Below are 144,179 nucleotides of genomic sequence, written 5' to 3' on the forward strand. Positions count from 1 at the left end.
GCACTTTTTATTTATTATCTGCACTTTCCTGTGCAGCTGTAATATTATATTCTACACTCAGAATAAATTTATCTTTTGCACCGGATGTCTCCAACCTGAAATGTTAAAAGCCCTGTCCCACTGTACGAGGTAATTCAAGAGCTCTCCCGAGTTTAAAAAAAATCGAGCTCGTGGTAAGTACGTAGAATGTACGTAGCGGGTACGTCGGGGCTCGGGACGTCTCTTAGCGGCTCGTAACGCTAACAGCAGGTACTCGGGAAACGCGGTAAGCTCGGGAAGACTCGTGAAGATTTTTCAACATGTAGAAAAATGTCCACGAGAGCCCCGAGTACCTACGAGCGGCCATTACCGTAAATCTCCGAGTTCGAATCAGGGCAAGCTCGGGAGAACTCTTGAATGAACTCATACAGTGGGACAGGGGTTTAACTGTGCAACTTCAGCAGATCCTCCCTGAACAGCACTTTCTGTTTCATTTCATCTGGAAAGACCTGCAGCGAGTGGCTTGGCAAAGGATGGCATAGCAAGCATACAGTTGATAGAAGGCACCTTGTGAGAGAACCTTTAGTAGAGCTTTGACATTGACCACCGCTGAGCAAGGATGGATTATATCTCCGTCAGGAGCATGTTTATTCTCCCGTCACCTGCCTTCCTCTCCTGAGGGTCTTGACCTCCACTGAGGTCCTCTTTGTCAGGCTCTTCTTCTCACTAGGACGTCATCCAAGTAGCTCCTCTTCCGGTGTGAGCTTATTGCGGTCAATGTCAGGGAAACAACCTCCGAGCATGTTGCACCAGAGCAAGATCACTTTAGTTTAGTTTAATTTAGAGATACAGCGGGGAAACAGGCCCTTCGGCCCACCGAGTCCGCGCCGACCTGCGTTCCCCGCACGTTAACACTATCCTGTTCCCGATGTTGGGGCAGTCCAGAACCAGGGGCCACAGTTCAAGAATAAGGAGTAAGCCATTTAGAACGGAGACGAGGAAACACTTTTTCACACAGTGTGAGTTGTGAGTTTGCGGAATTCTCTGCCTCAGAGGGCGGTTCTGCGGATACTTTCAAGAGAGAGCTAGATAGGGCTCTTAAAGACATTGAATGGTGGTGCTGGCTCGAAGGGCCGAATGGCCTATTTCTGCACCTATTGTCTATTGTTACATGCACTAGGGATAATTTACAATTTTACTGAAGCCAATTAAGCAACAAACGTCTTTGGAGTGTGGGAGGAAACCGAAGATCTCGGAAAAAACCCATGCGGTCATGGGGAAACAATAGGGGGAGCCGGCGTGCTTTGTAACCTCATCAGCGCCGTAGGTGGCTGCTAATTGTACACGTTGGGTATACAAGCAAAGAATCTCACTGTGCATAGTCACATGTCACACTAAAGTATTCCTCTTCCTCTAGTTGTCGGTAGGATGGTTCAGTCGCCTGATAACAGCTGGGAAGAAACTGTCCCCAAATCTGGAAATGTGCAATTTCCCGCTTCTATACCTCTTGCCCGAAGGCAGAAAACTAGATTACTAAGCATTAAAAGCAAGGCCTGAGCGGCTGGCAGGACTGTATACATTGGAGATTTGTAGGAAGGAACTGCAGATGCTGGTTTAAATCAAAGATAGACACAAAAAGCTGGAGTAACTCAGCGGGACAGGCAGCATCTCTGGAGAGAAGGAATGGGTGATGTTTTGGGTCGAGACACTTTCCTTCTCCCCAGAGATGCTGCCTGTCCCGCTGAGTTACCCCAGCTTTTTGTGTCTACCTTGAAGGGTCTCGACCCGAAACGTCACCCTTCTCCCCAGAGATGCTGCCTGTCCCGCTGAGTTATTCCGGCTTTTTGTATCTATATCTGGAGATTTTTGCCCTATCGAACACAGTTTGTGTTCTCAGGTCGGGAGGGTATTGTCAAGGGTGTTGGGTTTGTGTTGAAGCTGACCTGTCAATGGTTTTGATACCACTGCTGGGAACGGCACTCTGCACTGGCAATCCCTATTTCGGGGAGCACACAAGAATATTAAAAGCACAAATGGAAATGAGAAGACCCAACAGTTTGCGATGGGGTGAAGAGCAGATTTGCACTGAGACCTTTGCAGTACGCAGTGTTTCGTAATGAGCTGTCAAATATGTAAAAGTGCACCGTTGCCTTGGAGACCGTCAAAGGATGTTCCCATTTCTGCTGTCGCCACTTTCAAAATAAATATATTCCCTCATAATGGGAGAGGAACAGAGTTTTGCTACGAGCAAGCACTGCATGATCAAAGAGACGCCAGACTCCCGAGACAGATGAGAAGCAGTCGTAGGCAAGCGACCGTAGGCGATGCAATTCTGGGTCATTGCTGGAGCGATGTTCGTGGGTTAATCACTGATCGTTAGCGATGCTAAATCTATTCGTTTTTGTCCATAATCGCCTTGCTCTTCTGTGGGATCTTGCCGTGCGCAGATTGATCGGCCTGTTTCCCTGCGTTCAAACTTAATTACGGGCGAGGTCACCCGTGCAGTGGAAAGAGCGAGTCATTCTGAATGTCTTCAGCGTTAATGGGCAGAAATCAATGCTCTCGAAGGACAAGATGTCAGGATGAGATGCTGGTGATGGATCAATAAGCAAAGTCACATTTATTTATATAGCACATTTAAAAAACAACTCTCGTTGGCCAAAGTGATTTACATTGGTATAAGAATAGTATAAACAAACAAACTACATACATGTAGCCCTCGCTCAGGGGACGTCAAGAAAGGCTTGGGAGTATAGATAAGTTTTAGTCTCGACTTAAAGGAGTCGATGGAAGGGGCAGTTCTGATGGGAAGGGGGATGCTGTTCCACAGTCTAGGAGCTGCAACTGCAAAGGCATGGTCGCCCCTGAGCTTATGCCTAGACCGCGGGATATTCAGCAGCCCCAAGTCGGCCGATCTGAGGGACCTGGAGGTGGTGTGGAGGGTGAGCAGACTTTTAATCTAGGTAGGAAAGACTTTCTCCAGTTGTCCCCATCTATACCTGTCCCACTCAAATTGGAGGAACAGCACCTCATATTTCACTAGAGCAGCTTACAGCCCAGTGCAACGAGTTTTGATTTATTTAACTTCAAGTAGCCCCTGCATGCCCCCCTCTCTCCGTCCCTACTCCACCCTAGTCGCCCTGCTAGTTTCACTGTTTGTATCCCTTAATTATCACTTCTTCCACAACCAACAATGGACCCTTGTGGGCTCCACCTTTCCTTGGCCATCGGTGCCGGCTGTGATTTGTTCCGTACATTTCCATATCTCTCATTTCCCTCTCCCCTGACTCTCAGTCTGAAGAAGGGTCTCGACCCGAAACGGCACCCATTCCTTTTCTCCAGTGATGCTGCCTGTCCCGCTGAGTGACCCCGACATTTTGTGCCTATCTTCCACTTGGAAGGCCTTTAGCCTTCGATGCCATGACAATTCAACTGTATCCTTGCTGGAAGCTGGAACATAGCGGTTGGTGTCAAGATCAAAGAAACACAGTTTCAAGGCCTGTGGTGGATCACAGGAAGATATCGCTAAAGAAATCTCAACTTTATGTAACTCACTTGTTCATTCTGCCTTCACTAGAACTGACTATTTGTATTAGTTATTCACCTGTATTTTAACTCAGTTTTCTCTCTACTATACAGCCTAACCGCTGATCACAAGTTACAGGAATAGAATTAGGCCATTCGGCCCATCGGGTCTACTCCGCCATTCAATCATGGCTGATCTCTGCCTCCTAATCCCATTTTCCTGCCTTATCCCCATAACCCTTGACACCCGTTCTAATCAAGAATTTGTCTATCTCTGCCTTAAAAATATCCACCGACTTGGCCTCCACAGCCCTCAGTGGCAATGAGTTCCACAGATTAACTACCCTCTGATTAAAGAAGTTCCTCCTCACCTCCTTTCTAAAAGAACCCCCTTTGATTCTGATCAGGTCCCATAGTTCTGACATTAACAATCAGATAACACAAACAATTAAGCATAATGTGCTTCGCATAACCATATTAACTCATTTGATCCTATGGAGGTGTATAAAATCATGAGAGGAATAGATTGGGTGGATGCACAGTGGCAGAAGGTCATAAGTTCAGGAGCAGAATTGGGCCATTCGACCCATCAAGTCTACTCCACCATTCAATCATGGCTGATCTATCTCTCCCCCTCCTAACCCCATTCTCCTGCCTTCTCCCCGTCACCCCTGACACCCGTACTAATCAAGAACCTATGTCCAGAGTAGAGGAATCGAGAGCCAGAGGGCATAGGTTGAAGGTGAAGGGGGAAGGATTTAATCGGGATCTGAGGAGCAACTTTTTCACACAAAGGGTAGTGGGTGTGTGGAACGAGTTGCCAGAGGAGGTAGTTGAGGCTGGGACTATTACAAATGCTTCAGAAACAATTGGACATGTACATGGATGGGGGAGGTTCAGAGGGATGTGGGCCAAGGGCAGGCAGGTGGGCTAGTGTAGATGGGGCATGTTGGTGGGACTAGTGTAGATGGGGCATGTTGGTCGGTGTGGGCAAGTTGGGCCAAAGGGCCTGTTTCCATGCTGTATTATGTGAAACTCATGGTGTGGCACCTAGTTCTGTGATTAGAATGTGACATTCAACTCAACTCGACCATGCAGATAGTTGTATTCTCCACGAGTCTCTTCCCATTCATGCTCCAATCTGTAACTGTACGGTACTTTAACACAATAAAACATCCCAAGCTGCTTCACAGAAGCAATCGCAATTAAAACCTGACGCTGAATCACAAATGATGTTATCAGAGCCAAGACATAAAACGCTGGTCTGGCAAATGTCCCTGGAAAACATGGATAGGGTTTCGGCCCGAAACGTTGCCTATTTCCTTCGCCCCATAGATGCTGCTGCACCCACTGAGTTTCTCCAGCTTGTCTACCTTCGATTTTCCAGCATCTGCAGTTCCTTCTTGAACAAACAGGGATGGGTGACGCTTTCATCAGTCTAAAGAAGGGTCCTGACCCGAAACGTCACCTGTCCATGTTCTGCAGGGGAGCAGTCTGGACCGCTGAGTTTCTCAAAGGTTTAATGGTTCCCTTTTTATCACGTGTACCAATGTATGGTGAGATTGTCTGAAGAAGGGTCTCGACCTGAAACATCACCCATTCTTTCTCTCCAGAGAAGCTGCCTGAGTTACTCCAGCTCTTTGTGTCTATGTAGAGTGGGATTTGTTTTATGCACATAGATCAGTAAGATTAATACCCTCCTGAAGTACGATCCATAATACACAGAATCAGCCCACAGTGTCTATATGCAATAGTCGCCCGGTTTTGGGGCCATTTCACATTCCCAGCTGCAACTGGCCATAACCATCGTCATAAGGTCTTAAGGAATAGGAGCAGAATTAGGCCATTCGGCCCATCAAGTCCACTCCGCCATTCAATCATGGCTGATCTATCTCTCCCTCCTAACCCCATTCCCCTGCCTTCTCCCCATAACCTCTGACCCCCGTACCAATCAACTCGGCGCACGGCCATCTTCAACCTTTGTGCCCCGGGGCCACTGCTGACCTTGAAGGTGCGGACGTTAAGACCCCCTCGGTTCTTCCTACCCTCCCTTGTCCAGTGTCCACTGCAGTCGCCAACCCTCTCCACCTCCTCTCCGGTCCCCGGTCTTCAGGGCAAGCGGGGGACGAACCTGACATCTTCCCTCTCAATGGGTTAGGGGGGAGTTAATAAGGAGGGGAGAGATCGATCAGCCATGATTGAATGGCGGAGTAGACTCGATGGGCCAAATGGCCTCATTCTACCCCTATCCATTATGACTTTATGACCTCTTGCGGTTCTGTGGCCGGTGAGCCAGGCCTGCCGACAGGCTCACCGTGATGTATGCGGTCCTCCCCGACATCCTCCAGCACCTTGTGCTTTTCCTTGGTAAACCAGCATCTGCAGTTCCTTGTTTCTAAATCGCAATTAAAACACAGAGTACTTGTGCTATAACACACCAGGATAAGCACCCAACCAAGAAAACCACGCCCAAAGCCAAAGTATTATCTAATCTGATTGTACAAACTTAGGCTAAGGACAATAACTAGCTCCATATGCAATAATCAACATGTTAACAAGCACATACATAATTAGCAAGTGGGCACCTCCCTTAACTGATGTCTCGTTGAGTTTGGCCCACGACACCTTGGAAAGGCTCAACAATGAGTTCTAGCGGCCCAGAACAACCCCTCTCCACACCTGCTCTCACCACCTGCTCTCACCACCTATGCTACCAGTACCTACAAGTTATCAGAGCCCAATGACCAGAAGACGGCACAACTGGTAGAGTTGCTGCCTCACAGCGCCAGAGTCCCGGGTTCGATCCTGACCTCGGGTGCACGCTCTCCCTGTGGACCGCGTGATTTTTTTCCCCCGGGTGTTCCGGTTTCCTCCCACACACCAAAGTCGTGCGGGTTTGTAGATTAATTGTCCTTCCGTGTTTCTTTTCTCACAGAGAGCGGTGAGTCTGTGGAATTCTCTGCCTCAGAGGGCGGTCGATACTTCTCTGGATACTTTAAAGAGAGAGCTGGATAGGGCTCTTAAAAATAGCGGAGTCAGGGGATATGGGGAGAAGGCAGGAACGGGGGGGTACTGATTGGGGATGATCAACCATGATCACATTGAATGGCGGTGCTGGCTCGAAGGGCTGAATGGCCTACTCCTGCACCTATTGTCTATTGTCTAAAAGCCTGGCATTCTATGCAGCAACCTGTACATCATTAATGTCATCACGTTGGTGAGTGTGCATTTACGATATTTTATTTGCCGTCATTTGTGGCATACTTTCTAGATCAGATGATTTTGGAAAAATGCTTCCTTTCACTTGGCACAAAGGAAATGGCTTTGCTGCACATGCCTTGCTTATACATCACTGTGTGTCCATCCATCACTGGAGAGCATTGTATGTTCATCTACATATTTGATCTTGCGTAGGAAGGAACTGCCCATGCTGGTTTAAACCGAAGACAGACACTAAAAACTGGAGTAACTCAGCGGGACAGGCAGCATCTCTGGAGAAAAGGAGTAGGTGACGTTTAGGGTCGAGACCCTTCCTCAGACTGAGAGTCAGGGGAGAGGGAAAAATATATAGACAGTGATAATATGGAGAGATATAGAACAAACGAATGAAAGATAGAATGGAGATGAGGAAAAACCTTTTTGATTAGTACGGGTGTCAAGGGTTATGGGGAGAAGGCAGGAGAATGGGGTTAGGAGGGAGAGATAGATCAGGCATGATTGAATGGCGGAGTAGACTTGATGGGCCGAATGGCCTAATTCTGCTCCTAGAACATGAATTTTATGAACATAACGAACCTGGGCGATTTTCCACGCCCTGGAGTCTCTCCTAGTGTTGTAACATTAGCCTGTGAATTAGTGTTTATATAGTTGGAGTGCAATCTATGTGTGTGTGAGAGAGAGTGAGTGACTGAGTGTGAGAGTCAGTGTGAGTGAGTGAGACAGAGTGTGAGAGTGGGTGTGTGTGAGCAACTGTGAGTATGAGTGTGTGAGACAGAGTGTGTGTGAGTGAGAGTGTGTGTGAGTGTGAGTGAGCAACTGTGAGTTTGAGTGTGTGAGAGACAGTGTGTGTGAATGTGTGAGACAGAGTGTGTGTGAGCATGAGAGAGTGTGTGTGAGAAACAGAGTGTATGTGTGAGAGTGTGTGTGTGAGTGTGTGAGAGAGAGTGTGTGAGTGTGAGAGAGTGTGTGAGAAACGGAGTGTATGAGCGAGAGTGTGTGTGTGTGACAGAGAGTTTGTGTGAGAAGAGTTTGTGTGTGAGTGTGAGAGAGTGTGAGTGTGTTTGTGTGTGAGAAACAGAGTGTGTGTGTGAGAGTGAGAGTGTGTGTGAGTGTGAGTGTGACAGAGAGTTTGTGTGAGAAGAGTTTGTGTGTGAGAGCGCGCGAGTGAGAGTGTGTGTGTATGCATTCATTCAGTGAAGCCTGCGTTTTACTACTCTCTCTCTCTCTCTCTCTCTGTGTCTCGGATTGCACGGCGCCTGTGGCGGGGCGGGCAATCTCTGGGCTGGATTAGAGGCTGCGCAGGGAATGGAACAAGTTGCTCTAAGGAGAGCGAGTGTTGGAAGAAAAGCTTCTTATCTGCCGTGACCCCCGAACAGCGGCCGGTCTGCTCTGCCCATTACCCCCTTTTAGTGAGAGAGTGAGAGAGTGAGGGGGGGGGGGGAAGAAACTAAAAGACTGGAGACTATTTGGATGCAGCTCCGACCATCTGGTCAATTTCAACGCGAAGCTGACACGCTCCAATATATCATTTCCTTTCTCTCCTCCCTCTCGCTATTTTGCAGCCGGGCTTCCCTCTGAACATCTGTGCAAGGAAGTTTGACAATAAGGAGAGAGATTGGAGCCGGACTCGGACGAGGCCACGGTGAGTAGCGTTTAAATGTCCGTAGTCGTGCAAATTCCGGATTAGTCCTTGTGCAGGGAAAATCTTCATTGTTTTTGCGTTTATATGTACGGTGCATTTCCAGATTGCTGCCTGCTCGCCTCTCCACCTCCCCACCTCCCCTCCCATCCGCGGCACGTTGATTTAATTGAATTAAAGTGAATTCTAGCCGATTTCTTCGTTGGGTTCGAGACAATGAAAGCGAGCGAGCAATGGGCGAGACCAGTTTACTCAATAATTGATTTGGCCAAAACTACACCAACGTAGGAGCCCAATATTAAAGCTCTTTGTTATTCTCTCCCTGTTAAATTTAATCCTTGTTTGCATCTTTAAAAAAAAAAAAAATATATATATATATATAAGCAGACATCTTGATGTTGATGATCATGGCACCCGAAGCACTTCTGTTTTAAATTGTATTTCCCCTCCTCGTGTTGTTGGAACTGTTTGCTACTGTAATTCGGGATCGTTCGATTTGGGTGCTGTTCTAATCCACCCACCCCACCGCTTGCAAAGGGAAATAAGATTCAAACCACCACCCTCAGTTGCCTGCAGTTAGTTCAATGCAAAAATACAAGGAGCGTGCAGAGGTGGGGTTGAATCCTGTAATAGAACTGATTTAATCGAGGGAGTTACACTGGGATCCGGAGAGAGAGTGGGGGAAGAGAGAGGAAGAGGGGAGAGAAGGAGGGGGGGAGAGAGGAGGGGAGAGAGAGAAGGGGGGGGGGGGGGGAAGAGAGGGGAGGGGGGAAGAGAGAGGAAGAGGGGAGAAAAGGAGGAGGGAGAGGGAAGAGGAGGGAGAGGGAGAGGGAAAGTCGATGGAAGGGGGAGAAGGAGAGGATGGGGGAGAGAGAGAGAGAGAGAGGAGGAGGGGGACCGAGAGAAGGGGAAGAGAGAGAGGAGGGGGCAGAGAGAAGGAGGGGGCCAGAGAGGAGAGAGAGAAGGGGGGAGAGAGAGAGGAGGGGAGGGGAGGTAGGGTGTAGTTTAACGGAGGGGTGCAATCGCTTGCTTTGGGGGGAAGAATAAGGGGAAGACTGATTTAATTTCCACGGGTAGGATTAGCAGAGTGGAAGAAGGGTATTGGAACAAGCTGCCTGCCGCCAGCTGAATCCATTCTAGCACCTGAATGCTGTGTGTAACACCTATTGTCTGATCTGCATAATATTTGTGAATCTCCGGATTGAGAGACAGACAGCCCAGAGCATCGGGTCTTTTAAAATATAATTCCCACGTTAGATCTTTGTGGGATTTCCCCATGCCTCAATTAAAAAAAAAAATCAGTTTTCTAAATGTGAAGGGCACTTTTCCCCCTGAAATATTAAGGGCTATGAAGGTGATTGTGCTGTTATGGGACTTCAGGCAATGGGATGTGGAACTTCATTGCCTATATTGTTTCAAACTGTGCATGACGTAATTTGGATTTAAAGGCACAGTCCCTTCCCCTCCTTGCACAGAAAAAGGCCATGCGGCCCATCGAGTCTGCACCTATCCTTTGTGTATATAAGATAGACACAAAAAGCTGGAGTAACTCAGTGGGGAGGCAGCATCTCTGGAGAGAAGGAATGGGTGATGTTTCGGGTCGAGACTCTTCCTCAGAAGAAGGGTCTTGAGCAAGAATGGGTGACGTTTCTGGTCTCGACCTAAAACGTCTCCCATTCCTTCTCTCCAGAGATGCTGCCTGTCCCACTGAGTTACTCCAGCGTTTTGAGTCTACCTTCAGTGTAAACCTGCATTAAGACAGCAGCATCTGGGGTTCATGTAGGGGACATCTAAGGGGCAGGTGAGTTTAATTTTTAATTGTTGATCTAGGGGAAGTCATGAAGTATTAAGGAATAGGGGTAGAATTAGGCCATTCGGCCCATTAAGTCTACTCCATCATTCAATCATGGCTGATCTATCTCTCCCTCCTAACCCCATTCTCCTGCCTTCTCCCCATAACCTCTGACACCTGTACTAATCGAGAATCTATCTATCTCTGCCTTAAAAATATCCACTGACATGGCCTCCACAGTCTTCTGTGGCAAATAATTCCACAGATTCACCACCCTCTGACTAAAGAAATTTCTCCTCATCTCCTTCCTAAAGGAATGTCCTTTAATTCTGAGGCTGTGACCTCTAGTCCTAAACTCTCCCACTAGTGGAAACATCCTCTCCACATGCACTCTATCCGAGACTTTCACTATTCTGTAGGTTTCAATGAGGTCCCCCCTCGTTTTTCTAAACTCCAGCAAGTACAGGCCCAGTGCGGACAAACGCTCATCATGGGTGAACCTACAAGTGATGGTTAATGGGCTGCTCTTTGAGATTGGTCTATTATTGTCATAATATTGTATATTAGGAGTGGAAAATGTCGCTTTGCACGCTACACAATTAAATCATATCATAGACACAAAAACGCTGGAGTAACTCGTTGGGTCATGAAGCATCTGTGGAGGCAATCAATAGTTGACGTTTCGGGTCGGGACCCTTCTTCACTCTGAAGAAGGGTCCCAACTAGAATCGTCACCTTTCTATGTTCTCCAGAGATGCTGCCTGAGCCGCTGAGTTACTCCAGCATTTGTGTCCATCTTTGGGCTAAACCAGCATCTGCAGTTCCTTTCTATTACAAATCAGACCATAACTTAGTATAATCAAGTCATACACAGGTACAAAGAGGAACATAGTAGAGTGCAGGAAATAGTGTTGTCGTGTTACTGTAGCACAAAATTATATGTTTAAATGAAGTCTTAAGGGCTGCAGTGTGAGCGGGATCATACTTAGCTTCTGACCAGTCTCTATCTCGTCCATAAGTTACATGAGCATTCGACCCATCAAGGCTACTCTGCCGTTCAATCAAGGTTGATCTCTTTCCCTCTCAACCCCATTCTCCTGCCTTCTCCCCATAACCCCCGATGGCCTTAATGGTCTGATTACAGCAGGGAAGTAGCTGCAGAAACAAGGAACTGCAAATGCTAGTTTACAACCAAAGACACAAAGTGGAGGAGTAACTCGGCGGGTCGGGCAGCATCTCTGGAGAATGCGGATGGGTGACGTTTCGGGGCCTGTATCCAAGCTGTACGTTTCAATCCATCAAGTGTTGACTGTTGTAGTGTTGGCACTCGATTATACACTGGCTGCCTGCGAGTGCGATACATGCAATAAATGCAGCAGCAACTGCAGTTTTCCTTCTGAGTGGAGTGTCGGACTGCATTCTATCTCTGTGTCAGTTGATGGTTATTAAAACAGAAGGCAGTGGAGGCCAAGTCACTGGATGTTTTCACGAGAGTAAGGGCCTGTCCCACTGTACGAGTTTACCCAAGAGATCTCCCGAGTTTAAAAAAAAATCAAACTCGTAAGTACGTAGAATGTACGTCGGAGCTCGGGACGTCTCTTAGCGGCTCGTAACGCCAACGGCAGGTACTCGGGGAAACGCGGTAAGCTCGTGAAGATTTTGTCAACATGTTGAAAAATGTCCACGAGAGCCCCGAGTACCTACGAGCGGCTATTACTGTAATTCTCCGCGTTCGAATCAGGGGAAACTCGGGAGAACTCTTGAATTACTTCGTACTGTGGGACAGGCCCATTAGATATGCTCTTCGGGCTAATGGAATCAAGGGATATGAGAGAAAAAGCAGGAACTGGGTACTGATTTTGGATGATCGGCCATGATCATATTGAATGGGCTCGAAGATCGAAGGGCCGAATAGCCTACTCCTGCACCTATTTTCTATGTTCCCATGAGTCATACCAGATAGACCTTTTTTCTTTTCGCCTGACCTCCAGTTTCCACCCCTCTACTCTTAGTCTGAAGAAGGGTCCCGACCCGAAACGTCACCCATCCTTTTTCTCCAGAGATGCCACCTGACCCGCTGAGTTACCCCAGCACTTTGTGTCTGTTGTGCCTGACAGAAATGGGCCCTTTGGCCCATCTAGTCTATGCTGACCATCAAGCACCCTGATCCCACTTTTTATTGACCCCATTTTCCCACCATCTCTTCCCCAGCTTCGATCATTTATCTGCCTATTAATGGCAATTTGCAATGGCCAATTAACTTATGTGGCAGGAAACTGAAACACCTTGAAGAGATCCACTGGATCATGGGATATTAGGGTTGGGACTGGGTGGCTGGAGCCATTGGTTAGCAGGTTAGTTTAGTTTGGAGATAGAGCGTGTAAACGGGGCCCTGGGCCCACTGAGTCTGCGCCGACCAGCATGGTTCACGCGGTCACGGTGAGAACGTACAAACCTGTACGTCTTTGGACCGCGTACGGGAACTGGAGCACCCGGAGAAAACCTCCAGCGGGAATAACGTACAAACTCCGTACAGACAAGCACCTGTAGTCAGGATCGAACCCGGCGCTGTAAGGCAGCATCTGTGCCGATAGTGATCGACTCTGCTTGAAGTTATCCTTGCCCTCACTAACCTTAGCCCGCTTGTTGAATACATTGGAGGTAGACAAAATTGCTGGAGAAACTCAGCTGGTGTGGCAGCATCTATGGAGCGAAGGAAATAGGCAACGTTTCGGGCCGAAAATATATTGGAGCCTGCTGGAATATCGTTACAGCAGCAGAGACAAACCTCATCCTGTCTCCCTGACTCGCGTGATCATTGTTTATGAATGAACCAGGACCCTCAGCATAACAGTCTCTGCCTTTTATTGACGGCCTGTGCAGTTGAGGAGAGGGAGTGCTGGTAACTTGTCCTGATATACACTGGTCCCTCGCCCCTCCCCTCCCACTCTGGCACCACGCCCACAGAACACGGTTATAATATTCGCTCAGTCAGCATTCATACTTGAGGCTTGTTCAATTTGGGGGCTGCACAGAATGGATTCAACATGGCTTGTCCTGGCCACAGTTAATGGGAAAACAAATAAAAGACTTGAATTACCGCTGGCCCCCTCAGTGCTTTCTCACGCTGGTTTCAAAGCCGTGCAGGCGCAAGGAACTGCAGATGCTGGAGTCTTGAGCAACACACAACATGCTGGAGGGCAGCATGGTGCCGCAGCTGCCTTTCAGCACCAGAGACCCAGGTTCGATTCTGACTATGGGCGCTGTCTGTACGGAGTTTGTACGTTCTCCCTGTGACCACGTGGGTTTTCTCCGGGCGCACTGGTCTCCACCCACACTCAGGTTTGACGTACAGGTTTGTAGGTTAATTTGCCTTCTGTAAAATTGTAAATTGTCCCTAGTGTGTAGGATAGTGCCAGTGCACCAGGTGATCGCTGGTCAGCAAGGCCTTGTTGGGCCTAACTAAGGGCCTGTTTCCACGCTGTATCTACAAAGTCTAAACTCAGCGAGTCAAGCTGTGAATGGACAGATAACTGACCCGTCCAACGAGAGGTCAAAACCTCATCTGTCCATTCCCTCCACAGATGCTGCCTGACCCACAAATAGTGAAAGCCTTGGACAGAGTGGATGTGGGGAGGATGTCTCCACTAGTGGGAGAGTCTAGAACTAAAGGTCACAGCCTCAGAATTAAAGGACGTTCCTTTAGGGAGGAGAAGGAATTTCTTTAGTCAGAGGGTGGTGAATCTGTGGAATTCATTGCCGCGGAAGGCTGTGGAGGCCAAGTCGGTGGATATTTTTTAAGGCAGAGATAGATAGATTTTTGATTAGTACAGGTGTCAGAGGTTATGGGGAGGAGGCAGGAGAATGGGGTTAGGAGGGAGAGATAGATCAGCCATGATTGAATGATGGAGTAGACTTGATGGACCATAGGCTCGAAGGGCCAAATGGCCTACTGCACCTATTGTCTATTGTCTATTGACCAAATGGCCTAATTCTGCTCCTATCACTTTTGACCTTCTTCCAGCAGTTTGTGTGGTATATGCTCTGTGGTTTTTTTTAATGCATCTGCGTCACTAATGTCAGATGTGGGGAAGATTAGAATAAACTAGAGTGAATCACCTGCCAACAGGCCGGATGCCCAGTGGAAGTGTCCCACCCTTCCACCGGAGACGGACAAGAGGCTGCTGGTGGGGTCATGGATCCTCCAGGACACTCCTGAATCATCTCCAGTCACTTCCCAATCCAGATGGATAATCATCACATCCAGCCTTTGTTGACGCAACTCAGTGCAAATCGGTTCCGCGTTTCCTTCCAGGAATTCCTTGCAGGAATCATCGAAAACCAAAGGACGTAGGCTAATGTTGGTGGGTGGGGGGTAGTTTTAATGGGAACCTGAGGGGTAACCTTTTTACAAGAAAGGTGGTGGGTGTATGGACCAAGCTGCCGGAGCGGGTAGTTGAGGCAGGGACTATCGCAACGTTTATGAAACATTCATACAGGTACATGGGTCGGCTACTGAAGGCTGTCGAAGTTTGCCACAGATAGGCGTGGAGGCCGAGTCAGTGGATATATTTAAGGCAGAGATAGATAGATTCTTGATTAGTACAGGTGTCAGAGGTTATGGGGGGGAAGGCAGGAGAATGGGGTTAGGAGGGAGAGATAGATCAGCCATGATTGGATGGTGGAGAAGTCTTGATGGGCCGAATGGCCTAATTTAAGTTAGATAGACCTCTAGGGGCTAGTGAAATCAAGGGATATGGGGAGAAGGCAGGCACGGGTTATTGATGGGGATGATCAGCCATGATCACAATGAATGGTGGTGTTGGCTCAAAGGGCCGAATGGCCTCCTCCTGCACCTATTTTCTATGTAACTCCTATTCCTTATGACCATATGACCTTATAGAAACATAGAAATTAGGTGCAGGAGTAGGCCATTCGGCCCTTCGAGCCTGCACCGCCATTCAATATGATCATGGCTGATCATCCAACTCAGTATCCCGTACCTGCCTTCTCTCCATACCCTCTGATCCCCTTAGCCACAAGGGCCACATCTAACTCCCTTTTAAATATAGCCAATGAACTGGCCTCAACTACCCTCTGTGGCAGAGAGTTCCACAGATTCACCACTCTCTGTGTGAAAAAAGTTTTTCTCATCTCGGTTTTAAAGGATTTCCCCCTTATCCTTAAGCTGTGACCCCTTGTCCTGGACTTCCCCAACATCGGGAACAATCTTCCTGCATCTAGCCTGTCCAACCCCTTAAGAATTTTGTAAGTTTCTATAAGATCCCCTCTCAATCTCCTAATTCTAGAGAGTATAAACCAAGTCTATCCAGTCTATCCACATCCCTTATGAGAGGTTCAGAGGGATGTGGGCAAAACTAGTGTAGATGGGGCACGTTGGCCAGTGTGAGCAAGTTGGGTCAGAGGGCCTGTTTCCACGCTGTATCACTCTAGGAGTGAGCACACTACAGATTCCTTGCCCCTGGCTGCATAGCAAGGTAGAACATTGAGAATGTTGCCAGGACTCGAGATCCTGAGGAATCGGGAGGGGTTTGGCCGGCTAGGACTTTATTCCTTGGACCACCAGAGGCTGAGGGTTAGTCTTACAGAGCTGTGTAAAATCATGAGGGGAATAAAAGGGTGAATGCACGCAATCTTTTACCCAGAGTTGGGGGAATCAAGAACCAAAGTGCGTAGTTTCAAGGTAAGTAAGTAAGTAAGTTTATTGGCCAAGTATTCACATACAAGGAATTTGCCTTGGTGCTCCGCCCACAAGTAACAACATGACATCCAGTGACAGTTACGAATGACTCAGAAAACACTAAACATTAATAATAATAAAACATTCATGATAAAACACCATTGATCAAGCATGTGAACCAACAAAATACCAGATCAAAGGGAGGCTACAGATTTTTGGCTGTTGAGTAGAGCAACTACTCGTGGATAAAAACTGTTTTTGTGTCTGGCTGTGGCAGCTTTGACAATGCGGAGTCGCCTTCCAGAGGATAAGTGGTTCAAAGAGTTTGTGAGGTGAGGGGGGGGAGGGGACCAGACTTGTTCAGGTACATTTGGACATGGACATTTGGACTGGTACAAAGATGGGAAAGACTTAGTGGGATATCGGCCAAACGCGGGCAAATGGAACTAGTGCAGATGCAGCATGTTGGTCAGCATGGGCAATTTGGACCGAATGGCCTGTTTAGGTGTTGGATGACTCCATGATGTGACGGATGCTGTAGGAATACATATCTCCCTGCATTACAAAGGGGGCCAGGGTTCTAAACTGTGGTGCTTCAGCTCACCGTAAACCCTTTGCAAGTCCATCTTCCCATGATAGTTTTTATTTTGGTATTGTTTGCCAGATGTGACTGTGTGTGGTTTGGTGGGCTTGATGTGGCAATTTCAGAGAGACGGCACTGTTTAAAATAAAACCCCCCAGCTAGTCCAGCCGCCGTCGACAGCAAGATTGTGTCGTTGTGCATCAGAATGAATCACTGGGATTTGTTGATTCCACTGGAATGTCCTCCTTAAGTGGACCTCTGGCTTATTTGGCTGAGCCCTGCAGCCCAGAGAAAGGTTGAGCACGAGGGGGTATTAGGGGTTGGAGGTGGACAAACACGGCACTGTGGCGCGGCGGCAGAGTTGCCGCCTTCCAGCCCTTACAGCGCCAGAGACCTGGGTTCGATCCCGACTACAGGTGCGAAATACAGAACGTACGGAGTTTGTACGTTCTCCCCGTGTCCTGCGTGGGTTTTCTCCGAGATCTTCAATTTCCTCCCACACTCCAAAGACGCACAGGCTTGCAGATTTATTGGCTTAGTATAAAATGCAAATTGTCCCACAGTGTGTGTAGGGCAGTGTGTGTAGACCCGCTGAGTTACTCCCAACCACTTTGGGACACTCCAAACCTCTCCTATCTCTGTACCTATCCAGAAGATCGACACAAGGTGCTGGAGTAACTCAGCGGGTTGGGCAGAATCTCTAGAGAATAAAGATGGGTGACATTTTGGGTCGAAACCCTTCTGCCCATTCAAGTGCTTTTTTAAATGTTATACCACCTGCCTCAACCACCTCCTCTGGCAACTTGTTCCATATGTGTACATACTGTACTAACCCCCTGTGTGGGATAAGATGCCCTTCAAGTTCCTAGTAAATCTTTCCCCTCTCGCCTTATACCTATGTCCTCCCGTTCTTGCAGACAGAAGGAACTGTAGATGCTGGTTTACAAAAAAAACCTGACAAAGTGCTGGAGTAACTCGGCTAGTTAGGCAGCATCTCCGGAGAACATTAATAGGTGACGTTTCGGGTTGTGATCCTTCTACAGTCTGCTGCCTGATGCTGAGTTACTCCAGCACTTGGTGACGTCTATTTTCCACCTCTGATTCTTGATTCCCCATCCCTCTGCATTCGCCCAATCTATCCCCATCATCATTTCACCCATCAAGCACAAGATTACACTTCAATCTCCTGCGCTCCAAGGATTGAAGTCCTAATTATAGTCCTGGTGTATGGGAGTGGGAGATGTGGCGCTGGCATCTCAATGGGAAAGATTCCTCTTGAACATACCCTGTTGGTTTGCTAATTGCATGGAGGATACGACACTTCAATGCTGGTGTGTGTCTTGTTTCCAACTGTGGTAATAGATGGGTAGGAAGGAACTGCAGATGCTGGTTTAATCCGAAGATTTAACACTGGGGAAGGGTCTCGACCCGAAACGTCACCCGTTCCTCCCCTCCCCTGCCTGTCCCGCTGAATCACTCCAGCTTTTTGTGCCTAACTTTTGTGGTAACAGATGCCCATTCAGAAACCTGACACACAGCCACAGTGCTTATGTAAACGGCCTAGCCTTGCCGACACAGGATCAGCAAGGAACATTTTCCATAACACTCGATGATCGTTCTGCATCACTGCTTACGTCCCAGCGTTCCCGCCTCCAGATTTCTCATGTTGGGAAAAGTGATTTCCCGGTTGATACTCCCATCGCTGCTGATCTCCAACAGATGAATCTTGCGCTCTTTGAACGTCCCTTTGTTTGTTCTGTGTTGCGTGACCAGGCTGGCTTTAATCCTCCTCCGACGACGATATCATCTTTCATCTTTGTTTCCAAACCAGAAGCTTCTCTTTCCTCCTCTCCTGTGTTAAATTTATTCACAGGCCAGTCTGACCCAAATCGGGTCTCGACCCAAATCGTCACCTATCCATGTTCTCACCTTAGTTTCGAGATACAGCACAGAAAAAGGCCCTTCGGCCCACCGAGTCCACACTGACCAGCGATCTCCAAACACACACACACACACACACACACACACACACACACACACACACACACACACACACACACACACACACACACACACACACACACACACACATTAGAGACAATTTACATTTATACCAAACCAATTAACCTACAAACCCATACGTCTTTGGAGTGTGGGAGGAAACCGAAGATCTCGGAGAAAACCCACGATGGCCACGGGGAGAACGTACAGACTCCGTACAGACAGCACCCGTAGTGGGGATCGAACCCGGGACTCTGGCGCTGTGAAGCAGTAGCACCACCGCTATGCCACCCTGCTCCGGACATGTTGCCTGAGTTGAGTTAGGCTGAGTTACTCCGGCACGTTGTATCTTTTCGTGTAACCCAGCATCTGCAGTTCCTTGTTTTAACCTGCATACTATCCAGACTTGAAACATCACCGTTTCTCCACTGCCAGTGGGTCAGCACCCTGGCACTCTCTCACTAACAGCATAGTGGGGCATTCTTCCATCTCAGGGACCCTAGTGATTCAAGCAGGCAACTGGGCAATTAAACGTTGGTTTCGCCCGCCTGTGAAGCCCACATCCTTTGAATGAACATATCTTCAAAAATGCTTCAGGAATGGAAATCTTTAGTGAGTTGGAGTTCAGATGCACTTTGGCAATGATTTGGATGTTTTTGTGGTCTCCTATGTTTCATCCCACTGTAGCTAATTACAATATGTCATTTCCAGAGCTGTCAGAACATGTGTCCCTTGATTTTTATCAGTGCCATCGAGCATTGTAACATGTCGCTGCACTCTCATGCCAATCTCGTGCATTCTTCTTCCATTTTAAGGGACCCTTTGGCCTCCTCTAGTAGTCTTGCGCCCTTTAGACTCTGGAGATGCGTGGAAACGGCCCTTGATCACCACAGGGAGGAAGGATCTCCTGTGGGGTTCTGTCCTGCATCTTGGTGGAACCAGTCTGTTGCTGAAGGTGTTCCTCGGGTTGATCTGGAATGCTGGAGTAACTGAAGTTTCGGTTTAAACCAGCGTCTGCAGTTCCCTTCCCCACACGTGCTGGGGTAACACATTGATCCAACGATACTTTATTGTCACATGTGCCAAGGTACAGTGAAATGCTTTGTTTTGCAAACAACCCAGTAAAATCACCCAGGCAAGTTCACAAGTGTCGCCACGTTCCTATAGCCGACAGTCGCAAAAGTTCACCAGAGAGTCCCATCCACTGACTGCCACTATCCCGTACAAACTCCGCACAGCCAGCACCTGCAGTCGGGATTGAACCCTGGCCTCCGGCGTTGCAATCGCTGCAAGGCAGCAACTCTACCCCCTACGCCAGAGTGGAATTCCCGGCCACAGAAGGCAGTGTTGGCCAATTCACTGGATGTTTTCAAGAGAGAGTTAGATTTAGCTCTTAGGGCTAATGCCCCTGTCCCACTTAGGAAACCTGAACGGAAACCTCTGGAGACTTTGCACCCCACCCAAGTTTTCCATGCAGTTCCCGGAGGTTTTTGTCAGTTTCCCTACTTGCTTCCACTACCTGCAACCTCTGGGAACCGCACGGAAACCTTGGGTGGGGCACAAAGTCTCCAGAGGTTTCCGTTCAGGTTTCCTAAGTGGGACAAGGGCATTACAGAATCAAGGGGTATGGGGAGAAAGCAGGATTGGGGTACTGATTGTGGATGATCAGCCACCATCCTATAGAATGGCGGTGCTGGCTCGAAGGGTCGAATGGCCTACTCCTGCACCTATTGTCTATGTGCAATCCTTCAGTTGTCTGCAATACTAAACGCTGCTGCACGCTCCAGATACCTCGGTTGCAGCATTGGCAAAGAACTGGCTCAACTCCCTGAAGCTACGTGAGGTGTTAGACCAGCCCATGTCTCCATGCCAAGTCAATTACAATGTGGATTATCTCAAGTTCAAGAGTGTTTACATGCTCATATAAACCGGATATGGACAGGAACAATGAGATCCTGGCTTGCACCTGCTTTACGGGTACATAGGATGCAACAATGGCGGCACAGTGGCGCAGCGTTAGAGACCCGGGTTTGATCCCGGCTACGGGTGCTGTTTGTACATTCTCCCTGTGTCCACGTGAGTTTACTCCGGTTTTCTTCCACACTACAGACACACAGGTTTGTAGGTTAATTAGCTTTGGTAAAATTGTAAAATTGCCCCTAGTGTGTAGGATAGTGTACGGGGTCCGTGTGAACTTGGTGGGCTGAAGGGTCTGTTTCTGCACTGTATCTCTAAAGTCTAAAGTGAATAATATGCAATAAATTGTCTGTAATTCAGTAAACCAGCTCTATTAAGGGCCTGTCCCACGGTACGAGTTCATTCAAGAGCTCTCCCGAGTTTAAAAAAAAATCAAACTCGCGATAAGCACGTATAATGTACGTAGCGGGTACGTCGGAGCTCGGGGACGTCTCTTAGCGGCTCGTAACGCTAACGGCAGGTACTCGGGAAACGCGGTAAGCTCGGGAAGACTCGTGAAGATTTTACAACATGTTGAAAAATGGCCACGAGAGCCCCGAGTACCTACGAGCGGCAATTACTGTAAATCTCCGAGTTCGAATCAGGGGAAACTCGGGAGAACTCTTGAATTAGCTCGTACAGTGGGACAGCCCCATTAGTAGTTTAGACTTTAGAGATACAGCGGAGAAGGCTCTTCGGCCCACCGAGTCCACGGCAACCATCAGCCCCCGTATACTAACACTATCCTACACACTAGGGACAGTTAACAAATTTACCTAAACCAATTAACCTCCAAACCTGCACGTCTTTGAAGTGTGGGAGGAAACCAAAGATCTTGGACAAAACCCATGCAGGTCACGGGGAGAGAATGTACAAACTCCGTACAGACAGCGCCCGTAGTCAGGATCGAACCCGGGTCTCTGGTGCTGTGAGGCAGCAACTCGACCATTAACATGGAGTGTAGGAAAGAACTGCAGATGTTGGTTTAAATCAAAGATAGATACAAAATGCTGGAGTACCTGATCGAGGACAGGCAGCATCTCTGGAGAGAAGGAATGGGTGACGTTGCGAGTCTGTCTTCCAATAACAAGGAGTTACAGGAGCTGTGTAATTGGTAGAGGATCAGAGGGGAGTTGAGGGAAGAGAATGAATCCACCCGGGGTGTGGTGGGGTGAGGGCCTTGAATCCGTTCCCAGAGGCCGGCAGGGACACGGCCTTTAACCAGCCACACGGATGACCACTTGAAGTGCTTTAATGCACAGATCCATGGTTTTAGATTTAGACAGAGCGGAAACAGGCCCTCTGTGGTCCACCGAGTCTGAATCGACCGGCGATCCCCGCACACCACACACACTAGGGCCAATTCACAATTACACCAAGCCGATGGACCTACAAACCTGTACGTCTTTGGAGTGTGGGGGGGGAAACCGGAGATCTCGGAGCAAACCCACGCGGTCACGGAGAGAACGTACAAACTCCGTACAGGCAGCACTTGTAGTCAGGATCGAACCCGGGTCTCTGGCGCTGTAAGGCAGCAACTCTACATGGGCTGGGCTTTGGGATTTTTTTTGGTTTTGTTTGGCGCTTCACCTGCTAGCATGGACATGATGGGCTGAATGGCTACATCCTGTGCTGCAAGTATCTTAGATTTTATGCGGCCGCCATTTCGTACTGTAACAGTTTGATGCAAGGAGAGACAGGAAACAATAGGCCACTATATTGGTGAAGCCTGCAAGCAATCAGTGAGTGAGTGGCTTGTGTTCACTCTCTGGGGTCAGTGCGCAGTCTCACCCCGAGACCCTTGCTTACTCATCTTCCGGTCTTAACTTTCTAGTTTAGTTAAGAGATGCAGCACGGCCACAGGCCCTTCGGCCCACCGAGTCCGTGCCGAACGTCAATCCCCGCGGATTAACACCACCCTACACACACTGGGGACAATTTTTACATTTATACCAAGCCTATTAACCTACAAACCTGTACGTCTTTGGAGGAAACCGAAGATCTTGGAGGAACCCCACGCAGGTCACGGGGAGAATCCGTACAGACAGCGCCCGTAGTCAGGATCGAACCGGGGTCTCTGGTGCTGTAAGGCAGCAGCTCCACCGCTATGCCACCCACTCTCTTGTGTGGTTTTTGCATCACGCCACGTCGGGCTCAGACGGATGTGCAGAGCAGCTGTATTAACCACTTCTAAACAGCTGAAGGTCAGATAGATGAGCCCACACATGTCACGCACTCCCTTGGTCCTCCCAGCTCCCACCCTAGGCCAATGCCTCAGAAAGGCAGCCAGCATCATCACCCCTCCCCCACCACCCTGGCCACGCTCTCATTTCACTCCTGCTATCGCGAAGAAGGAACAGCAGTCTGAAAACTCTCATCTCCAGGTTCAGGAACAGCTTCTTCCTAACAACCATCAAGCTATTGAACACTACAGCACACCGACTAAACTTCAAACTATGAACTATCCTGATTGCACGCGGGACATAGAAACATAGAAAATAGGTGCAGGAGTAGGCCATTCGGCCCTTCGAGCCTGCACCGCCATTCAATATGATCATGGCTGATCATCCAACTCAGTATCCTGTTCCTGCCTTCTCTCCATACTCCCTGTTCCCTTTAGCCACAAGGGCCACATCTAACTCCGTCTTAAATATAGCCAATGAACTGGCCTCAACTGTGGCAGAGAGTTCCAGATATTCACCACTGTGTGTGAAAAAAGTGAGAAAAAAGGGACATTGGGCTTTGATTTGTTTTAGTTTCAGAGCAGTTTGGAAACAGGCCCTTCGGCCCACCAAGTCCGTGCCGACCAGTGTTCACTAGTCCTATCCTACACACTAGGGACAATTTACAGAACCCCATTAATCCACAAACCTGCACGTCTTTGGAATGTGAAAGGAAACCCTAGCACCTGGAGAGAAACCCCACGTGGTCACAGGGAGAAGGTACAAACTCCATACAGACAGCTGTTCAGGACCCAACACGGGTCTCTGGCGCTGTAAGGCAGCAACCAAGCCTTGCACTGACGTTGCCTGGATCTGCGACTTCAACGGCCAGGAGCGAAAAAGAAGACTGCCCAAGGTGGTGAACACTGCCCAGTCCATCACGGGTACTGACCTCCCCACCATCATCGAAGGGATTACAGGAGTGGCTGCCTCAAAAAGGCAGCCAGCATCATCGGAGATCCACACCACCCTGGCCATGCACTCATTTCACCACTGCCATCAAGAAGAAGATACAGGAGCCTGAAAACTGTAACATCCAGGTTCAGGAACAGCTACTACCCCACAGCCATCAGGCTATTAAACACAACAACCTCCAAATAAGTTTTGAGCAACATAGACCTGGGGGCATTAGTCTCGTCTTGCATATTCTGTTGTGCTGCTGCAAGTAAGAATTTCATTGTTCTGCCTGGGACATATGACAATAATGTCCCAGCGCGACTCTCGTCAGCAGCTCTCGTCAGCAGCGGCCTCTGCAGTCCGTCTGCGTTTTTATTATTTTATGTCTATGTTTTTAATGTAGTTTTTGTTATTTTTTGTTGGGGTATGTGTGTGGGGGGGTGGGGGTGGTGTGGGGGGAGGGGGTAACTTTTAAATCTCTCCCTGCACGGGAGACCCGACCTTTTCTTTGTCGGGTCTCCGTTGTCGTTGGGGCTGCAACGAGGAGCGGCCTCCAACAGGAAGACCGGGGGCTGTGGTGCCGACTACTCACCTCACCGTCGCGGAGCTGGCCGAGTCCAGAGCGGGTGGAGCTGTGGTGGACGCTGCTGCGACCCGACCCCCGGAGATTCGGTGGCTGCAACTGCGGGTTTGGCGGGCAGTGACACCGGGAGCCCGCGGGTCCCTGGAGGGAGACCGCTTTTCGGGGCTTCCGCAACGGCGACTTCTCCCGCCCGAGTTGCGGGGTTGAAGAGCTCCTGGAGCGGGGCCTTACAGCACCGCCCCGCGCGGCTTGGAATGGCCGCGGGACTCTGTGAGCGCACGCCGGGGGCTCTAACACCAAGAACCCGGTGCGCGACCTTGCATCACCCGGTGTGGCTTTAATGGCCACGGGACAATTGCCATCGCCCGCCGGGGGCTTTGACTTTGACTCTGACATCGGGGGGGGGGAGAGTGCAGTGGAGAGAGAAGTTTTTTTGGCCTTCCATCACAGCAATGTGATGGATGTTTATGTAAATTATGTTGTGTCTTGGGTCTATTTGTTTGTAATGTATGGCTGCAGAAACGACATTTCGTTTGGACCTCAAGGGGTCCAAATGACAATAAATTGAATTGTATTGAATTGTATTGTATGTATTGTATTGTATTGTAATAAAACACTCTTGATTCGTGATTCTTTAGATTTATAGAACGTTCTTTAAATTATACAATCCTCTGAGGATTGCATTTATAGACCTGTTCTACTACTGCAAGGAAGAATGTAATTGTTCCATTTTGGTACATACTGCAGCGTAACACTCTTGCCTTGTTCTGCTTGATCCCGTGGCCCTTGGCTCAAGGGTGTGTGGGTTGGGGCGCATAGCTAAACTGGCAAGAAATTAAACAAGAACCTTTTATCAATCTCTAGTAAGTGCGGTAATTGTTTCGGTCAGTTCTGATGCCGGGGTACAGGGTGAATATTGAATCTGTCCAAGTGATAATGCAACTGGATTTTAACTCAGTCAATATTTAATAAATGTCAAGGGCACAATTAAGTTGGAGATGAATCTAATCAGGCATTTGATTGCTTTTTGCAAAACAAAAAGTTGGACGTGGGGATGAATCGTGAGCTGGGACCTAAGTTGTGTTCAGGGAGGCTAGACATGGAGAAATCATCACATGTGCACGAGGGTCTGAGATTCCACCCCGCAAAGTTTAAAAAAAAAAAGGATATTTAGACTGCAAAGATACAGCGCGGAAACAAGCCCTTCCGACCTGCCATCACCCCGTACACTAGCACTATCCTACACGCACTAGGGACAATTTACCATTTATTGCCGAAGCCAATTAGGCTACAAACCTGCACGTCTTTGGAGCGCGGTGGGGAACAGGAGCACCCGGAGAAAACCCATGCGGTCACGGGGGTGACGGGACGGGACGGGCGTACAAACTCCATACAGGCTGCACCCGTAGTCGGGATCGAACCCGGGTCTCTGGCGCTGTGAGGTTGCAACTCTACCGCTGCGCCACCGTGCCGCACCAATATGCTGGGCAGGTTGCTGGCGCGTGAAGATTTCGGACACTGTCAGATTTTCGGAGCCTTGTGCGATCTCGGGACCAACCCCGCACAACTCCGCGCTTCTAAGTGGGACCGGCCCCGCGCGGCTATACGGTGCCCGTACGCCTCAAGCGACCACGTTTGGTCGCGCCAAACGCATGCAAGTGGGACAGGCCCTATAGGCACATGGATGCATGGGGAATGGTTCACGTGCAGGCAGATGGGATTAGTTTATCTTGCCACTGTGTCCCACACAGCTGCTGTGGGCCGAAGGGCCTGTTCCTGTGCTGTAACTTTTCCACGATGGCATTGGGGTTTGCACTGACTATTAACAGACCCAACTGGGAGGTATTAGGATAACTGGAGATAGATACAAAATGCTGGAGTAACTCAGCAGGTAAGGCAGCATCAATGGTGAAAAAGGATGGGTGACATTTCGGGTCGAGAGATTCTTTTCCCATCCTTTTTCTCCCGAGATGCTGCCTGACCCGCCTGAGTTACTCCAGCACTGTGTGCCTTGTCTTTAATTGTACCTCTGTGCTGACTTAGAGCACATTTGAAGGCTGGTCAACAAAATACCCCTTTCATAATCTTTAAGAAGGAACTGCAGATGCTGGAAAATCGAAGGTAGACAAAAGTGCTGGAGAAACTCAGCGGGTGCGGCAGCATCTATGGAGCGAAGGAAATAGGCAACGTTTCGTCCCGAAACGTTGCCTATTTCCTTCGCTCCATAGATGCTGCCCGCACCTGCTGAGTTTCTCCAGCACTTTTGTCTACCCCTTTCATAGTCATGTGCTTCACAGTTAAAGCAGCTGGATCTTTACTCTGCTTCCAACCTCAGACTGGCTACGAGCGAAAAGAGGCCCCAGAGTGAAAAGAGGCCCCATGCAGTTGTCAGGGGGACTTGCTCTGTGCCCAATCTTTTCTTTGATCTTTATCTCCAATATTTTGTTTTCCTAAGTTTTTAAACGATCTCATATCAAAACACTAACATTAAAACATTATCCATCTTATTCAGGAAGCACTCCAGCCCCAGCCGTTCCCACAAAGTACCATGTGAACACACAAATGAGTTACTCCAGCATTTTGTGTCTATCTTCACTTTAAACCAGCATCTGCGGTTCCTTCACACACAATAGACAATAGATAATAGGTGCAGGAGTAGGCCATTCGGCCCTTCGAGCCAGCACTGCCATTCACTGAGGCTGATCATCCACAATCAGTACCCCGTTCCTGCCTTCTCCCCATATCCCCTGACTCCGCTATCTTTAAGAGCTCTATTTAACTCTATCTTGAAAGCATCCAGAGAATTGGCCTCCACTACCCTCTGAGGCAGAGAATTCCACAGATTCACAACCCTCGGTGTGAAAACATTTTTCCTCGTCTCCGTTCTAAATGGCCGACCCTTTATTCTTAAACTGTGGCTCCTGGTTCTGGACTCCCCCAACATCGGGAACATGTTTCCTGCCTCTAGCCTGTCCAATCCCTAAATAAACTTAAGTGTTTCAACAAGATCCCTCTCATCCTGCAGTTCCTTATCCTGCACATCTGCAGTTCCTCCCTACACATCTGCAGTTCCTCCCTACACATGGAAGAAGCCATACCAATGGCCACCATGTAACACACCAGCTTGGAGCTTCACCAACTCAGCAAGGTCTGACGATCCAACACGGGATTCTTCCGTGGTCACAACACCTCATAGCTGTCTCTTATCATCAACCCGTCTGAAGAAGGCTCTCGACCCGAAACATCACCCATTCCTTCTCTCCAGTGTAAACCAGCATCTGCAGTTCCTTCCTACACAACTACACACTAAGATTGCCTGAGCTTGCTGCGTAGTGAGCTCTGACCTACCACAGAGACATTAATCTTATCAATCTGGGCTAAAGTCAGATTTTATTTTTATCGACCGGTTTGGTCAATCTCCTTAATGGACTAATTAAATGTAAGGACACAGGCAGGAAGCCAGAAGCATCTGAGGCAATGAGGCTTTGGCTTCAAGAGCTGCTAGGGTGACTAAGCGGAGACCCTTGCCCTTAATGACAACAGAGTTGATTTGTAATCACTTCTAGCCCACTGGTACGGTACAGAACTTTATTTACCACATGTACCGAGGTACAGTGCAATTCATTTGTTGTATACAGTTCAGTACAAGTATCACTGTACATAAGCACTTAGATACATATTAGGTAGGCATCTCAGATCCAGTACAAGTTGATAGCAGGAATAGACAGAGACAGTGTTATGGGTCGCCAGTTTTTGGCACCATGTTCAAGTCCCAGTTGTATGTGCAGGGATCTTGACCTGACCATGAAGGTCCGTTGTCCTGGTGGTGTTGCAGGGTCGGCCTGGCCAAGGGTACCCACGGTGTCCTCCGCCGCTGTAGGCTTCGTGCCGGTCTTGGGCTTCCTGGAATGGCCGCCTGGGTCCAGCCCAGCCCCAGGCTGCTGCAGGGCCTCCAGCCCTCGGCTCGTACGACTCCAGGAACAATCCACTCTTTCGCACAGTGAGGCCTTTAGCTTGGCAAGACGGAAAAGTGGAAGCGCTTTCCGGGATGGGGAGAGAGCAGAGCGTTGGAGCAGTTTGCAACCGAAACAGTAGTTTGCCGTACGTTTGGGTGAGAGTTCAATTTTTGTTGGAGTGACCATACCCATCCTGGCTACAAACAACTAACTGAAAGTACAATGTGCTGGTTAGATGGGAAGGGAACGCCGCGTAGGATATCCTGTGTACTTTTTGCCAGCTGACCCCTCCTCTCCCGATAGACTTGTTATATTTAGTTTAGTTTAGAGATACCTCGTTGAAACAGGCCCTTCAGCCCACCGGGTCCGCGCCATTTACTAGCTCTATTCTACACACTCGGGACAATTTGCAGAAGCCAATTAACCTACAAACATTCTCTGCCACAGAAGGCAGTGGAGGCCAATTCACAGGATGTTTTCAAGAGAGAGTTAGATGTAGCTATTAGGCCTAATGGAATCAGGGGATATGGGGAGAAAGCAGGAATGGGGTACTGATTGTGGATGATCAGCCATGATCATATTGAATGGTGGTGCTGGCTCGAAGGGCCGAATGGTCTGCTCCTGTACCTTTTTTTTCCAATATTTCTATCTTTCTAAAACTAGAGGCCACCATTCAAAGAAAGTCGGATTTCAATGTTATAAATGTTATACCCTTATCCTTTATCTGTAAACTGTGGACCGTTTGATTGTATTCATGTTAGTCTTCTTTGACTGGATAACACACAAAGAAAATCTTTTCACTGCACTTCTGTATACATAACAATAAACTAAACTGTACTGTGTGATAATAAACAAATTAATATATTATTGTCACGTGTATCGAGGTACAGTGAAAAGCTTTTGTTGCATGCTCTCCAGTCAGCGGAAAGACAATACGTCTTTACAGTCGAGGAGTCCACAGCGTACAGATACAGGATAAAGGGAATAACGTTTAGTGCAAGATAAAGTCCGATTAAAGATAGTCCAAGGGTCTCCAATGACCCAACTAAAACTAAAGCCGTCAGGAAAATAAACAGGGAATGTGGAATGATTCCACTCCAGAATCAGGGACAGTTTCTGCCCAGCCGTTATCAAGTCAATTTTATTTCTATAGCACATTTAAAAACAACTCTCGTTGACCAAAGTGCTTTACATCAGTGCGGGTACTAACATGCTACATACAGTGGTACATAGATCTAACAATACATACATAGGTCCCTCAGAGGACCTCAAGAAAGGCAACTGAACCATCCTACCACAACCAGAGAGTAGTCCTGAACTACTATCTTGATGACCCTTGAACTATCTATGTTGGGGCTTCACTGGCTTTACCTTGCACAACACGTTATTCCCTTATCATGTATTTATGGCATGGTAAATGGCTCGATTGTAACCTTGTATTGTCTTACCGCTGACTGGTTAGCACGCAACACAAAGCTTTTTACTGTACCTCGGTACATGTGATAATAAACTAAACTGAACTTTGGGGTGGCACGGTGGTGCAGCGGTAGAGTTGCTGCCGTGCAGCGCCGGAGACCCCGGTTCGACCCCGACTACGGGCGCTGTCTGTACGGAGTTTGTACGTTCTCTCCGTGATCTACGTGGGTTTTCTCCGAGATCTTCAGTTTCCTCCCGCACTCCAAAGACATACAGGCATGTCGGCAAGTTGGCTTGGTAAATGTAAAAATTGTCCCTAGTGCATGTAGGATAGTGTTAATATGCGGGGATCGCTGGTCGGCACGGGCCTGGTGGGCCGAAGGGCCTGTTTCCTAGCTGCATTTCTAAATTGAACTAAACTAAACTGAACTATGAAGTCGGAGGCAAGAGAGTGGGAGAATATTCTCACAGGGAAGGGTTCAGGCGGGAAGTACAGATGCATTTAAGGAGAAGTTTGATAGCATTTGCCAGGGGAAGGGAGTTAATGTTGTTTTGATAGCATCAGACAAGGAAGGATGGGTGGAATGTAAACATTGGACTGGACTCGTTTGGATCTGGCTCGGTCCCTGCAATTGCTGGCACCGGCTGGAACCCGTGCAAAGTGCCGTCGGCAACTGCCTGTCGCTAACCCTCCTGGCAGCCGGAGGTCCCCGCTGACGCTGCCCACGTCAGAGCCACTTACAGGACTGTGGGAACTGGCCAGGAACCCGAGGGGTTGCTTATCTCTGTCACTGGCAACTCACATTAAATGCTGGGAAAGAACGAGATGTTGTCTGATATCTATCTTCATCTGTCTTCAGCAGTTCCACAGGAGGTTTAGTTTTAGATTATTATTGGCGCAGAAACAGGCCCTTCGGCCCACCGAGTCCACGCCGACCAGCGATCCCTACACACTAACACACACACACACACACAGACAGACAGACAGACACACAGACAGACAGACAGACACACACACACACACACACACACACACACACACACACACACACACACACACACACACAGTCACACACACACAGACACACAAACGCGCACACACAACACACACACACACACACACACACACACACACACACACACACACACACACACACACACACACACACACAAATGCACACAGACACACGCGCACACACACACCCCAATTAAAGAGACATTTAATCTACCAACTCGCATGTCTTTGCGACATGGGAGGAAACTAAAGCACCCACTCGGTCACAGGGAGAACGTGCAAACTCCACACAGACAGCACCCAAGGTCAGGATCGAACACGAGTGACACCAAGCCTATTAACCTACAAACTTGTACGCCTTTGGAGTGTGGGAGGAAACCGGAGATCTCAGAGAAAACCCACGCGGTCACGGGGAGAACGTACAAACTCCGTAGAGACAGCACCCGCAGTTGGGATCGAACCCGGGCCTCTGCCGCTGTAAGGCAGCAACTCTACCGCTGCACTGCCTGTGTGGAGTTTGCATGTTCTCCACAGTGCAGCGAGGTCACCGCTGGTATTGAGCCACACACAGACTGTGAGCAACGGCAAACACTCATTTTAAAAAAAGAAATAAAGAACAGGGAACTGGAGAAGAAACAAAAATGTTGTTTAACACAACTCGGTGAGATATGATCTAGAAGGCGCTGCCAAGGAAATTATACTCAAAAAGAAACTTCAAAAGTGAAAGGAGAAAAATCGGATTGAATTCAAATACACAACTTGGGGAGGGTCTTGGTGGGGTGAGTGATTTGACTCTGTAGTGTACGGGGTCTACCCACTTTGGACGGCAAAACACTTTCAGGAAATCATGTTTTAAGACTTATCCTAGCCCTGAAGGTTTGTTTTCATGTGCTGCGGGCTGTGTTTTCAATAGAGGGGGAGTTTTTTTTCATTCTCTATTGTGCGTGGCTGTATGATGTTGGATGTGCTCCAGAATAGTTCTGTAAACGTGTGCCAGTGCAGGTACAAACAAGAAGGGAAGGATATTAATAAGACGTTGCGTTTCGAATTCAGAGTAGAAGTTCAGCTTTTGTGAATTAATTTAGGCAGGCCTATGGCAGAGTTTAAATTGCGTTTCATGTTTGTCGAATCGAAACATAGCTGCAGGAGTAGGCCATTCGGCCCTTCGATCCAGCACCGCCATTCAATATGATCATGGCTGATCATCCAAAATCAGTACCCCGTTCCTGCTTCCCCCCCCCCCCCCCCATATCCCTTGATTCCTTTAGCCCTAGGAGTTAAATCTAACTCTCTCTTGAAAACACCCAGTGAATTGGCCTCCACTGCCTTCTGCGGCAGAGAATTCCATAGATTCACAAATAACAATGGGAGTTAGCCCATGTTTTTTTTTACAGTGTTTAGTTTAGAGATACAGCGAGGAAACAGGCCCTTTGGCCCACCAAGTCCGCGCCGGCCATCGATCACCCCCCCGTACACTAGTTCTATCCTACACACTAGGGATAATTTATCAAAGACAATTCACCTACAAACGTGCACGTCTTTGGAGTGTGGGAAGAAACCGGAGCACCTGGAGAAAACCCACGTGGTCACGGGGAAAGTGTACAAACTCCATACAGACAAGCACCCGTAGTCGGGATCGATCCTGTGTCTCTGGCGCTGTGAGGCAGCAACTCAAATCGCTGTGCCACCCTCGTTCTTTGGTTTAAATGCAATTCCTCTGGATTGAAGTCTTAAGGAATAGGAGTAGAATTAAGCCGTTCGGCCCATCAAGTCTACTCCGCCATTCAATCATGGCTGGTCCATCTCTTCCTCTCCTGCCTTCAACCTACTACTTCTTCTTTCAATGTGGCGTGCACAGCCTAAAGTTGTTGGACAACTTGTTCTATTTGATCTTCTGTTTGTGCACGTCGAGTTGATTGCATTAGTCGAAACAGGGCGGACCACGTGAAGGTTGCAATCTTCCTGCCCCTGCCTTCAACCCATAACCTCTGACACCCGTACTAATCAAGAATCTAACCATCTTTGCAGTAACAATATTTCCACTGACTTGGCCTCCATAGCCTTCTGTAACAATGAGTTCCACAGATTCACCACCCTGGGGCACGTTCCTGTGCGCTATTTGATTGCGTGGGTTGTCATGAACTACTCTATATTTAGCCCTGACACGCGTGTCCGTGTGCATGCGTACACACGCACGCAGATGTACGGGCGCATAACTCCGTGTTTGTCCATCTCATTAAACTGCTGACACTCTCTCTATTATGTTGAGCCGTTCCCAGTGGAGTCTCACCTCCTAGTCCCCTTGACGTGGTGACGGCAGATTAGATCAGGGCCTGCCCTCCAATTACATCATCTTCATTTTGCATTAGCAGTCTCCAGTTGCTCCAGAGATCTTACTGAGTTATATCACATGAATCCAGAGGCCTCGTTATGAATGCCTTCTACACCAGCCATCAATGTACGAAGCTTTTCTTTGTCCTTATTGAGATATAGGTTTCAAGAGTAGGTCGTCATCGAGAGAGAGTTTCAAAAGAGAGATAGATATAACTCTTGGGGCTAAATGAATCGAGGGATATGGGGGTAAAAGCAGGAAAGAGGTACTGATTTTAGATGATCAGCCATGATCGTATTGACTCGAAGGGCCGAATGGCCTACTCCGGCACCCATTTTCTATGTTTCATACATACAGCACGAAAATCGGCCCAACTTGCCCATACTGACCAGGATACCCCATCTACACCAGCCCACATTTGGCCCATATCCCTCCGAAATCTATCCTATTAAATTAAATTTTAAATTTCTTTATTTATATAACACATTTTTAGTCAACTTGCATTGACCCCAAAGTGCTTCACATAATTACATTCACACACACAGGCAAAGGTGGGTGAAGTGTCTTGCCCAAGGACACAACAACAGTATGCACTCCAAGCGGGATTCGAACCAGCTACCTTCCGGTTGCCAGCCAAACACTTAGCCCATTGTGCCATCTGTCGTCCACATGTACCTGCTGGAATAAAGACATGTCCTGGTTTGAGGCATCCATTAAATAATTAGGATTCAAAATTGGGTAGACAAACAAAACCATTGGGATAAGAAGGGTCTCGAACCGAAACTTCACCTGATCCTTTTCTCCAGAGATACTGCCTGACACTGGATTTTAGAAGGATGAGAGGCGTTCTTATAGAATCATTAAATTCTTAAGACATTGGACAGGCTAGATTCATGAAAAATGCTCCTGATGTTGGGGGAGTCCAGAACCAGGGGTCACAGTTTAAGAATAAGGGATAGAAAGATAGAAATATAGAAATTAGGTGCAGGAGTAGGCCATTCGGCCCTTCGAGCCTGCATCGCCATTCAATATGATCATGGCTGATCATCCAACTCAGTATCCCGTACCTGCCTTCTCTCCATACCCTCTGATCCCCTTAGCCACAAGGGCCACATCTAACTCCCTCTTAAATATAGCCAATGAACTGGCCTCGACTACCCTCTGTGGCAGAGAGTTCCAGAGATTCACCACTCTCTGTGTGAAAAAAGTTCTTCTCATCTCGGTTTTAAAGGATTTCCCCCTTATCCTTAAGCTGTGACCCCTTGTCCTGGACTTCCCCAACATCGGGAGCATGAGGAAAAACATTTTCAGCCAGAGAGTTGTGAATCTGTGGAATTCTCTGCCACAAGGCAGTGGAGGCCAATTCACTGCATGTTTTCAAGAGAGAGTTAGATGGAGCTTTTAGGGCTAACGAAGTCAAGGGACGTGGGGTGAAAGCAGGAACGGGGTACTGATTGTGGATGATCAGCCATGATCATATTGAATGGCGGTGTTGGCTTGAAGGGCCGAATGGACATATTTTCCTGCACCTATTTTCTCTGTTTTTCTCCCGCTGAGTTACACACAGTTTGTGTCCCCATACATGGACATGCGTGCACACAAGTAGCAATGACGCCCACAGCCGGAGGCACCCACCCAGATATACACACGTGCACACACATGCAAACACGCACTTACACAGAGACATACCTGAAAGTTGCAGAGCAGGTTTATATGTCCACTTCAGATTAACACATTTGTAGCGTGGAAGTTTCTATTTGTATCTTGCCTTGGTGAGACCCCACTTGGAGATCTACTGCTCCAGTCACAGCCATAATCACATTGAATCACAAGGACGACAGATGGCACAATGGGCTAAGTGTTCGGCTGGCAACCGGAAGGTAGCTGGTTCGAATCCCGCTTGGAGTGCATACTGTCGTTGTGTCCTTGGGCAAGACACTTCACCCACCTTTGCCTGTGTGTGTCCTTGGGCAAGACACTTCACCCACCTTTGCCTGTGTGTGTGGATGTAATCATGTGAAGCACTTTGGGGTCAATGCAAGTTGACTAAAAATGTGCTATATAAATAAAGAAATTTAATTTAATTGAATGGCGGTGCTGGCTCGAAGGGCCGAATGGCCTACTTCTGCACCTATTGTCTATGTCTATTATCTATTATGCGGCTACAGGAGAGGTTTCAAGCCAACGATCCTCGCCTTAGTCCCTGAACTGTGAGTTTGCAAACGGGCTGGACTGTGTTAGTGCAGAGAAGAGACTCGGGAGGAGACACCTGGAAGGGGAGTCCCAGTTTCGATCCTGACTGTCGGTACGGAGTTTGCACGTTCTCCTCATGACTGCGTGGGTTTTTCTCCGGGTGCTCCGGGCTTCCTCCCACACTCCAAAGACGTGCGCAGGTTTGCAGGTTAATTGGCTTCGGTAAAAGTTTTAAAAAATGTCCCTAGTGTGTGGGATCGTGCTAGTGTACATGGTGTGTAAGAAAGAACTGCAGATGCTGGAAAAATCGAAGGTAGACAAAAATGCTGGAGAAACTCAGCTGGGTGAGGCAGCATCTAGATGCTGCCTCACCCAGCTGAGTTTCTCCAGCATTTTTGTCTACCTAGTGTAGGGACGGGGTGATTGCTGGTCGGTGTGGACACAGCCAGTTTCCTAACTATATGTCCAAAGTAAAGAGATGGGCAGTTGTGTGAAAAGACATCTAAGAGTTGTGGAAGAGACCAAAATTAGTGAACATTAAAAAGAATTAGGGATCGGCCTTTTCATCCAAGGAGTTAAACGTGTGTGATTGATCACACTTATTGTCAGAGAGTAAAGAATAAAGGGACTTCCAGGTAGAGTGTAGAATGACGCAGCACAGAAACAGTCCCTTCACCCCTACCCAGACCAGCGAACACCCCACACACTGGCACTACCCTCCAAACCAGGGACAATTTCACAGATTTAACCAAAGCCAATTAACCTGCAACCCTGGACGTCTTTGGAGTGCGGGAGGAAACCGGGGATCCCGGAGAAAACCCACGCAGGCCACAGGGAGAACATACAAACTCCGTACAGACAAGACAGCACTTGTAGTCGGGATCGAACCCGGGTCCCTGGCACTGTAAAGGGCCTATCCCACTTGCCGATTTTTTGTTTTTGCCGATTGCCGGCGTCGTATCAGTGCAGCCAAAAGATTTTGAACATTTCAAAATCCGCGCGTCCATTAGTCATTACGTCAGAAATCTTTCGGTGACCTGATACGTCGGTCAATGTTGCCGGCAGTCACCGAAAAAATTGCCAAGTTGGACAGGCCCTTAATGCAGCAACTTTACCTCTGCACCGCCCCAGAGTTTGGTGACTTGATAAAGTCTATTGCCTTGCATGTACCACTTGTCCAGTGAACCTCGTTGGGCATGTTCTCATCCCACATTCCCATATCATGTATCTCTACACTGTAAAGTGCTCGATTGTAATCACGTGTCGCCTTTCTGCTGACTGATGGCGTGCAACAAAAGCTTTTCACCGTGCCTCGGTACACGTGGCAATAAACTTGGCCGGCTGACTAAACTGCAGGTGCTGGTTTAAACCGAAAATGCTGGAGTAACTCAGTGGGACAGGCAGCAACTCTGGAGGGAAGGAATGGGTGATGTGTTGGGTCGAGACCTGTCTTCACTGACCCGAAACGTCACCCATTCCTTCTCTCTGCTTGTCCCGCTGAGTTGCTGGCAAGGAAGTTTAATTGCAACAGCCGCCAACTCCGGAGAAACGGCAGAGATGATGTAAGTGGGGACAGGCCATGATCTCATTTATCTCCAGCACGTCATGCCAACAAGGGGGATAGTTTCCCCAGGGAACCGCTCGGTGCAATGCAAAGGGCGAGTGGTTTAATGATCTCACTGCTGAGGGTTTGTGTTTGATTGCTCAGCGGGGAGTTGTGACAGACAAGAAGCGTCTGGGCGGTCCCTGGCAGAGCCCACGACTCGCGCCTGTTAGCCAGCACCTCCGACTGGCTTTGGCTCTGCCGCCCATTCCATCTGAGGGACTTGGAACGGGAAGAAGAACGGGCTTCTGATGCTCACAACCTTGCCAGTAGGAGCGGTGGCCAGTGACAAGGCCAGTAGTGCACGCCTGGTGAGTGTGTGGGGTAACTATTTAACACGTTGGCACGTGCACACGCACACACACACACACACACACACACACACACACACACACATGCGCACACACACACACACACACACACACACACACACACACACACACACACACACACACACACACACACACACATTGTGCACACACTCACACACACACACACACACACACACACACACACACACACACACACACACACACACACACATTGTGCACACACTCACACACACACACATATATATACACACACACACACACACACACACACACACACACATATATATATACACACACACACACACACACACATATATATACACACACACACACACACATATATATACACACACACACACACACACACACACACACACACACACACACACACATATATATATATACACACACACACACACACACACACACATATATATATATACACACACACACACACACATATATATACACACACACACACACACACACACACACACACACACACACACACACACACACACACACACACTCTTAGACAACCAAATGGTATTTTCAGTGTGTAAACTGTGTGTGTGTGTGTGTGTGGAAGGTGTGGGTTAGCTGGGCACTGACTCCGCAAGTCTCCTGCTGCTTGCTGCTGGATTTGGACAGGAGATTCTCATGGACTTTCCTCAGTCATGACTGGCCGCCAATCTGCTTCGAATACTCCGAGAACCTTGAATGGAATGATATTGTGATCAATGAATTCATTGCTACTTGGTTGTACAAAGGAGCAACAGCGTGGCGCAGCGGTAGAGTTGCTGCCTTACAGCGCCAGAGACCTGAGGTTCGATCCTGACTACGGGTGCTGTCTGTACGGAGTCTGTACCTTCTCCCTGTGACCTGCATGGGTTTTCTCCGGGTGCCCCGGTTTCCTCCCACACTCCAAAGACGTACAGGTTTGTAGGTTAGGGGATAAGGGGAGAAGGCAGGAACGGGGTACTGATTGGGGATGATCAGCCATGATCACATTGAATGGCGGTGCTGGCTCAAAGGGCCGAATGGCCTACTCCTGCACCTATTGTCTATTGTCTAATTGGCTTTGGTAAAAATTGTAAATTGACCCTAGTGTGTGTAGGATTGTGTTAATGTACGGGGATCGCTGGTCGGCGCGGATTCGAAGGGCCTGTTTCCGCGCTGTATCTTAATACTTAATAAACTAAACCTGTGTGGGAATCGATAAAAGCTGACGGTGTTCTCTTTCAGAGCTGAGAAGATTAATGTGCATTTGATGGGCACTTCCAGTTCTGACAGAGTGCTTGGTTAGAGAAAAGCTATTAACGATAATTGGCAAAAGGTCTGGACGGGATTCGCTGAGGATTTTCTTTCAACGTTACAAGTCCTCACAAATCTGTCTAGTCGCGAAACTTTCATTTCTTGTGCAGGTGTGCTACCCGTTAGACAGGTGGAGGTGCGTTTAGTTTAGTTTAGTTTCGGGATACAATGCAGAAACAGTATCGGGTGGGCCGAAGGGCCTGTTTCCTTGCTGTATTTCTAAATAGGAGAATGTGGAAGGAAGTAGGACTAATTTTATACTTGTACCTCGGGGCTAGCACCGGGATGACGGACTGAATGTACTACGGCAATGGAAGAGATTTGCCCCTCTCTTTGCCCACTGGTTGGGTATTCTGCGCACGAGTTATTTATACAACATTGTGAACACTGTTTGGAGACCCTCGGGCTGGCTATCTTTAATCAGACTTTAATTGACTATATTTTAAACTAAACGTTATTCCCTTTACTCTGTATCTGTTCACTCTGATCAGCCTGATTGTAATCATCTGTATTCTGTTCCCTGACTGGGTAGTATGCAACAAAAAGCTTTTCACTGTACCTCGGTACATGTGGCAACAGTAATAAACTAAACTGTACAAATAGAAAGGGTGAAAAATAAAAGGTTTTAGTCAAAGGTAAATAATAATCTGAAGAAGGATCTCGACCTGAAACGTTAGATGAGAAAAACATTTTTCACACAGAGAGTGGTGAATCTGTGGAATTCTCTGCCACAGAAGGTAGTTGAGGCCAGTTCATCGGCTATATTTAAGAGGGAGTTAGATGTGGCCCTTGTGGCTAAAGGGATCAGGGGGTATGGAGAGAAGGCAGGTACAGGATACTGAGGGGATATGGGGTGAAGGCAGGAACGGGGTACCGATTGTGGATGATCAGCCATGATCATATTGAATGGCGGTGCTGGCTCGAAGGGCCGAATGGCCTACTCTGGCATCTATTTTCTATGTTTTTATGTTACACACCCTTTTTCTCCACAGATGCTGCCTGTCCCGCTGAGTTACTCCAGAACTTTGTATCTGTCCTTGATAGGAATGTTGTGCTGGATTCGGCTGGTCTTCCCCTCCCGTTCTCTGCATTGATATACCCACCTGTTTCTTCCTCCGCAGATCCCGAGCCTGTTGAGTGCAGCCGAGGGCCCTTGGCATTCGCCTCCCACCTGTCGCCGAACCCAGGAGGGTCGCGGGCGCCGCTGGAGTCTCGGGATCGGGAGAGATGGCGGGCGCTGCCGCCGGTTGTTCCCTGCTCTGCCACGCGGTGATCGCGCTGCTGCTTCAGTTTGGCCGGGCCAGCGACTGGAACACGCTGCCACGCAAGACCGTGACACACGATGGTGAGTTGGGACCATCTGAACGATGAATGAATGAATGTATTATATGTGTGGCCAGTCACAGTGGAACTCTTCGCAAGGTATGCAAATAGTGGCCACATAAAGGGCATCGACAAAGTTACAAAATATGTTCCCCCATCTCCCCCCCCCCCCCCCCCCCCCCCCCCCCCCCCCCCCGCCAACCTGGGTCCTCCATTGTTCTTCTCCCCTTCCCTCACAGCAGCCCCCCCCCCCCACTCCGGGTCCACATTGCTCCTCCCCCCTCCGTTCATCTCGACCCAAAACATCACCCATTCCTTTTTCTGTGTCTTGCCTCCTGCATCAACCCCCCTCAGCGTCTAGAGTTGCTTCCTACACGTTAGCGACAGGAGGTCACCAACAGGGGGTTAACGACTGATTGCGAACCGCAAACTTAACAGAGGAAGGAAGGAAGGAAGGAAGGAAGGAGGGAGGGAGGTAGGGAGGGGTTTCTCTCCTGACTGCCAGTAACCAACCCTCCCCCTTGCCTCTCGCCAAAATGCCGTGCTGTGCAGCTGAGTGAGGATCTGTTTTTACGTCACGTTCCTTAATCGCTTGGAGCTTAGTAAATTGCAGAGTGCCTCTGCCAGTTTTACAGACTGCAAGCCTGTAATTACAGGGCAAAGAATATAATCTTCTGGGGTCCGCAATGGGATGCGAGTGCGGAGATTGCTGTGTGTGTGTGTGTCTGGCTGGGTCTGTCTTCGGAGCTGGGGGTCAGTGGGGTGGGCAGATCCACAATGTCTCCCATAGACTCCACAATAAGATTTGTGAGGCAGGCTTCATTCAATTTAGGACAACATATGTTCATCGTTAGTAGCAGTAGAAGGTCATTAAAAGCCCAACCCAGGTCGTTGTGTTTCATAATTGCCCATCCAGATGCACTTCCCCCCCTTCAGTCAATCTTTCATCCTCTCCCCCCCCTTCCTCTCTCCCCCCCCCTTCCTCTCTCCCCCCTCTTCCTCTCTCCCCCCTTCCTCTCCCCCACCGTCCTCTCTCCCCCGTTCGTCTCTCCCCCCTTCCTCTCCCCCCCGTCCTCTCCCCCCCTTCCTCTCCCCCCCTTCCTCTCCGCCCCCTTCCTCTCCCCCCCTTCCTCTCCCCCCCTTCCTCTCCCCCCCTTCCTCTCCCCCCTCCTCTCTCCCCCCTCCTCTCTCCCCCCCTCCACTGTTCCTCTCCTCTACCCTGCCTCTTGCCCACTCGTGCACTCTCCTCTCTCCCCCCTCTGTACCCTTGCGCGCAGCCTGCCTGCCCCTCTCCCCCTGCGCTCACTGTTCCGGGCGCCCTCCCCTGTGTTGCTGTTTTACGAGGCTGCAAGTTAACCCCTGAGCTGCCAGTGCTCGGACTGCCACCCACCTTGTGAGGGGCTGTTTGCTCCTCCGTACTGCAGCTGGGCTCCATGTTGAGTCCCAGCGCTGCTCGCTGGACCCCGTACACCAAGAAAACTCGATCAAATGCAGGTGCTTGGCAGATCTATCCCAGTCCGAGCTGCACCAGGACCCAGGGTCATACGCCCTGCTCACCGAACATCTGCTTCTTATTGTGGCAGGAAAGAAATACACTGGCAGAAGTAGACTTTGTGAAACGTGAGTTGCATGCTGGAAATACAATACTTTAGTTTAGAGGTACAGCGCGGAAACAGGCTCAAGTCCACGCCAACCAGCGGTCCCCACACACCCAAACCCACACTATCCTACACACACTAGGGACAATTTACAATTTTCCCAAGCCAATTAACCTACAAACTCGTACGTCTTTGGAGTGTGGGAGGAAACAGAAGATCTTGGAGAAAACCCAAGTGGTCACGGGGAGAGCATGCAAACTCCGTACAGACAGCACCCGTAGTCAGGATCGAACCCGGGTCCCTGGCGCTGTGAGGCAGCAACTCTACCGCTGCGCCACCGTGCCGCACAGTGTACTTTATACCCAATCAAAATGGGAGTACTTTTGTTGTTCCATTAGTTCCATCAGCCATGATCACATTGAATGGCGGTGCTGGCTCGAAGGGCCAAATGGCATACTCCTGCACCTATTGTCTATTGTCTATAGTAGGGTTGGCATAGTTGGCAGAGCTGCTGCCTTACAAAGCCAGAGACCCTGGTTCGATCCCGACCTCGGGTGCTGCCCGTGTGGAGTTTGCGTGTTCGCCGGGTGGGCTCCCTCCGGTTGCTCCGGTTTCCTTCCCCATTCCAAAGACGTGCAGGTCTGTTGCTTTAATGAGCCGCTGAAAATTTTCCCTCATGTGTAGGGGGTGGATGAGAAAGCGATATAACATAGAAGTCGTGTGAACGGGCGATCGATGGTCGGTGTGGACTCGGTGGGCTGGAGGGCCTGTTTCCATGCTACAAGCTAGAAAACCTGTTTCCACGTTCCTTATGTTTAAGAAGGAACTGCAGATGCTGGAAAATTGAAGGTAGACAAAAATGCAGAAGAAACTCAGTGCGTGAGGCAGCATCTATGGAGCGAAGGAAATAGGCAACGTTTCGGGTCGAAACCCAAAGGGTTTCGACCTGAAACGTTGCCTATTTCGTTCGCTCCATAGATGCTGCCTCACCCACTGAGTTTCTCCAGCATTTTTGTCTATCCACGTTCCATATGATTCTCCAAGATTCCTAAGATTGTTAAGGGCTTGGACACGCTAGAGGCAGGAAACATGTTCCCGATGTTGGGGGAGTCCAGAACCAGGGGCCACAGTTTAAGAATAAGGAGTAAGCCATTTAGAACGGAGACGAGGAAACACTTTCTCTCACAGAGAGTGGTGAGTCTGTGGAATTCTCTGCCTCAGAGGGCGGTGGAGGCAGGTTCTCTGGATGCTTTCAAGAGAGAGCTAGACAGGGCTCTTAAAAATAGCAGTCAGGGGATATGGGGAGAAGGGAGGAACGGGGTACTGATTGGGGATGATCAGCCATGATCACATTGAATGGCGGTGCTGGCGCGAAGGGCCGAATGGCCTACTCCTGCACCTATTGTCTATTGTCTATTGTCCAAGACATAGGGTTAAGGTGAGGGTGGGGGGGAAAAGATTTAATAAGAAGAGGTGTAACCTTTTTCACACAAAGGTGGTGGGTGTATGGAACGAGCTGCTGGAGGAGGTAGTTGAGGCAGGCACTATCACAAACATTTAGACTGGTGCATGGATAGGCCAGGTTTAGAGGGATTTGCGTCAAACGCAGGCAGGTGGGACTGGTGTAGATGGGGCGTGTTGGTCAGCGTGGGCCAGTTGAGCTGAAGGGCCCGTTTCCACGATGAGTGACTCTATGACACTAATTAAGTGATGGCCTTCCACATGTTAGCTTGCTGGTGCCTGAAGCGATTGAAGCGGAAGGGTGAATGGGTGATAGGCGTAGGAGGGGGGGGGGGGTCATTGATGTGAGGAAGGAACAGAGTGGGAGAGGGGAGGAGACCAGGCGAATGGAAACGATCATCGGACACTCTGCCGACAACACAGATGGAGCAACTGGAGAGGGAAGTGGATAATGACTGTATTAAGGTGATGGCGTTTCACTGTCCTTGATTGAATGCAGATGACCAAAGCCATGACAGATGATGCACCATATTCAAGAATGTTGCATTTAAATTTTAACAAAATGGGAAGAATAAAATGAATTTAATTTTCTCTGTTTCTAATAGTAGAATCAAGAGATATGGGGAGAAGGCAGGCACGGGTTATTGATTTGGGACGATCAGCCATGATCACAATGAATGGCGGTGCTGGCTCGAAGGGCCGAATGGCCTCCTCCTGCACCTATTTTCTATGTTTCTATGAAATTATTTTTTTAGTTTAAGGTAGACAAAAATGCTGGAGAAACTCAGCGGGCGAGGCAGCATCTATGGAGCGAAGGAAATAGATGACGTTTCGGGTCGAGACCCTTCTTCAGACTGAACCGCCATCAGTCTGAAGAAGGGTCTCGACCCGAAACGTCACCTATTCCATCGCCCCATAGATGCTGCCTCATCCACTGAGTTTAGTTTATTGTCACGTGTACCGAGGTGCAGTGAAAGGCATTTGTTGCGTGCTATCCAGTCCGCAGAAAGACAATACGTGATTACAATCGAGCCGTCCACAGTGTACAGGAATACATGATAAGGGAATAACGTTTAGCGCAAGGTAAAGCCCGATCAGAGATAGTCCACGGGTCTCCAATGAGGTTCAGGACTGTTCTCTAGTTGTGTCAGGCTAATCGAGTCCATGCCGACCAGCGATCACCCGTTCACACTGATTCTATGTTTCCGCACTTTCACATCCTGCAAACTCCACACGTGGGGCAATTTACAGAGGGCCAATTAACCTACAGGTGCTGCCTGTGTGGAGTTTGCACGTTCACCCTGTGACCGCGTGGGTTTCCTCCGGGTACCCCGGAGGAAACCCACGCGGTCACAGGGAGAACGTGCAAACTCCACACAGGCAGCACCTGTGGTCGGGAAGGAACCCCGAGCTCTACCTCTGTTGTGTCCTCGACTTCGGTGTCGTGCCTGAGGCGGGGTGTGGGGGGGGGGGGAGGGGGTGGGGCTGCGAATCCACGCTAAAGTTGCTGCACAATTGCAACGACCAACACAAAATGCCAAACGAGTTCAGCAGGTCACTAGAGAAACAACCTACGTTTCAAGGTATGCGTCGCTTCTTCAGAAGCCTTTCAGTTTCATTTACTATAAAAACACAAGTTGTTGTCGATCAGGCCAGTGTTACCCAACCTTTCCATTCCAGGCAACAGTCCATAACCGGAGAAGGGTCTCGACCCGAAACGTCACCCATTCCTTCTCTCCAGGGATGCTGCCCGTCCTGTTGAGTTACTCCGGCATTTTGTGTCTGTCTTCAATCGATCAGCCAATTTCTCTACCCACACTTTAAGAAAAAAGAGACAAAGTGCTGGAGTAACTCAGCAGATCAGGCAACATGTGTGGAGAACATGGATAGGTGACGTTTTGGGTCAGGACTGAGTGTGTGTGGGTGGGGGAGGGGGGGGAAGAGTAGGTTTGGGGGGGGAGTGGATGGGGGGGGGGAGAGGAGGAGGGGGGGAGAGTAGGGTGGGGGGGAGTGGAGGGGAGTGGAGGGGAAAGGGGAGAGGAGGAGGGGGGGAGAGGAGGGGGGGGGTGAAGAAAGGCAGAAGAGAAGAGGGGCAGGTCATCGCTGAACGGGGGAGTGGTGGTTGGAAAAAGGCCACTGATTATAACCCTTTCATTTCATTCTATATTTACCCAAACATGACATACAAATAAACTGGTGGAATACATGCTTCATTAACTCACCAATAAAACACCACAATACATTTTATTACTACGGAATAATAATATTTTGGAACAGGTATTAAATATATACGGGAGAGTTTAGTTTAGAGATACAGCGTGGAAACAAGCCCTTTGAATGAATTAATATATATTTTTTTGGCCAAGTATATTCACATACAAGGAATTTGCCTTGGTGCTCCGCCCGCAAGTGACAACATGACATTTTTGGATTTTGATTTGGATTCAATTTATTGGAATTGTCTTCAATTAAGAAACAACGACACGCTATTTTCCTTACAGTCATACAAATTTTAAAAAAAAAACCACAAAAACACAGAAGTCCACAACACAAATATCCCCACAGAGGCACCAAAGTTCCCCACTGTGAGGGAAGGAACCAAAGTCCAGTCAACTTCCTCGCTGATGTTCCCCAATGTTCACTCGTGGTCGGGGCCTCAGTCACAGTTAGGAATGACACGTAAATGACTAGGCTTGTATTCACTGGAGTTTAGAAGGATGAGGGGGGATCTTATAGAAACATATAAAATTATAAAAGGATTGGACAAGCTGGATGCAGGAAAAATGTTCCCAATGTTGGGCGAGTCCAGAACCAGGGGCCACAGTCTTAGAATAAAGGGGAGGTCATTTAAGACTAAGGTGAGAATAAACTTTTTCACCCAGAGAGGTGTGAATTTGTGGAATTCCCTGCCACGGAGGGCAGCGGAGGCCAAATCACTGGATGGATTTAAGAGAGAGTTAGATAGAGCTCTAGGGGCTAGTGGAGTCAAGGGATATGGGGAGAAGGCAGGCACGGGTTATTGATAGGGGATGATCAGCCATGATCACAATGAATGGTGGTGCTGGCTCGAAGGGCCGAATGGCCTCCTCCTGCATCTATTTTCTATGTTTCTATAAAACATTAATACTAATTAATATTTATTTGGCCCACCGATTTCCCACCGAGGAGTTTCCCTATCTAAACTAAACGGAACGGCAGGGAGTGAGCAGTGCGCTAGTCTCCTCCAGTGGAGGCCTTGCTGATCACGGGGCCTTGCTGAGCCATTGGGACTGAGAGCCGAGGATCGCAGCCAGAGGGATGAGTGCCAACGTGTGCACGCAGCAACAGACGCTGTGCACATGGCTGATGTTACACAGCATCCACTGGAAGCTGGCTTTGAACAGAAACAGGCCCGCCAGCCTGCCAATAAATCCACCTGCCAATAAGCCTGGGCTCTTTGGGAAATAATATTTCCTGTTTCCTTTCTCGGAGAGTACACGGGCGAAGTGGGAAAGGGCGTGGAGGAAGCAGTCGCAGAAAACATCAATGTGTAGGAAGGAACTGCAGATGCTGGCTTCAATCGAAGGTAGACGCAAAATGCTGGAGTAACTCAGCGGGACAGGCAGCGTCTCTGGAAAGAAGGATCGGGTGATGTTTCGGGTCGAGACCCTTCTTCAGACAGTCGGGGGGGAGGGGGACGATGATATAGAGAGATATAGGATAAATGAATGAAAGATGTGCTAAAAACTAATGATGTTAAAGGAAGCAGGCCATTGTTAGCTGCTTGTTGGGTGAGAACAAGAAGCTGGTGTGATCTTGGAGAGAGAGGAGATGCTCTGTTTCCACACTGTAGGACTCTATGACTCTTAAGTTTTAAAACCTCAACGCAGGACTCCTCTTTGTGTTCCACTTTGTGAATGTTGTCAATATAAATGATATCTCTTTCAATAGACAATAGACAATAGGTGCAGGAGTAGGCCATTCGGCCCTTCGAGCCAGCACCGCCATTCAATGTGATCATGGCTGATCATCCCCAATCAGTACCCCCTACTCCTGCACCTATTTTCTATGTTTCTAAGGCAGGAGAATGAGTTTGAGAGGGAAAGATAGATCAGCCACAATTGAACGGCGGAATAGACTTGATGGGCCGAATGGCCTAAATCTGCGCCTAGAACGTATGAACACTCTTCCCTGCCTCTGGAGGCCATTGCGGCCCCTGCTCCTACAATGGGATTGGCACAAGGCAAGGCTGCCCAGATTTAGAGTCATCATCTGAGCTCAGCCTGTGGTGAAAAGGGGGTGGAAGTAATCTTTCAATTAAAATAATGACAAGCTGTGCAACAGCAAGTTGTGTGCCTGGTATTCAGACGTTGGTTTAGATCAGATCAGTTTATTTAGTTTTAGTTTAGTTTAGAGATACAGTGTGAAAACAGGCCCTTCAGCCCACCGAGTATGCACCGACCAGCCATCCCCGCACACTAACACTATCCTACACACACTAGGGACAATTTACACTTATTACACTTATTCCAAGCCAATTAACCTACAAACCTGTACTTCCTTGGAGTGTGGGAGGAAACCGAAGATCCCGGGGAATAGTCACGGGGAGAACGTACAAACTCCGTACAGACAGCACCCGTAGACGGGATCGAACGCGGGTCCCTGGCGCTGCAAGCGCTGTAAGGCAGCAAGTCTACCTCTTGTTCAACATCATCTTGTTCAACATCTCAACTCATTGGCCAGTGGATGAATCACTGAAGTTAGACACAAAAAGCTGGAGTAACTCAGCGGGTCAGGCAGCATCTCTGGAGAGAAGGAATGGGTGACGTTTTGGGTCGAGACTCTTCTTCAGTGATAGTCAGGGGAAAGGGGAAGGCGGGATAAAGACGGTGATACAGAGCGATACAGAACAAATGAATGAAAGATATCAGCAATGTTAAAGGAAACAGGCCATCATTGGCTATGGGCAAGGTGTAAATGAATTATCGACAATGAGACTGAACAGGATGACTTGGAAACTGTTACAATGACTTGGGTGGGGGAGGGATGGGGAGAGAGGGGTTGCTTGAAGTTAGAGAAATCAATATTCACACCTGCCCAAGCGAAACATGATGTGCTGTTCCTCCAATTTGCGAGTTTGGTCTGACTCAAACGCAAATTGGAGGTTTGAACCAGCGTCTGCAGTTCCTTCCGACACAGATGAATCACTTTCATTTTAATTCTTGTTCTTGGTTTGTGGTGGCCACGGTAATGCCTGCGTCTAGTCAACTTCCCCGATTACTTCACAGCCGCCTGCGGGCAGTGAAGCAGCGACCACATTTCAGTCTGAAGTCACAAGAGTCATGCAGAATTGAAACAGCCCAGTGAACCCAAGGTGTCCACCACATGTGCCCTTGCCTGACCCGTATCTCTCAGTCTGAAGGAGGGCCTCGATCTGAAACACCACCGTCTGAAGAAGCATCTCCACCCGAAACATCACCCATTCCTTCTCTCCGATTCAGTATTTATATAATGGTATATGGACACACTGATCTGTTTTGTTGTCAATGCCGACTATGTTCTATTGTGCTGAAGCAAAGCAAGAATTTCATTGTCCTATCAGGGACACATGACAATAAACTCTCTTGAATCTCCAGAGACATTTCCTGACCCTGCTGAGCTACTTAATCCAACATTTAGCGTCTGTATTCCCTCCAGAGATGGATAGGTTCTTGTACGGACTTTGGAGAAGCAGCGTGGACGTGGGCCCGACGCCGACGGGCGATAAACCCCGTACACTCGCACCATCCTACACGCGCGCGAGAGGAAGCCGGAGCACCCGGGGAAAACCCACGCGGTCACGGGGAGAAGGTGCAAACTCCGTACAGACAGCACACGTAGTCAGGGTCAAACCTGGGTCTCTGGCGCTGTGAGTCTTGAAGAATGGTCCCGAGCTCAAAACATCATCTGTGCAGGAAGCAGCTGCAGATGGTGGTTTACTACAGCTCGGCAGGTTAGAACCCAGCGGTATGAATATTGATTTCTCTCAATTCAAGTAACCCTTGCATGCCTGGCCTGGGTCCCTGGTGCAGTGAAGGGCCCATCCCACTTGGACCACCTAATCCACGAGTTTAGGTCGAGATGAAAAAAATCTCAAAAAAATGTCAAGGTCGTGTTGACTCACCGAAGTAAACGACCTCCTACGACTATGTCTACGACCTCCTAAGACCCCCCTCGACCTCAGTCTTCCACACCAAAGACCAACCACGACTAGCTACGAGTGTTACTGCCATCACGACCTACCTACGAGTAAAAAGTATCAATTTTTTCCATGCCAACTTTTTTTTACTCCTGAACATTTTTTATCAGGCTGGAAAAAACGCCGCGACCTACTTGAGGCCACGAGTACGCAGAGACCACTCACGAGCACGAGGAAGAGTTAGGAAGACCTCCTACGATCTCGTGGCGACCATGCTGCGAGTATGAGTCGAGGGCAAACTCGGCAGAGGTCGGCAATTAGGTGGTGAAAGTGGGACAGGGGCTTAAGGCAGCAACTCTACCGCTGCGCCACCATGCAGCCCATTGGACGGGTGCAAGAGAGAACAATATACATGGGCGGGACAGGCAGGGAAGAGATCGTTCTGTGAAGAGTGGACTTAACATGTTGGACCAAGCTCTTTGGCATTGTCACAGTTCCCTCAAACCTAGAGCAGAGCCCTTGGGAATAAGGGGCCAGCATTTGAGACTCAGATGTGGAATTCCTTGGGTTATGTTCAGAATTCTTTCCCCCATTGCGATGTGGCTGGACAGACATTGTGTTCGAGGCTGCGATCAGATGTTTGGACACCAAGGCATTGGGCGGACTGGGGGATCAGTTGTGACCTCATTGTTACTGGAGTTGCCTCCAGGAGTTGTATTGGATTTCTTGCATCCAGTACATCTACATGAAGCGGCCAGCTGTGAGCTGAAGCCTTGGTTGTTGCTCCAGCAGTGCTTTTGTCAGCAGCTGCTCAGTCAATGATCCGCTTGATGCCAAGCTTTCATTAGATCCACAGGCAGCGATGAAAAGTCAGAATCAAAACGCCCCCTGCATCTTGAGGTGGCCCGCTGTGTTACAGCTCTTCCGTTCTATCTCCCGGCCTGCCTCTCTGCAGATGTTGGAGTAGCTTCAGCCTTGAAAGCAGTGCAGGGGCAAGATTTGAGCATGTTTTAGTTTTAGTTTTCTTTTTAGTTTTAGAGATACAGCGCGGACACAGGCCCTTCGGCCTACCGAGTCTGCACCTTCGGCCCACCGAGTCTGCACAGACCAGCGATCCACTCACACTAAAGGGTCTGTCCCACTATATAAGTTTACCCAAGAGCTCTCCCGAGTTTAAAAAAACCCCAAACTCCTGGTAAGTACGTAGAATGTACGTTGCGGGTACGTCAGAGCTCGGGACGTCTCTTAGCGGCTCGTAACGCTAACGGCAGGTACTCGGGAAACGCGGTAAGCTCGTGAAGATTTCTCAACATGCTGAAAAATGTCCACGAGGGCCCCGAGTACCTACGAGCGGCCATTACCGTAATTCTCCGAGTTCGAATCAGGGGAAACTCGGGGGAACTCTTGAATTACCTCGTACGGTGGGACAGGCCCTTAACACTCCTACACACCAGGGACAATTTTACATTAATACCAAGCCAATTAACCTACAAACCTGTACGTCTTTGGAGTGTGGGAGGAAACCGGAGCACCCGGAGAAAACCCACGCGGGTCACGGGGAGAACGTACAGACAGGCACCCGTGGTCAGGAACGAACCCGGGTCTCCGGCGCTGCGAGTCTTTCATCTTTCTAAACAAGTGATTCTCAGAAGTGACGTACAGATAGGGATCTGGCCGATGGATTATGTTGAGAATAATTGCTAAGTGGGAGTGACTCCCAGCCTAGTAACCCGGCCCTGTTGCCACCTCAGCTGCCGTGCCGTCAGTCACCACAGATGTGGCCTTAACGTAACGTTGCCTTCATGTCAATGTGGGGATTGCCCGCGTGTGTTTCTGAAGCCAACAGCAACTGGTTTGTCTGCATTTTCCTTCCAGTAACGTGGTTTCAGAGAACAGGAACTATTCCAAAACCCAGAGATGCGGCGATATCTGTAACTGCAAATATCTCAGCTACACAGCACATCAGTTTGAACCTGTGTGTAGGACACTAGGCGGGATTTAATTTCCAGTTTGATGAGATATAGTCAAGTGTTTTATTGTCAAAGAAGGACTCAAAATGCTGGAGTAACTCAGCAGGTCTGGCAGCATCTGTGGACACGAAATGTCACGAAAATATTATCTTTCTCCAGAGATGCTGCCTGACCCGCTGGGTTACTCCAGCCTTTTGTGTATAAACCAGTAAATGCAGTTCCTTTTCATAACATTGTGTTTGGTTGTCGTATATGTCCCAAACTGGAACGATGATGTTCTTATCTGCCGTCGCACAACAGGTTTGCAAAGACGACAGATAGACACAAAATACTGGAGTAACTCAGCGGGACAGGCAGCATCTCTGGGGAGAAGGAATGGGCGATGTATCGGGTCGAGACTCTTCTTCTGCGACCACGTTTTAACCCTCTGTGATTCCTCCTGCTCTACAATTATGTTTTAACACCCATTCCTTCTCTCCAGAGATGCTGCCGACTGTCCCGCTGAGTTCCTCCAGCATTTTGTGTCCCTCTTCGGTTTAAACCAGCGTCTGCAGTTCCTTCCCACAGGGTTGCGAAGGCGGTTCTCAATAGGAAATATATAAGGAACAAGACAGAAAAAATGAAGTGTAATAAATAAAAAGCTCAACTTAGTGCAAGAGCATAGTAAAGTTCCAAGTGCAACGCAGGCAGTTGTTCGGCCACGGTGGCGCAGCGGTAGAGTTGCTGCCTTACAGTGAATGCAGCGCCGGAGACCCGGGTTCGATCCCGACTACGGGCGCTGTCTGTATGGAGTTTGATGGTTCTCCTCAGTCTGAAGAAGGGTTTCGGCCGGAAACATTGCCTGTTTCTCCAGCACTTTTGTCTACCTTCGATTTTCCAGCATCTGCAGTTCCTTCCTAAAAACTCCTCGTAACTTGCGTGGGTTTTTCCCGAGATCTTTGGTACAAACTCCGTACAGCGGTGCGTGTGTGTGTGGGTGGGAACCTTGCAAGCCCAGCCTGGCTGCTTCCAGTTGAGGCCGGGAGAATGAGATTAGCAAACGCCAGCTCCCAGTCTGTTGTTCCGTCTCTCCAGTCAATTCTGGGAAGCAGTCCCATTGTTTCCCTTGTGCTTGTTGACATTCTGAACATCCTTATTTACACCAACTAACCCATCAAAACACAGGGCTTCTCCTGGCCCACGCATGTAACCTTCCATTCACGCTAAAGTCGTCGGGGATATTGTTCCACATCCTGGGCAAAGGTTCCTACTGGTGAAGATGCCATACTGGTGCAGAGATGATGTTCTTTTAGTTTACTTTAGTTTAGACATGGCACTGGCACTTCATTGAGGTCATCAGTTGCCCACCCTATTTGTCCTGGCTTGCCTCTCCCTCTACTTTCAGTCCGACCAAAGCATCACCCGTTTTTCTCTAGAGATGCTGCCTGACCCACTGAGGAGTTACTCCAGCATTTTGTGTCTATCTTTGGTATAAACCAGCGTCTGCAGTTCCTTCCGAAGATCTACCAGAATTGGGGGAGGGGGGGGAGTCGGGGGGGGGGGGGGAGGGATTTGCCTCTCCCCATCTGCAGGGCTTCAGTGCTTGCAGACTTATGAGTGCTTTACATGTTGTGTTAAATAGACGTGACTCCCTTCTCCTACATAGAAACATAGACAATAGGTGCAGGAGGAGGCCATTCGGCCCTTCGAGCCAGCACCGCCATTCATTGTGATCATGGCTGATCGTCCCCTATCAATAACCCGTGCCTACCATCTCCCCATATCCCTTGACTCCACTAGCCCCTAGAGCTCTATCTAACTCTCTCTTAAATCCATCCAGTGACTTGGCCTCCACTGCCCTCTGTGGCAGGGAATTCCATAAATTCACAACTCACTGGGTGAAAAAGTTTTTTTCTCACCTCAGTCTTAAATGACCTCCCCTTTATTCTGAGACTGTGGCCCCTGGTTCTAGACTCGCCCCACATTGGGAACATTTTTCCTGCATCTAGCTTGTCCAGTCCTTTTATAATTTGATATGTTTCTTGCAGTGCTGAGGGAAGCGAGGCGTTTCTCAAAGCCCCGGGTCTTCAACTACACCAGCCTGCACTTGGACGAGGATGCAGAGGTGCTGTATGTCGGGGCTCGAGAGGCCATCTTCGCTCTCTGGATGGAGGATGTCACGGTGGAGGTGAAAGAAGCGGTGAGCGACTGGAAGCCTGGAAGCACCAGAGCCTGTCCTAGTTACACCATTAATGTCTGGTTGGGTGTGTGTGGGGGGGGGGAGGGGAGGGAGATGTGGGGGGGGGGGGACCTACAGCTCCTTGTCCCACTATCAGTGTCTATGACTCCACTGGAAAAATAAACCTGATGTCACCCGTGGCAAAATAACATAATCCCAGGAACGCGTGGGTTAAACTAACATAGACATAGACATAGAAAATAGGTGCAGGAGTAGGCCATTCGGCCCTTCGAGCCTGCACTGCCATTCAATATGATCATGGCTGATCATCCAACTCAGTATCCCATCCCTGCCTTCTCTCCATACCCCCTGATCCCTTTAGCCACAAGGGCCACATCTAACTCCCTCTTAAATATAGCCAATGAACTGTGGCCTCAACTACCTTCTGTGGCAGAGAATTCCACAGATTCACCACTCTCTGTGTGAAAAATGTTTTTCTCATCTCGGTCCTAAAAGACTTCCCTCTTATCCTTAAGCTGTGACCCCTAGTTCTGGACTTCCCCAACATCGGGAATAATCTTCCTGCATCTAGCCTGTCCAACCCCTTAAGAATTTTGTATGTTTCTATAAGATCCCCCCTCAATCTTCTAAATTCTAGCGAGTACAAGCCGACAACTCGTGCCAGCGATAATCGCAGCTGGGTGAGTTCTCAAGAGATGAGTGGGTTAACCTATGATGAGCGTTTGTCGGCACTGGGCCTGTACCTGCTGGAGTTTAGAAGAATGAGGGGGGGGGAGTACAGACATTGAAAGGTACAGAATAGTGAAAGGCTTGGATGTGGATGTGGAGTGGATGTGGAGAGGATGTTTCCACTAGTGGGAGAGTCAAGGACTAGCGGTCATAGCCTCAGAATTAAAGGATGTTCTTTTAGGAAGGAGGTGAGGAGAAATTTCATTAGTCAGAGGGTGGAATTCTCTGCCACAGACGGCCGTGGAGGCCAAGTCAGTGGATATTTTTAAGGCAGAGATGGATAGATTCTTGATTAGTACGGGTGTCAGAGGTTATGGGGAGAAGGCAGGAGAATTGGGGTAGGAGGGAGAGTTAGACCTCTGTTCACTCCATATCTATCACGTCCAAAAGTCGACGTGGGAGAGATCGATCAGCCATGATTGAATGGCGGAGTACATTTGATAGGCCGAATGCCCTAATTCTATTCCTATGACCTTATAACAGCCCTTCCAGAGTACCTGATATCTAGTTCAGTGTAGTTTAATGTGTAATTTAAAATGTTGTTCAGTGTAGTTTAGTGTAGATGTGATTTGATGGGAGCCAGTACAAAAACAGTGGGCCGAATGGCCTCCTCCTTCATTACTAAAAACTTTCATCTCTCTCATTCACCGCAATGTTAGCATGACACGATATGCTAGCGGGGTTTTTTTATTCCAGTTTAGATGTATAGACTAGCAGTGTTCAACTTTGGACTGACCCAGAGATGGTTCATTTGTCACCTTGTATGTTTGCCTGCTGTGGAGAGTGAGTGAGATACTGTGCTGTCGTCAATGCAGCGGATGTCAAACAGGAAGATCAATGGTGTTAAATGACAACTAAATCTATCTTCAGTTCCGCTGCTCTCTCTCTCCCTCTCAGGTTGCGATATGAATATCTGGCTTAGTGTAGTATAATTTTTTATGATGTTGGCTCGCATTTGAGGACAATGCCCAGGTTAGTTTAGGTTCGTTTAGAGACTGTTTCGGGTTGGGATCTTTCTTCAGTCCCGATCCGAAATGTCCACTATCCATTCTCTCTGCCTGACCTGCTGAGTTCCTCCAGCACAGTACACCAACGCGATCCTGCACACACTAGGACAATTCACAGTTTTACCGAAGCCAATTAACCTACAAACCTGTACGTCTTTGGAGTGTGGGAGGAAACCGGAGCACCCGGAGAAAAACCCACGCAAGGTCACGGGAAGACCGTACGGACTCCGTACAGACAGCGCCTGTAGCCGGGATCAAACCGAAACAAAATGCTGGGGTAACTCAGCGGGACAGGCAGCATCTCTGGAGAGAAGGAATGGGCGACGTTTAGGGTCGAGACCCTCCTTCAGACTAAAGCAAAAAGAATATCTGGGGGTAGACAAAAATGCTGGAGAAACTCAGCGGGTGAGGCAGCATCTATGGAGCGAAGGAAATAGGCAACGTTTCGTCCCGAAACGTTGCCTATTTCCTTCGCTCCATAGATGCTGCCTCACCCGCTGAGTTTCTCCAGCATTTTTGTGTACCTTCGATTTTCCAGCATCTGCAGTTCCTTCTTAAAGAGTATATCTATGGGGGTCACTTTAATTGTGGCGTCTACTCTTTTCTTTTGGAACAGATTGTATGGAGCGCCCCGACGGAGAAAAAAAAGGATTGTGTCCAGAAGGGGAAGAACAACCAGGTTAGTGTCTCGTCCGATGTGCGATGGTATTGTGGGCGGTTTGTTTCCAGAGTACAGGGCGTGCAGTAAACGGATTAAAACACAACGTCAAGTCAAGTCAAGTTTATTCGTCACATACACATACGAGATCAAGTTCAAGTTCAAGTTAGTTTATTGTCATGTGTCCCTGTATAGGACAATGAAATTCTTGCTTTGCTTAAGCACACAGAAAATAGTAGGCATTTACTACAAAACAGATAAATGTGTCCATATACCATGATATAAATATATACACACATGAATAAATAAACTGATAGTGCAAATAACAGAAAGTGGTTGGTAATAATCAGAGTTTTGTCCGAGCCAGGTTTAATAGCCTGATGGCTGAGGGGAAGTAACTATTCCTGAACCTGGTTGTTGCAGTCTTCAGGCTCTTGTACCTTCTACCTGAAGGTAGCAGGGAGATGAGTGTGTGGCCAGGATGGTGTGGGTCTTTCATGATACTGCCAGCCTTTTTGAGGCAGCGACTGCGATAGATCCCCTCGATGGAAGGAAGGTCAGAGCCGATGATGGACTGGGCAGTGTTTACTACTTTTTGTAGTCTTTTCCTTTCCAGGGCGCTCAAATTGCCGAACCAAGCCACGATGCAACCGGTCAGCATGCTCTCGACTGTGCACCTGTAGAAGTTAGAGAGAGTCTTCCTTGACAATCCGACTCTCCGTAATCTTCTCAGGAAGTAGAGGCGCTGATGTGCTTTTTTGATGATTGCATTAGTGTTCTCGGACCAGGAAAGATCTTCAGAGATGTGCACGCCCAGGAATTTGAAGCTCTTGACCCTTTCAACCATCGACCCGTTGATATAAAGATGTGCAGTGAAATGAAAAAGTGGCAATGCTCGCGGTCTTTGTGCAAAAAAAAAACTACAAAACAGAATGGAACAGAATCACATATTATTTATTTGTGGGAGGGAAAAAAAAGAAAAAAACAGCAATTTTAAAAAGACACCACACAGTAAATTGTTACAGTAAAGTTAGTCCCTGGTGAGATAGGAGTTTACAGTCCTAATGGCCTCTGGAAAGAAACTCCTTCTCATCCGCTCCGTTTTCACAGCATGGCAACGGAGGCGTTTGCCTGACCTTAGCAGCTGGAACAGTCCATTGCTGGGGTGGAAGGGGTCCTCCATGATCTTGTTGGCTCTGGAGTTGCACCTCCTGATGTATAGTTCCTGCAGGGGGGCAAGTGTCGTTCCCATAGTGCGTTCGGCAGAGCGCACTACTCTCTGCAGAGCCTTCTTGTCCTGGGCAGAGCAGTTCCCGAACCAAGTTGTGATGTTTCCGTGAGGGTGAGGGTGGGGTGGCCCCTGTGGTCTCTCAGCACTGGAGCACAGTGTTGCAGCCTGCACCGTGACTCGGTGATGTCTCCCTGCGTTCACCTCCTCTGCCGGCGGCCTGCCAAGCTCAGAGGCACGCCGGCCATTTCCCATGAGAAAGGAGGGGGGGGGGGGCTCACACTGTGGTGAGGATCGGACCCCACCTGCTCCGTCTTCCTCCAGACAGAGAGATTTAAAGGCCCTGTTCCACGATGCAAGTTTACCCAAGAGCTCTCCCGAGTTTAAACTCGTGGTAAGCACGTAGAATGTACCTAACGGGTACGTCGGAGCTCGTAGCGGCTCGTAACGCTAACGGCAGGTACTCTGGAAACGCGGAAACCCGTGAAGTTTTTTCAACAGTGTGAAAAATTTCCAAGAGTAAACAAATACTCGTGTTGAAGTACCACGAGTTTGATTTTTATAAAACTCGGGAGAGCTCTTAGGTGAACTCGCATCGTGGGACAGGCCCTTTCAGATTTAGCTCTAAGGGCTAATGGAATCAAGGGATATGGGGAGAAAGCAGGAAAGGGGGTGAAGATTTTGGATGATCGGCCATGATCATATTGAATGGCGGTGCTGACTGAAAAGGGCCGAATGGCCTACTCCTGCACCTATATTCTATGTTTCTATGCTTCGTTAAACCACCAGCGTTCTGTAGTTAGTCCTCGTTTGCATAGCGCTGGACAGTCGGTGCTGATTAAACTCGTAGCCCTTGTTTTCTAATCCCCTCCCTCACCCACAAAATACCTTTTGCCTTCCGTCACAGTGAGGAGGTGCCTGGAGATTCACTGTGATGGATGTTAAACTGTGTTCATTGTGTGTTCTGTTACGACTGCAAGGTACGCAGTTTCATTCAAACTAAAATTTTGAATGGCAATAAAGGAAACTCAACTCAACTCATCTATGGAGCCACGCAAGGTCACGGGGAGACCGTACGGACTCCGTACAGACAGCACCCGTAGCCAGGATCAAACCGAAACAAAATGCTGGGGTAACTCAGCGGGACAGGCAGCATCTCTGGAGAGAAGGAATGGGTGACGTTTCGGGTCGAGACCCTCCTTCAGACTAAAGCACAAAGAATATCTGGGGGTAGACAAAAATGTTGGAGAAACTCAGCGGGTGAGGCAGCATCTATGGAGCGAAGGAAATAGGCAACGTTTCGTCCCGAAACGTTGCCTATTTCCTTCGCTCCATAGATGCTGCCGTAACCGCTGAGTTTCTCCAGCAATTTTGTCTACCTTCGATTTTCCAGCATCTGCAGTTCCTTCTTGAACAACTCAACTCATATGCTGCTACACACAATGTAAACTCAAGCCGAAGATAAGACGCAAAGTGCTGGAGCAACTGAGCGGGTCAGGCAGCGTCTCTGTGTACAGGTGTTGGGACCCTTCCCCTTCTGTCCTCTCTCCAGAGATACTGCCTGTCCCGCTGAGTTACTCCAGCATTTTGTGTCCATCTTCGGCATCTGCAGTTCCCTTTTATTACTGATCGAGGAATGAGCCGTCTTGCTTTCTCTCCACTTCCAGACTGATTGCTTCAATTACATCCGCTTCCTGCAGAGCTTCAACAGCACTCACCTGTACACCTGTGGCACCTACGCCTTCCAGCCCAGATGCACGTATATCGTAAGTACCCTCATGAATGCCGCGCCATGACAAAGAGCCATGCCCTTCCTCCCCTCTTGCAGAGTCGTAGAGTGATACAGCGTGGAAACAGGCCCTTTGGCCCAACTTGCCCACACTGGCCATGCCACACTAGTCCTACCTGCCTGCGTTTGGTCCACATCCCTCCAAACTGGTCCTGTCTACGTACCTGTCCACGAGTTGGTTGTTTTCGAGACTTGTTCCCCTCCCGCACCTCGCCTCTGCTCCCTCCGTTCCTTCACCCATTCCCTCTGGCCCAACGTCTTTCCTGTCCTCCCCCAGTCTGGGCAGAACGGGAGACTGGATATTGTGGGGACACCGGCCATTATTCGCCTCACCAGCTTGTGGTCCGTACCAGAGAACTGAGGAAAATATAGAGAAGGGTCTTGACCCGAATCGTCTCGAGATGCTGCCTCTCCTGAGATGCTGCCTGTCCCGCTGAGTTACTCCAGCTTTTTGTGTCTATCTTCGGTTTAAACCAGTGTCTGCAGTTCCTTCCTACACAAAACATAAAACATTAGCGATACAGCACAGAAACAGGCCCGTCGGCCCGCCGAGCCCGCGATCCCCGCACATTTCACACACGAAGGACAATTTACAATTTTACCGAAGCCAATAAACCTATCTTTGGAGTGTGGGAGGAAACCGGAGCTCCCGGAGAAAACCCACGTGGTCACAGGGAGAACGCACAAACTCCGTACAGACAGCACCCGTAGTCTGGATTGAACCCGGGTCTCTGGCGCTGTAAGGCAGCAACTCTACTGCTGCGCCACCGTGGCTCAGGACAATAATAAATCTAAATGTAACGTTTGAGGCCCAGTTTGCCGTTCCTAACACTGGATTCTCACTTCCTTCCTTGCTTCCAATGATACAATAGTGGTGCTGGCTCAGTTTCCACAGAGCTGTCTGTAGCCCCGTGCCAGCTCGATGCTTTCTGCCCCATGGCCGTACACACTCCACAAGTAGCTTTGCTGTTCCCATCGTCTCTAAGACTGTCTGTGGAATCCCTGGCACTGTTGAAGTGTGCAGACTTATCATGAATTCCACAGATTCACAACTCTCTGGGTGAGAACGTTTTTCCTCATCTCAATCCTAAATAGCCTACCCCTTATTCCTAAACTGTGTGACCCCTGGTTCTGGACTCCCCCAACATTGGGAACATTTTTCCTGCATCTATCTAGCCTGTCCAATCCCTTAAGAATTGTATATGTTTCCATACGATATCTCCTCATCCTTCAAAATTCCAGTGAATACTATCCCAGTCAACCCATCCTTCCATCATATGTCAATCCCGCTAGTATGCAGACGGTTGTTGATGGGCCGAAGGGCCTGTTTCCATGCTGTATCACACAACTAATCTACTTGATGACTCCGCGCATATAGCGCTCTAGAGAGAATTCCCACGATTCACCTCCCTCTGCCCAAAGGAGTTACTTCTCATCTCAGTCCCGAATATGTGACTCCTTGTGTTAATACTATAATCCTTGATTCCAGACACCCAGTCAGGGGGAAATGTTATCTCTGCATCAACGAAGCTAAGCCTCGTAAGAATGCTGTATGTTTCAATGAGATCACTTCTCGTTCTAAATCGGGGCCCGAAACGCCACCCATTCCTTCTCTCCAGAGATGCTGCCTGTCCCGCTGAGTTACTCCAGCATTTTGTGTCTATCTTCAGCTTAGCCTTTCCCGTACAAGGAGGAGCTTTCCATCTTGGGAATCTTTGCTCCGTCTATCACGAGTATATCCTTTCCTGGAGAATGATGGGGGGAATCTTATTCAAATGTACCAGATCCTAAGGTGGCTTGACAGGATAGATGTTGGTAGACAAAAGTGCTGGAGAAACTCAGCGGGTGCAGCAGCATCTATGGAGCGAAGGAAATTGGCAACGTTTTGTGCTGAAACCCTTCTTCAGACCTAAAACGTTGCTTATTTCCTTCGCTCCATAGATGCTGCTGCACCCGCTGAGTTTCTCCAGCATTTTTGTCTACCTTCGATTTTCCAGCATCTGCAGTTCCTTCTTAAACAGGATAGATGTTGGGATGTTTTCACTTGGGGGGGGGGGGGGTGCAGCGGTAGAGTTTCTGCCTTCCCGTGCCAGAGACCCAGATTCGATCCTGACTATCGATGCTGCCTGTACAGAGTTTGTACCTTCTCCCCGTGACCTCGTGGGTTTTCTCCGGGTGCTCCGGTTTCCTCCAACACTCCAAAGACGTACAGGTTTGTAGGTTAATTGGTCTTGGGTAAAATTGTAAATTGTCCCTAGCGTGTAGGATAAGACTGGTGTACGGGGGGATCGCTGGCTGGCGTGGACGCAGTGGGCCAAAAGGCCTGTTTCCACTCTGTGTCACTAAACTAAACAAAATAAAATAAACAAATCAATGGCCGCGTAATATGACACCGGTCAGTTAAACTGTGGTGATTCCAAGATGGCGTCCAACACGCGGTGATTCCAAGATGGCGTCCAACACGCGGTGATTCCAAGATGGCGTCCAACACGCGGTGATTCCAAGATGGCGTCCAACACGCGGTGATTCCAAGATGGCGTCCAACACGAGCGGTGATTCCAAGATGGCGTCCAACCCGTCTGCACACGACTATTTGCGTGTAGAAGCCACAGAAGCAGGTCTACAATCACATATTACATTTGCTTCACACTTTTAAATCTCTATACTCCTACAGCAGCATTTCCCTTATCATGTATCATCTACACACTGTAAATGGCTCGATTGTAATCATATATAGTCTTTCCGCTGACTGGTTAGCACAGAACAAAAAAGCTTTTCACTGTGACAATAAACTGAACTGTGTGTATAGGGTAATGGATCTCCGGAATTCTCTGCCCCCCCCGAGGGTGGTGCAGGAATCATTCGCTGTATTTAAGGTGGATATAGGTAAATCATTGAAAGATCGAGGGATTTTGGTTACGGATAACTGATGCAGAAGCGGAGTTCAGCATAGATCAGCCATGATCATGATGAATGACAGGGTGGGCTAAAGGGGCAGAGTGGCCTTCCCCTGCTCCTACCTTCTTCAGTAAGGAGACCAGGTGGGACACAGTATTCCCAATGAACTTCCACCACTGCTCCACTCTTAGCAAGATGTTTAGTTTAGTTTAGTTTAGAGAGATACAGCGCAGAAACAGGCCCTTTGGCCCACCGAGTCCCCGCACACTAATACTATCCTACACACACACGAGGGCAATTGACACTTATACCAAGCAAATTAATCTATAAACCTGCACGTCTTTGGAGTGTGGGAGGAAACCAAGGATCTTGGAGAAAACCCACGTGGGTCACAGGGAGAACCGACAAACTCCGTATAGACAGCACCCGTGGCTGGGATCGAACCCGAGTCTCCGGCGCTGCATTCACTGTAAGCCAGCAACCTAACCGCTGTGCCACCGTGCCGCGCTTCAGTTATTCCCTCGGTAACTGTTCAATACACAATCTGCTTATTGTGGGGGAACAACTGAGGTGTTTCCTGTTGTACTTATACTAAAGATAGACACTAAATGCTGGAGTAACTCTGCGGGACAGGCGGCGTCTCTGGATAAAAGGAATGGGTGGCGTTTCAGGTCGAGGCCCTTCCCTAAACTTGCACTAAACCTTTATTTTACCATTTCTTCTAGGACGTGCAGAATTTTACTTTGGACATGGCAGCCATGGATGGCGGGAAGGGAAAGTGTCCCTATGACCCTGCCAAAGGTCACACCGGCCTGATTGTGGGTGAGTACCTGCATCCCAAACTAACAGTCCCCTTGCACTCCAGAATTCACCAAAAAGAAAACACAAGCTGCTGGAGTAACTCGCTGGGTCAGGCAGCATCATTGAAGGACATGTATAGGTGACCACTTTTTACTTTTAGATTCTAGATTTAATTTTAGACATACAGTGTGGAAACAGACCCTTCACTCCACAGATTCACCACCCTCCGACTGAAGAAATGTCTCCTCATCTCCTTCCTAAAAGAACCTCCTTTAATTCTGATGCTTCAGACCTGAAGAAGGGTCTCGAACCGAAACGTCACCCATTCCTTCTCTCCAGAGATGCTGCCCATCCCGCTGAGTTACTCCAGCATTTTGTGCCTGTCTGCCGTCCACCATCCTCCCCGTACACAAGTTCCAGTTTCTGTGCCTTTGTGTACCCAACAGACACACATATTGTGGCTTGGCAAATGACAAAAGGGACCACATGCGGGACTGGATTGATTAACTTCTGAAACCTGAAACTTTTTGAGTGCGAAATAAGAATAATGGTTCTGCTGTGTCCTGTTTGTTTTTCTTCAAGCTCAATTGAGGTGCTTTGATTTCCATGAAAGCTAATTGCATCACCCTGTGGGGTATGGCGTGATTCAGTCCAGAGGTCCTGTCCTCCAATCTGCCTTTGTTTTCGTGCCGAAGATTAGACACAATAAGCTGGAGTAACTCAGCGGGTCTGACGGAACCTCCTGGAGACAAGGAACGTTTCGGGTCGAGACCCTCCTTCAGAGACCCTTGTTTTCATGCCATTGGCTTCTGAAGGGGTGGGGAAGGTGGAAGGGGCAGCAGTGACCCTGGGCGATAGTTTCTATGCTGTTGGTCACCGTGATTCGAGGCAGAGAATTGCTGGGACTTTGGTCAGGGAGTCAAACAGCACGGAAACAGGCCCTTCAGCCCAGCTTGTCCAAGATGGCCCACTACCTCTAAACCTTTCCCTATCCCGGGAAAGCATCCAAATGTCTTGAAAGGGAAAAGAGAGATATAGACAGTGATATATAGAGAGATATAGAACAAACTGGAAGATAGAACGGAGATGAGGAAAAACGTTTTCACCCAGAGAGTTGTGAATCTGTGGAATTCTCTGCCACAGAAGGCAGTGGAGGCCAATTCATTGGATGTATTCAAGAGAGAGTTAGATATAGCTCTTGGCGCTAACAGGTTGTGGATGATCAGCCATGATCATTTTGAATGTGATGCTGGCTCGAAGGGCCGAATGGCCTACTGCTGCAGCTATTTTCTATGTTTCTGTCATTAATAGTTTCAAGAGATAACGGCGATCTTTGTATTGAGCATGAACGTGAAACCCAGCGACTTAGCACAGGAGGCAAGGTACGAGGGGAGTGTCTAAGGCAGGGATAGACACAAAATGCTGGAGTAACTCAGCGGGTCAGGCAGCATCTCTGGAGAGAAGGAATAGGTGGCATTTTGGGTCGAGACCCTTCTTCAGACTGAGAGTCAGGGGAGAGGGAAACTAAAGGTATGAAAAGGTTCAAAGAACAAATGAATGAAAGGTATGTAAAGAACAAATCAAAGCCAGCAACGGTGACCAAGGAACGGTGGAGCCCACAATGGTCCATTGTTGGCTGTGGAAACGGTGATAATGAGTGGATACAAACAGTGAGACTAAGCAGGACGGCAGTGAAACTAGTCGGACGATTAGTAGCGCTGCGAACTCTCACGCAATGAGCGTGAGACTCACGCATTTCACACAATTCTCACGCTGATCACAGAATTTGACGTCTTCAGTTGTCGCCGACAGGGTCGAAGCTTGTCGTATCTTGTCTCGGGTGGACGTAAGTTGACTTCGGTTGTCATAGGTTTTCACCTGCGTGGTCGTAGGTGGATGTAGGTTGTCGTAGGTGTGGTCGTAGGTGGACGTCCCCACTGGCGAGGAATTGTGTCACCGATCAACGTAGCTTGTCGTAGCTTGATGTCGACCAGGTGGTAGCTTTTCGTAGACATTGTCGTAGGTTGGGTGCAGATTTCTCAACTCTCACCCAGTGTTGGCAGCTCTGAAGATTAGGGTGGGGGAGGGGCAGAGAGAGAGAGAGGGGATGCAAGGGTTACTTGAAATTAAATAAGTCAAGGTTCATACCACTGGGGTGTAAGCAGCCCAAGGCAAATATGAGGTGCTGTTCCTCCAATTTGCGTGTGGCCTGGCTCTGACTGTGGAGGAGAACGAGGACTAAGGCAGGGGTTAGAGAATGCTGGATTAACTCAGCGGGACAGGCAGCACCTCTGGAGAGAAGGAATGGGGTGACGATTCAGGTGGAGACCCTTCTTCAGGTTCCAGCTCAGCTTGTCGCTGTCACCTGCCTTACTGTGAGAGGATCAAGAGGCGGACGAGTAGGAGGCCGCTGACACTCGCAAGCGGGAACAGTTTGCAATGGCAGTGTGGTAGTGTTTATGTAGGAGTTATCCAGTCTGCCAGCTCCCGTTCCACTTCATTACCGCTGTAAGCTGACCTGTGCAAACAATCGCTGCACTTTCCTAACACCCTCCCTCCCACCGCCCCCCCCCCACTCCCGACTCACCCTCCCCTCCTAAATCTTCCCTGTACACAAAGCCCCACTGACGGGAATAAATCAACCAGCGTCGCTCCGCGATTTCATCAGCATCAGCGTAATGACCACGGGTGCCGTTACAAAGGCCAGTATTTATTGCCTGTCGCTAATTGCTTCGAAAAAATGGTGTTTCCTCATTGAAACTGTGCAATCCCATCTTAAATAGTCAACACATTGAACACACAACAAGAGTGGAGCATAGGGAAGGCCAGTATTTATTGCCCAATGCCAATTGCCGTCGAGGAAATGGTGAGTTACCTCATGGGGCGGCACGGTGGCGCAGCGGTAGAGTTGCTGCCTTGCAGCACTAGAGTCCCGGGTTCGATCCCGACTAAGGGGACTGTCTGTACGGAGTTTGTACGTTGTCCCAGTGACCTGTGTGGGTTTTCACCGAGATCTTCGGTTTCCTCCCACACTCCAAAGACGTGCAGGTTTGTAGGTTAAATGGCTGTGTAAATGTAAACATTGACCCTGGTGGGTGTAGGATGGTGTTAATGTGCGGGGATCGCTGGTCGGGGCAAACCCGGAGGGCCGAAGGGCCTGTTTCCGCACTTTATCTCTAAACTAAACTAAACTAAACTAATGGGGCTGACAGGGAGAGATGATCGGCCATGATAGAATGGCAGAGTCGACTTGATGGGCCGAATGGCCTAATTCTACACGCCTATAGCTTATGAACATGTCAGCACTGATGAAGTCTGTGATCTCGACGGTGATATGTGATCAGCTCTGTTCTGTGCTTGTCCACCAGATGGTGAGTTGTACTCCGCAACGCTGAACGACTTTCTTGGCACCGAGCCGGTCATTCTGCGCAACCTGGGGCTGCGCTACTCAATGAAGACCGAATATCGCGCCACCTGGCTGAATGGTAACGACTCGTAAAATACTTCACTTTCTGCAAATCTCTTGCTGATCATCAAATGGATATGTTGATGGAATGGAGCGGCTGGGCTTGCATACACTGGAATTTAGAAGGATGAGAGGTTATCTTATTGAAACACATATAGGATTATTAAGGGTTTGGGCATGTTAGAGGCAGGAAACATTTTCCCGATGTTGGGGGAGCCCAGAACCAGGGGCCACAGTTTAAGAATAAGGGTAGACCAGGGGGGGGGACCTTTTCATGTTGGAATGCCACATTAAGTTATCTATAATCTAATAAGGCCGCATCCAAGAAACTTCATTTAGATATACTTCAAAATGTACATTATTTTGTATAAATCTAACTACTATGTACTAACTTCAAGAAAATGAAAAAAATGTTATTAATTCTAAAGTTAACTAACCTTTTAATGACTTTGTTGTGATTGCTTTTTGTGGGAAAGCATTTGAATATTTGGTTGCAACATGGAGGTACGCAGTTTCAGCTGATCTTCTAGATGGGGATCCGTCATTTGTGACCTTAAATGCATCTTGATTTGGGTTAGGTCGGGAATGTAGATTTGCAGCAATAAGTGGTTGAAAAGCAAGAAAGCATTTTTCGTGTGGGGAGGATTATTTAGTTGAATCTTCTTTTACTCTTTGATATTTTAAATACGTTCATTTTAAGATTAAAATTAAAATAATAAAAGATGAATAAAAACATATTAATAAAAATAAAAGGATTTGTTCTACAAAATTTGGATTCATTCAAAAGGCCGCACTTAATGGCCTAGAAGGCCGCAGGTTCCCCACCCCTGGGGTAGACCATTTAGAACGGAGACGAGGAAACACTTTTTCACCCAGAGAGTTGTGAATCTGTGGAATTCCCTGCCACAGAAGGTAGTGGAGGCCAATTCACTGGATGTTTTCAAGAGAGATTTAGCTCTTCAGGCTAACAGAATCAAGGCATATGGGGAGAAAGCAGGAACGGGGCACTGATTGTGGATCATCAGCCATGATCATATTGAATGGCGGTGCTGGCTCGAAGGGCCGAATGGCCTACTCCTGCACCTATTGTCTATGTTTCTCAGTTTCTACTTTCATTGTCACTTGTGGCAAATCACAGTGAGATACTTTGTTGTGCGTACCGAGGCCTATGTTGGGGGTGCTGACAAAGTTACTACGTACCCTTGCTTTGCCCCAATTGTCCCCCCCTTTGTTCCCTGTGGTCTGATCTCCCAGTCCCTGGCGTCACATCAACACAAAAACAATTGTGCATGCGGCACAGTGGCATAGCAGTAGAGTTGCTGCCTCACAGCACCAGTGACACAGGTTCGATTCTGACCACGGGCGCTGTCTGTGCGGAGTTTGTACGTTCTCCCCGTGATCTGCGCGGGTTTTCTCCGAGATCTTTTCAAAAGTTTATAAAAATTTTAATTTAAAAAAAAACCATTTGCCGTGTTTACGCAATTTTTGTTCCATTTCGTTCCAGAACCAAACTTTGTTGGTTCCGCTTACATCCAGGAAAGTGCGAACATCGAGGTGGGGGACGATGACAAAATCTATTTCTTCTTCAGCGAGCGAGCAGTGGAGTACGACTGCTACAGGGACCAAGTGGTGGCTCGAGTTGCTCGCATCTGTAAGGTAAGATGGGCTTGGAAGACACAAGGAACCTCGAGCAAATCGCACAACGCGCTGGAGGAACTCCACGGGTCACGGCGGCGCAGCGGTAGAGTTGCTGCCTTACAGCGCCAGAGACCCACGTTCGATCCTGACCCCGGGTCCTGTTTGTACATTCTCTCCGTGACCACGTGGGTTTTCTCCGGGTGCTCCAGTTTCCTCCCACACTCCAAAGACGTACAGATGTGTAGGTGAATTGGCTCCTGTAAAAATCGTACAGACAGCACCTGTAGTCAGGATCGAACCCGGGTCTCTGACGCAGGAAGGCAGCGGCTCTACCACTGCGCCACCCTGCCGCCCAATTCCCGATTGCAGTGTGGAATATGTTAGTTAGACTTCTGAGATTGGATATTATATAATATTGAGTAACAGAACATTCTGCAAAATCAATTCCCAAAGATGCATCACTATCTAGCTAGGGGGATGAGTCGATCAGTTTTCCTTTCATTGACATAGATCTCTACATTTTTCCCGATGCTATCCTTGGGATGGTGACAAATTCCTCAATCAGTCATCATCATCTTCAGTTCTTCATCTTCCCGCGTCACGCCTGCCTCGTACTTCCATCTCGCGGGCGGTAGAGTTACTGCCTTACAGCGCTTATAATACCAGAGACCCGGGTTCGATCCTGACCATGGGTGCTGTCTGTACGGAGTTTGCACGTTCTCCCAGTGTCCCGCGTGGGTTTTCTCCGAGATCCAAGGTTTCCTCCCACACTCCAAAGACGTGCAGAGTGGTCGCGGTGGCGCAGCGGGTAGAGTTGCTGCCTTACAGCGAACGCTGCGGCAGAGATCCGGGTTCGATGAAATTCCTCGTATGTTGCAAAACATACTTGGCGAATAAAGTGTGATTCTGATTATGATTCAATCCCGACTACGGGCGCTGTCTGTACGCAGTTTGTACGTTCTCCCCGTGACCTGCGTGGGGTTTACTCCGAGATCTTCCACACTCCAAAGACGTGCAGGTTTGTAGGTTAATTGGCTTGGCATAAATGTAAATTGTCCCTAGTGTTTGCAGGATGGTGTTAAGGTGCGGGGGATTGCTGGTCAGCGCGGACTCGGTGGGCCGAAGGGCCTGTTGCCGCGCTGTATCTCTAAACTAAACTAAAATTAGCGGCTGCATTCACATTGGGGACTTCCAGCCCTTGCTTCCCCTGCCTCACATCTGCTCTCCACTGCATCCTGATTGCATCTCTTCATCCCCCCCCACACACATCCTGACTGTAACACGTTTCATTAAAGCTCTTTCCGTCCCTCAGTAACCCACACAGCAAGGGGTTCCCACTGGGGGGTGGGGGGCACGGGAAAGGCAACCTTTCGACCCCAACATCCTTATTTTCAATTCAATTAGAATCAGATGGGCGTCCTCCCGACAGCTGTTGAAGGCACTGACGGAGCAGCATCAATCCAAATCCCTGGCCACTTGTGTTCTTTCTTCCCCAGCTCCCATTCACATTCATCCGTCAATCTGATTGGGAAAGGTCACGGCCGAAAATGCATCTGGAATGCAGAGGGCAGAATAGGAAATGAGGTCCGAAGAAGGGTCTCGACCCGAAACATCACCCATTCCTTCTATCCAGAGATGCCGCCTGTCCCTCGGAGTTACTCCAGCTCCGGTTTAAACCAGCATCTGCAGTTCCTCTCTACACATAGGGATTGAGAGTTTAGTTTAGTTTAATAGTTCAGCGCGGGAAGAGGCCGTTCGGCCCACCGAGTCCGCGCCGACCAGCGATCCCTGCACGTTAAACATTGCCCTACACACACACACACACACACACACACACACACACTAGAGACAATTTTACATTTTTATACCTAGTCAATTAACCACCAAATCTGTATGTCTTTGGAGTGTGGGAGGAAACTGAAGATCTCAGAGAAAACCCACGCAGGTCACGGGGAGAACATACAAACTCCGTACAGACAACACCCGCAGTTGTATTGTGATCATCTCAAGCGACAGAACCAAACCAAATAGGTTGGCACAGTGACGCCACAGTATAGTTGCTGCCTTACAGCGCCAGAGACCAGGGTTCGATCCCGACTGCTGGTGTTGTCTGTATGGAGTTTGTACGTTCTCCCCGTGACCAGCGTGGGTTTTCTCCGAGATCTTCGGTTTGCTCCCACACTCCAAAGACGTGCAGGTTTGTAGGTTAATTGGCTTCGGTAAAGATTGTAAATTGTGTGTAAGATAGTGTAACTGTGCGGGGATCGCTGGACACCCCGGACTCGATGGGCCGAAGGGCCCCGTTTCCGCACTGTATCTCTAAACTAAAAATTCAAGGGCAATTTGGAGCAGGAGGGTTCGATGGCAACAAAATATCGACGTGCAAGTTGTGAAAGTGATTTGCAAATTCACGTTTGTCCTTTCTGAAGAAGTCTTCGCTGACATTTCTAAGGAAGGGTCTCGACTGCAGTGCTGGCTCGAACGGCCAAATGGCCTCCTCCTGCACCTACTTTCTATGACCCGATATGTCTCTCATTCCTTCTCTCCAAAGAAACTGCCTGTCCCGCTGAGTTACTCCAGCTTTTTGCACCATCTTCGGTTTAAACCAGCAGTTCCTTCCAACGCGCTGTGTGTTTTTTTTAATTGCAGGGTGACCTGGGCGGGGCTCGAACGCTTCAGAAGAAGTGGACCACCTTTCTCAAGGCCCGGTTGTTGTGCTCGCTCCCTGAGCAGCAACTTCACTTCAACGAGATCCAGGCGATCTACACGTTGAACGATAGCAGCTGGCAGGACACAGTGTTCTTCGGTGTCTTCCAGGCTCAGTGGTAGGTCCTCGTGATTAATGTATCTCCTTCCCTTCCTGTCTCCCTCCCCCGTCTAAGGCCTACGCCTCACTGCTATTCCTCCGGCTCGGTTCCTTCACCGTCGAACTCTTCCCCCCCGCAGCACCGCCATTGTTTCTCGCCGCATGTAAACGGGATTAAAGGGCCTGTCCCACTTGGCCGTCATTCGCGCCTCATTTACGCGTTGTATGTATAAATTAATTCGACGCGTCGTGACGCGTGCGGTGCGCATGCGTTGTGCATGGTGAGGCGTGGAATCGTATGCGGTATCGTGCGGCTCTCCAGGATTTAGTACTGGAACGAAATCCTCGCGAGCCACCTGCGTGACGTATCGCATACGCACGCTGACGCATTGGGCACGCACGCTGACGTGTTCTATGTCATCCCACTTTTCACATCCACTCCTGGCACGCCAGAAACGATTTACAGAGGGCCCATTCACCCGCAGACACGCACGCACGCCTTTGGGAACGTGGGGGGGAACTGGAGCATCCGGACGTAAACCCACGCCCTCGCAGGGAGAGCGTGCAAGCTCCGCACAGGGAAAGCAGAAGTATTTTCTTCCATCCCGCGTGCATGGGCTGCTCCTCACGCTGACTCTGTGGAGTTGTCCGGGTCACTGAAGTGTCCGCCGGAAAGAGCTGTTTCCCCGTTTTGTTGTGAGTAAGCCGATCACAATTCCATACACCGTTGTCACATCGTCTAATGGCCAAGGGCGGCGCTGTAGCGCAGCGGTAGAGTTGCTGCCCCACAGCGCCAGAGACCCAGGGTTCAATCCCGACTACGTATGGAGTTTGCACGTTATCCCCGTGGCCTGCGTGGGGTTTCGCCAGTTTCCTCCCACATTCCGAAGACGTGCAGGTTTGTAGGTTAATTGGCTTCTGTAAATTGTCAATGGACAATAGGTGCAGGAGTCGGCCATTCGGCCCTTCGAGCCAGCACCGCCATTCAATGTGATCATAGCTGATCATCCCCATCACTTATATCTCAGGACATTGTGTGTAGGATGGAACTAGTGTGAACAGGTGATTGGTGCGGACATGGAGGGCCTAGGAGCCTGTTTCCACGTTGTATCACCAAACCAAACTAAACTAAACTGAACACAAGTGCAGTCCCAGCCAAGCCCTGTAGCTGACCTTATTTCTCAGGACATTGAACTGCTGGTCACAAGAGCATTAAATATACATGCCCGACAGCTATTTATAGTTATTTTGAGCTTGGGTGCTTGTAGAATCTTACAGCGAGCGGCAGGGAGCTGGGCTTATAATGGTGGGGATGGGGGAAGTGTGAGAGGTCCATTGATTCCGTCTGCCAGTGAGCGGGAAAGAGCCCAGCCACATCAGTCCAGACTGGGATTTAATGCACTTTCCTGGAATAGGCAGCGACCTGTCAGCACTTTCCACCATCGACCCGGCCATTTCATATTTACACAAGGAAACCTGTCCCTCCACGCAAATCTCTAAAGGATTATCGCTGGAAGAAATAGCTTAGGGCAAGGCTTTTGAATATCGAGGACGGAATGGATTAGTGTAACGTGAAGCTGTGGGCTCGCTGACTTGGTCTGGAGATGTGCTGTGGGGGGGTGGTTGTCCACCTTGGAGGGCGGTGGAGGCAGGTTCCCTGGATGCTTTGAAGAGAGAGCTAGATAGGGCTCTTAAAAATAGCGAAGTCAGGGGATATGGGGAGAAGGCAGGAACGGGGTACTGATTGGGGATGATCAGCCATGATCACATTGAATGGCTCGAAGGGCCGAATGGCCTACTCCTGCACCTATTGTCTATTGTCTATCTTTGATTGGACTGTACTGGTTTTATCTTGCACTGAATGTTATTCACAATATTCCCTTTATCATGTATCTGTACACTGTGGACGGCTCGATTGTGATCACGTGTGGTCTTTACGCTGACTGGTTAGCAGACAACAAAAAGCTTTTCACTGTACCTCGGTCCACGTGACAATAAACTAAACTGAACTGTCATCTGTGCCGCAGGGCTGATCTGGACGTGTCTGCCGTGTGCCAGTACCGGATCGGGGATATCCAGCGAGCATTCGATGGGCCGTACAAGGAGTACCGGGACCAGGCACAGAAGTGGGGACGATACTCGGATAAAGTGCCGAGCCCCAGGCCTGGAGCGGTAAGTCACCTGACGTCACGGGCATCTAATGGCGGGCGGCACAGCGGTAAAGTTGTTCCTTACAGCGCCAGAGATCCAGGTTCGATCCTGACCTCGGCTGCTGTCGGTGTGGAGTTTGCACATTCTCCTTGTGTGACATCGCCTATCCGTGTGGATAGGCACGTGGCACACTCACCGTATACAGCGCGGTAGAGTTGCTGCCTTACAGCGAATGCAGCGCCGGAGACCCGGGTTCGATCCCGACTACGGGCGCTGTCTGTGTGGAGTTTGTACCTCCTCCCCGTGACCTTCAGGGACAGTTCCTTCCCAGCTGCCTCGGCAAGGCCAGCAGCATAATCAAGGACAAGTCTCGCCCCACTCACTCCCTCTTCTCTCCGCCCCCCATCAGGCAAGAGTTACAGAAGTGAGAAAACGCACACCTCCAGATTCAGGGACAGTTTCTTCCCAGCTCGTATCTATCCGACAACTGAACCATCCTACCACCAACTAGAGAGTGGTCCTGACCTCCCATCTAGCTCATTGGAGACCCTTGGACTATCTTTAATTGGAATTTACATGACTTTATCTAGCACTAAATGTTACTCCCTTTATCTTGTATCCATTCACAGTGGGCGGCTCGATTGTAATCATGTATTGACTTTCCGCTGACTGGATAGCATGCAACAATAAAGCCCTTCCTTTCTTCTTCCCCCCCACCCTAAATCAGTCTGATGAAGGGGTTTGGCCCGAAACGTTGCCTAGTTCCCTCGCTCCATAGATGCTGCCGCACCCGCTGAGTTTCTCCAGCATTTTTGGCTACTCACGTGTGTCCTCCTCCCTTTGTCCCCTAGTGCATCACCAACAGCCACAGGGCCAGCGGGTACAACTCCTCCCTCGAGCTGCCAGACAACACCCTCAACTTTGCCAAGGAGCACCCGCTGATGGACGAGCTAGTGCAGCCGGTAGGCCGCAGGCCACTGCTCATACAGAAGGGGGTGAGGTACACGCAGATGGTGGTGGATCAGGTGGTGTCGTGGTCCGGCACGCACTATACCGTGCTCTACATCGGCACAGGTCAGTCTCCCTCTCTGCCGGGGAGGGCAGGGCAGTTGGGGTGGAGCAGCGGCAGAGTTGCTGCCTTGCAGACCCTGGTTCGATCCTGACTACGGGTGCAGTCTTCTACGCTCTCCCCATGACAGCGTGGTTTTTTTTCAATGCGCCCCCCCCCCCCCCCCACACTCCAAAGACTTTCGAGCCATTGAGTGATACAGCATGGGAACAGGCCCTTCGGCCCAACTAAAAACTGCAGGTTTGTAGGTTAATTGACTTGGTGTCAGTGTTCGTTGATAGTGCTAGTATACGGGGTGATCACAGGCTGGCACAGACTCGATGGGTCAAAGGGCTTGTTTCCGCCCTGTATGGCTCTTATAACTACCGGACACCAGAAAGTCGATCGGAAAGGTTTCGAGGGATACGGCCTAACTGCAAGGAAATTAGACCAGGATGGGCTCCTTGGATGGCAGGAGCGAGATGGGCCAAAGGGCCTGTTCCCATGGCTGTGTGTCTCACTAGCTCCAGATAAAATGTCACCAGAGGTGACTGCTGTGCCTTCAAAGGGTTCTTTGCCAAGGATTCCTTCCTCGAGTGGTACACGAACGAACGGCCAGTATTTATCTTTCTCAAAGTCAACAGGGAGGCAATGTTAAACAGGAAATAAGAGTGGGGGGAGATTGCAGATGAAGTTTGCGTGTGGTTAGGCCCCACTCCTTCACATTCCCCCTATGGGAAAGTGCATCCTCTTGAAAGTGTGTGCAGCTAAATTTAGTTCTGGAGCTGCACTGATGGTTTACAGACTGAGGTTTGAGTCACTTACAGCTGGGTTACTCATGAAGAATATTGTGGACCGATTCAAACCCTCGAGTTTTTTAGCATTGCTGAGATCCTTTGATAGCCGTATGCACTTGAAAGGCATGTGTTAATAACTTATTTTTATTCCACTCCGTAGTTCATTTTAATTTGGAGACACAGCATGGAAACAGGCCCTTTGGCCCATAGATCACCCCTTCACACTAGTTCTATGCTGTCCCACTCTCTCATCCACTCCTCAACATGCCCCTGTCCCACTTAGGAGACCTGAACGGAAGCCACTGGAGACTTTGCGCCCCACCCAAGGTTTCCGTGCGGTTCCCGGAGGTTGCAGGTGGTTGCCGGGGGTTGCAGGTAGTGGAAGCAGGTAGGGAGGCTGACAAAAACCTCCGGAAACCGCACGGAAACCTTGGGTGGGGCGCAAAGTCTCCAGAGGCTTCCGTTCAGGTTTCCTAAGTGGGACAGGGGCATAGACGCTCAGATCTTCTGATGCAGCTGTTGTCCGACAGTGACCCCCCCCCCCCCCACTGAAAGAAAGAGTCCTAACTACAGCCTAATCCTGTTGCTATCATGCTTGGTGCAGCGGTAGAGTTGCTGCCTTACAGCTCCAGAGACCCGGGTTCCATCCTGATTACATGTGGTCTCTGTACGTGTGGAGTTTGTACGTTTTCCCAGTGACCACGTGGGTTTTGCCCGGGAGCCCTGGTTTCCTTCCACATTCCAAAGATGTACAGGTTTGTAGGTTAATTGGCTTGGTATAAATGTAAAAATTGTTCCTAGTGTGTGTGGGATAGTATTAATGGGGTGATTGCTGGTCGGCGTGGGCCGAAGGGCCTGTTTCTGCGCTGTATCACTAAACTAAACTAAACTAAACATACAGGTTTATAGGATAATTGGTTTCGGTAAAATTGTAAATTCTCCCCAGTGTGTGTAGGATAGTGCTAATGTACAGGGTGATCGCTGGTCAGCATGGACTTGGTGGGCCGAAGGGCCTGTTTCTGCACTATATCTCTAAAGTCTAAAGTGGATTTATGTCCTGGTTAGACACAGAAAGCTGGGGTAACTCAGAATCTCTGGGGAAAAGGAATAGGTGACGTATATGGGTCGAGACCCTTCATTAGACCAGAGGTGACCCCAAACCAATCCAAAACGTCACCTATTCCTTTACCCCAGAGATGCTGCCTGACACGCTGATTCCTCCAGCTGTTTGTGTCTGTCTTCAGTTTAAACCAGCATCTGCAGTTCCTTCCTGCAGATTACGTCCTGTTTATTTGGTCGCTTAGTCGGCCATGGTCTATGTTAAACGCTTTCCCCGTGTCCCTCTCTTTGCCCAGGAACGGGATGGCTTCAGAAGGCCGTGATGGTTGGCCCTCAGACCCACGTCATCGAGGAGATCCAGCTCTTTGGGGAGGAGCAGCCCGTGGAAAGCTTGGTCATCTCCAAGAAGAAGGTGAGTCTGCCCAACTTTCCCTTGCACACGCTCGCTGGGTTGAAACCAACACAACTTGTTCAACCCGCTTCACTATCCACCCATCACTCGCCAGGCTTTGTCCTTCCCCTCCTCTCTTCCACCATTCTCCCCCACCCCTCCATCCGCCCCACCACAAGACCTGAAACGCCACCTGTCCATGTACTCCAGAAGGTGCTGCCACACTAACTTGCAACCCAATGGTATGAATACTGAAGATAGACACAAAAAGCTGGAGCAACTCAGCGGGACAGGCAGCATCTCTGGCGAGAAGGAATGTGTGACGTTTCGGGTCCCGCCCTTCTTCAGACAGATGAATATTGATTTCTCTAACTTCAAGTAACCCCGGCATCTCCTCTCTCCCTATCCCTCCCCCACCCAAGTCGCACCAGCTTCTCGTTTTCACCCAACAACTGCGAACAATGGCCTGTTTCCTTTATCATTGTCCTATTTTTGCATATTGTCTATGTCTCTCGTTTCTTTCCCGTGACATTCAGTCTGAAGAAGGGTCTCGACCCGAAACGTCACCCATTCCTTCTCTCCAGAGATGCTGCCTGTCCCGCTGAGTTATCCCAGCGTTTTGTGCCGATCTTCGAGTTAAACCAGCATCTGCAGTCCCCTCCCGCACGGCCGAGTTACTCCAGCACTTTTCGTCGCACTTCCAACATCTGTAATTCCCGTGTCTGTAACACGACCTCGGTGTGTCGGAGATCCCTGACGCTCCGCTCTGCTCCGCTCCTTCCCGCAGAAGCTGCTGTTTGCCGGCTCCCACCACCAGGTGGTCCAAGTTCCGGTGGCCGAGTGTCGGAAGTACAAAGGCTGCGCGGATTGCATAATGGCGAGGGATCCACACTGCGCCTGGGCCAACCACGAGTGCGCAAGGATCGACACCTTGACGAAGTAAGTGGGGAGAGCCCGCGTCGCTCGCCAGAGTCTCCTATTCAATCGCGGGGCCGGGTCAGAAAGGAACCCAGTGTTCCTGGGAAGGGCAAGGCATAGAGAGAGATAAGGTCTGAAGTCGTAAGTGACAGGAGTAGAATTAGGCCATTCGGCCCATCTACTCCGCCATTCCATCATGGCTGATCTATCTCTCCCTCCTAACCCCATTCTCCAGCCTTCTCCCCATAACCTCTGACATCTGTACTACTCAAGAATCTATCTATCTCTGCCTTAAATATATCCACTGACTTGGCCTCCACAGCCCTCGGTGGCAAAGAATCCCACAGATTCACAGATAATGGAGGTTCAGTTTACTTTAGAGATACAGTGCCCTTCGCCCACTGGATGGCAATTTCTCATCCCCACCTGTACTGATTCTTGTTCATTGTATAAGGGCTTCTTAGTTTTAATTTACTTTCGAGATACAACGAGGAAACAGGCCCTTCAGCCCTCCGAGTCCACGGGTTAGGAGATGGCGATAGATCAGCCATGATTGAATGGCAGAGCAGACTTGATGGGCTGAATGGCCTAATTCAGCTCCTACACCTTATGAACTAATGAACAAGTGCTCAGTGTGGGTGGGAAGCAGGGAGTTGGACAAAGAAATGTTCGGTAAACTGGGTAGAGGGTGACCTCACAGTTCCCGACACCAATATCGAGTAATGTTCATTTGACTAGAAATAAATTGCTGAAAGTTGAAACGTTGAAAGCAAAGATAGACACAAAATGCTGGAGTAACTCAGCGGGACAGGCAGCATCTCTGGAGAGAAGGAATGGGTGATGTTTCGGGTCGAGACCCTTCCTCAGATTGTAGAAGGGTCTCAACCCGAAACATCACCTGAAACGTCACCCATTCCTTCTCTCCAGAGACGCTGCATGTCCTCCAGCATTTTGTGTCCAGCTTTGATTTAAACCAGCATCTGCAGTTCCTTCCTACAGAGGTTGAAACCAAGATGCACGCCACACACTTGCCAACTGTACAGCTGTGCTGTGGTCCTGAACAGCGTGCATCGACTAAAGGGAGTGCTTTATTGAGTTTGCAATCAGCTACAGTCCAAGGGCATGTGGCTTCCTTTTAGGAAGAATTCTGGGGAATCTTTGTGTTTATTGTGACCTCTCTGTGACCAGAGCTTTGTGCTTAAAAAGGAAGTAGTGTGTGTGTGTGTGTGTGGCAGTCAAGTTGTACAAAGGGTCAGACCTGTGTCCCAATCTCTGAGGATTCTGCTTCCTCTTGGCTCGGAGCATCGGAGGGGAGGGAGGGAGGGAGGAATGGCCCGGTGGTGCAGCGGTAGAGTTGCTGCCTCACAGCGCCAGAGACCCGGGTTCAATCCCGACTACGGGCGCTGTCTGTACGGAGTTTGTACGTTCTCCCCGTGACCACGTGGGTTTTCTCCGGGTGCTCCGGTTTCCTTCCGCACTCCAAAGACGTGCAGGTTTGTAGGCTAATTGGCTTTTACCCCTTTAAACTAATGGTAATAAATCCTTAGTAGAGGCACCTCCTGGTGTTTTATGCAGGGATTAAGTGTTAGAGAGCGGTCCTGTACTACTATCTACCTCATTGGAGACCCTCAGGACAATCATTGATCGGACTGTACACAAAATTGCTGGGGAAACTCAGCGGGTGCAGCAGCATCTATGGAGCGAAGAAAATATGCGACGTTTCGGGCCGAAACCCTTCTTCAGACTGATGGGGGGTGGGGGGGGAGAAGGAAGGAAAAGGGGAGGAGGAGGAGGAGCCCGAGGGCGGGCGGATGGGAGGGTGGGAGGAGACAGCTGTATTGGCTTTAACTTGCAGTAACGTCATTCCCTTATCATGTATCTATACACTGTAAATGTCTCGATTGAAAGGTCATAAGGAATTGGAATGGAATTAGGCCATTCGGCCCATCAAGTCTACTCTACCATTCAATCATGGCCGATCTAACTCTCCCTCCAAACTCCATTCGCCTGCCTTCTCCCCATCACCTCTAACACCCGTACTAATCAAGATTCTATCTATCTCTGCCAGAAATATATATCCACCAAACTCATGTGTAATCATGTATTGTCTTTCCGCTGACTGGAGAGAATGCTACAAAAAGCTTTTCACTGCACCTCGACACAGACACAGACACAGACGCACACGCACACGCACACCTCGGCACAGACACAGACGCACACGCACACGCACACCTCGGCACAGACACAGACGCACACGCACACGCACACCTCGGCACAGGAGACAATAAACAAAACTGTTTAATATGCACGTAATTCAAAAATTGTTTTTTTCTTTTTCTTAGGACCCTCACCGTGTACCAGGACGTGGAATCTGCCAACGTTGACTTGTGCCCGAGGATGGAACCTGTCAAAGGTAACTGCGGGTGGACAGGGAAGCGAGCAGCTTCATTTTGTCGTGGTGTGTGCTGGGCCATAAGATGGCAGTCAGCTCAGGAGCTGGCAAACATAGAAACATAGAAACATAGAAATTAGGTGCAGGAGTAGGCCATTCGGCCCTTCGAGCCTGCACCGCCATTCAATATGATCATGGCTGATCATCCAACTCAGTATCCCGCACCTGCCTTCTGTCCATACCCTCTGATCCCCTTAGCCACAAGGGCCACATCTAACTCCCTCTTAAATATAGCCAATGAACTGGCCTCGACTACCCTCTGTGGCAGAGAGTTCCAGAGATTCACCACTCTCTGTGTGAAAAAAGTTCTTCTCATCTCGATGATCAGCCATGCTCAGCTTGGCAATGGGTACCGCTTCCACTGGTGAAGCCACTACTGGCATCACAGGGTTCAAGGTTGCCCAGCCGAGAGTAATGGGATCCATAAACACAGCGTGTGTAGGAAGGAACTGCAGATGCTGGTTTAAATCTAAGATAGACACAAAATGCTGGAATAACTCAGCGGGACAGGCAGCATCTCTGGAGAGAAGGAATGGGTGACGTTTTGGGAAGAAGGGTCTCGACCAGAAACGTCACCCATTCCTTCTGTCCACACACACAAACACAGACAGACAGACAGACAGACAGACAGACAGACAGACAGACAGACAGACAGACAGACAGACAGACAGAGAGACAGACAGACACACACATACACAGATGTTGGTGTGTTCATTCAAGCAGAGAGAGTTTGCTGGAAAATCAGTGGTGGACCTGTACAATTGGTGGATGGTGGACCTCTACAATTCCCTACCTCCCTCCACAGTTTAGAGTCGAGGGTGAATTATTAGCAGGGATGCGGGGAGCTAATCAAACGGCAGGTCATTAGTGATATTATTGAACGGTGAAGCAGACTCGAGTGGCCGAATAGCTGTTGCTGTTGTGAGTCTGTGGAATTCTCTGCTTCAGAGGGCGGTGGAGGCCGGTTCTCTTGATACTTTCAAGAGAGAGCTAGGTAGGGCTCTTAAAGATAGCGGAGTCAGGGGATATGGGGAGATGGCTGGAACGGGGTACTGATTGGGGACGGTCAGCCATGATCTCATTGAATGGCGGTGCTAGCTGGAAGGGCCGAATGGCCTACTCCTGCACCTATTGTCTATTGTCTATTGCTTGTCCTGATTGTCTGTATCTCCTCGCCTCTTTCAGCAGATCCCAGGTCCAAGGCCGTTGCTGCGGTGACTGGCACTGCCATCCTCATGCCTTGCCCGCTCATCTCCAACCTGGCTCTACCCAAGTGGCTCTTCAAGGGGCAAGACCTGGCCAGATTTACCAGCGCCGGCTATGAGATTCGGCCCGGGGCCTTGCAGATATTGGACGTGGGCTCGCAGCACGGAGGGAGCTACCTGTGCTACTCCGAGGAGCGGCACGGGCGGGTCTTGGCGGGCAACTACTCCTTGGTGGTCTTCTCCAGCCAAGCCACGGCGCTGGAAAGCCGATCGGCGGGCTTCAACCTGGGCTTGGTGTGGCTGGGCGTCTTGGTCCTGGGTGCCGTGGTCTTGGCCTGCCTGCTGGGGACGGTCATCTACCTCAACCGCAAGCTGAAGGAGCAGCTGGAGAAGACGGCCGGGGCTCGGGAGACCACGGGCGCCAGGACGTGCGAGCGGCCGCTGCCCAAGGAGGTTCCCCGCGCCACCACCTTCATCCCCAGCCAGACGTCCAGCTCGGACGAGAAGCTGTGGGAGGCACCATCGTACTACTACTCGGACGGGTCGCTGAAGATCGTGCCGGGCCACGCCGTGTGCCAGAACGGCAGGGGGTCACCCGCACCCAACGGCACCGCCAACGGCATCCCCGGCCAGCCGCTGCCCACCGCCCTCCAGTCGCCCACCCGCCTGAATCTGGCCAACATCCGCGGGGCCAACACCAACGGCTACATCCGCCTGCAGCTCGGAGACGAAACCGCCGACCCCTTCTCCGAGGAGCTGCGCAAGAAGCTGAAGCAGCGGCAGATGCTGCCGGACGCCAACCCCGAGGAGTCGTCTGTGTGACCGGAGCTCACCGCTCCCCCCGTTCCACCGCCCCGGCTACCTCAGCTCCCTGTAAATAGGCACGAGGAACCTAACACTGAGAAACCACCCCCTTGTATATACTTCACAAGAGACAGCTTTTTACAGGCATTCGCAGAAACCTAAAGACATACCAAGCTGGGTCCAGCCACGGGCTATATCCCTGCACTCCCACTCCCTCTATAACTGTAGCTGAACTTTACCCATTGTGAACGGGCAGAGAGACCACACACTGGCACGCACTTCCTCGTCATTCCACACCTGCTCTGGAGCAAGATGGCTGCCTGGCAAACAGGTAGGTGTGTACTAAATGCAGGCTCTTCCTGCTCGTTGCTGTTCTAGTGGGGTGCGTATATATGTGTGTGTATATGTAGAGTTATACAGGTATACATACATATATGTACAAGCATACATCTGATCAAGGGTCTCGACCCGAAAGGCCACCCATTCCTTTTCCCCGGAGATGTTGCCTGACCTGTTGAGTTACTCCAGCAATTTTTTTTGTCTATATTAAATACATACACACACACACACATGCACACATTCATCTGAAGACAGGTCTTGACCCGAAATTTCAACTATTCCTTTTCTCCAAAGATGCTGTCTGACCCGCTGAGTTACTCCAGCATTTTGTCTAACATACACGCACACACACACACATGCACACACACACGCGCACTCACACACACACGTGCGCACTCACACACACGGAAGCACGCACTCGCACACCCATATTCACAAACACACACACAAACACACCCATATTCACAAACACACACACACACACATGCACACACATGGACACACGCACATTCATACACACATGCACACACACACTCACACATGCACACGCACACACACACACTGACATTCACACACTCACACACACACATGCACACACACTCACACTCAAACACACACACTCACATTCACACACTCACACACACACACTCACACTCAAACACACACACTCAAACACAAACACACACACACACATTCACATGCACACATGCACACACACTCACATGCACACACACACACTCAAACACACACACTCAAACACAAACACACACACACACACACACACACACACACACACACGCACACATGCACACACACACTCAAACACACTCAAACACACACACACACACACACTCAAACACACACACACACACACACTCAAACACACACACACACACACACACTCAAACACACACACACACACACATTCAACACACACACACTCACATGCACACATGCACACACACTCACATGCACACACACACACACACACACAAACACACCCATATTCACAAACACACACACACACACATGCACACACATGGACACACGCACATTCATACACACATGCACACACACACTCACACATGCACACGCACACACACACACTGACATTCACACACTCACACACACACATGCACACCACAATCACACTCAAACCACACCACCACTAAACATTCACACACTCACAACACACACTCACACTCTCAAACACACACCTTCAAACACAAACACACACACACACATTACACATGCACACATGCAAACACTCACATGCACACACAACACTTCAAACACACACACTCAAACACAAACACACACCAAACACACACACCCACACACACACTCACACGCACCACATGCACCACACCCACTTCAAACACACGCAAACACACACCACAACACTCAAACACACCCACACACCCACACTCAAACACACACACACACACACACACTCAAACACACACACACACACACATTCAACACACACACACTCACATGCACACATGCACACACACTCACATGCACACACACACACACACACTCAAACACACTCAAACACACACACACACACACACACACACACACATAAAACAAGCAAACAATAATAGTGCAAAAAAACAAAACCAAAGCCCCCATGTCTATGTAGCTCAGAGCTTATTTGGAGGTTGTTGTGTTTAATAGCCTGATGGCTGTAGGGAAGAAGCTGTTCCTTATCCTGGATGTTACAGTTTTCAGGCTCCTGTACCTTCTTCCTGATGGCAGGATAGAAATGAGAGCGTGGCCAGGGTGGTGTGGGTCTTCGATGATGCTGGCTGCCATCTTGAGGCAGCCACTCCTGTAGATCCCTTCGATGATGATGGGGAGGTCAGTACCCGCGATGGACTGGGCAGTGTTCACCACTTTTCCTATCTATCCATCTCTGTCCCACTCTTCTCATCCACTTAGTCTCCACAGACCCTCAGATAGAGAAATCCGAAGATCCAACACTCTATATCAAGATATTACATAACATCTGAGCCTTGAGTGGCTGGTCCTGGTGCCAGAGATAAATCTCTGGCTGCAGACAGGGTCCCCAAGGGAAATATCAATTCATTCTCCACATGAATTTTGCAATGAGATTTTTTTTTTTTTTTTAATTCAAGGGTATGGGCCAGGCAGCAAAATCTCACTTCAAGTAAGGCTGTGCAGCGTAGGTTCACGAGATTGATCCCTGGGATGGCGGGACTGTCATATGAGGAAAGATTGAAAAGACTAGGCTTGTATTCACTGGAGTTTAGAAGGATGAGGGGGATTCTTATAGAAACTTATAAAAGGACTGGACAAGCTCGATGCAGGAAAAATGTTCCCAATGTTGGGCGAGTCCAGAACCAGGGGCCACAGTCTTAGAATAAAGGGGAAGCCATTTAAGGCTGAGGTGAGAAAAAAAAATTTCACCCAGAGAGTTGTGAATTTATGGAATTCCCTGCCACAGAGGGCAGTGGATGCCAAGTCACTGGATGGATTTAAGAGAGAGTTAGATAGAGCTCTAGGGGCTAGTGGAGTCAAGGGATATGGGGAGAAGGCAGGCACGGGTTACTGATAGGGGACGATCAGCCATGATCACAATGAATGGCGGAGCTGGTGCTGGCTCGAAGGGCCCAATGGCCTCCTCCTGCACCTATTTTCTATGTTTCAATGGAAATCCATGATTCCAAGAATTAGTCTGTTAAACGTATCTTCTCCCTTGTGGATCGGCAGAAAGTAAACAATATTCCAGTGTGTTATATTGGATCAAGACTCTCTTTATATCCTCTTACAATAAGAGTCGACAGTTTCCGAATTGCTTGCTGTACCTTGTAGAGTTTAGTTTTAGAGATACAGCGTGGAAACAGGCCCCCCGCCCCACCGAGTCCACGCCCAACGACAATCACCTGCCCACTAGTTACATTCACCACACCAGTGATAATTTACAGAAGCCAATTAATCTGCAAACCTGCACGCCTCTGGAACGTTGGGGGAACCCGGAGAAAACCCACGTGGCCACAGGGATAACGTGCAAACTACACATAGACAGCACCCATCGTCACGATCGAACCCGGCTCTCCGACGCTGTGAGGCAGTGACTGTACCTCTGTGCCACACCACCTGTATGTTAGTTCGGTAAAAATGTGCCGGGAGGAATTGGGATGGTTGGTTCAAACTGTAGACCCAAAAAGCTGGAGTAACTCAGCGGGACAGGCAACATCTCCGGAGAGAAGGAATGGGTGATGTTTCGGGTCTCATAACCCGAAACGTCGCTCATTCCTTCTCTCCAGAGATGCTGCCTGTCCCGCTGAGTTATTCCCTCATCATGTATCTATACACTGGGGCGGCTCGATTGTGATCACTGATCATATGTTGTCTTTCCGCTGGCCCAGTGCAGTCACAGTGGCTTGCCCATGCCAACGTTCTCTTCAGAGATAGACACAACAGCTGGCAACAAAAGCTTTTCGCTGTCCCTCGGTACATGTGACAATAAACTAAACTGATCTAACTATGTTTTTCAAATTCTTTCCATACAGTGTGAGCTGCCGTTGGAATAGAGGGGGTACCACAGTGACGTCTGGCCCGGGGCTTCTCGTGTCACTTTGGGGGAACAGCTCACCTATCTGAGTTGGCAACGTTGGCACTGGGGCAGGTGATGCAGGGACACATCCATCCTTCGATGTCGAGAGCAATCTGAACAGGCGCCCTCTCCAACCACTGACACCTTCAACCATACGGAGTGAATTGACACCAGTGAACAAGAGTTGGGGCGTGTGGACTCCTCTCACCCGGATGACCTACAACTTGTTACAGTCTTGCTGATGAACAAAATGGAGAAGCAATCAGTGGTCCTCATCAGCTTGGGGAGTAGACCGAGAAGTTGGGTGCCATCTCTGTCAACCATTGGACATTTGAGGAATGATCTACTGGACAGGAATCTACCATGAGTTTGGGTGCTATTGTATAGATTGACCCTGCCGTGTGTGTGGTGGCTGGGACCTGCTTCGCAAGCTGCTGTAAAAGTGGTCTACAAAGCCCCTGGTCTATGGACTCTTAACAATGGAGCACATGTGTTGTGGAGAATGAATGGCCAGGCAGTGGCCAAGTGTTAGATGTTGGTGTTGTACATAACCAAGCCCAGTTACGTTAAAGCTGAACACACAGAGTCCTGGAGGAACTCAGTGGGTCAGGCAGCATCTTTAGAGGGGATCGGATGGGTGAGGTTTCGGGTCAGGACCTTGATTGCTGGAAAAGGGAAGTGGGGGTTCGGTCAAAGCCTGGAGAGTGATGGGTGGATACAGGGGATAGGACAGGGGATTGGGGGGGGGGGGGGGGGTTGGCAGATGGGAGGAGTAAGTGACAATGGAGACCGAGGTGGGTGGTAAAAATGGAGAGAAGATGAGTGAGATGTAAAGCTGGAGGGAGGCAAACAGATTGAAGGGGATAGAGGGCGGGCAAGAGAGGTGAAGGCAGGAGAATGAGGTTGGGGGGGAAAGAGATAGATCAGCCATGGCGGAGTAGACAGATGGGCCGAATGGCCTCGTTCTGCTCCAGACGTTCTAGTTTCTCAACTTATAAAAGGGAAATAATGGAAGAGACAGGGGTGGGAGATGTTAGCAGGTGTATTGTGATGAAATTGTCGGCAGTATTGGAGTGGTCATTTGGGCAATTGCGTGGAGGATGACCTGATTTGCTTGGAAGTCTTACTGAGTCGGGATTGACACGAAATTCCTGTTCCGTTCGCACCAGCCATGGGGATAATGCCTGACCCCTCTTCCACCTTGTGCTGACAAGACTTCAGTTGTACATAATAATGGCGAGGGTGTGGGGAGATGGGGTCACGGGAGGAGATGGACCAGGGTGAGAGAAACCCAAGACCTAATGGGAGAAGAAGGAACTCAGTTGCAGACAGGGACGGCCGGGAGAAAGGAACGCTGTACGTTATTGAGTCGGTCAGAATCAGTGTGAGGGCAAGATTGGTGCGGAGGTCGGTTGAGGCTGGAGTTGGGGACGATCAGCTCCTGGGTATTTCTGCCTCAGGCTCTGCTGAGGAGAGGGAGATTCTCACTCTGGCCAGGACACAAGGAATCTGGGAGCGGGGAGGGGCGGGAATGAGAGAGGATACAGAGAGGGACTCTCTGCAAGAGATGAGCAGTGAGCTGCCAGTGAGGGGGAGCGATGCCAAGGAGAGGACAAGATGGCTCGGTTGGCAAAGTTGGCGTTCGTTGGCACACGGTCACAGTGGCTTGCCCACGCCAACGTTCTCTTCAGAGATAGACACAAAATGCTGGAGTAACCCAGCGCGACAGGCAGCATCTCTGGAGAGAAGGAATGGGTGACGTTTCGGGTCGAGAAGTCCGTAGAAGGGTCACCCATTCCTTCTCCTCGGAGATGCTGCCTGTCCCGCCGTGTTCAATAGACAATAGGTTCAGGAGTAGGCCATTTGGCCCTTCGAGCCAGCACCGCCATTCAATGTTGACCATGGCTGATCATCTCCCCAATCAGTACCCCGTTCCTGCCTTCTCCCCATACCCCCTGACTGCTATCTTTAAGAGCCCTATCTAGCTCTCTCTTGAAAGCATCCAGAGAACCGGCCTCCACCGCCCTCTGAGGCAAAGAATTCCACAGACTCACCACTCTCTGTGAGAAAAAGTGTTTCCTTGTCTCCGTTCTAAATGGCTTTCCCCTTATTCTTAAACTGCGGCCCCTGGTTCTGGACTCCCCCAACATCGGGAACATGTTACTCCAGCATTTTGTGTCTATCTCCGGTTTAAACCAGCATCTGCAGTTCCTTCCTACACATCTCTTCTGAGATGTTGTGGCACAGAGTCACACGAAGCAAGAATCCTCGCACCACCAGGGCTCTGTCCGAGGGTGGGTGTGAGTGGGACAATCCAAACAAGTTGCAGGATCAGTACAAAATAGCACCTGGCTTTGCCCAGAACTGCGGGTGTGACCAGGTCGTGTCCGATGTACTTGAATCAATCTGAAAGTGATACACTACTTTATAACATAACTTATTGAGCTCAGCATGTAATTTAAATATACAGCCTCTCTGGAGAAATATTTATGAAAGTATTTTTATATCAATTAAAAGGATTAAACTTTAGTAAACCACCAACCGCCTGTCTTTATTTCTTTAGCCGTTTGATGTTACTGTTGATCGGCTGACTTTGAAACTGACCGGGTGGTGCCATAAGTGGCTGCTTCGCCAGCAACCTGTCTTGTCCCTTTTTTTTTTTGTTGTAAGTTTTAGTGGATCTTCAAGGGCCTGTCCCACCTGGCGATTTTTTTTTCGGTGACTCCCGGTGTCCTATCAGGGTTGCCAAAAGATTTTGAACATTTCAAAAACCCAGCGGCGACAACAAAGAATGTTGTGACACTTGGACCAGATACGTCAGTCAATGATGCCAGCAGTCGCCGAAAAAAATCACCAAATGGGACAGGCCCTTTAATTTTTGTATTATGCTGGAGGGGGGTTGCGGGAATTCTTTTTAAATCAACGGAGATGTGACTTTTTCCGTATCGTATCTCCGTCCGAATTGTGGCTTTAACATCGTGGAGCTGGCGGTCCCTTTGTTAGGGATCGACGTTGGGAGCTCCAACCACAGGAGCTTTGACCGCCCAGATCGCGGATGTTTCGATCACCCCGACCGCCGGAGAAAAAGGAGGAAGAAGGTAAACGTTATTTGCCTTCCATCACAGTGGGGTAGGTGAGGTCGCTGAAAAACAAGATGGATGTGCTGCCTGCGCTGGCGGGGACTCGGAGGGATTGCCGTGAGTGCAATTATCTCGGTGTTTGCGGGGATATCGCGCCATGAGAACCTCTTGGAGTCTGGTGCGAGTGTGGACGGCTTTCTGACTGTTCGGGCCAGAGACCCGGGTTTGATCCCGACCATGGGTGCTGTCTGTACATTCACTGTAAGGTAGCAACTCTACCGCTGCGCCACCCACGGTTTCATCTCTGGGGAAATTAGGGATGGCCAAGAAATATAGGCTCTGCCAACCATGCGCCAATGGACTTTGGTGGTTGTGGGACGGCCGGAGGCCCTGCCAATGATTTTGATCACACAGCTGAGAGTGGAGTGTATCTGTACATGTGCCCGTGCTGGCAGCTCGCCTGCCCATTTCTATTCGGCCAGTCCACAGTGACGAGGTGAAAGAAGGTACGAGTTCATTCCAAGAGCTCTCCCGAGTTTGCCCTGATTCAAACTCGGAGATTTACGGTAATGGCCACTCGTCGGTACTCGGGGCTCTCGTGGACATTTTTCAACATGTTTACCTTACCTGCCGTTAGCGAGTCTTCCCGAGTACCTGCCGTTAGCGTTAAGAGACGTCCCGGAGCTCCGACGTACCCGCTACGTTCATTCTCCATGCTTACCACGAGTTTGATTTTTTTTTAAACTCAGGAGAGCTCTTGGAATGAACTCGTACCATGGGACAGGGCTTTTAATGGCCATTCTGTCGTAGACTCAAAATGCTGGAGTAAATGCCCCTGTCCCACTTAGGAAACCTGAACGGAGGTTCCCGGAGGTTTTTGTCAGTCTTCCTACCTGCTTCCACTACCTGCAATCTCCGCCAACCACCAGTAACCTCTGGGAACCGCACGGAAACCTTTGGTGGGGCGCAAAGTCTCCAGAGGTTTCCGTTCAGGTTTCCTAAGTGGGACAGGGGCATATAAAAACTCAGCATCAACAAGCAGCGTCTCTGGAGAGAAGGAATGGGTGACGTTTCGGGTCGAGACCCTTCTTCAGACTGAGAGTCGGGGGGGGGGGGGGGGAGAGGGCAAATAGAGATATGGAAGGGCACAAAGAGAATGTAAGGCATGAAAATGACAAATCAGAACAGACGACAATCGGTCTGAAGACATCGCCTGCTCAGATGTGTTATGGTTTTGAGTTTGACTCTGCTAGGGGCTTTTGTTGTGTTCTGTTACAACAGGCTGTTGCGTTTGGGAGTGTTGTGTTCTGCCAGCGAGGGAGCATTCCGTTCCATCTCTCCAGTGTCCTCGCTGGCCTGGCCAATGATGATGTAAGGCGTGGAAAGTAGCCAGTGCTCGTTGATGTCACTGGAGGTCAGAGGGTAGCAGTGAACGGCACGAATGTTGTGTGTACATGTTACCTTAAATGGTCTGGATTCAGCTCCAGACCAGAAGAGACTCCGCGCTCTACACAGCGGAAGAGAATGCATGTTTATCTGGCGTGTGAAAGTGTCGGTGAGAGGCAGTGTTAAAAGAAATGGCACGGGAAAGGGCCCTTCAGCCCATCAAGTCCATGTCAACCATTAGTCGCCCATTCACACTTACTCATTCACTTACTTACTGTAATGCCCCTGTCCCACTTAGGAAACCTGAACGGAAACCTCTGGAGACTTTGCGCCCCACCCAAGGTTTCCGTGCGGTTCCCGGAGGTTGCAGGTGGTTGCCGGAGGTTGCAGGTAGTGGAAGCAGGTAGGGAGACTGACAAAAACCTCCGGGAACCTCACTTACTGCCTATTATGCCTCCTGGTATGTAGGGCAGCAACGAACATCCTCCACTCAGTAGTGTCGATTCCTTCAGTTGCTGTTTCCGTAACATGTTTGTTTCACGAGACAGGGTTGGTAGCCCTGTGCTCAACCCCCAACCTGGAGGACCAGTGGATCGCTCTTCGTCTCGCCTCGACCCTTCGACCTGTCCAGCATGGGAGACCCTAACAGGAGACGAATCTCCCGCTGGCATAGCTCGAGGGGTCACTGAGACACACACGCTCCCCGCCCATGACAAGGTTGCAATCCAACGGGGAGTCATTCACACTGCACTCACGACACAACAGGAGATCATTTATTATTGGGACAATCTATAGAAGCCAATTAATCTACTTCCCTTTGGGATGTGGAGGAAACCAGAGGACCCGGAGAAAACCCACTCGGGCAGAGCATGCAAACTCCACACAGGTAGCACCCGGGATCAGGAGCGAACCCGTTCGCTGGTGCTGTGCGGCAGCAGCTCTACCCGCTGCGTCACTGTGTTTTCTTGCAGGTTGTGACCCAGTTTGACGGCTGCCTTGCAGCGCCAGAGACCCGGGTTCCATCCTGACTGCTTGTGTGCCTTTGGCCCCTCGCGCTGCTCTCTTCTCTTACGCTGACGAGCTTAGCTCGCGAGCGAGCGACCGCGAGCGCTGCGCTGACCGGCGGCGAGAGCGCGCGCGAGCCGCGACCGGCAGCGCGACCGCGCGAGAGAGCGCGCGACGCGCGCGAAGAGCGCGACGCGCGCTACGCGAGCGCGCGAACCGCGCGCACCGCGAGACCGCGCGCGACCGCGCGCGAGACCGCGGACCCCGCGCGCGAGCGCGCGCGCCCACCGCAAGAGCGCGCGCACCGCGCGCGAGCGAGAGACCGCGCGAGCGCGCGACCGCGAGAGATGCGCGGCCCCGCTCGACCGCAGCGCGAGCGAGATCAGCCGCGAGACCGCCGCGAGCGCGCGAACCGCGCGAGCTCGCGCTACCTCTCCGCTCTGCGTATGCGCTCTCCACCTCTCGCGCGCGTAGCTATCTCCGACTAGCCTCTATCTCTCTTTACCTCTCTCTCTCTATATCTCTCTCCGCCTCTCTCTCTCTATATACCTCTCTCTATCTCTCTCTATCTCTCTCTCTACTCTCTCTCTCTATATCTCTCTCCGCCTCTCTCTCTATCTCTCTCTACCTCTCTATCTCTCTCTCTATCCCTCTCTACCTCTCTCTGGTCCAGCCTCACTCCTGGGCTAAATGAGGCAATAAGCAAGGAGTGTTGGTGTAGATTAGAGATTGGATACAGCTGCCTTCCCCAATCAGCCTGGGGCAGCTGCAGTGGAGAGTGGAGCTCGCAACAGCAGAGAGAGGAGGTAGAGACATTTTTTATTTTCTCCCCCTCAAGATTAAAGAGGAGCATCTTTAGAATCTGTCTTAAGGTTGGCGGTAGAGTGCGCGGGACAACACAACACTCCCAAACACAACAGCATGTTGGAACACAACACAACTAAAGCCCCTAGCAGAGTCAAACTCAAAATCATAACACATCTGAGCAGACGATGTCTTCAGACCGATTGTCGTCTGTTCTGATCCGTCATTTTCACGCCTTACATTCTCTTTGTGCCCTTCCATATCTCTAGTTTCCCTCTCCACCCCCGACCCTCAGTCGGAAGAAGGGTCTCGACCCGAAACGTCACCCATTCCTTTTCTCCAGAGATGCTGCCTGTCCTGCTGAGTCACTCCAGCACTTTGTGTCTGTCTTTGGTGTAAACCAGCATCTGCAGTTCCCTCCCCCACATCAAATGTCAGTCTCTGGGGAGGTTTGAACTATTTTCATCCTCACTCCCCCCCCCCCCCCCTAATTTGACCCACGTAATTCCTCCCTCCCTATTTCACAGTCGGGTTCAACAGATATTTTTTGGGTCATAGAATGATACAGCATGGAAACAGGCCCTTCGGCCCAACTTGCCCATACTGGCCAACATGTCCCAGCTACATTAGCCCCACCTGCCTGTTTCTTGGTCCATATCCCTCCAAACCTGTCCCATCCATGTACCTGTCTAACTGTTTCTCAAATGTTGCGATAGTCCCAGCCTCAACTACCTCCTCTGGCAGCTCGTTCCATACACCCACCACCCTTTGTGTGAAAAAGTCACCCCTCAGATTCCTATTCAAACTTTTCCCCTTCACCCTAAACCTATGTCCTCTGGTCCTCGATTCCCCTACTCTGGGCAAGAGACTCAGTGCATCTGCTCCTCTCATGATTTTATACACCTGTACAAGATCACCCCTCATCCTCCTGCGCTCCAAGGAATAGAGTCCCGGCCTATTCAACCTCTGCCTATAACTAATAATAATAATAATAATGGATGGGATTTATATAGCGCCTTTCTAATACTCAAGGCGCTTTACATCGCATTATTCATTCACTCCTCAGTCACACTCGGTGGTGGTAAGCTACTTCTGTAGCCACAGCTGCCCTGGGGCAGACTGACGGAAGCGTGGCTGCCAATCTGCGCCTACGGCCCCTCCGACCACCACCAATCACTCACACACATTCACACACAGGCAAAGGTGGGTGAAGTGTCTTGCCCAAGGACACAACGACAGTATGCACTCCAAGCGGGATTCGAACCGACTACCTTCCGGTTGCCAGCCGAACACCTAGCCCATTGTGCCATCTGTCGTCCCAAACTAAGACCCTCTAGTCTTGGCAACAGCCTCATAAATTTCCTCTGTATCCTTTCCAGCTTGACAACATCTTTCCTATAAGGTGTAGAAATGTTATTGCTGAATCACATTCCATCTTCACAAGCAGCTGCCTTGATGTAGCCTTTGTGGCCCAGTCTCGCCTCTGTACCTGTGGCTGCAGGTGCAGCTGGGACAGGTGGGGGAGACTCCCCCCCCCCCGATTCTCCCAAAGCCCAAACACAGTGGCTTCCTTGTTCCCACCCGCAACCAGGAAGGTCCCCAGTGGAGGTCTCTCTCTGTGGGAGTCCTCTCCGCTTAGACAGGGGGGGAGACTGTTGACTCAGAGCTGTGCTGTGCAGGCAACCTAGCAACAGACTCACTGGAGCATTACCCTGGGAAAGAGTTCTCCGCATTTGTGCTTTAAGCTACTTTACAGATCTTGTATTGCTGCATAGCAGCGGTAGTGTTGCTGCCTCACAGCGCCAGGGACCCGGGTTCGATCCTGACTGCAGCTCCTGTCTGTACGGAGTTTGCACGTTCTCCCAGTGACCTCGTGCATGCTTCTGTTTCTGAGCTGCACGTCTAAAATCATATCTCTCGTTTCCTTAATCACTAACCAGTCCGAAGAAGGGTCTCGACCCAAAACGTCACCCATTCCTTCTCTCCAGAGATGCTGCCTGTCCTGCTGAGTTACTCCAGCACTCTGTTTCTATCTTCTGTCTAATCTCAAGGTTAATTGGCTTCTGTAAATTTTCCCCTAGCCTGTCGGATAAAACTAATGTACAGGTGATCGTTCGGCATGGACTCGATGGGCCGAAGGGTCTGTTTCCGTGTTGTATCTCTAAAGGATTGTAGGTTGATTGACTTCTGTCATTTGTCCCTAATGTGTGGGATAGTACAAGTGTACGGGCGATCGTTGGTCAGCATGGACTCGATGGGCCGAAGGGTCTGTTTCCGTGTTGTATCTCTAAAGGATTGTAGGTTGATTGACTTCTGTCATTTGTCCCTAATGTGTGGGGTAGTACAAGTGTACGGGCGATCGTTGGTCGGCATGGACTCGATGGGCCGATGGGCCTGTTTCCGCGCTGTATCTCTAAACTAAACACGGAATTCGCGTTTGTGGAAAGCAAAGGGTTAACGTGCCAGTTCAGATGCTTGGATCTGTCACGAACAGGGTGATTTATTCGTACTGTTTGCCTTGATGGAGCAGGGCCGGCCACTGAGATGTCTTCTGCGATAAGTGGGTCGGAGCCAATTGATGTTTTATTTATCTGTCGAGCAAGGGGTGAGAGGGCAGTGAGTATTTGTTAGCGTGAGCGTGATCACTAACGCCAGACCACCTGCGTAAATCCTGACTGCCCCATGTCCGCTCACTTCCTTCCTCTGTTGCTGCTCTGCTCGGCAACTGAGAGGTTCCCGTCCCTGTACACCACACCCCATCCTCCTGTGAGTTAACCCCTTCAGCAACACAGCCAGCTCCCCCTCCACCCCACCTCACCACAGAGACCAGTGCTGAACTGCTATCCACCTCTTTGCTGACCCCAGGATGGCATGTTGGCCTTTATAACAAGAGGAGTTGAGTATAGGAGCAAAGAGGTCCTTCTGCAGTTGTACAGAGCCCTAGTGAGACTACACCTGGAGTATTGTGTGCAGTTTTGGGCCCCTAATTTGAGGAAGGACATTCTTGCTATTGATGGAGCCCAGCGTAGGTTCACCAGGTTAATTCCCGGGATGGCGGGACTGTCATATGCTGAGAGAATGGAGCGGCTGGGCTTGTACACTCTGGAGTTTAGAAGGATGAGAGGGGATCTCATTGAAACATATAAGATTGTTAAGGGTTTGGACACGCTAGAGGCAGGAAACATGTTCCCGATGTTGGGGGAGTCCAGAACCAGGGGCCACAGTTTAAGAATAAGGGGTCCGCCATTTAGAACGGAGATGAGGAAACACTTTTTCTCACGGAGAGTGGTGAGTCTGTGGAATTCTCTGCCTCAGAGGCAGGTTCTCTGGATAATTTCAAGAGAGAGCTAGATAGGGCTCTTAAAGATAGCGGAGTCAGGGGATATGGGGAGAAGGCAGGAACGGGGTATTGATTGGGGATGATCAGCCATGATCAGATTGAATGGCGGTGCTGGCTCGAAGGGCCGAATGGCCTACTCCTGCACCTATTGTCTATTGTCTATTGTCATTCTTGATTGGACTTTGTTGGCTTTACCTTGCACTAAATGTTGTTCCCGATCATGCATTTATTCATGTGTGTATATATTTATATCATGGTATATGGACACACTGATCTGTTTTGTAGTCAATGCCTACTATGTTCTGTTGTGCTGAAGCAAAGCAAGAATTTCATTGTCCTATACAGGGACACATGACAATAAGCTCTCTTGAACTTGAACTTGCATCTATACATTGTGGACGGCTCAATTGTAATCATGTATTGCCTGTCATCTGGCTGGGTAGCACGCAACAGAAGCTTTTCACTGTACCTCGGTACGCGTGACAATAAACTAAACTGAAACTGTAACCCTATTTCACCCTTCACCCCGGCACAAGTTCCAAAGTCAACATGGCACCATGTAGATTAGCCAACCACCAACACGGACTTGAAACGGTTTGGGCTGGAGGATAATACTCTGTTGTAAGAGAGTTTATTGTCATAGGACAATGACATTCTTGCTTGCTGCAGCACAACAGAATATTGTAAGCATAAATACAGAACAGTTCAGTTCAATATACACATAAATAAGCAGATAAAAGTGTAATAGGCTGTTATAGTTCAGAGTTTGTTTGATAGTGAGTTTAATAGCCTGATGGCTGTGGGGAAGCAGCTATTCCTGAACCTGGATGTTGCAGATTTCAGGCTCCTGTACCTTCTACCTGATGGTAGCGGAGAGATGAGTGTGTGGCCAGGATGGTGTGGGTCCTTAACGATGTTGGCTGCCTTTTTGAGGCAGCGACTGTGGTAGATCCCCTCGATGGTGGGGAGGTCAGAGCCGATGATGGACTGGGCAGTGGTCACAACTTTCTGCATCCTTTTCTGCTCCTGGACACTCAGGTTGCCGAACCAGGCCATGATGCAACCAGTCAGCATGCCAGTCAACCAGTTGGTTGAAACCGAAGGTAGACACAAAATGCTGGAGAGACTCAGCGGGACAGGCAGCATCTCTGGAGAGAAGGAGTGGGTGACGTTTCTGCTCCAGACCCTCCTTCAGACTGGGTTGGCTGTACAAGATTAAGGTACGACCTCTTTGCGATGACTTGACTTATGCTTGATCGACGAGCAGGGAAATGGAGAGAGGGGGACAGATGTTATTGATGAACGGCAGATGCCAGAGGTCACCTGCGGTTTCATGTTTCGCAAATTGCCTTGCCGTGACTCTCATGAATCAGGCGGTGTTGGCTGTGTGTGTGATTAGTGCCGCAAAGTATTTATGAGCCATCCCTGCTTGCTCCTTGCTGCAGTGGGCTGGGTCACTGCATGCAAGTGGGGTGGATTCAGCTCCCCCTGTCATTGAAAACACTGGTCTTGCCTCAAGAAGGTGGCTTCTATCTGAGGATCCCCACCATTTGGCCCATGCCCTCCTCTATCTACCTCCAGTGGGCAAGAGGCAAAGGGGTCCCACCCCCCACCCCACCAGAGTCGGGAATGGCCACTTTCATTCAGCCATCAGGTTCTACGCCCAACCTGCACGATCCTAATCCAACCTCTGCAACAGAACCACCAACCACCTCCCTACTAAGGGCTTGTTGGTGCAAAATGCAAATGATAAAAGTTTAGTTTAGAGATACAGCGCGGAAACAGGCCCTTCAGCCCACCGAGTCCTTGCCGACCAGCGATCCCCGCACTTCTTCTTCTTGCGTATGGCGTGCACAGCCTAAAGTTGTAGGATGACTTGTTCTATTTGATCTTATTTGATTGTGCACGCCGGGTTGATTGCATTAGTCGAAACAGGGCGGACCACATGAAGGTTGCAATCTCCCCCACCCCCCGCACACTAACCCCATCCTACGCATACTAAGGACAATTGACAATTTTTTACCAAAGCCAACAAACCTGTACGTCCTTAGAGTGTGGGGGGGGGGGGGGGGGATCCAGAGTACCTCGCAGGTCACAGGGAGAACGCACAAACTCCGTACAGACAGCACCCGTAGTCTGGATTGAACCCGGGTCTCTGGCGCTGTAAGGCAGCAACTCTACCGCTGCGCCACCGTGGCTCATGACAATAATAAATCTAAATGTAACGTTTGAGGCCCAGTTTGCCGTTCCTAACCCTGGATTCCCACTTCCTTCCTTGCTTCCAATGATACAATAGTGGTGCTGGCTCAGTTTCCACAGAGCTGCCTCTAGCCCCGTGCCAGCTCGATGCTTTCTGCCCCATGGCCGTACACACTCCACAAGTGGTTTTGCTGTTCCCATCGTCTCTAAGACTGTCTGTGGAATCCCTGGCACTGTTGAAGTGTGCAGACTTATCATGAATTCCACAGATTCACAACTCTCTGGGTGAGAACGTTTTTCCACATCTCAGTCCTAAATGGCCTACCCCTTATTCTTAAACTGTGTGATCCCTGATTCTGGACTCCCCCAACATCGGGACCATTTTTCCTGCATCTAGCCTGTCCAATCCCTTAGGAATTTTATATGTTTCTATAAGATCCCTTCTCAACCTTCTGAATTCCAGTGAATGCAAGTCCAGTCAACCCATTCTCTCAGCATATGACAGTCCCGCCATCCCGGGAATTAACCTGGCGAATCTACGCTGCACTCCCTCAATAGCAAGAATGTCCTTCCACAAATTTGGAGACCAAAACTGCACTCGATACTCCAGGTGCGGTCTCGCCGGGGCCCTGTACAACTGCAGTAGGACCTCCTTGCTCCTCTACTCAAATCCTCTTGCTAAGAAGGCCAATATGCCATTATCTTGCTTCACTGCCTGCTGCACCTGCATGCTTACTTTCAGTAAATATGAGGGGTGGGAGATTGCAACCTTCACGTGGTCCGCCCTGTTTCGACGAATGCAATCAGCCTGGTGTGCACAATCAAATAAGATCAAATAGAACAAGTTGTCCGACCCAACTTTAGGCTGTGCACACAAGAAGAAGTGTAAGTATAAGATGCTACATGGTGTTATCATTTTATCATTAATGTCTTATTTATTATTGATGTTTAGTGTTTTCTGAGTCATTGGTAACTGTCACTGTATGTCATGTTGTTACTTGTGGGCGGAGCACCAAGGCAAATTCCTTGTATGTGAATACTTGGCCAATAAACTTATTCACTTCACTTGTAATCACACTCTGCTACTTGTGTGTATTGATGATAGCAAGGGGGGGGGAACATTGCACATGCAGCCCCATGGGTGGCTGTTACAAAGCAAGTCTGGGCAAAGCTGTGGTGGGCACGGTCTAGTGAGGGGGAGAGGACAGGTAGTCAGCACAATGCATCACAACACAAACTGGAATATTTTCACAACAGTGGGGATGAGGATCGAAGAGACTGACATCTCAATAAACTGTACAACGTTATAAGCCAATGAACGGGAAAGGTGCCATTAAACTGGAAAGAGCGCAGAGAAGATTTACGAAGATGTTGACTGAGCAATAGGGAGAGGTTAGGCAGGATGGGACTCTGCTCCTTGGAGCGCAGAAGGATGAGGAGTGGTCATATACTGTGGACGTGTATAAAACCATCAGGAGAACACACAGACTCCTTTTCACAGGGTTGGTAGGTAAATGGAACAAACTATCAGATAACGGAGTTGAGATAGATACAAAAGAACATTTAAAATACATCTGGACATGTATATGGATAGGAAAGGTTTTGTGGGATATCTGTTAAATGCTGGCAATTTATTTTAGTTTAGTTTAATTTATAGAAACAGCGCAGAAACAGGCCCTTTGGCCCACTGAGCCTGCACCAACCAGCGATCCTCGTACACCAAAGGTCCTGCCCCACTCTACGAGGTAATTCAAGAGTTCTCCTGAGTTACCCGATTCAAACTCGGTGAATTATGGTAATGGCCGCTCGTAGGTACTCGGGGCTCTCGTGGACATTTTTCAACCTGGTGAAAAATCTTCACGAGCTTACCGCATTTCCCGAGTACCTGCCGTTAGCGTTACGAGCCGCTAAGAGACGTCCCGAGCTCCGACGTACCCGCTACGTACATTCGATCAGTTGTACTGATGCGATCGGTTTAACTTGCCATCATGTTTGGCAGTAACATTGTGGGCGAAGGGCCTGGTCTTGTTCTATGTTCTAGGTTAAAGCCCAACCTGATTATCGGTTCTCTATAGGTTATTTTGACAGCTCGGTGGACAGGATAGGTTTAGAAGAATATGGGCCAAATGCAGGCGGGTGGGTCTAGCGTAGATGGGGCATGTCGGTCGACATGTTTGACTCTGACTCATTCCAATACCTCGCCCTAAGAATCAATCTTAATTCAACCTTCTTTCTTAAGTACGCAGACCAAAACTGTTGATGGTACACAGTATTCTAGGTGTGGTCTCGAGAGTCCTCTATAAAGTTCCTTTAAAACTTGCCTTTGTACTCCATAAATGCCAATATTCTACTAGCTCTATCTACATGCTAGCTTTTGGGTTTCACTTTAAAGTCTTTGCCATATTTTACTGCAGTGTTTTGCCATTCCATCCTGTTCGAATAATAGCTTTTTCTTTCTTCCTCCCGAACCTCGCACACGTTGTCCCACTTTTTCCCCCATCTGGCATCTCTTTGTCCACTGACAACCTATCCATATCCCCTCTGCTGGCTGTTTGTACCCACCTCACACCTGCCTCATCCACCCATCTCCGTAACATCAGCAATTTGGGAGACAGGTGTTTCAGAGCTTTTTGGATCGACACATGGATAGGCAGGGAATGGAGGGATATGATTCCTGTGGAGGCAGGGGAGATTAGTTCATCTTAACGTTATGTCCAGCACAGACCTTGTGGGATGAAGGGCCTGGTCCTGTGCTGCACTGCTCCATGAGCTAACCGTCACGGTGGTACAATTGCTGCCTTATAGCGAATGCAGCGCTGGAGACCCGGGTTCGATCCTGACTACGGGCGCTGTCTGTATGTTTTCCCCGTGACCTGCGTGGATTTTCTCCGAGATCCTCGGTTTCCTCCCACACTCCAAAGACGTACAGGTATGTTGATTAACTGGCTTGGTATAAATGTAAAAATTGTCCCTAGTTGGGCGTAGGATAGTGTTGATGCGCGGGGATCGCTGGTCGGCGCGGATCCGGTGGGCCTGTTTCCGCCCTATTACTCTAAAACTAAAGCTCTGTAGTACACTTGCTTTAAGTCTTCAATCCAGACTATGAATAGTTGAGGCCCAAGCACTGGGACTACACTAATTACTGATCGCCAAACTAGGGATGACCTACTTATCCAGTCGCCTTGTTATCTGTTAATTAACTCAATGCTTGTCCACGCTAATACAGCTGCCAACCCACGCAGCCTTGTGTGGATCAGCACCCCTTCAGAGATATCAGCTACAACACTCTGCCCACCACAGCCAGCCTCTGATGCCTCACCCACACTGATCACAAGCTTTGACACAGAGTGCTGGAGTAACTCAGTGGGTCAGGCAGCATCTCAGTTTAGTTTAGAGATACAGCGTGGAAACAGACCCCGTGCACTAGTACTATCCTACACACTAGGGACAATTTCCAATTGTACTGAAGCCAATTAGTGTGGGAGGAAACCGGGCACCTGGAGAAAACCCAGGCGGTCACAGGGAGAACATGCAAACTCTGTGCAGACAGCACCCGTAGTCAGGATCGAACCCGGGACCCTGGCACTGTAAGGCTGTAACTCTACCACTGTGCCACCGTGCTGCCCCTTTTCGGGGATCTGATTGAATGCCCCCCTATATCTGTTACCTCTACAACAACCCCACTAGTTACACCCCCAAATAACTCTTACAGATGGATTCCCTTTCTTAAGTGAAGTTTGATAGCTGTACGATTTTCTAAATATCTCTCCCCCGACTCTCAGTCTGAAGAAGGGTCTCGACCCGAAACGTCACCCATTCCTTCTCTCCAGAGAAGCTGCCTGTCCCGCTGAGTTACTCCAGCATTTTGTCTATCTAAGGGCAATAGAAGATTTAGGTTGTGTAGGAAAGAAATGCAGATGCTGGTTTAAATCGAAGATAGGAGAAAGGTCTCGACCCGAAACGTCACCCATTCCTTCTCTCCAGAGAAGCTGCCTGTCCCGCTGAGTTACTCCAGGATTTTGTGTCTATCTTGTTATTGACTTCATCATAGTCCATGCCAGGATTCTCCCAGCAACAAGCATTGGCCGAAATTTCCAGTTTCCTTCTTGAATGGTAGAATTATATTTGCACTTTTCCAATCGTATGGAATCCATGGGAGGTGATAAATAACTACCTGACCATCCATACAACCACTTGTATAGGACCTCCATGTTTGTGTTTAGTACTTAATTTTTGAGATAATGAGAATTATTTTACATTCCTTCCTCTTGCAGCCTCTTGATTCGAAAACCATCGAAGATAATATTTTGCACCATAAACAGTGATTCAAAATACTAATTTGGAATTTTTTGCTATTTCTCATTTCCCCAGTCTTATCCTCGTAGATAACAACGTTTGTTCTTCAGAAACAAGGAACTGCAGTTGCCGGTTTACACACACAAAAAAAAGAGGCAAAGTGCTGGAGTAACTCAGCGGGCCAGGCAGTGTCTCTGGAGAACATGGACAGGTGATGTTTTGGGTCAGAGTGTCTGAAGATGGGTCCAGACCCAAAACATCACCTGTCCATGTTCTCCAGAGATGCTGCCTGACCCCTCGAGTTACTCCAGTACTTTGAATGATTGAATGCGGTGCTGGCTCGAAGGGCCGAATGGCCTCCATTCTGCACCTATTTTCTATGATTATTCTTTGAATGTACCTACAGAAGACTTGAAGAAGGGTTTCTGCCCGAAACGTCGCCTATTTCCTTCGCTCCATAGATGCTGCTGCACCCGCTGAGTTTCCCCAGCAATTTTGTGTACCTACAGAAGACTTTATTGTTTTGCAATTGCATTATTTACTAGTTTACTTGCAGCAAGCATCGGAGACCCACACCACCCTGGCCACGCTCTCATTTTACCCGCTATCGGGAAGAAGGTACAGGAGCTGAAAACTGTAATGTCCAGGTTCAGGAACAGCTTCTTCCCTAGAGCCATCAGGCTATTAAACACTGCAACCTCCAATATGCTCTGAACTACATAGACTTGGAGGCATTAGTTTTGCACTTTTACTGTCTATTTATTTGTCTGCTTTTTTAATGTATATACTGAGAGTTTATTTTGTTTATTGCGGGTTTTACAGAGTATTATGTTTACACGTCTGTTGTGCTGCTGCAAGTAAGAATCCCATTGCTCCGTTTCGGGACGTATATGGTAATGAAACTCTGTGCCAGAGACCTGGATTCGATCCGGACTATGGATGTTGTCTGTACGGAGTTTGTACGTTCTCCCCGTGACCGCGTGGGTTTTCTCCGGGTGCTCCGGTTTCCTCCCACACTCCAAAGACGTACAGGTTCGTAGGTTAACAGTGCTGGAGAAACTCAGCGGGTGCAGCAGCATCTATGGAGCTAAGGAAATAGGCAACGTTTCGGGCTGAAACCCTTCTTCAGACTGAAGGAAATAGGCAACGTTTCAGGCCGAAACCCTTCTGGGTTTCGGCCCGAAACGTTGCCTATTTCCTTCGTTCCATAGATGCTGCTGCACCAGCTGAGTTTCTCCAGCATTTTTGTCTACCTTCGATTTTCCAGCATCTGCAGTTCCTTCTTAAACAGGTTCGTGGGTTAATTGGCTTTGATAAAAATTGTAAATTGTGCCTAGTGCGTAGGATAGTGCTAGTGTACGGGGTGATCGTGGGTCGGTGCAGACTCAGAGGGCAGAAGGGCCTGTTTTCACGCTGTATCTCATTTTGTTTGGGTCAATTGTAATTGGCAGAGTTGTGGGGTAAGGACACTCCACAAGAGGGCAGCAGAGACCCCATGGTGAAACAGTGACTCTTCACAAACACTGTTTAAGCCTGAAGGGAGACAAAAATGCTGGAGAAACTCAGCGGGTGCAGCAGCATCTATGGAGCGAAGGAGATAGGCAACGTTTTGGCCCGAAACCCTTCTTCAGACCCGAAACGTTGCCTACCTCCTTCGTTCCATAGATGCTGCTGCACCCGCTGAGTTTCTCCAGCATTTTTGTGTACCTTCGATTTTCCAGCATCTGCAGTTCCTTCTTAAACACTGTTTCACCACGAAACTTAGTGCAGGAAGGAACTGCAGATGCTGGATTACGCCGGGGGTAGACACACAATGCTGGAGTAACTCAGCGGGACAGGCAGCATCTCTGGAGACTGTAACATGGTGCCCAGAACTGAATACAATACTCTAAATGTGGGCTCTGCGATGATTTATACAGCTGTATCTTGTATTTCTTGTTTCTCTTTGAGAGATCACAATGAAGGATGGCACAGTGGCAGAGTTGCTGCCTTATGCCCCTGTCCCACTTAGGAAACCGGAACGGAAACCTCTGGAGACTTTGCACCCCACCCAAGGTTTCCGTGCGGTTCCCGGAGATTGCAGGTGGTTGCCGGAGGTTGCAGGTAGGGAGACTGACAAAAACCTCCGGGAACCTCACGGAAACCTTGGGTGGGGCGCAAAGTCTCCAGAGGTTTCCGTTCAGGTTTCCTAAGTGGGACAGGGGCATTACAGCAGCAGAGGCCCAGGTACGATCCTTTCTTCGGTTCTTCCGAATAAAGGATCGAACCTTTCCAACGAAAGGAAAGAACCGAGATCTTCGGTTTCCTCCCACACTCCAGAGGTTTTTAGATTAATTGGCTTGGTCTGAATGTAAAATAATTGTCCCTCGTGTGTGTGTGTGTGTGTGTAGGATAGTGTTAATGTGCAGGGGTCAGTGCCGGCACGGTGGGCCGAAGGGCCTGTTTCTGCACTGTATCTCTAATCTAATCGAGGAGCAGGAAGAACTGTACGTCCAAGAGTGTTTTATTACAAAACTTCATTCATTTTATTATTGTCATTTTTCATTGTCAGTGCGAGCCTCTGGGCTGCTCTTCAACCCAGTGACGTAGCTGCCAGCGTCTCCACACAGTCCTTCACAGTGTTATACAGGATACTCTTCATCTGAGGAGACAAAGACAGGCCCTGGTTTAATAGGCCATGAAGAGCAGCATGGTCCGTGACAATAGGAGACTTCACCCTGTAGTCACATCCACCCTCAACGCTTCACTCCTGGCCACCCACCCTGACTCTGGTAGTTCCCCCCCTCCCTCTCCCCCTTCCCTCTCCCTCTCCCCTCATGCTCCCCCCCTTCCCTCTCCCCTCTCCCCCTCCCCTCTCCTACCTCTCCCCCCACCTACCTGTAGTTTGTGTGTGTGCTGCACCAGAGGCCGGCTCTCCCTGGTGAGAGGCCATGTTGTGAACGAGTGCTTGATGTGCTCGGGCGAAACAAACTGTTTGGTGACGGAGATACAGCTGCTGAAGTACTGGACCTGCACGGGACAGAGACAGAGAGAGAGGATGGAACCGACACAATATGCTGGACTAACTCCACGGGCCAGGACCCTTCTTCAGACTGGGCAGCTGCTCCTGCCACTAACACAAGGTTTTCATTGTGCCTCAGTAGAGGTGACAATAAACTAAACTAAAGAGACCGTGGTTCAAACGCTGTCACAGTGCCATCCGAGCTTCACGCCCCTAGCTTCTGTGTTCTCTCCCCAAATCTAATTTAGAGATACAGCGTGGAAACAGGCCCTATGAGTCCGCATCAACCAGCGATCCCCGCACACCAACCAGCGATCCCCGCACACCAACCAGCAATCCCCGCACACCACCCAGCGATCCCCGCACACCACCCAGCGATCCCCGCACACCAACCAACGATCCCCGCACACCAGCCAGCGATCCCCGCACACCACCCAGCGATCCCCGCACACCAACACTAACCCACACTGGGGACGATTGTCACATTCAGACCAAGCCAATTAACCTCCAAACCTGCGCGTCTTTGGAGCGTGGGAGGAAACAGAAGATCTCGGAGAAAACCCGCTCGGATCAGAGGGGGAACGTACACACTAGGACCCGTAGTCAGGATCGAACCCGGCGCTGTAAGGCAGCAGCTCTACCAAACTGCCCGTACTAAAATACCAGTGTATACATAAATGAAATCACAATGCAGTTGTTATTGGGTTTTACCTGATAGGAGGTTGCTGTGGGAATCAAGACAGCATCGCCCCTGAACTGTAGCACGGCCTTGCCCCGAATGCCACTCTCCTCCAGTAGTCTGGTCCTCAGCTTCTGGTCCAGGTAACAGCTTTGTGCCAGCTGCTGATCCTGGCTATCACAGTCTCCCTCCTTCAGCACCTGGTGACAAGGCAGAACCTCCATTTAACCAGTTCTTACAGCGTTCAAAACTACCCCCCCCCCCCCCGCACTCCTCTCACCGGCCCACTGAGATGTCGTCGAGCTGGGGAGGGCGGCAGAGAAGATTTGCAAGGATGTTGCCAGGCCCTGAGCTATAGGGAGAGTTCGAGCAGGCTGGGACTCAATGGAAGAAAGCGATAGAATGATAGAGGTGTATTAAATCATCAATAGGGTAAATGCAGCCTTTTACCAGAGTAGGGGAATCACAAGGTTTAATATGATGGGTGGAAGGTTTAATAGGAATCTAAGGGGCAACTTTATGTTTTACATATCGTATAAAGCCGTGTTGCAAATATTATGGTGCCCTGAAATGGGGGGACTATGTATAAACAGCTGGAATTTCTACATGGTGAAACCAAAATGTATATAAAAGGCCTTTAATAAAATCTGACAATGTGCACTTTAACCACATGTGATTTTTTTTCTATTACAAATCTCAAATTGTGGAGCACAGACAAATAAATAAATGATGGGTCTTTGTCCCAAACATTATGGAGGGCACTGTGTATGGAGTGAGCTGCCAGAGGAGGTAGATAAAAGTGCTGGAGAAACTCAGCGGGTGCAGCAGCATCTATGGAGCGAAGGAAATAGGCAACGTTTCGGGCCGAAACCCTTCTTCAGATACATTTAGGACAGGAATATTCAAGGGTTTAGAGGAATATGGCCAAATGCAAGCAAGTGGGACTAGTGCAGATGGTATTGGTCGGCATGGGTAAGTTGGGCCGAAGGGCCTGTTTCCACACTGTTTGACTCCATGGCTAAATGGTAACTGGCTTTCTGGTCAACGCTACCTACAGTGCCCGGGCTGCCCGTACAGTGAGATAGACACTAGATGTTGGAGTATCTCAGTGGCACAGGCAGCATCTCTGGAGAGAAGGAATGGGTAGAATCTCTGGATCGAAGATTCAAACAAGAGGACATGATTTGAGAATTAAGGGACAGAAGTTTAGGGTTAACATGAGGGGGAACTTCTTTACTCAGAGAGTAGTAGCTGTGTGGAATGAGCTTCCAGTGGAAGTGTTGGAGGCAGGTTCGATTTTATCATTTAAAAATAAATTGGATAGGTATATGGATGGGAAAGGAATGGAGGGTTATGGTCTGAGTGCAGGTAGATGGGACTAGGGGAGAATAAGTGTTCGGCGCGGACTAGAAGGGCCGAGATGGCCTGTTTCCGTGCTGTAATTGTTATATGGTTATATATGGGTGACGCTTCAGGTCGAGACCTTCAGACTGTGAGACTTCCAGTGGAGTAGACACAGTGTACAGTGTGAGGATTAGCGCCCACCATCCCAGGAGTCGCCCAGCAGTGCGGTGCCTCAGTGGGCTTGGACAGCTTCCAAGCTCGGAACTGTGCAAGCTGTGCGACAAAGAGCACAACACACATGCCTTTCATCTCCACTGCGTTGGATTAGCCTCAGAGCCGTAACATTCGCAGCGTTGTAGTAAGCTGCCAACTCCTTTTGTTTGAAGATTTTAGAAATCCTGGCAAACTGGTTTACACATGACATTTCCTATCATCGCATCAGAGGGTGAGCTTAGTTGAACAAGACAAGGAAGGGGTGGGACGTTTGGAGATTATTTCCCGCACTAGTGGACTAATCTACTAAACTCCCGTCACGCTCAAAATATTATTGAAGTCACCCACTCTCCCCGTGACCCGCGAGGGTTTTCTCCGAGATCTTCGGTTTCCTCCCACACTCCAAAGGCGTACAGGTATGTATGTAGGCTAAATGCAGAAATTGTCCCTATTGGGTGGGTATAGGGTAGTGTCAATGTGCTGGTTGGCGCAGACCCGGTGGGCCCGAAAGGGCATGTTTCCGCGCTGTATCTCTAAACTCACTAGTTTAGTTCAGAGGTACAGCGCAGAAAGAGGTCGCTTGGGCTCTCCGGGTCCCCGTACACTAGAGGGCCTGTCCCACTTTCACGACCTCTGCCGAGTTTGCCCTTGACTCATACTCGCAGCATGGTCGTCACGAGGTCGTAGGTAGGTCGTAGCAGGCCGTGATGCTAGTCGTAGATACTCGTGGCATCAAGTAGGTCGGGGCGTTTTTTCTAGCCACGAGTAAAAAAAGTCGTGAATTAGGTCATGAAAGTGGGGCAGGCCCTTAACACTTTCCTACACACTGGGAACAATATACAATTCTTACCGAAGTCAATTTACCTGCAAACATATGGGAGGAAACTGGAGGTCCCAGAAAAAACAGGGGAGAACGTACAAACTCCGTAGACAGCATCCATGGTCAGGATCGAGACTATACGAGTTTCGGGGTTGAGGATGACCTGGAGCAGGGCCTTACATCGCCCGGCGGGGGCTTTGACTCTGACATCGGGAGGAGTGCAGGGGAGAGATAAGACTTTGCCTTCCATCACAGTGAGGAGGAGAGGCCGTAGGCGCAGATTGGCAGCCACGCTTCCGTCAGTCTGCCCCAGGGCAGCTGTGGCTACAGAAGTAGCTTACCACCACCGAGTGTGACTGAGGAGTGAATGAATAATGCGATGTAAAGCGCCTTGAGTATTAGAAAGGCGCTATATAAATCCCATCCATTATTATTATTATGGATGTTTGTGTAAATTGTGTTGTGTCTCGGTTCTTTTTTTCTTGTGTGTATGACTGCAGAAACCAAATTTCGTTTGAACCTCAAGAGGTTCAAATGATAACAAATATATTGTATTGTATTGTATACAAGGTAGACAAAAGTGCTGGAGAAACTCAGCGGGTGAGGCAGCATCTATGGAGCGAAGGAAATAGGCAACGTTTCGGGACGAAACGTTGCCTATTTCCTTCGCTCCATAGATGCTGCCTCACCCGCTGAGTTTCTCCAGCACTTTTGTCGATGGTTACATTGAACGGCGGTGCTGGCTCGAAGGGCCGAATGGCCTACTCCTGCACCTGTTGCTGGTGTATCCACATAAAGCGAGTTACCTTGTGTAAAAACTCTTTGATCTTCTCGGTGTCCTGGCTGGAGTAGATGTGCCAGAGAGCTCCGGGCCGCTGGCTTGGGTCGTTCAGCCTTCTCATGACCGCATCATCCGCCGACTCTCCCTTCAAGCTGGCAAGGACTGCTGTTTAAAACAACACACAGATTAGTTCGGGTGTCAGGGAATACGAGGAGAATGCGGTAGAATGGGGGGGGGGGGGGGGGCGGGGAAAGGGAAAGATGGATCAGCCACGATCGAATGGCGGGGTAGACTTGATGGGCCGAATGGCCTAATTCTGCTCCTAGAACTTATGAACACAACAGTCACTAAAGATTGGCACAAGGGGTGGCCTTTGAACACGTTCCAATAGACAATAGGCGCAGGCCATTCAGCGTGATCATGGCTGATCATCCCCAATCAGTACCCCGTTCCTGCCTCCTCCCCATATCCCCTGACTCCGCTATGTTTAAGAGCTCTCTCTTGAAAGCATCCTGAGAACCTGCCTCCACCGCCCTCTGAGGCAGAGAATTCCACAGACTCACCACTCTCTGTGAGAAAATGTGTTTCCTCGTCTCCGTTCTAAATGGCTTACCCCTTATTCTTAAACTGTGTGGCCCCTGGTTCTGGACTCCCCCAACATCGGGAACATGTTTCCTGCCTCTAGCGTGTCCAAGCCCCTTAACAATCTTGTTGTCCTGTAAATGTAGCCAGCTTCTCTTGGGCAGGACTGAGATCCACAATTTACAGAATCCCCTGATATCCACATGGACAATTCTTTCTGTGGACATCAGCGTGATCATGTTGATAGGAAGGATGGATCTTTACTTTGAATGCTCCTCAAGGGGCTAGCCTTCCTTGAAGAGAAGAATGGTATCGTTTCAGTTTTGTCTACTGTCACGTGTACCGAGGTACAGCGAAAAGCTTTTGTTGCGCGCTATCCAGTCAGCGGAAAGACAATACATGATTACAATCGAGCCATTTGAAACATATAAGATTGTTAAGGGCTTGGACACGCTAGAGGCAGGAAACATGTTCCCGATGTTGGGGGAAGTCCAGAACCAGGGGCCACAGTTTAAGATTAAGGAGTAAGCCATTTAGAACAGAGACGAGGAAACACTTTTTCTCACAGAGAGTGGTGAGTCGGTGGAAGTCTCTGCCTCAGAGGGCGGTGGAGGCGGGTTCCCTGGATACTTTCAAGAGAGAGCTAGATAGGGCTCTTAAAATTAGCGGAGTCAGGGGATATGGGGAGAAGGCAGGAACGGGGGTACTGATTGGGGTTAATGGCCCACTCCTCCACCTGTTTTCTATTGTCTATTGTCATTTGCAGTGTACAGATACATGATAAAGGGAATAATGTTTAGTGCAAGGTAAAGGTGGTAAAGGGTACAATCAAGGGTAGTCTGAGGGTCACCAAAGAGGAAGATACTAGTTCAGCACTGCTCTCTGGCTGTGTGAGGATGATTCAGTTCCTGATAACAGCTGGGAAGAAACTGTCCCTGAATCTGGAGGTGTGTGTTCTCACACTTCTATACCGTTTTCCTGACGGAAAGATGTTTTTGGGAACAACATGTATTTAGCCATGTGTTAGTCTCCTGTTCTGTCTGCTTCTGTGCCAATGTACATGTTGTTCAGACTTTAAATCCAGACATTGTTATCCCAAGGATCCTCATCCTAGTTTTCATTGTGGCCTGATGCTCTTTAAATGGGAACTCCCTCTGCTATTTGTTCCAAGATAACTAGATATATTCTCAAGAATTCTCTATCTTAGCACAAGCTGCTGGAGTAACTCAGGCAGCTTCTCTGGATAGGGTGGGTGACGTTACACCGACCAGCGATCCCTGCACACCAACACTATCCTACACACGCTAGGGGCAATTTACATTTATACCAAGCCGATTAACCTACAAACCTGTATGTACCTGCAGGAAACATGTTCCCGATGTTGGGGGAAGTCCAGAACCAGGGGCCACACAGTTTAAGAATAAGGAGTAAGCCATTTAGGACGGAGACGAGGAAACACTTTTTCTCACAGAGAGTGGCGAGTCTGTGGAATTCGCTGCCTCAGAGGGCGGTGGAGGCAGGTTCTCTGGATGCTTTCAAGAGAGAGCTAGATAGGGCTCTTAAAGATAGCGGAGTCAGGGAGAAGGCAGGAACGGGGTACTGATTGGGGATGATCAGCCATGATCGCATTGAATGGCGGTGCTGGCTCGAAGTGCACCTATTGTCTATTGTCATTGGAGTTTGGGAGGAAACCGAAGATCCCGGAGAAAACTCTATAATAATAATAATGGATGGGATTTATATAGCGCCTTTCTAATACTCAAGGCGCTTTACATCGCATTATTCATTCACTCCTCAGTCACACTCGGTGGTGGTAAGCTACTTCTGTAGCCACAGCTGCCCTGGGGCAGACTGACGGAAGCGTGGCTGCCAATCTGCGCCTACGGCCCCTCCGACCACCACCAATCACTCACACACATTCAACAGGCAAAGGTGGGTGAAGTTTCTTGCCCAAGGACACAACGACAGTATGCACTCCAAGCGGGATTCGAACCGGCTACCTTCCGGTCGCCAGCCGAACACTTAGCCCATTGTGCCATCTGTCGTCCCATCTGTCGTCTATGCAGGTGCCTCCCACAGAGTTGTAGACTACCCAGGTGGAATATTCCACGTAATCCAGGTGATGGGTTCCAAGCCAAAATGTCACGATTTCCACGTCCTCCAGAGGCGCTGCCCGCTGGAGTCACTCAGCGTCTATCTTTGGTACAGACTAGCATCTGCAGTTCATTACACATTCCACAGGTTTTTGGCAACCCAAGGAGAAGTGGCGATGATGATGTAATAATCTTTCCCAACAGTAAACAACTCCTAACAAGTCTTTGTACCGTCTGCAGCCAAGCAAGGTGTTACACAAAAGGCAAGAACATTGCTCGAGGGACATTGTGAATCACTGCTGAGTCTCTGTGTTGTGTCTACGTCGGCCATCTTGAGATGCTGCTATTCTAATTCCCTCCCCACCCTTACTTACCCTGACCTATCCTTACATGGTCTCCCCTCCACGAATGAAAGACATGCAAAAAGGTAATGGTGATGAAGAGAACAGGCCATTGTTAGCTGTGACCTCGAGTTGGCAACAATGGCCTGTTCCCTCTATTGTCTACTGTTTTTGCAAATCTTTCATTCATTTGGTCTACATCGCCATCTATATCTCTCATTTCCCCTCCCCTTGACTCTCAGTCTGAAGAAAGGTCTCGATCCGAAACGTCACCTATTCCTTTTCTCCAGAGAGGCTGCCTGTCCCGCTGAGTTACTCCAGCATTTAGAGTCATAGAGTGATACAGTGTGGAAACAGGCCCTTCAGCCCAACTTGCCCACACCAGCCAACAATGTCCCAGCTACACTAGTCCCACTTGCCTGCGCTTCGTCCATATCCCATGGCGCCTGTATGGTCGTGAGTAGTCGCCTAAAGAGTCGTACCTTTTTCTGGTCTCCGCTGGATTTTCAACATGTTAAAAAAAATTTGGGGACCTGCTGCCACTATGACGGGTGCCGGGAATTCGCCAAAATAATTGCGTAAGTGGGACAGGCCCTTTAATGTGCAGGGATTGCTGTACAATGTGGGCTCGGTGGGCCTGTTTCCGCGCTGTATCTCTAAATTAAACTGAACTAAATCACAGGATCTCAAGGACAGCAGAGTTCAGTGCGGTGGAGAGAGCGACAGCGAGCTTTCGATGTACCTTTCTCTAGCGTCTTCCGGTCTTCCTTTGGGGGTTCGACATGGACCAGGATGTGGAGGGTGTCGGTCAGCTCCAGGTGGAGACTTGTGCTTCCTTTATTCCCATCATCCAGGCTCAGGCCTGCAAAAAAACAACAGACGTATCTTGTCAAAAACAGCTGTTAAACACACCCACACGCACTCACTCACATACTCGCACACACTCTCATATACACACACACAAACACTCACTCACACACTCTCTCACTCACACACACACTCACACACACACTCTCATATACACAAACACTCACACACACTCACTCACACACACACACTCTCATATACACACACACAAACACTCACACACACTCACTCACACTCACACACTCTCATATACACACACAAACACACACACGCACACACAGCTGGAAATTAGTAATGTATTTCCAGCCACAGGGTAAAGATCTGCGACCAATGGGATGGACGCCAGGCTGCCGTGGGAGTGATTGATGGGGATTGTTAAACCATCACTGGGCACATGTGAGATGCCACGTTACTAATACACAGCAAATACAGTGTTCAAGGGCAGCAGGGATAAGCCAGCTAATCAATGGCCTGTGAATGTAACCTCAGTAGAAGAGACACTAAGTGCTGGAGTAACAACTCTAAGATTGTAGATTGTTCCCTTGTGTATCGGATAGTGCTGGTGTACAGGGGTGATGGCTGGTCGGCACAGACTCGGTGGGCCAATGGGCCTGTTTCTGTGCTGTATCTCTAATTTAACTAAACTAAACTAAACCTAACTTAAAATAAACTAAATAATGCTCTGGGAAGAAGGTCCCTGCTGCAATAATGTGATGATCAGTGCAGGGGGAGACAGAGGGAAGGCTGTGACAATGGACAGGCTCTTTACAATTGTAGGCCTCTGCTCACCATACACACTGCACACTCTCAGCTCCAGCTGCGACTTTGCCGTCTCCTCTGGGAACCGGGAGACAAGGTTGAGTTTTCCGTCATTCCTGGTGTATTCCGGCAACGGCAAGTGTTTGTGCAGCTCTTCGAACCTGCAAACAGGAACAGCAGTTAAAGACAAACATAGAAAATGGGTGCAGGAGTAGGCCATTCGGCCCTTCGAGCCAAAGTGTGCTGGGTGTATGGAACAAGCTGCCGGAGGAGGTAGTTGAGGCAGGCACGATGACAATGCTTAAGAAGCATTTAGATACGTACATGGATCGGAGAAGCTTAGCGGGATATGGGCCAAACACAGACAGTGTAGATAGCATGGACAAGCTGGGCTGAAGGGCCTGTTTCTGTGCTGTATGACTCTATGAGGGTCACAACAGCTTTAATTATGCTCAATGGCCAAAGGCTGTGAGCTTAAGGGGGGGGATTCTTGGCTGAGCTCCACTTGTCTACATGGAGAGGGTGGAGGAGTGGGAATAACGGGATTACTATCACACCCTAGATGGGCCAAAGGGTCCTGTATCCTCTATGTTGCTCTGTAAGTCAACAACTATCAATGCTGGCCTTCACACACCATGCAATCCTAGTAATATATATCCTTCATTCAGGGCTGTCAGGGGTTATGGGGAGAAGGCAGTGGAATGGTGTAGGGAGGAACTGGTTTAAAGTGAAGATGGACACAAAAAGCTGGACTAACTCAGCGGGCCAGGCAGCATCTCTGGAGAGACGGAATGGGTAACGTTTTGGGTCGGGTCTGAAGAAGGGTTCCAACCCAAAGCGTCACCCATTCCTTCTCTCCAAAGATGCTGCCTGACCCGCTGAGTTACTCCAGCTTTTTGTGTCTATCTTAGCCAGGAGAATGGGGTTGAGGAGAGGGGGGGAGAGATAGATCAGCCGTGATTGAATGCTGGAGTAGACTCGATGGGCCGAATGGCCTAATTCTGCTCCTATCACTTACGAACATTCCTCTTGTATCCTTATCTAGATTATTATTAAATGCTGAGAAGAATGATATTGTTCGGAATTGTTGAAGGCACAGAGCATCCAGTTTAAAAAAAAAAAAAATAGTTCACGTTCTTTATCTTGTGGTTTCCACCTCGTGGATAACACGGCCTTTACATTTATAGATGATATACTTCCTTTCCACTATGTCGGTAAAACCACTTGCCACTTACTGTGCAGGCATCTGTTGGCTGAACTCTTTCTCTGAAGCACAGTAATCTAACCGCAAGATCTTCGAGCTTCTACCCTTGAGCCTGTGGCAGTCTGCGGGAGAAACAGAGAGGGCTTCATCAATCATCGTCTGACAGCGGGAGACGCGCTGATCCACCTTGCTGTCGCGCCAGCAACTGCTTAATAACAACCCGTCCGCAAACTCTCAGGGAATTCACGGAGGCGGGGGAACCTGCCGAACACTGCGATCCGATCAGGGAGGCTCAGAAAATCGCTGGTGGTAGTCGCAAAGGGCGGGCGCGGTGGCGCAGCGGTAGAGTTGCTGCTTTATGCCCCTGTCCCACTTAGGAAACATGAACGGAAACCTCTGGAGACTTTGCACCCCACCCAAGGTTTCCGTGCGGTTCCCGGAGTTTGCAGGTGGTTCCCGGAGGTTGCAGGTAGTTGAAGCAGGTAGGGAGACTGACAAAGACCTCCGGGAACCGCACGGAAACCTTGGGTGGGGCGCAAAGCCTCCAGAGGTTTCCGTTCAGGTTTCCTAAGTGGGACAGGGGCATTACAGTGCTTGCAGCGCCGGAGACCCGGGTTCGATCCCAACTACGGGTGCTGTCTGTACGGAGTTTGTACGTTCTCCTCGTGACCTGCGTGGGTTTTCTCCAAGATTTTCGGTCTCCTCCCACACTCCAAAGACGTACAGGTGTGTAGGTTAATTGGCTTGGGTTTGTACACTTGGTATAAGTGTAAATTGTCCCTAGTGTGCGTGGGCTTGTGTTGACGTGTGGGGATCGCTGGTCGGTGCCGACTCGGAGGGTCGAAACGCCCATTTCCGCGCTGTTTCTCCAAAAACTAAATTAAACAAAATGCTGGAGTAACTCAGCGGGACAGGCAGCATCTCTGGATAGAAGGAACGGGCGACGTTTTGGGTCGAGACCCTTCTTCAGACAGTCAGGGGAGAAAGGAACGAGAGATATAGATGGTGATATGGAGTAAAGAAATGAAAGATATGCAAAAAAGTAACCAGGAAGCAGTCGGTTGTTGGCTGTGAGCTAGGTGAAAATGAGTTACACACAACAAAACTCATCAGGGTGACAGTGAAACTAGTACAACGACTAGGGTGGGGGAGGGACAGAGAGACAGGGTTACTTGAAGTTAGAGAAATCATAAGTCACACTGCTGGTGTGTAAGCTGCCCAAGGGAAACAAGAGGTGCTGTTCCTCCAGTTGCATGTGGCTTCACTCTGACAATGGAGGAGGCCCAGGACAGAAAGGTCAGTGTGGGAATGGGAAGGGGAGTTAAAGGCGTTCAGCAACCGGGAGATCAGGTGGACTGAGCGACGGTGTCCAGCCAAACGATCGTTAGGTCTGGCAGAAAATGCTGGGACTGTTTGGCAGCTCGCTTTAGTGGAAAGAGGGGAAAAAATGTTTTATGCCAGTGGCTTTTCGTCAGTAATTCCAACATTTTCTGATCTCACTTCACAGTTTCAACATCTGCTGCATTTACCTTTTGCTTTAAAAAAAAACAATTTCATTGAGGCCCAGAAGTAAGAAGTAGTCATGAATTTAACAGAGGGTTACAGCTTCAGGGAGTTTGTGTAGATAAGATATCTGTGAGTGAGGTGGAGGATGCGCATTGAATAATGGATCAAGTGTATCTATCCGTGACCATGCAATGTATATTGGTGCAGCTTAATTTTCATTTTACTTTTAGAGATACGACATGGAAACATGTTTAACCCACTGAGTCCACATCGACCAACCGTTCGTACAAGTTCCACGTCATCCCATTTTTGCATCGGATCCCGACAGGCTGGAAACAAATTAAGGGCCTGTCCCACTTTCACGACCTAATTCACACCCTTTTTTACTCGTGGACATTTTTCATCAGGCTAGAAAAAACGCCCCGACCTACTTGATGCCACGAGTACCTACGACTAGCATCACGGCCTGCCACGACCTACCTATGACCTCCTACAACCTCGTGACGACCATGCTGCGAGTACGAGTCAAGGGCAAACTCGGCAGAGGTCGTGAATTAGGTCGTGAAAGTGGGACTGGCCCTTTAGAGGGGCCGATTAACTCGGTGGCGCAGCGGGTAGAGCTGCTGCCTTACAACACCAGAAACCTGGGTTCAATCCTGACTACGGGTGCTTGTCTGTATGGAGTTTGCACATTCTCCCCGTGACCTGCGTGGGTTTTCTCCGAGATCTTCAGCTTCCTCCCACACACCAAAGGCGTACAGGTTTGCAGATTAAGTGCCTTGGTATAAAAATAAAATAAAACTGTCCCTAGTGTGTGTGTGTAGGGTAGTGCTAATGTGATGGGATCTCTGATCTACGCAAAGTCGGTGGGCCGAAGGGCCTGTTTCAATAGACAATAGACAATAGGTGCAGGAGTAGGCCATTTGGTCCTTCGAGCCAGCACCGCCATTCAATGTGATCATGGCTGATCATCCCCAATCAGTACCCCGTTCCTGCCTTCTCCCCATATACCCTGACTCCGCTATTTTTAAGAGCCCTATCTAGCTCTCTAGAAAGTATCCAGAGAACCTGCCTCCACCGCCCTCTGAGGCAGAGAATTCCACAGACTCACAACTCTCTGTGAGAGAAAGTGTTTCCTCGTTTCAGCATTGTATCAGGAAACTAAAGTAAACTAAACCTACAAAAACGCGCGCGTGGTGGTGGTGCGGGAGGACACGGGAGTGCCTGGAGGAAACCCGCGGGAGGAGGTGCAATCTCCACGCGGTGAGCAGCCGAGGTGAGGATCGAACCCCGTACTCTTGTTGTTCGGAAGGAACTAAAGTGGAGGGGCGACGTTGAGCTACTCACTGGAGTTGTTGGTCTTGAATCCCTCCCAGAACTCCTTGCTCCTGGCTCTGGTGAGCACCGACTGGTCCCGGCAATTGACCAAGCTCACACTCTGCTCCCCCAGGTCCTGCCGCAAGCATTCCGGCCCCCACGAGTTACTGTCCGTCGCCATCAGCACTCCAGACACCAGCACCGGCTTCAGAACGAAAAACACTGCAGTCAGCACACAGCCGATACGATAGTAATAATAATAATAATGGATGGGATTTATATAGCGCCTTTCTAATACTCAAGGCGCTTTACATCACATTATTCATTCACTCCTCAGTCACACTCGGTGGTGGTAAGCTACTTCTGTAGCCACAGCTGCCCTGGGGCAGACCGACGGACGCGTGGCTGCCAATCTGCGCCTACGGCCCATCCGACCACCACCAATCACTCACACACATTCACACACAGGCAAAGGTGGGTGAAGTGTCTTGCCCAAGGACACAACGACAGTATGCACTCCAAGCGGGATTCGAACCGGCTACCTTCCGGTTGCCAGCCGAACACTTAGCCCATTGTGCCATAGTACTTCATTCATCCCAGGAGGGGAATCAATCAGCCAGGAAAACACAAGATGCACGAAACATGAAATTAAAGCGACGAGGGGAAAGGATTGGGGATGTGCAAAGATTGAGAGGGAAGGGGGAGTCTGTCTACCCCACGACAGAAGGGGAAGGAGTTGTACAGCTTGATAGCCACAGGGCCACAGGGAAGAAGGATCTCCTGTGGCGTTCTGTGCTGCATCTTGGTGGAACCAGTCTGTTGCTGAAGGTGCTCCTCAGGTTGACCAGTGTGTCATGGAGGGGGTGAGCTGTATTGTCCAGGATGCTCCGCAGTTTGAGGAGCATTCTCCCCTCCAAGACCAACCTCCCGTTAATCCAACTACACCCCCCCAGGACAGAGCCAGCCTTCCCGGTGAGCTTCCTGAGGGACATGACCCTCCCCAGCTTTGACGTGACCAGGTTCCTCTCCCTTCCTCAATGCAGGAGGGGATGCGAGGCAGAGGACAATGGTACAATATTGTCACATGTACAGTGAAATTCGGAAGGTAGAAACAAAATGCTGGAGTAACTCAGCGGGACAGGCAGTATCTCTGGAGAGAAGGAATGGGTGAAGTTTCTGGTCTGCCACAGAAGGCAGTGGAGGCCATTTCACTGGATGTTTTCAAGAGAGAGTTATATTTAGCTCTTAGGGCTAACAGAATCAATGGATATGGGGAGAAAGCAGGAACGGGGTACTGATTCTGGATGATCAGCCATGATCATATGGAATGGCGGTGCTGACTCAATGGATCGAATAGCCTACTCCAGCACCTAGTTTTCTCTGTATCTATGTATTGTCCAGGTTCCTCTCCACAAGGCTTGGATACGGAGAGGATGTTTCCACTAGTGGGAGAGTCCAGGACCCAGGGCACAGCCTCAGAATAGGAGGACGTACCTTAACAATGGTAAATGAGATGAGGGAGAATTTCTTTAGCCAGAGGGCGGTGCTTCTGTGGAATTCATTGCCACACACGGTGGTGGGGGTTAAGTCATTGGGTCGTTCTAAGGCAGAGATTGGCAGGTTCTTGATTAAGGTGCCAAAGGGAGAAGGCAGGAGGATGGGGTTGAGAGGGAAAGATAGATCGAATAGTCTGGATAGCACGCAACAAAAAGCTTTTCACTGTACCTCGGTACACGGGACAATAAACTACACAGGTTAAATGGAGGCATTTCTCACCAGCCCTTTCGCCCAGTATTCCCGGAAGAATCTCCAGTTGTTCTTGTCGGCAGGATCTTGTATCCATGGGAAACAGCCCTTGGCGAGCCAGGAGTAATGAAGTGTGGAGTTGAGTTCTTCACTTTGCATGGGGAAGGGGTTCGATTCTCTCTCCGATCGCTGCCTCTGTGGTTTGGTGATCGGAATCTTCTTCTCCACCACTGAAGCGATAATGTCGTCCAGGATGCTGGGCATACTCCGTGACGCCATGCTGCACTGTCGCGTCAGAAAGAACAACCACATTTTAGAAACTTTTAGAATGAGGATGTTGCCAGGACCATCAAATGGCTGCCTCGCCAACAGTCTGTCTGTCCCTTCTTCATTTTGTTGTTTGTTTGTGCGTGTGAGTTAAACGTATGTTTTAGTGCAGGAAGATTGTTCCCGATGTTGGGGACGTCCAGGACAAGGGGTCACAGTTTAAGGATAAAGGGGAAATCCTTTAGGACCGAGATGAGAAAAACATTTTTCACAGAGTAGTAAATCTCTGGAACTCTCTGCCACAGAAGGTACTTGAGGCCAGTTCATTGGCTATATTTAAGAGGGAATTAGATGTGGCCCTTGTGGCTAAAGGGATCAGGGGGTATGGAGAGAAGGCAGGTACGGGATACTGAGTTGGATGATCAGCCATGATCATATTGAATGGCGGTGCAGGCTCGAAGGGTCGAATGGCCTACTCCTGCACCTATTTTCTATGTTTCCATGTTTCTAGTGGAGGAGTAGAGTTGCTGCCTTACAGCGCCAGAGACCCGGGTTCGATCCTGACTATGGGTGCTGTCTGTGCAGAGTTTGTACGTGTGTGTGTGTGTCCCCCCACCGTGGGTTTACTCCGAGACTTCCGGTTTCCTTCCACACTCCAAAGACGTGCAGGTGTGTAGGTTAGTTGCCTCTGTACGAATGTATATAAATGTAAAATTCTCGCTAGCGTGTGTAGGGTAGTGTTGGTGTTGTGGGGATCGCTGGTCGGCGCAGACTCGGTGGGCGAAGGGGCCTGTTTCCGCACTGTATCTCCAAAGTAAAGACCCGTGCTTACGCTGTTTAGTGTTGTGTAGACCGGAGCGAAGGCGATGCCAGCGTCCGTGGATCCCATGCGCAGTTTTCCCGCCGTGGTGGTCAGCAGGTCGCACAGGGTTGAGCCGTGCTCGCTTGTCCTCGATTCCTGGTCCACGGGGCTCCTGGACGACGTGCTTCTGGGCCTGTGACACTGCACATCTTCTGCTTCTGTGGTCAGAGGTGAAGAGGATTCAATCAATTGAGCTCCCAGCAAATATATCCACCCCAGCTCATTCTAGAGCAGAGGCTGCCAACCTTTTTTGTCCCGTTTACCCCTGGCAACGTTAATACCACATAACAATGTTACTTCACTTATTTATGAACAATTAATAATGAACAGATACCAGTATACCAGAACCAAACACAGTCAGTCAATGAGAAATAATATGCACAAATCCTGAATCGACAAATTTACCCCCTGGGTTGGTGAAATTTACCCCAGGTTCTAGACACTCCCAAACATTCCCAGATACTCCCAGTCTCACATACTCCCAAGAAAAGAGACATTTGGACAGGTACACGGATAGGAAAGATTTAGTGGGATAAGGACCAAATGCAGGCAAGTAGGTCTAGCGTAGATGGGGCATGTGGGTCGGCATGGGCTAGCGGGGCTGAAGGGCCTGTTTCCATGCTGCATGATGCCATGACTAATTCATAAGTTACAGGAGCAGAATTAGGTAATTCGGCCCTTCAAGGTACTATAACAACATTTACTTCTCCCATTCCTTCTCTCCGGAGATGCTGCCTGTCCCGCTGAGTTACTCCAGCATTTTGTGTCTGTCTTCGATTTGAACCAGCATCTGCAGTTCCTTCCTACACATCTAAATGATAATGTTAGCTGTGCATCCTTAGAAGAAACACTCACTGTATAAAGGCCTTTGTATAAAGAGTCCTTGCGTGACAGGGACCAGACACAGGTCATCTTCCTGTGGTTACCTGGTCTTAAATTAACACACACTGCAGCGGGCTCACGAGGCAGCAAGGCTATTGTTGGTCCTCGTTTTTTTTTATGTTCCAAAATCCAGAACTACCACATTTATATCAAATCAGATAAAATGTTTCAGCTTTAAATAGTTCAAAACTGTTTTTTTTTAAAAATTCAACTACCAGACACTCACCCTAATAATAATAATAATGGATGGGATTTATATAGCGCCTTTCTAATACTCAAGGCGCTTTACATCGCATTATTCATTCACTCCTCAGTCACACTCGGTGGTGGTAAGCTACTTCTGTAGCCACAGCTGCCCTGGGGCAGACTGACGGAAGCGTGGCTGCCAATCTGCGCCTACGGCCCCTCCGACCACCACCAATCACTCACACACATTCACACCCAGGCAAAGGTGGGTGAAGTGTCTTGCCCAAGGACACAACGACAGTATGCACTCCAAGCGGGATTCGAACCGGCTACCTTCCGGTTGCCAGCCGAACACTTAGCCCATTGTGCCATCTGTCGACCCTAGTCACTCCCTCCTACCCTTCCCCATCAGGCAAGGGGTGTTGTCTTTCCGCTGAATGATTAGCATGCAACAAAAGCTTTTTACTATAACTTGGTAGATGCGACAAAAAGCTAAACATAAAAATGAACTAAATTAAGCTAAACTATGTTAGACTAGACTAAACTAGGTCTGTCTGAAGAAGGGTCTCGACCCGAAACGTTGCCCATTCCTTCTCTCCAGAGATGCTGCCTGTCCCGCTGAGTAACTCCAGCATTTTGTGTCTACCTTCGATTTAAACCAGCATCTGCAGTTCTTTCCTACACACTGGATCATATATAGTTTGTGGGGTAACAGCAAGGCCAGCACCACTGGAGATTGTAACCCAACGTTCACACTGCCAGGTGACATCCACACGCGACACACTGGTGGTCAGCATGGAAACAGGCCCTTCGGCCCAACTTGCCCACACCGGCCAACATGCCCCAGCTACACCAGTCTCACCTGCCTGCGTTTGGCCCAAACCTGTCCTATCCATGTACCTATCTAAATGTTTCTTAAACGTTACGATAGTCCCAGCCTCAACTACCTCCTCTGGCAGCTTGTTCCATACACCCACCACCCTTTGTGTGAAAAAGTTACCCCTCAGATTCCTATTCAATCTTTTCCCCTTCACCTTAAACCTATGTTCACTGGTCCTCGATTCCCCTACTCTGGGCAAGGGAGTCTGTGCGTTTATCCGATCTATTCCTGTCGTGATTTTATACACCTCTATAAGATCACCCCTTATCCTCCAGCGCTCCAAGGAATAGAGTCCCACCCTGCTCAACCTCTCCCTGTAGTTCAGGCCCTCGAGTCTTGGTTGTTCCTTCCGTTTCCTCACCGTTTGCTTCTTGCTTTGCCTTGCGTGTGGCCAGCTCTGCCAACCAGTGCAGGGGTGACTGGGAACAGGAGTGGTTGATGTTGGACCCTTGGCTGTGCTCAGATGTTGACCTCGTCGCGACAGGCTTCTCTCCAGACGTCACCGAGTTTGCCCCTTCCACTTTGGCCTCTGTCTGTAACTGCGAATATGGAGCGCAGAACAAAATGTTAGCAGTCTGTGCAAAAACGGAACGGCCAATGTCAGAAAAACAACTGTGTGTGTACGCGTGTGTGTGTGCACATGTGTGTGTTCGCATGCGTGTATTCGCATGCGTGTGTGTGCACATGTGTGCGTTCGCATGCGTGTGTGTGCGCGCGCGAGTGTGTGTGTGCGTGTGTATATATATATTACAGATTACATATGTTACATATTCTGTTGTGCCGCTGCAAGTGAGAATGCCACTGTTCTGTTTGGGACACATGACGATAAAACACTCGACTCTTTTGAATTATCACTTTGAAGTCAGCAGCTACCTTCACACTCTTGTTCACCACAGCTGCCACAGCTGCTTTGAGAGCCCAGTTCTTATCTCCGTCGACACAAGTGCAATTTGATTTGATGCCCAGTCTCTTCTTGCCTCTGTGCATCTTTTCACACAGGCTGACCAGTGCTGGGGGAAAAAACAGAAGCAAAGAAAGGTCAGTCGAGGCATCTCTCACTTCCTTCCTCCCCCCCCCCCCCCCCCCCCCCCCACACACACCTTCATGAAGGTGCGAGCCCTTTCTCGAGTTTTTGTTTAGTTCAGTTTAGAGTTACAGCGTGCAAAGGGGCCCTTTGCGCGACCAACAATTACCCGTGCACTAGTTCCATCCTTCCAATTTACAGAAGCCAATTAACCTACAAACCTGCACATCTTCGGAGTGTGGGAGGAAACCCGAGTACCCGGAGAAAACCCACGCAGTCACGGGGAGAAAATACAAACTCCGTACAGACGGCACCAGTCCCGCTGAATTACTCCAGCATTTTGTGTCTACCTCCAGTATTTTCTGAGCCTTCCCGATTAGATCCCAGCGTTTGGCAGGTATCCGTGCTTCTGTGAATTCCCTGAGAGTTTGTGGGTGACGTTTTGGGTCGAGACCCTCCTTCAGTCTGAAGAAGGGTCTCGACCCGAAGTCACCCATTCCTTCTCTTCAGAGATGCTGCCTGTCCCGCTGAGTTACTCCAGCATTTTGTGTCTACCATAGTTTAGTTTAGTTCTTCAGCTCTTACCGGTGTTAGGAACCAGCTGTGTTGGCTGCAGGCTCTTCACGTCATGGTTGTGTCCCTTGGCACATTTCAGCCAGGTTGTGAAGTCCTCGCCCCTCTCTGAAAGGAAATAGTAATCACGTCAGAAATCTGGCGAACATGGAGGGCATCCTGTTACAGGTCAGCCGACAGAACAATATTTTCTCAGACAGTTCCCCCAAAACCTTCGTGCCTGTATCGTTAATGACATCATGTTGTCACTTCATGCTCAGGCAAGGTGACAGGTTTGTGGACAGTTACTGTCTTAAAGTCATGTTACACTAAGTCAAGCCAACAGTGTTTTATTGTCATATGTCCCCGACAGAATAATGAAATTCTTATTTGCAGCAGCACAACAGAATATGTAAGTATAGTACTCTGTAAACAATATAATAAACAAGAGACAAGGTTCAGTGTCCGTATATAGACACGTAACAATATATGTGTAAACGTCACCCATTCCTTCTCTCTGGAGATGCTGCCTGTCCCGCTGAGTTACTCCAGCATTTTGTGTCTGCCTTCGATTTAAACCAGCATCTGCAGTTCTTTAAGGTACACAAAATTGCTGGGGAAACTCAGCGGGTGCAGCAGCATCTATGGAGCGAAGAAAATAGGCGACGTTTCGGGCCGAAACCCTTCTTCAGACTGCAGTTCTTTCCTGTTTTGGGACGACAGATGGCACAATGGGCTAAGTGTTCGGCTAGGCAACCGGAAGGTAGCCGGTTCGAATCCCGCTTGGGTGCATACTGTCGTTGTGTCCTTGGGCAAGACACTTCACCCACCTTTGCCTGTGTGTGAATGTGTGCGAGTGATTGGTGGTGGTCGGAGGGGCCGTAGGCGCAGATTGGCAGCCACGCTTCCGTCAGTCTGCCCCAGGGCAGCTGTGGCTACAGAAGTAGCTCACCACCACCGAGTGTGACTGAGGAGTGAATGAATAATGCGATGTAAAGCGCCTTGAGTATTAGAAAGGCGCTATATAAACCCCATCCATTATTATTATTACACATCCTAACTATATACACATATATATCAGGGGAAAAAGCAGGAACGGGGTACTTATTTTGGATGATCAACCATGATCACACTGAATAGAGGTGCTGGCTCGAAGGGACCAATGGCCTACTCTTGCACCTATTTACAATGTTTTATATATGTACACACACACATATACACATACACACATGTATATAATATACACACACACACACACACACACACACACAAAATCAAACAAACAATAACTGTACAAAAACACAAAACCCAATGCCCCCAAGTCTATGTAGTTAGGAGCTTATTTGGAGGTTGTAGTGTTTAATGGGTGTAGGGAAGAAGCTGTTCCTGAACCTGGACGTTGCAGTTCCTTCTTCCCGAAGGCAGGGGTGAGATGAGTGTGTGGCCAAGGTGGAGGACAGGTCACTCTGACACCCATCGTCTGGCATCTGCCAGGGGTTTGGTGCCAACTGAACGGATCCATCTTACCGCACCCAGCGAGCAGTGCTGAACTACTATCCAGCTATCTTTGATCAGACTTTACTGGCTTTATCTTGCACTAAACGTAATTCCCTTATCATGTATCAGCACGCTGTGAATGGCTCGATTGTACTCATGTATTGCGCGCAACAAAAGCGTTTCACTCTGCCTCCGCTCAAGTGACGATAAACTGAACTGCACTGAAGATAAAATTTGGAAATTTAAAACCTTTTCATTATTTGCTCACGAGCCGTGGCCAGCGTTTAATGGTCATCCCTAATGGCCCATTAAGAATCGATCGCGTTATGGCGGGTCACTTAGGCCTGGAGCAGATACCAGCTGTGGATGTACTTCCATGAAGGACATCAATAATTAATGCAGCAATTCATTCATTCAGCCCTCTTTGGGCGTTCAGCGGTGCATGCTGTTTCCACAACACAGCAGTGGTGAAGCGTTCACCAGCTCCAGGCTTTTCAAAGCCACCACCCCAGGGGTAACGCAGGACAAGGGGAAGCTCAAAGCTGGAGTTCAATCAGACGGAAAATAGAACATATTGTCAAAGCAGCAACAGAGTGGGGGCGGTGGATATATCAAAGGCTCATAGGTGTCAAAAAATGCCACCTCAGCCTGTGCCCAGAACACTGTATAACCAAAGAACTGCAGATGCTGGTTTATACCAAAGATAGACACAGAGTGCAGGAGTAACACAGCCGGTCAAGCAGCATCTCTGGAGAAAATGTATATAGGTGATGTTTCGGGTTGGGTTGCTTTTTAGATTTTGGTTTGAGTGTGGATATCGACCCTTCGGCTCACCAAGTCCGCGCCGACCAGCAGTCACCCCGTACACTAGCATTGTCCTATTTTACTTTTTACAATTTTTACCAAAGCCAATTGTCCTACAAACCTGCACGCCTTTGGAGTGTGGGAGGAAACCAGAGCACCCGGAGAAAACCCACGGCAGCAAAGTCCGATCAGGGAGAGTCCGGGGGTCATAAGAGAGGTAGATAGTAGTTCGGCACTGCTCTCTAGTTGTGGTAGGATGGTTCAGTTGCCTGATAACAGCTGGGAAGAAACTACCCCTGAGTCTGGAGGTGTGCGTTTTCACACTCCTATATCTTATGCCAGATGGGAGAGGGGAGATGAGGGAGTGACCAGGGTGCGACTGGTCCTTGATTATTGCTGAGGCAGCATGTAGTGTAAATGGAGTAACACTGCAGGAGACCCAGCTTTGTCAATCAGACCTTTCATTCCTGTTTAATTACACTTGGATGAGAGATCTGCATTTTCATAGTGCCTCTCACACTACGATGTCTCAAGTGCTTGGTAGTTTATGTTTTATGTGTTAGTATTATGTTTGATGTCTGGTCATTGTTATAATGTAGGAATCACAGTCAGCAATCTAGATCGACATGGACAAGTTGGGCCGAAGGGCCTGGGTCCATGCAGTATGATTCCATGACCAACAGCAAAGAGATAATAGGATTAGATAATAATTTTTAGTGATGCTAGGAAAACCAAAGAGCTCCTTTACTTGAATTCAGAAACTTGACATGGGGTCACTTAGAGGCACCCGATAAATCAGTTGAGAGCTCAGGTTAGTGAAAGGTGCCAATTGCTATTATGCAGCAATACTGCAGTGGAGTGTTATATGCGAGGGATCAGCAGACTGAAACACAAAGCCATCACCTCCTGACTCAGTGATGCGTGTGTCAGCATTGAGTCATGGCCAGTCAGTGTGTATCATAGCTGCTGCCCACTGCTCCCCCATTACAAACACACACACACAAACGTGTATACTCACACACTCACGCGGGCACACAAACCCACGCAAGCACACACACACACGCGCGCAATCACACACACAAGCGCGTATCCACATACAAACACGGGCACACACACACGGAGCGAGTGTGCAACTACACGTGCACACACACCAACATGCGAGCTCACACATGCGAGCGCACACAAACTCTCGTGCGCACACACTCAAACACGTGCGCACACGCACACACACAAACTCACGTGTACGCACGCACAAACTCACATCCGCGCACACACACACACGAGCGCGCGCACACACACACGCTGACACACACAGACAAAGACTGAGTTACCTTTGTCGTTCCTTGTGCATTTTTTCTGCTTCATGCTGTAACACTCCATGCAGACAAAGAACCCGCACCACAGGCAGACCCAGTGCAGGTTGAAGACCACGGAATGACAACAGTCACACCTCTCTTCCTTCTCTCCGTTTGCTGCCTTGCAAGCAATGGCCCCTGTTGATTGAAAACAAAAAAGTTGGACATACCAACAATCATTTCTATCGATGTCTCCGTTGTTAGTGCACCACTTGAGTCACATCCAGCAGCTGATTGCAGAACCGATCAGTGGCACTGCAGGAGATGTTTAACCATAGCAACCCATAGGAGAAACAATACTGGTAAATACAGGGAGAGAGTCAATGATAGTTATCCAGCTACCACTGATGCTGGGCCAGCTGTTATCTATTGTGTACATTAAGTGACAGCCAAGGATGTGTAGGAAGGAACTGCAATTTCTGGTTTAAACCGCAGACAGACAAATAGCTGGAGTAAATCGGCGGGTCAGGCGGCATCTCGGGAGAGGGGGAATGGGTGACGTTTCGGGTCGAGACCCTTCTGCAGACTGAAGGGCCTCGACCCGAAATTTCACCTATTCCTTTTCTCCAGAGATGCCGTCTGACCCGCTGAGCTATTCCAGCTTTTTGTGTCAAATAGGACAAATCTTTAAACAATTACAGAAACATAGAAAAATAGGTGCAGGAGGAGGCCATTCGGCCCTTCGAACCAGCACCGCCATTCAATATGATCATGGCTGATCATCCAAAATCAGTACCTCGTTCCTGCCTTCTCCCCCCCCATATTCCTCGATTCCTTTAGCCCTAAGAGCTAAATCTAACTCTCTCATGAAAACATCCAGTGAATTGGCCTCCACAAAACAAGTGCAAGTAAGGAAGATATCAGTGGACTTTGAGAGACTGACAGCTGGGAAGAAGCTGTCCCTGAATCTGGAGGTGTGCGTTTTCACACTTCTATACCTGGTGGGAGAAGAGGGAGTGGCCAGGGTGCGACATTATGGGCCAGATTATGCTGCTGGCCTTGCCGAGGCAGCGTGTGGTGTAAGCATAGTCAATGGGAGGGAGGTTGATGTGTGCGATGGTCTGGGCTGCGTCCACATTTCTCTGCCCCTTGTGCCAGGCATATAGCGTGATGTTGGCACATTCCACTGGGATATGCCGCCACTGCAGTGAGGTGAGATTTGGCACATTGCCATGCGTGCAACTGGCAACTTGACATGACTTGCGACCGTCCCAGAATCGGACGTACTTACCGTCGTAGCTCTTGCCGATCCTCTCCAGCAGTCCTTGCTCAGACAGCACCAGGCCACAGAAAAGGTCACCAACGTGCCCCAGGATGTAGGCTGAAGTGTCGCGGTCCAGGCCAGTGTCCGTGGCACCGGTCGGTGACTCCAGCGGCATCTCTTCATTGATCTGCTCCTCCGTGGAGAAGCCTTCAACCTTCAGACCACCGTTACGGCCAACAGACAGCCTGCGAGCGGTAGAACAAGGAAGAGTGAGATTTGTATTGCACCTGCATCTCACCTTTACGTATACATACGACAAGAAACTCCACTCTGACTTCAACGTGCATGGATAACTCCTTGGTTTGAAATCTGTCATCAGTGTGATGTTTAAACAATGAACTGCAGATGATGGCTGACAAAAAAATAAGCACCATGTTCTGGAGTAACGCAGCAGGTCATAGAGCGATACGGCGTTGAAGCAGGCCCTTCGGCCCAACTTGCCCATACTGACCAAGATGGCCCACCTACACTGGTCCCACATTCTTGCTTTGGCCCGAGATCCCTCTAAATCTGTCCTATCCATGTAAGTTCCTAATCACGTCTTAAATGTTGAGAAGGTCCCACCTCAACTACCACCTCCAGCAGGTGTAGACAATCCCATGATGTTACACATCTCTATAAGATCACCCTCATCCTCCTGCACTACAGGGACTAGAGTCCCATCCAGGGAGCCTCTCTGGAGATAGGTCAGGCAGCATCTCTGGAGATTATGGATGTTTCGAGTCGGGACTCTGCTTCAGACTGATTTTTTGGTGGGTGGGGGGGTGGGGTGGGGGGGGTGGGGTGGGGGGGGGGTGGGGTGGGGGGGGTGGGGGGGGGAGAGAAGGGAAGACGGGCAGGACAAAGCTTGGCAACTAATAGGTTGATACAGGAGAGGGAACCTTTTGATAGAGAGATCATGGAAAACAGTCAGAGATGAAAAGACTATATTTGAATGTAAGATGGAATCACAAAGCTGGAGTAACTCAGCGGGACAGGCAGCATCTCTGGAGAGAAGGAATGGGTGACGTTTCGGGTGACATTCAGTCTGAAGAAGCTTCTCGACCCATTCCTTCTCTCCAGAGATGCTGCCTGTCCCGCTGTGTTACTCTAGATTTTTGTGTCTATCTTCGGTTTGTTTCCACACTGTGAGACTCTGCTACATGAATGCAAGCTTACAATTACAGTTTATTGTCACGCGTACCAAGGTACTGTGAAATGTTTTTGTTGCGTGCTATCCAGTCAGCGGAAGGACAGTACATGATTACAATCGAGCCATTTACAGTGTATAGATACATGATTAAGGGAATAACATTTAGTGCAAGGTAAAGGGGCTGTCCCACTGCGGCGACCTAAACTGCGAGTTTAGAAGAGTTTGCCCTCAACTCAAACTCACAGCATGGTTGACACGTGGTCCGAGGAGGTCCTATGAGGTCACTGGAACTCTCCTTCATGCTCGAGGAAGTTCCTGCTCAGTTCCCAGTGTTCCCCAACAAAGGTGGAGGAACACTGGGGAACTCTGAACATTAATAACCCATCATCTGTTTATTTGCACTTTATCTGTTATATTTATTCATGTGTGTATATATTTATACAATGGTATATGGACACACTGATCTGTTCTGTATTCATGCCTACTATATTCTGTTGTGCTGAAGCAAAGCAAGAATTTCATTGTCTTATCTGGGACACATGACAATAAACTCTCTTGAATATTGAGGACTCGCTGAACTTTGACAAATAAAATTGACTTTGAGACATACCTGCGAAGATGCATGAATCTGCAAGAGCAGGAGAAGGGAGGTGACTCTGGTCCCTTGCGGCTGCGACTCGGCCAGCAGTCTCTGCAGCGGGGGATGTTCGTGAAGAGCTCAGTGCACGGGACGTCCTGGAGAAAGGATTCCCCCAAACTCTTGGGAAGCGTTGGCTTCGGCTGCTCCTTGTGGCCCGGCGCCTCCAATCGACCTACGGGGAAAACCCAAGAGGAGGTTGGTCACCATGGAGACGTCAACAGCATAGGTTCACGAGATTGATCCATGGGATGGCGGGACTGTCATATGAGGAAAGATTGAAAAGACTAGGCTTGTATTCACTAGAGTTTAGAAGGATGAGGGTAAAACTTATAGAAACTTATAAAAGGACTGGACAAGCTAGATGCAGGAAAATTGTTCCCAATGTTGGGCGAGTCCAGAACCAGGGGCCACAGTCTTAGAATAAAGGGGAGGCCATTTAAGACCGAGGTGAGGAAAAAGTTTTCACCCGGAAAGTTGTGAATTCCCTGCCACAGAGGGCAGTGGAGGCCAAATCACTGAATGGATTTAAGAGAGAGTTAGATAGAGCTCTAGGGACTAGTGGAATAAAGGGATGCGGGGAGAAGGCAGGCACGGGTTATTGATTGGGGACGATCAGCCATGATCACAATGAATGGCGGTGCTGGCTCGAAGGGCCAAATGGCCTCCTCCTGCACCTATTTGCTATGTTTCTAATAGCAATAACCCCACGTTTTCTGAGGTGGGCCTTTTTTTCATCCATTTCTGTAACCAGACCTGACGACCCGACCCGCAGTGTAATCAACGTTGCGGGGGAACAGTTTGTGTTAATAAATTAAAATTCTGAAAAAGAGAAGATTTTTACCAAAGAACTTTGATTTTTACGAGGACGTTTCCGTAACCGGCTTCCGTCTCCGCACTAGTATCTTTGCTCCGCTACGGGATCTTTGGTGCGGAGACGGAAGCCGGTTACGGAAATGTGGCCGAAAATGACCCGTGGATCTGCCCATGACCGTACTAGTCTTTTTCGTCAAGTGGACTTTCTTGCTCGCTATAGGATCTTTGCCTTAAACTAGGATGGGAATAATTTGTCTGATGGGAGAGGGGAGAAGGTGGGCAGGGTGTGACTTTGTGTGGAATCTAGAGCACTGGTTGAATTTTCACCAACACTAATCTAGGATGTAGAAAGGAGATGCATCTTACCATTCCTTCTGCTGGTATTTTCTTTCTCATTTTTGTTGGCTGCTTTCAGTTCTTCCTCCTCCCTTGCCTTGCTGCTGCTGCTGTTGTTTTTCTCCGCATCTTCCCCAGAATCTTGGGCTGCCTTGCACTGGTTGGCGAGCTTGGCCTCCCGCCTCGCCCTGAGCCAGTGCCGGCTCTCGGCCGGGTTGCCGCGCTCTCCCTCGCTGCTTCTCTTGGCCGCTGGGCCCCCCTGGCTCCCGTCGGGCTGCTCGGGGCCGGCGGCCGTGGCCGCCCCTTGCCCTCGGGAGACGGCCGGCCCCGGGGCCGCCCCACCAACCCGGCTCTCCTGCCGCTCCCTCGAGGTGTCCTGCTCGGAATGGCGTGTGAGCCAAGCCTTCTTGAGCTTGGTGTGCTGGCCGGGCGGGCTGGATTGCAACGACGGACTTGCGTTCACCGCATCGGGGACGGACGCCGGCTTCAGCGGGGAGCAGTTGGCCAAGGGCACTTTGGGCGAAGTCGTGTCCCTACTCACACTGCTGGCCTGCGTGTCCCTCACCAACGTCTGCCAGTCGCTGGCCGGTTTCATGGCACAAGGAGTAGCCGTCCTGGCTGCCTTGTACTTCTTGGGCGTGTAGACATCGGCGGTGGTGCCAGTTTCCTGCAAGACGCTTTTGCCGTTTACCGCACCTTTCAAGGGAGACAAGTTATAGCCATACTGAGCCAAACCCTGACCGCTGGGCGGGAAGTTTGGCGAGTTGGAGCAATGTTCTTTATTGTAAGGATTGCCGTCTCTCTCCTGATGCCTGTTGTCGGTACAAGCCGTTGTGGAGTACGTGGCCTGCCTCATCCTCCCACCCAGCTCCCCCGGAGGTGCCGCGATCATTTGCTTCCCGCACGCTGGAAGGCAGGGCGTAGAAGGAATTTGATAATGAACAGGAACCTTGCTGTGAATCCCCGGAACGTGATTCGCTTTGTCAGGCTCCGGTTTCCCGTGTTTGGGATTGCCAGTGAAATCCTTGCTTGCAATATCCCTGGGAATCAGTGTTTGAATTTTCGCCGCGTCAGGAGACTTGGACACCGGCATGGTTAAGGGGAGTTGGCTGGGATGGCGTGCCTCCGTGGATGTGACAAGCGGGAGAGGCGAGGCCGAGACCTTAGGCGCATCATTCCTCTGCTCAAAGTGTCCGTGGCTCAGGTCTCGAAGGGTATTTTTGTTCTCCAATGAATTAACCAGAAGCGACGGGCGCGGTGCTTGGTATTGGATGTGGTAGTGATCTTTCACCTTCGCCCCAGCGTCTCTTGGTGGTCTATGAAAGGGAGAATGTTGGAGGCTGATGCCGCCATTCACTGATGTCGCCTCCAACGTTAGACCCCTATGGTTCTCGTCAACGATGACCTGCTGGTGTTGGGTGGTGGGCACCATCTTCCTGGGGAAGTCGGGAGGAGAGTGGGCCATCAACGTGAAATCCGAAGAAGATGGAGTGGGAGATTCTTTGCTACGAGACGCTGGCCTGAGATTTGGAGGCACCAGAGGCGGTTCTCCGGGTTTGGTCTTCGGCTCGTTCAAGACCAGCGAGAGCGGCTTCCCGTCCCTCACCTCCGCCGTGATGCTTGCGTCGTCCCTTCTACCGTTGTGGGCCTCAGCCGGCCCATCGGATTCCAGGTCCTGTTTGAAGGCCACCTCTTTGTACAGCTGCCCCTCCGGTACGGGGTGCAGGCCGACTTTAGAACACGAGACATTTTGCACCTCGACTTTCCCCAGGCAGTGCGGGAAGGGGTGCAAAAAATCCCCGTACATCCTGGCGCCGTTGATATCTCTAGGAGGGAACAAGAGCGGTCCGTGGTTACACAGTGGCGAGCTATGATGCGCAGTACTAGACAAAGCTTGCACAAGTCAGTTCAGTCCCCAGTTTAGCAGATGCTCAATAGCCAGGAGCATTAATTAGAGGGTTTAATTAGCTGTCCAGTTGGCTTGGCACCCAACCCAATCACTGAAAGCTCTTAAGTGTTGGCCATTGCCCAAACCATTTCATTGACTCCACACCCCATGAGGGGAAGAGTGAAGGCAGTGTAGAAGCTGGGCAGAGAGATCAGGACCTGGCAATGGGAGGTAAAACAACAAAAACAGACTTGGTTGGTAGTCCCCTTTCTGCGGAGTTTAATGTTATAATAGAGCGATTGTTCCTACTTTCTTTTTCTTTCTTTTCTAGGGTCTTCTTTCTTACTTTACTTCCTTCTCTAACTTCTTTTCTAAGGGGCTTTCTTTTCCCAACACTCTCTTGCACTTCACGACTCTTGCGCACTTTCTTTACTTTCCTTACTTCTATCTTTTTCTTAAAGCTCAAAAAAATGAAGCGGTACAAAAAATGTATTAAGATATATGTGTTGTGTATTATTGTAATTTACCGTACTTCTAATAAAAATAATTTTAAAAAAAGAAAAAAAAAAAGAAGCTGGGCAGAGTTAATGCAGTGGCGGTTCCTTCAACTAAATCATACATACATACATACATACATACATTCCGCCATTTCCGCCACCTCCAACGTGACCCCACCACTCGCCACATCTTCCCATCTCCCCCCATGTCTGCCTTCCGCAAAGACCGCTCCCTCCGCAACTCCCTCGTCAATTCTTCCCTTCCCTCCCGCACCACCCCCTCCCCGGGCACTTTCCGTTGCAACCGCAAGAAATGCAACACCTGTCCCTTCACCACCCCCCTCGACTCCATTCAAGGTCCCAAGCAGTCGTTCCAGGTGCGACAAAGGTTCACCTGTATCTCCTCCAACCTCATCTACTGCATCCGCTGCTCTAGATGTCAGCTAATTTACATCGGTGAGACCAAGCGTAGGTTGGGCGACCGTTTCGCCGAACACCTCCGCTCGGTCCGCCTTAACCTACATGACCTCCCGGTGGCTCAGCACTTCAACTCCCCCTCCCATTCCCAATCCGACCTCTCTGTCCTGGGTCTCCTCCATTGCCAGAGTGAGCAACAGCGGAAATTGGAGGAACAGCACCTCATATTCCGTCTGGGGTCCTTGCGCCCTTATGGCATCAACATTGAATTCCCCCAATTTGGCTAGCCTGTGCTGTCCCCTCCCCTTCCTTCACCCTCTAGCTGTCTCCTCCCACCCTCCCATCCGCCCGCCCTCGGGCTCCCCCTCCTCCCTTTTTCCTTCTTTCTTTCCCCACCCCCCATCAGTCTGAAGAAGGGTTTCGGCCCGAAACGTCGCCTATTTCCTTCGCTCCATAGATGCTGCTGCACCCGCTGAGTTCCTCCAGCAATTTTGTGTACCTTACATACATACATACATACATACATACACGTTGTAAACATAAGTGGAATTTGCTTTCGCTCCCGCAAGCTCCTTGGCGTTGGTGATGCTGGAATACTGACCCAGTTCTGCCTGGTCGTTGGCAACATTTTTATGAGACTGGTGGAAAGACCATGGGTTGGGATAGCCCTGTTCAACACAGAAGATTAATGCATGTTAGCTTTGCGGGGGAAAATAAAAGGCAGCAGGCAGGTCACGAATAATAGATTTGGGAAGGTACCCCCGAGTCTCTTCCAAAGCACCGATCCCCTGCTGCCATTTACTGCCTTGCGCTAAATAACAATCTGCAGAACATACAAACTATTCAGCCCAACTTTCCAGGCTAACGAATCATCGGCTCCCATCTCCTCTCATTTTCGACATACTGTAAGCCTATCAACGCCCTTCTCATCCCTTCTGCCTCCAGTGGCGGACTGGCCAGGGTGTCAGTTTGCCCGATGGCAAGTGGGCCCCTGTTGAAGTGGGCCCCTTTGTCTCCTGGCAACCAATATTTTTAGACCCAGTCTGCCACTGAATGCCTCTACCCTAGCATTGCTAGCATTTATTTCGAGGGAGCTTGTATACAAAAACAGGGAGACAACGGCGCTGGTCAGGCCACATTTGGAATATTGCGAGCAGTTTTGGGCACCGTATCTGAGGAAGGATGTGCTGGCTCTGGGGAGGGTCCAGAGGAGGTCTACAAGAATAATCCCAGGAATGAGTGGGTTAACTTATGATGAGCGATTGACGGCACTGGGCCTGTACTCGTTGAGAGTTGAAAAGAATGAGGAGGTGATCTCTTTGAAGCGTACAATGCAGCACGTCTTTGAAGTGTGGGAGGAAACTGGAGGACCCGGAGAAAACCCACACAGTCAGCGTACAGACTCCATACGGGACCCATAATCAGAAACAAGGCAACAACTCGACCGCTGTACCACCTGGTACTATTCTGCTCTATTAATTTAAGTTAAACATGGTTAAAATACAAGCTCAATAGTCAGACTGTGCAAGTATTATGACTAACCATATTATAAGTGGGTTCCCCATTCACATAACCCTGAGGAGCAGCCACCAACCGTGACCCTGAGTGCATGTCTATGTTCACATTCTGCCACATTGCAGGGTGGAAGTTGAGATGGCCGTAGGCTGCCGATAGTTGGGCATGGTTGGATGCTTGGAGATGCTTTGGATGGTAGCAACTGTAGGCGGAGGCTAGCGGTCCAAGACTGGTGCTGTACGCCATGTCCAGCTGGGGGTTGAGGGCCAGCAGAGATGAGAGTGAGGACTGGTGCCCAATGGGTAAGCTGCCACTGAGGAAGTGGGGGAAGTGGGCGTGCAAGTGCGAGTAAGTGCTTGATCCTGCACCCTTGGTCACGTAGGAAACTAGTTGAGGTCCTGAAATTTCGCCGGACGTGGGTGCAGAGTAGAACGGGTGCCAGGCTGCCTCCAGAACCCCAGACCCATTGTACAAAGGAGATGGAGCCCTCTTGTTCAACACCAAAGTCTTCTTTGATGCATCAGCGTTGTTGGCTTTGGGTGAAGGGTGTTGAAAGCAGAACTTCTGGCTGTTGTCGGGACAAAGTGCATCAACGGCGTGGCCCTCCTTATGTGCGGGAAGATCATTACTATCCGAGCGGCCAGACCATTCTTTCGATTTGAACTTTGCACCCTGAGAGCCCTGGTAATCAACTGACGATGGCAATGGGCCTTTCTGGATGTCCACCTTTTGGCCTTCTTTCCCGGGATACAGTCGACTGGCGTCCCTCCAGCTCCCACTGCTTGACTTAGTAACGGAATGAACGGGGAACAGCAGCGGTGACCTGCCGAGGTCCTCCAGATGATCCCGGAACGGTGTTGGGATTTTATGGTGGGTTGCCTTGCCATCGCTTGAAGGAGAAGCCTGAACCAATCCCTTCTCGTAACTGGAGGGACTTGATTTTGATTCCCCTTTGCCATTATGATAATGCTTTGCTGGGTTGTCCAAATTTCGCCCAAACTGGTCTTCATGGGGCGAAGGCTTGGACTGGCAACTTCCATCTTGAGCTCCTCGTCCCATCTCCTCCATTCCCTTGCCTTCTTTGTGCCCAGACATGGCAGCTTCCTTCCTTCCCTGTCGCTCTGTGCCCTGTGGAGACCGCGTGTGGCCATTTCCCAGCCTGGCGCTGGCGTTATGTGTCGTCCTCGGCTGCTTGGGCAAGTTGACATCATTGTCTTCTCCAGGACTCAACTTCCTCTTGTGATTTTTCATCTCTGCTCCTTCAGAATGCTGGTTGCCTGGCAATGAGAAGGGGGAATATTAGTTTCATTTAGAGACACAGCGTGGAGACCTGCCCTTTGTCCCACCGAGTCCACACCGACCAATAGACAATAGACAATGGGTGCAGGAGTAGGCCATTCGGCCCTTCGAGCCAGCACCGCCATTCAATGTGATCATGGCTGATCATCCCCAATCAGTACCCCGTTCCTGCCTTCTCCCCATATTCCCTGACTATTTTTAAGAGCCCTATCTATCTCTCTCTTGAAAGCATCCAGAGAACCCGCCTCCACCGCCCTCTGAGGCAGAGAATTCCACAGACTCACCACTCTCTGTGAGAAAAAGTGTTTCCTTGTCTCCGTTCTAAATGGCTTACTCCTTATTCTTAAACTGTGGCCCCTGGTTCTGGACTCCCCCAACATCGGGAACATGTTTCCTGCCTCTAGCGTGTCCAAACCCTTAACAATCTCATATGTTTCGCCCATGGGCTAGCTCTATCCCGACAATTTACAGCAGCCAATGATCCTACAAACCTTCACGTCTTTGGAAAGTGGGAGGAAACCGGACCGCGTGGGGTCACAGGGAGAATGGAAGTGGCGGCGCTGCCCTGGCAGCAGCGGCTCGCCTGCAGTCCGTTTGTTTTTACTTTTTTGTGTTGTTTTTTTTCGTTTTGTCTAGTTAAGTTTTTGGTTTTTAGGTTGTGTTTATGTGTAGGGGGGGGGGGGGTTGAAACGGGGCTTGCTGTCTCTCCCTTCGGGGGAATGTGACTTTTTTGTCGTATCCCCCTTCTCTGCCTCCGTCTGCGCTGAGGCCTAATGGCGGAGCTGGCGACCTCGAGACTCCGGAGGCAGAGCCAGTCAGGACTTGCCCTGGGCTCGCACCCGTGAGGGCGGCCCAGCTCGGGGCTGGAACGGCGCTCCCGTGAGGGGCTGTGACGCTCCCGTGAGGGCGGCCTGGCGCGGGGCTGAGACTCTCCCGTGAGGGGCTGTGGCGCTCCCGTTGGAGTGGCCCAGCTCGAGGGAGGTACGGCGCTCCCGTCGGAGCGGCCCAGCTCGAGGGTGGTATGGCACTCCCGTCGAAGCGGCCCAGCTAGAGGGAGGAACGGCACTCACGTGAGGGCGATCCGGCTAGGGGCTGGAACGGTGCTCCGGTGGCTGGGACGGCGTTCTGGCGGCTGTGACCCGAGTCCGGGGTTCAGCCGCGGGCCAGCGGCTGCATCCGCTGGACTGGAGGGCGGCAGCTTCGACCACCCCGGGCCGCGGTGTTTGAGCCGGCCCGTTTGCGGGGTTCGGTGAGCCGCGGGACTGGTTGTACCATCGCCGGTGGGGAATCGCCTCAGCGCAGAGGGAGAAGAGGAGGGAAGAGACTGCAGCCCTAAGATTTTTGCCTCCACCACAGTGAGGAGGTGTTTGGAGGACTCACTGTGGTGGATGTTAATTTGTGTTTATTGTTGTTTATTATTGTATGTATGACTGCAGGCACGAAATTTCGTTCAGACCGTAAGCTCTGAATGACAATAAAGGTAATTCTAATGTACAAACTTTGTGCAGACAGCACCTGTGGTCAGGATTGAACCTGAACCTCTGGTGCTGTAAGGCAGCAACTCTACAGCTGTGCCACCATGCTGCTCCAGTTCATATGATATTTTTGGCAAGTCAAATTTGCAGCTGCCTTTTGGGGTCAGCAGGATAACCAATTGGGACACTTAGATGTAATGGCCAGGTTTCTATGTTTCCAAGCTGAATTCAACCCACCCTGGGTTTCATCACCCAAACATTAGCTGCCATGCTTTCAACCTCCTGCAACTTATCAGTTACGGGCAGTCCTTTCGTAGGACTGTGAAAGCTCAAGAGTACCATGTGTATTTTAGTTTAGGTTAAAGATACAATGTGGACACAAGCCCTTCAGCCCACCGAGTCCGCACATTAACATTACCCTACACACACTAGGGACATTGTTTTTTATATTGACAACACGGCAATTAACCTACAAAATCTGTACGTCTTTGGAGTGTGGGAGGAAACCGAAGACCTCGGGGAAAACCCACGCAGGTCACGGGGCGAACGCACAAACTCCTCCGTACAGACAGCGCCCGTAGTCAGGATCGAACCCGGGTCTCTGGTGCTGTAAGGCAGCAACTCCACCGTAGCAACGGGTACTTAGTGAAATTGGGCCAATTATCACCAAGGTTGTCTTTCACTTCAAAAATGGTTTGGTTGGAGATCGAGAATTGGGTCCACGATGTCTAATTAGTACTGAGTGGCGAGTAAAAGTGAATGGGCTGATAGCTGGCCATTGTATGATCATCTCACTTAACCAGAGATAAATAGATTCTTGATTAGTACGGGTGTCAGGGGTTATGGGGGGGGAAGGCAGGAGAATGGGATAGATCAGCCATGATTGAATGGCAGAGTTGACTTGACGGGCCGAATGGCCTAATTCTGCTCCCATCACTTATGAACCTATCCAGGCTGATCTGGTCTAGTTTGGCAGGCAGGGATTTTCCGAGCACATCCAAAACCCTGGGGTCCTTGCCCTGACTCACACTAAATCCTATTGACTGACTCACACCCAGTCCCAGCCCAGCGATGCATAAAACCTAGCATTCCTTACTTAGGCTTCATATCCTTCCACAGCCTAACCTCCCTCGCAGAATTGTCAAGGACTGCTCTCACCCCAGCCACAGACTGTTTACCCTCCTCCCATCCGAGAGGCGCTACAGGTCTCTCTGTTGCCGGACCAGCAGGTTCAGGAACAGCTTCTTCCCTGCGGCTGTTACACAACTTAACTCTGCACCTCGGTGATGGCCAGTCACTCCCCCCCCCCCCCCCCCACCCCCCCGGACACTCCTTCCCCCAGAAAAATTGCACCACTACTACTGTTTGTACTTATATATATTTTGCTGTTCCATTATTCTATGTTCGCTCTTCTGGGCGAGATGCTAACTGTATTTTGTTGTCTCTGTACTGTACACTGCACAATAACAATAAAGATTGAATCTGAATCTCAAACCAAGCACCGTCTCTATTTTCTTCCGATTCCAGCTCCTTCATTTTCCCAGTTTTTATGGGACTCACACGATCAACTGTTTTCCCAATTGCTAAGCTCTGGAATTCCTCCCAACCTCCCTTGACTCATTGACTCCATCTACACTTTCACGCTGCCTCGGCAAGGCCAGCAGCATAATCAAGGGCCAGTCTCACCCCGGCCACTCCCTCTTCTCGCACAGGCCTCTAGATTCAGCTCCATCCCAGACCGCAAGAAATTGCAGCAAATTGTGGACGCAGCCCAGCCAATCACACAAACCAACCTCCCTTGACTCATTGACTCCATCTACACTTTCACGCTGCCTCGGCAAGGCCAGCAGCACATTCAAGGACAAGTCACACACTGGCCACTCCCTCTTCTCCCCTCTCCCCTCAGGCACGAGATACGGAAACTCCACACCTCCAGATTCAGGGACAGTTGCTTCCCAGCTGTCATCAGGCAACTAAATCACATCACAAACTAGAGAGTGGTTATAGAAACATAGAAAATAGGTGCAGGAGGAGGCCATTCGGCCCTTCGAGCCAGCACCGCCATTCATTGCGATCATGGCTGATCGTCCACAATCAATAACCCGTGCCTGCCTTCTCCCCATATCCCTTGATTCCACTAGCCCCTAGAGCTCTATCTAACGCTCTCTTAAATCCATCCAGTGATTTGGCCTCCACCGCCCTCTGTGGCAGGGAATTCCACAAATTCACAACTCTCTGGGTGAAAAAGTATTCGAGCAGCGGTGCTGGCTCGAAGGGCCGAATGACCTACTCCTGCACCTAGTTTCTATGTTTCTATGTTTCACTTCTCACCTCAGTCTTAAATGGTCTCTCCTTTATTCTAAGACTGTGGCCCCTGGTTCTGGACTCGCCCAACATTGGGAACATTTTTCCTGCATCTAGCCTGTCCAGTCCTTTTTATAAGTTTCTATAAGACTCCCCCCCCTCATCCTTCTAAACTCCAGTGAATACAAGCCTAGTCTTTTCAATCTTTCCTCATATGACAGTCCCGCCATCGCAGGGATCAACCTCGTGAACCTACGCTGCACTGCCTCCTGAGCTACCATCTACCTCTTTGGAGACCTTTGAACCATCTTTAATCGGTCTTTACTGGACTTTATCTTGTTTTAATTTAGTTTAGTTCAGTTTTGCTTTATACATTGTTCTTTTATCTTGTATCTGTACACAGTGGACGGCTGGATTGTAATCAAGTATTGTCTTTCCGCTGACTGGATAGCACGCAACAAAAGCTTTTCTCTATACCTTGGTGCAGGTGACAATGAACTAACTTAAATAAACCACCCTGCCTTTACACTCAATACTTCACCGACCCATCTAGTTTCCATCTCTGCATTATAATGGCTTGCCATCTACTTGCCTGTAAATCACCTCTGGATGTTTAATGCATTACAAGCATTACATAAATAGCAGCTGGCGCAGACAATACATAAATCACAAGGTTCTCTGTGTTGCTATGGTAAAGGGCTGGGAATGACATTAGGTGACAAAAGCAGAGGATCTGGAAGGTAAATCAATGAAGGTAGAAAGAAGATTTTTGAGATGCGTTCCATTAAGAGATTAAACAGTGTACAATCAAGAAGATAGCACATGCATGATAACACCACCGCCAACAGGTTCTGCGTTATATGCCACCTCCACTCGAAGAAGTATTGCCGTACAACTTCGCTACATCTAAATCCAGGAGATCCCAATCTAACTACACCACGGGATTATCTTACCCCACACTGCAGCTCACCACCACGCGGACACGAACACCTCCACATTCAGTGTTTAAGAAGGAACTGCAGATGCTGGAAAATCGAAGGTAGACAAAAATGCTGGAGAAACTCAGCGGGTGAGGCAGCATCTATGGAGCGAAGGAAATAGGCGACGTTTCGGGTCGAAGAAGTCTGAAGAAGGGTTTTGGCCCGAAACGTCGCCTATTCCCTTCGCTCCATAGATGCTGCCTCACACCCGCTGAGTTTCTCCAGCATTTTTGTCCACCTCCAGATTCAGGGACAGTTTCTTTCCAGCTGTTATCTGGCAACTGAACAAACTTACCAACAACTAGAGAGTGGTCCTGAGCTACTATCCACCTCATGGGAGACCCTCGGACTATCTTTGATCGGACTTTACTGGCTTTGCCTCGCACTAAACGTCATTCCCTTTATTATCTATCGGCACGCTGTGGACGGCTCGATTGTGAAGGGCCTGTATCACTTTGCCGAGTTATTCACAAATTCTCCCGAGTTTTTCCCTTGATTCAAACTCGCAGAATGTTCGTAACGAGTCTGTAGGAGTCCATGGATATATCGTTACTCAGGGGGATCAGGTAAGTCGCAATATTTCTCCTCCCGACTATTTTTTTTACTTGTGGACATTTTTTATCAGGCTGGAAAAAACGTCCTGACTTACCTGATGCCCAAGTACCTATGGCTGACATAACGAGCCGCTACGATATATCCACGGACTCGTTACGAACATTCTGTGAGTTTGAATCAGGGGGGAAACTCGGGAGAATTCGTGAATAACTCAGGAAAGTGAGGCAGGCCCTTAATCATGTATTGTCTTTCTGCTGGCTGGCTAGCACGCAACAAAAGCTTTTCACTGTACCTCGGTACATGTGACAATAAACTAAACTCATACTTAGCAGGGGGTTTTTTGGGGGGGGACCCATACCTCAGGCAGGAAAACTGAAAGGAATAGAGGCTGCAAATGGATGGAAAGTGTGTGGCCTTTGGGAGAAATGACCCAGATTGCAAGGAATATTTCCTATGGCCCAAATTGTTACAAAACAGATGAATCAGTTCACTTGGCACTTCCAAGCAAAGGGAAATCCCTGGCTGTCAGACTCAATAATCCTACACTTATGTAATGGAATAAATATGTTCAATGCACTGACGAGTGATACATAATAAATTACAGCAGTGCTGATTCTACACAACCCTTCATTTACTTTCCAATCCATTCATGATATGTTGGAGTCATTCCCAGTTATTTGTTCTCCATCCCTGAACTCAATGCCTTGCCCCATTTCAGAAAGCAGTTAGAAATCCACAGTGTCGTAAGTCTTGAGCCTAAAGGGCCCGTCCCACTTAAGCTATTTTTAGGCGACTGTCATAGTCGTAGCAGGTTGCGAAAAACCTGCGACTGGACCCCCCCCCCCCTTCGACATAAGATTTGAAATAGAATCATTATTTCAACAACAGAAAAAAAACAATGTCATCACCGGTGACAACCTACGTTAACCTGGCGACAACCTACGACAGCACCTACGTCAGGAGAAGTCAAGCTACGCTCATTGGCATCAAACCCACTGTCGCCGACTGTCTCCGAAAAATTTCCAACATGTTGAAAATCCAGCGGCGACCAGAAAGACGCGACTGAGGAGACTACTCATGACCCTACAGGCGACACCCTGGCGACCATGTGGTGACAGCCTAGTCGCCTGTAGTCGCCTAAGTGGGACAGGCTCAATGTTATCCAGATTGATAAGCAAGGCTGATCTCCTTTCCCGATGAACAAGATAGGTTTTGAAGATCAATTGGTTGTGTGACCAGCGTTACTTTAGATTTTAGACCTGAGAGATTTAGCACGGGAAACAGGCCCTTCAGCCCACCGATTCTGTGCTGACCAGCGACCACCCCCCTACACCAACACTGTCACACAGTCACACAGAGACACAGTCACACAGACACAGTCACACAGGGACACAGAGACACAGAGACACAGAGACACAGACACACAGACACACAGTCACACAGACACACAGAGACACAGAGACACAGACACACAGAGACACAGAGACACAGTCACACAGTCACACAGTCACAGTCACACAGAGACACAGAGACACAGACACACAGACACACAGTCACACAGAGACACAGTCACACAGAGACACAGACACACAGAGACACAGTCACACAGGGACACAGACACACAGAGACACAGTCACACAGGGACACAGACACATAGAGACACAGTCACACAGAGACACAGTCACACAGGGACACAGACACATAGAGACACAGTCACACAGAGACACAGTCACACAGGGACACAGACACATAGAGACACAGTCACACAGACACACAGAGACACAGACACACAGACACACAGTCACACAGTCACACAGAGACACAGACACACAGTCACACAGACACACAGACACACAGACACACAGACACACAGAGACACAGACACACAGAGACAGTCACACAGGGACACAGACACATAGAGACACAGTCACACAGACACACAGAGACACAGACACACAGTCACACAGAGACACAGACACACAGACACACAGTCACACAGTCACACAGAGACACAGACACACAGAGACACAGTCACACAGACACACAGACACACAGAGACACAGACACACAGTTACACAGAGAAAACAGACACACAGAGACACAGAGACACAGGGACACAGTCACACAGAGACACAGAGACACAGACACACAGAGACACAGACACACAGTTACACAGAGAAAACAGACACACAGAGACACAGAGACACAGGGACACAGTCACACAGACACACAGAGACACAGACACACAGAGACACAGACACAGACACACAGAGACACAGTCACACAGAGACACAGACACACAGAGACACAGACACACAGAGACACAGACACACAGAGACACAGAGACACAGAGACACAGACACACAGAGACACAGAGACACAGAGACACAGGGACACAGAGACACAGGGACACAGGGACACAGTCACACAGAGACACAGAGACACAGGGACACAGAGACACAGAGACACAGAGACACAGAGACACAGAGACACAGAGACACAGAGACACAGAGACACAGGGACACAGGGACACAGTCACACAGACACACAGTCACACAGAGACACAGAGACACAGACACACAGAGACACAGACACACAGAGACACAGACACACAGTGACACAGAGACACAGAGACACAGACACACAGAGACACAGTCACACAGACACACAGTGACA

General features: G+C 49.5%; 2 protein-coding genes across 4 annotated transcripts in view; one reads left to right on the top strand and one right to left on the bottom strand.

Moving 5' to 3' along the window:
- Positions 1–7,993: 7,993 nt before the first annotated feature.
- On the top strand, positions 7,994–86,491 carry sema4c (semaphorin 4C). 2 transcript variants are annotated; one of them, XM_033013864.1, is made up of 16 exons: positions 7,994–8,365; positions 39,380–39,603; positions 52,795–52,946; positions 55,299–55,361; positions 58,236–58,334; positions 61,981–62,077; positions 65,425–65,541; positions 67,027–67,178; positions 69,810–69,985; positions 71,994–72,138; positions 72,969–73,191; positions 75,318–75,433; positions 76,200–76,351; positions 78,673–78,743; positions 79,968–81,122; positions 84,673–86,491. In XM_033013864.1, exons 2-15 carry the CDS (start codon positions 39,486–39,488, stop codon positions 80,807–80,809), a joined length of 2,523 nt encoding a protein of 840 aa, XP_032869755.1. In that variant the 5' UTR covers positions 7,994–8,365; positions 39,380–39,485; the 3' UTR covers positions 80,810–81,122; positions 84,673–86,491. The 2 variants fall into 2 exon arrangements, with proteins under 2 accessions (XP_032869755.1, XP_032869756.1); XM_033013865.1 differs by having other exon boundaries at positions 79,971–81,122.
- Positions 86,492–103,327: 16,836 nt separating this feature from the next.
- The window catches only part of LOC116967354 (probable JmjC domain-containing histone demethylation protein 2C), a 71,214-nt gene continuing 30,362 nt past the window's right edge, over positions 103,328–144,179 (bottom strand). The window contains exons 5-23 of one of the 2 annotated variants that reach the window (XM_033013863.1): positions 134,918–136,167; positions 133,904–134,043; positions 130,604–132,399; positions 129,395–129,596; positions 127,620–127,837; positions 126,365–126,526; positions 122,766–122,861; positions 122,030–122,166; positions 121,518–121,695; positions 119,179–119,366; positions 118,110–118,364; positions 116,364–116,538; positions 113,542–113,632; positions 112,337–112,467; positions 111,423–111,542; positions 107,690–107,826; positions 104,539–104,706; positions 103,704–103,835; positions 103,328–103,467 (exon numbers count right to left, since the gene is read on the bottom strand). In XM_033013863.1, coding sequence (XP_032869754.1) covers positions 103,399–103,467; positions 103,704–103,835; positions 104,539–104,706; positions 107,690–107,826; positions 111,423–111,542; positions 112,337–112,467; positions 113,542–113,632; positions 116,364–116,538; positions 118,110–118,364; positions 119,179–119,366; positions 121,518–121,695; positions 122,030–122,166; positions 122,766–122,861; positions 126,365–126,526; positions 127,620–127,837; positions 129,395–129,596; positions 130,604–132,399; positions 133,904–134,043; positions 134,918–136,167 — 5,645 coding nt within the window. In that variant the 3' untranslated portion in view covers positions 103,328–103,398. Of the gene's footprint in view, positions 103,468–103,703; positions 103,836–104,538; positions 104,707–107,689; positions 107,830–111,422; positions 111,543–112,336; positions 112,468–113,541; positions 113,633–116,363; positions 116,539–118,109; positions 118,365–119,178; positions 119,367–121,517; positions 121,696–122,029; positions 122,167–122,765; positions 122,862–126,364; positions 126,527–127,619; positions 127,838–129,394; positions 129,597–130,603; positions 132,400–133,903; positions 134,044–134,917; positions 136,168–144,179 lie in introns of both variants that reach the window. The other variant, XM_033013862.1, reaches the window with a different exon arrangement.

Source organism: Amblyraja radiata, chromosome 39 (genome assembly GCF_010909765.2).
Source record: "Amblyraja radiata isolate CabotCenter1 chromosome 39, sAmbRad1.1.pri, whole genome shotgun sequence".
NCBI lineage: Eukaryota > Metazoa > Chordata > Chondrichthyes > Rajiformes > Rajidae > Amblyraja > Amblyraja radiata.

What these genes read in the sequence shown, in the direction of transcription:
- sema4c (XM_033013864.1), top strand. Translation starts at nt 39,486, where the DNA reads ATGGCGGGCGCTGCCGCCGGTTGTTCCCTGCTCTGCCACGCGGTGATC. An exon ending in TCACACCGGCCTGATTGTGG is followed by an intron (nt 62,078 to 65,424) that starts GTGAGTACCTGC and finishes CTTGTCCACCAG; the next exon opens with ATGGTGAGTTGTACTCCGCA. An exon ending in GAGTTGCTCGCATCTGTAAG is followed by an intron (nt 67,179 to 69,809) that starts GTAAGATGGGCT and finishes TTTTAATTGCAG; the next exon opens with GGTGACCTGGGCGGGGCTCG.